Consider the following 108,502-nt stretch of genomic DNA (forward strand, 5'->3'; position numbering starts at 1 on the left):
TACTTACCTACCTACCTACCTACCTACCTACCACTTATCTACCTACCTACGTACCTACCCACCTACCTACCTACCTACCTACGTACCTACCCACCTACCTACCCACCACATTCACATAAGATAATTTAGACAAAATAATCTTTAAACGCCATTTATTCCATATATCTCCGTATATTAAGCCGAAAGTCAGACTAAAACTAAAAAATTTTTCTCCCTAGGTATACTTCTGGACAGGCTCTCCGGCCTTACCAGCAAGCGAGGACGGCTTCCAACCGATGCCAAGTGTCACCATCCGACCTGTCGATGATGCTCATCTTCCAACGGCCAATACCTGCATATCGCGTCTCTATGTTCCCCTGTACAGCTCGCGTCATGTTCTGCGTCACAAGCTCCTGCTCGCCATCAAAACGAAAAACTTCGGCTTCGTTTGAAGAGATGAAGCGATTGTAATCGCTTTCTCGGCCCAGTCACCTACACTTCCCATATTACTCCCTTCATACGAAATAACGGGAAACTTGAAAATTTTCAATTTCAATTTTAATCGATAGGCATTGTTTTTAAAATTGAGTTATTTATTTGGCCTTATTTCTATTTTGTATTTGTAAATTTACGAACTGTTACAAGATAAGGAATAAAATAATGGTGTGAAATTTGTAACACATTTCATGGTGCGATGGTGTTGGTACTGACTATAGCATATTTTTTGGTAATATCAAAACACGAGGCTCGCGTACGATGTGAAAAAATGTGAAATCACAATTAGAAATAATTAAAGTATTTGAAAAATACAGCAATTGTTCAGCATCCTACGTGTTGAATTGCGTATATTGAATTATAAAATAAAATATAGAAATATATTCTTGCTTCTCACATATATTTATAAAATAAGAATAGACACATTTACCTTTCTTCTTTTCTTTTTTTTAACAGTCAGGTTTTTATCATATGTTCAGCTGCTTTTCTTTTTTTTTTTTTTTAACTTCTATTGCAATTGTGGACATTCTACTAGTTAAATGAAAATTCATAACATAAAAAAATGAATGGGGAAACATTTCATTTATACTGCCTTACCTTTAAACTGTTAATAAATAAATTTTTTAAATATTACATAAGAATAATTCAGTTATGTAATACTTCAATAACTATCGATTAAATAATTGAAAGGTTCGAAATGGAAGCTCATACAAGTTCCCGATTTTCCTCCCGCCTTCAGAATGGAAAACGAAAGAAAAATAAACGAACGTAAAGTGATGAACAGACAAAAATTACAAAAAAAAAATATATATATATATATACGTTGTTATCTTTCTTTCATTCTTTAGCTTTCTTCCTAGAAAAGAGTTTATAACATTTATAAATTTATAAAGTGTAATTATTGAACATTATTGCTCTTGAAAAGACGTCATACGATGAACGGTGTATTGCTTCTCGTTTGAATATCAAAGTCTTACGTTTAAAGTGTCATATTTAGCCTTTATATAGTGACCCGAAGTAATAAAACTTTCGTAAAAATCAAAAAAGATTTATTCCACGTGGATCCGAGGGACTCTACTTTTACTATTATTATTTCTTTTTCTACTTGCACAATCTACTTTAAGTAGATATTGAAATTTTTTTTAGTTTTATTTAGATTTCTATTATCTTAAATAAGTAGAATGTTTTATTAAAAAAAAAAATAAAATAAAAAAAAAAAAAATTCGCAGTCATTTAATGTAATTTAAATAAATAATACAACCTTGTTACAAATTTTAATGATGTATAATGAAAATTATATGTCTCTTTTTAAGAAAATAAGTAAATTAACAAAAAATAAAATAAATAAATAAAGTGATAGAACAACAACAAAAAAAAAAAAAAGAAAGAATAAAGATGTGAAAAACAAAGCGAAAATGATTGATTTTATATAAATTTTAATTTATCTTTCGTATAAGCCAATTTAATATTTCAGTTTTTAAACTTTATTTCGTTTCATACATTTAATTTTTATAAATATAAATAATATAGTTTATTATTCTAAAATTAATTGATGACTGCGTTTTTTTTTCGTTTTTTTTTCGTTTTTTTTTTTTTTTTTTAAATATAAATTTTTAAAACAAATTAAGAACTTAGCGTCGGTGAACAAGGTACCGAAAAAGCCTTCGGAAGACTATAAATTAATAAAAATAAAGAAAAACTTGGTGATTTTTTTACAATTAAAATTTTTTTATTAGGCGTGTAATAATGTAACATAAGATGTAGACAGAATACGAATTTTTGTCGAAAATGTGTTTCGCGTACACATCAAGAGCAGATAAGCGTTTGCTCACGCAATTATTTTTGCTGTTACTTATGTTACGCACCACCCTTATGAAGAAAAAAAAAAAAAGAAAAAAAAAACTGCACTACACAAGCGAGGTGTAGTTTAAAATATGAAAACGTCATTGGAATTTCAAATAAATGCATAACTCAATGCAAGAACAAAAAAAAAAAAAAATTGAATTATCAAATCACTCGACGACAGATAATTTTGAGTTTTTCATTTGTCTTTACACATTATATACGCAATTCTATGTCTCTTTGGAGTTTTCAGTTGAAGAAAATTCACGCTCATTACTTCGATTTCGTCGACGGGTTTTGTGTCTACTATAGGCTTTGGTATTTTTTTTTTCTTATTTAGATTTTGTCGATTTTTATTTGTTCCATTTGATGTAGCCAATAAAGATTTGTTGTAGAGTCGCTGATACGAGATTAAACGGGAGTTAGGCTTCTTTCTAGCTGCCGTTTCTTTTAATTGTATTTAAAAATCTTCGCTCGTTCTATATGTCCGTAAGATTTACAGTAAAAAAAGCAATTCACTTTCACTTACTTCTAAATCGCAATTCCTCTTTTTTGCTGACTCGCAGCGAGAACTTGTTTTTTTTTTTTTTTTTTTTTTAACTTTTTTTTTTTTTTTTTTTTGTATTACATTTAAAGACAAAACAAAAAAAATATTAATAAAAAAAAAAAAAAAAAACAGTGTTTAATTGCAATTCTAAACTTTTTACACAATACTCGTATCACGTATTTCCATTATTTTCTTTCTTGCCTATAAACGATAAACTGAAACGGTAAAAATTAATCTACGCACGTTGAATCATTTGTATCGTTCGATCGATTGTGTTTTTGCGTGGTGCTTTTTAATTTTTCATTCGTAATTTTTCTTTTTTACAAAAAAAAAAAAAAAAAAAAAAAAAGAAAAAAAAAGAAAAAAAAAAGACGGAAAGAAAAACGGAGGAAAACTCACTAACGCACTATCATGTATAATATAATAAATCTCATTATTTATAAATTTCTAAAAATCGTAAAGTTATATACAATAATTATATTATCCATTATGTATTTCGACGAGGGTATTTTCGATGAGAAACTTATGTACAAGCGGTTACCTATTGACCACTTCCCGAATTGTTGATGGGTAATTTCGTGGTCGTCTGACTTAGCTGAGCCAGGGTTTCCGGCGTGGCATGAGCCTTTAGGATCGAATTCTCTGCTTCCAGCTGATTAATACGATCCATCAGTTCGGCTATTTTTTCTTTTAGCACCTCGACTTCCTCCCGCACAGCGAACATCAAATGACTTTTCACCAAATCCTAGAAGCACGCGATAAATTTTTCTATTATAGAATTTCTCTCTCACCACATGCACACTTTATATAATGCAAATTATTATTATAAATATGTTAATTAGGAAAAATTAAAATATCTGAAATTACTATTTGAAATGTGTAACATTAAATAAATTTGCAATTTATTGTTATATTTTCATACGGATTGTTAAATGCGTTAACTGTAAGGGCAGACGTAGTTCGGTAGAACAATTGAGTGAATTGAGTTTTTAAATTTTTACAGTGTAAGCGCATCGGATTACAATAGTGATTATTATTGATTGTAGGGAATATTAATATTGTTTAAAACAAAACAAAACGAAAAAATTGTGAAATTATAAAAAATCTTTGAGATGATATTGCAAATGAAATTTTTATAAAATATTTATTCACATAATTTAATACAATGCGTGTATTAATAAAATTTAATTGAAATCAATAATTCTTTTATATGTAATTTCATTTACAATGCGACTTTTAGCTCCATCAGTTTGATCACACTTTATAGAATACATTAAATGTTTTATGTAACTTAGGTTATTAGCATGTATAATATAATTTATCTAAGAATTTGAAAAATTGTTAATATTTTATAAATTTTTACACTTATGTTTGTATTTTAATTATCTTATTATAAAATATAAAAATTTAGATATATTTAAAATACAAATTGTAATTATCTAGCATATATATATATATGTGTGTGTGTGTGTGTGTGTGTGTGTGTGTGTGTGTGTGTGTGTAATTTACGATCAATCCTTGATTGAAAATATATTATTTTCAATTCTGTAAGTCCAACTTTTTTGAGAATTAGAAGTGTGAACAAAATGCATTTTCCATAGATTTTATAATATCCTGTCTTTTGCATCTTAGATAATGGTATAATAATCAAATATTATTTTTATTCGCTTAACGATTGTTCAATTACAATACGATTATAAGAAAATTTATTAAACATTCTAAATGGAAATTTCAGATTCTAATATAATGAAATCATTAGAAATGGTGATAATGTAGTGTTATGGTAAGATTTTTATAAATTTTGAATTTACAAAATTATAAACAAATGAGGTGTGTAAAATCAAACATTTTTCTTTTACAATTGTCGATAATTTGATTCAGGGCAATTTCAATCGTTCAAAAATAAAAGACGCGATAGATTTACTTTTAATCAAAACAACGATTAAATACACACGCGCGCGCACCCACCTCCCACGCATATATATATATATATATATATATATACTTATCATAAAATTTTATAAGCATAAGTTGCTTTTCTATTAAAAATAACATATAATGTAGTTTTGCTTTAAATATTATCAACATATAATCGAATTTCATTGCTTAGCTGCAGATTTTTCACACCAATTTTGCATAATAATTCGAATTTTCTGAGAATTCTCGAGCAATCTATTTCACACAATTAGAGTAAGCTTGAGTTTAACTATCTAAGTAACGATTTAAGAAAATTTTAAGTACTTACCATAGCTTGTTCGATTTTATTGTCGATTGCTACAGCACTTGTCCCCGACATACTGTAAATGATACAATCAATTGTCATTCTTACGATTAAGACATACTTTTCACGGAAACATAAATAAAATGATTTCGGTACAAATTGAGTAGGAATCCCACTCATTACTGAATTTAATAATAAAGTTTTTTTTTTTATAACTGTATAAATTATTATAATAGCATTTAGCTTTTCCATCCTTCACTATTAAATAATAAAATATGTTTGAAAATTAAGTAGCTTATTAGAATGATCTAGCAATATTAGAAATTTCATATTTCTATTTAAAACACTATATACATTTATAAAGTGATCGAATATTTATGAAAATGTATATTAACTTTGGAGCTGTATAATTTTCATGAATTAAAAATAAATGATATAAAATAACGATACATATAGATATACATATATATATACATATATATATATATATATATACATTTTTTTTTTAATATAAAATCGGTTCTAATTTTTAATCTAGCGTCGCCTTAATGTTAAATTACCTTGATTTAAATCTATAACAATTATTAATTTTTTTCTTCTTCTTTTAATGTAATTAAGCCGAGCGTTAAGCTTTCATCATTATTTCGATGAGTTTGCTTTATTTAATGAAAATCGTCTAACGAGAGCAACAGCAATAATAATATTATGAATAAGAGGAGATTGAGAAAAATAAATTACTTTTAATAGTAATTAATGAGTTAATTGACATTGTCTCGTGATATGAACGGCTAATTTCCGTGGTGATTTTTATGGGAAAAACTCAATGAGGATCGACCGATCGTTCCATTACGCACGCTCGATGTTTGTAAATTCGACTAAATCGTGATAATAATGGTTGCAACCTTTCGTTATCTTCGTGAGTTTGGTGGTCATCGATATTCTGTGTAACCTCGGCGAGCGATTCGAGGAGCGCGGCGTCAGTAGTTACGGTCTGGCTCGCCGCCGCCGCCGCCGCCCCGGACACCACCATACCCGACAAGGAGTCCTGCTCCTGGTCAGGCTGCTGCTGTTGCTGCTGATGAAACGTCATGTTACCCTGTTGAATGGCACCGACCATCTGCACCTGACCAGCTGCGGCCGCACCAGTGGCCGACTGTTGTTGCTGAGGCCCAGACTGTATCTGCCCAGTCGCTGCCATCACCTACATTTTCACGTTTCGTTAATATCTTTGTTATTATTATTTTTTAATTCATTTTATTTGTCGATTGTTAATGCTAATTGCTATAGGTGGGAGGGCAATTGCGGATTCGGAGAATATTTGGTGAACCGACGTTGCATGAAGCTTTCTTTCTTTCCTTTTTTTTTTTTTTTTTTTTTTTTTTTTTCATAAGTATTATTCAAATGAGTTTTGATTTTTTAATGATTCTATTAATAAATCGTCTGGGTTCGCAACAAATCTAACTTTTTATTGCAACTTATAAATAAAATACTCGAGGCTAAGCGATTTAAAAAGTTAATTAATTTTTTCATTTTAATTATTTTGTTTTGTCTATGTTAAAAACTGTTCTAATAATATTTCTAAAATGTATTTAACTATCTTATGCCTAATTGTAAGAATTCCGTATGTAAAAGATAAGATATTGAAATTTTTGTGAAAACGAAAAGATATGTAGATGAATGAGACAGTCTAATTTTACATGATATGGGAAGAAGAAGTAAATTCTATTGGATCGTTTTTAATTAGCGTACTCGATATTGATACTCGACCGGTTGATAATTTTCAATAAATTTATAAACAATATAACAAACTATTTATACTTATCATACTGTACTATAAAATGTGGATTGGACATTTTGAAGGAAAGATTTCGAAATAACAAACGCATGTCTATTATAGAAGCATAATCGAGGTAATTCTGTTCGACCAAAATGAGTGGCCGCTATGCTACATTGTAATAAAAATTAATAATAATAATGGGCGTGTAAAATAATGTAATATATAATAATTGAAGCAATTTTGGCGAATTAAGTGTATTGATACTTATTTTTTTTTTACTTCGAAATCATATTTTCTACTGTTTTTAATTTGTTTTTAATTTATGAAATTGATCGATAATCCTAGGAGGAGGAGCAATTGGCAAAATCGGTAAAGCTTGTGGCAATCAAGCAGAATTTTCACTTTCGCTATAAAAAAAAAAAAAAAAAAAAAAAAAATAAAAAAAAAAAAAAAAAAAAAAGGCCATTTTATTATAAAACTCGTTTGTCATTTTACTATTCTTTAAACATTAATTTAATTACATCGTCAGGAAAAACCGAGTATGTCTTCATACAATTATATGCTTTTTCTCATAAAACTGTTTAATAAAAATCTTATAAAAATCTAACTCTTAATTAACTATTTTTATAAATTTTTCATTTTTATTACAGTATTATTAAATGCAGCGGAAAATTGCTTAACTCGCGAGTACATCTAATTTCTAGGCACATAGCCAGTGAAATCTAATAACAAGAACAATCGGGGGTTTTGAGTGACTATTTATCAATGTACTATTATTACTTACAACACAACACTCATACATAATTTCATTAGTTTTTATATATTTCAAATTGTAAATCTTTGAAAATGTTTGTTGCAAGAAGAAATCAATCAATCCTTTAAGTCTCATTACAACCTCAACTTTTGTTTCATAAGATATTTTCATAATACATTTGCATGTAAATATATTATTAATGAAAATAAAAAAATAAGTATTAAGAAAAACATTGCAATTGTATTTAATTTACACGTGTTCTAATTTAATTATCCAATTAAATTTGTCAACATTTCTATTACTATATTTTAAAAATATAGGCTACAGGCTTATAATAAATATTTTATAAAAGTGACTTTAACCTGAACTGACACACTTTGAAACTGCTGCACTTTGGCACATTGCACGTAACTGACGTTTTTTTAGAGTCGTTATTCCTTACATAACTGAAGGACTTTATTTCGATCGCGTATTTTAATTAATTAGCACTTTGCCATCTAGTGGTAAAAAAAAAAAAAAAAAAAAAAAAAAAAAAAAAAAAAATGACAATAAAAAAATCTGCCATAATAATGTATGGAAAAAGTGTTTGTTATGAAAATGTAAAGGAATTATATTATAAAGAAAATAAAATATAGAAAAAATTTATATTCTATCAAAAGTATGTTAAAAGTAGCATGGCTTCACAAATCTGTCGAACGAACGTAACACCGACAAATACAATCTACAAGCTTAAAATAGCATTTAAAAAGAACTGTGAAACCATCTAAATTCTTTTGCAATTTCTTTATGATTTTAATGATACGATATACACGCAAACACGTAACTCGCGGTTGTACACGAAAACATCATAAATAAAAGAAATTAACTAAACATTATTAATCAAGTATAAAGTGTAAGTACGAATAAAATAAGCCCTGCATCTGTTTGCTATTAAAATGTGCGATCGAAGTTATAAAAACTAATTACAAAATCGAGCATTTGTATGGATAGTAGATAGTTAGAAAAGAAAAACGAAAAAAAAAAAAGAAGAAATTTTAAATCTATAAATTTATATAAAAATTTTACTAGGTAATCAACAATAAGGATTAATAAATTAAAATTGACATATAATTTATCTTGGCAATATAAAATATGAGATCGGTAAGGCTCTATCGGTAAAGTAGTTCAATGAGAAAAAATTAAACTAACTCTTGATGAGTAGGTTTTTAAGAACAAAATCAATGACCTGCGACTGCTGCTGTAATTGCGGTGGCTGTTGCTGCTGTGGAGGCGGCGCTGCACTGGGCTGAGGAACTTTGTGTATATTCTGAATGCCTTGTATTCCCTGCATCGCAGCTATCGAGTCGGTAATTTGCGTTTGCTGTGACTGTTGCTGCTGCGACGTCGGCTGCTGCTGCTGCTGCTGCTGGGAGACGAGCATACTTGGGGGTTGAGAATTTTGAGGCGCACCGGTACTCGGCTGACAAACGTTTTGTGCCTGGGGTGGCATCGGCTGGACCTGCGAGCTCACCGATACGTACGTCGTTTCGTCATTAGGATGCGGAATATTTTGTTGCGACTGGGTCGCTACATTATTAGCTTGCGTAACAGGACTGAAAATTAAATGTTTAAAACGTTACAAATATATACCATACCTATTTGAAATTATGTGATTCGTAATAAATTTTACAGAATACTTTTGGAGTTAAGATTTTTTTTGTATACACTTTTCAGTCTCATAGATGTTCTTTCTTTATTTAATTTTCAACTTGTTGTTCTTACAACATCATTTACATTCTTCTAAATAGAAAGTATCAACACCGATTGTTTAACACTGTAGTCACTTTATGCCGTGCTATTTCATAAAACTGATATTTTGCAAATAATATGAAATAGCTAGTATTTCTCAAAGAGAGAGCACAAATGTTGAAGAAGGACTTTCGTCGATAGAAATTAATTTTTAAAATCAAAAAGCAGCGGATAAGGCGATAAATTCAGTAAATGAGCAATGAGTTTGGAGACGCACCATCCTTGGGGCGCGAGGATTGGAATAGTGCCTTGGGGCATGCTCTGCGTTTGGCCAATATTATTTGGATGAGCAGATTGCAGGTTAGTCGGTAAGGTTGTTCCCTGGCCGGTGGTCTGCTGCTGCTGTTGCTGTTGCTGTTGAGACTGTTGCGTCTGTGAAGCCGACGATTGAAAGTATTGCGGAGGCACCTGCTGTTGTTGCCCCGGGACCGCGTAAGCGCCTGCACTTATCGACGGATGTTGCTGCTGCTGCTGCTGCTGCTGCTGCTGCTGTTGTTGTTGCTGTTGCTGCTGTTGTTGTTGTTGTTGTTGCTGCTGCTGCTGCTGCTGCTGCACTTCCTGATGCAAGGATCCATTAACGTCGATGACGAGGCTCATATCGTCGACCTGTTGTTTGTTTACTGAATCGGGTACGACGATGCCGGTGTCGGTTACGCCATACGATATGCAGACTTCATTTGGATCGGAAACCTTGGACGTGCTTATCGCCGTCGGCTGGTTCACCGACGTATGGTCCAGGTAGTCCATGCAGGTCCATCTTCCACGTTTGAATGGTTCTGTGCTTTCGATTTTCACAACTTTGAACCTTTCGTTTCTACCTGTAATTATTAAAATTTACACGTCCCATTACTTTTCTTCATTTTCACAATTGAATAAAAATTTTATCTAAATAATACAGTCGATTGTCCTCTACAATAGCTGAGGCTGTCTTTTTAATTAAATAAATATATAAATATAGGAATAATTAAATGGAGAGATAGATAGTAAATATTTTTGAAAGTCTTGAGTGTCGTATATATAATTGAATTCGTTCTTTTTAAAATATTCTTTACATAAGTTTAAAAGCTTCTAATTAATAACAATCATAATAATCGCCAAGCGAGCGAATATATGCATAAAATTAGCAATGAATATTTAGCTCAATATAATCATTAAAAAATCAGAATGCACAAAATTCTCAACAAGATTATCAAAATAATTGTTTAAATGTATGGATTAAGTAAGCGAGCATTTATTATATAATACTTCCATTATTATAACCTTGAGATATTCTCATAGATTTTCCCTCGATATTTCATACGACAATGTAATAGTTAATTTAGTTGACACATAAACTTGCAGATAAAAAGTAAGTTTTTAAATAGATGATAAATGTTCATTATTCAGCCGATAAAACAGTTTTACAGAAAATTTCATACCACTCTGTAATCGGAAAATTTGCGTTGTTGCCAAATCTTTGCAGCTTAATAATCATTGGATGTTCGTAAGACTGTTTTCATAAACAATTTTCTCTAAACAATATTAATAAAACTAACAACAGGGACAGTCGATTCATTGATAAAATACGTCCTTGGTGATTATTTTTTTTTTTTTTTTTTTTTTTTGGGCAATCGAACGTACGCTCGCTCTTACCGTGTGAATGGACTTCTCTTAGATCGGAATCCTGCTTGGCGTTGCTCGACAACAAATTGATAATATTATTATCCGTTACAGAGGTAATATCCAAAGTATTGATGTTGCTGTCATTGGTGGAATTATTGGTGTTGTTGGTTTCCGAGGACGGCACTATTGCTAATCCGTATTGCGAGCTCGTAGGTATGACGGGAGCCGTGCTGAGAGCAGCGTTGCTGGCATTAAAGAAAACGTCGTCCTTGGAGAAGGTGTCCTCGGAGTAGCTGGGTGTCTCGATGTCCGTCAGCCTTGAGTGCTCGACGCTGTTGTCCTCCGTGTGGGACTCGTCGAGGTCGTCGTTCGAGTCCTCGCCGGCATCGTTGCTCATGCGACATCCAACTGTGACGCTGGTGATTTGGAAGGAGGAAGTTTTCTTTGTTCGACATTGGGCGGTATTATTCGGGGTGTTGTTCGGGGTGTTGGGTGCCGAGTTACCGACGGGTATCGGCATCGAGCCTAACGACTGACCATGGTGGTGGTGGTGATGCTGCTGGATTTTACCTGCAAGTCGCGAGGTTGGCATTTATCAGACAAATTAATTTACTTTTTTAATTAAATTCTACGGTCATTTGTTTTTATTTTCAGACTGGAAGCATAATTGTAATCGTTTGATAGGATAGATTATTCATAATAATATTACGGATGTTGGGCCTAAATAGTGAAAGAATAATTATAAGGATTTTGATTACTTTTAAGTAAACTTTTTGGCGCTATCACATAGCATAAGCTCTATGATTTACGAGTTTTAATCGAAACAATTTACTTATACTATATTCTTCTACTGGCGAATTATTAAGAAATCTAATTTAGATAAATAGAATGGAAGGAAATTGAATGAAATTTTTTTTTAATTGATTTATTTAATGTTTTAGATAAATTTAAGAGTAAATTTAAGAGTAAATTTAAGAGTAAATTTACTCCTCGCTTATTATGTCCTGAATTTCTTAATGATTTCTTACTTTATTTTTCATATTAATCAATAAAATAATTAACATACAGAAATATAGATTATTAACTCACATTGAAATTTACATGTTTCTTTTTGTAAATTATTTTATCAAATGTCACTATGTTGCGTGCATATTATGAATGTTATAAATTAACTGCCCAGAGACGATTTTTTTTTTTTTTAGAACAACAAACTATATTCGTTCGTGAAACTTTAACAAAGTTGACGCAAATATTCTTAGTCATTGATAAAAAGTTAACAATAAACGTTCTTAATAAATTCAAAATAAGGACCAGTTATTAAAGACATTAACAAATTTTATGCTTTTTCTTTATATATATATATATATATATATATATATATATATATATATAATCACGATATATCGAACGTTAGAAGAGATTTATTAATCGCATTGGTATTCAATGAAATTTATAAACTCAAATTTTAATACTAAGCTTTTCTTTACGGCCTCGACACTTCTATGCGATAATATTGCTTATAAATGTCATAATATTGCCTATAAACCAATATAATTATATTAAATATAACTAGTAAATAATCGAGAAAACACTTGTTCAAAAAAAAAAAAAAAAAAAAAAAAAAAAAAAAAAATGACAAAAATAATGGTACCAAGATCTTTTTAGAGTCACCATGTAAATATCATACCAAGGCATTGAAAGTCGTGGGGGGAGGGGGGAGGGGGGGTTTTGAATAATTCAATATACCGTATTCTCTCGGTATAAAAGAAAGTGGCTTCTTACCAGGATTGTCAATCGGTTCGCCCAGTCGTATCGTCTCGGTGGTGGTGCGGTGTACTGGCGCTGAAATTTTTCGGGTAGGTATTTGTCCGGAGCCACCACCACCGCCGACGCCGACGCCACCGCCGCCGCCACCATCCGCCGGTGATGATAACTTATGCGACGGTTTCCTAAGAACATTGTCCGCCATATCGCCGTTGCCGCTGCTGTGCGCTCCTGCCGTTTAGCAGGGAACAACGGATATAACGACACGATGCACCGCAATGTGCTGCTGCTGCTGCTGGTGCTGCAAACCCCCGCGTATGTTTTTCTGCTCCGAGGCGCATAGTAAAAACGACATGTCGTTGCGATGATGCACCGCTGAGCGCCTGCTCGCACGACAACGATGGCGTTAGGATTCTAGGAGGATGGTCCAGTTTACTGAAAACAAGGCAACGAGATTAATTATCTGGTTCATCGTTAGTGGAATGTATAGAGAAATCGGTGACATTTCAAAATAGACGTGCACATCGTTATACCGTCGTACTTCTACATTTTTATTTTTATTTTTTATCATAATTCAAATTCTCTTTCAGCTTTATATGTAACTTCATGCATATAAAACAGTTTTATAACACGATTTACAGAAGTTTTAATTTACCTAAATGACATTAAATTTGTACATGTGGATATAAATATTTATTGTTTTTTAGATTTATTTTTTTTTATATTTTCTTTTTGTAATTAAAATACAATTTCCGTTGCAGCTGTCAAAAAGCATAAAAGTTTTATGAAAAAAAAATTAATTTATTAAAATATTAAAATAGATTACAATAAAAGTCATTAAAATTTTGTATTCCATATTGGCAATTAAAACAAAACAAAAAAAAAAAACAAAAAAAAAAACAAAAACAAAAAAAAATAACAATAGAAAGAATGAAATCCTATTTATATACAATATAACATAATTTACTTATATATCTTATAATCATTAGAGTAAAATTATCTGGATATTTATAATAATTAATTATTAGATTTAACCTTAATGAAATCTTTGCAAGTTATAAATATACATATTACAAATATTATATACTATTAATAATAATACACATTGTAAAGGCCAATAAAAAATGACAATGACTAAAATGATTTGAAAAAGGTTTAAATTAGGTATTAAAAATAGTTTAAGAGCATTCGCTGATTAAATCTATAAAAAATATGGTATATAAAATGTGATTTAAAGTAGTATAACGTTTAGGTATTTATAGATTATGATAAGATTGCAATAATTCTATCATGAATCAAATAGGTAATACTTATTATAAGATAAAAATGAAATTAGAGAAAAATGAATATTAACTGAGAATATGAAATTTTTAAACGATCGATTATTTTTGATGAAAGTAAATTATGATACAAATTATTGCATTAAGTTTAAAAAATTTATTCTTCCATTCTATTTGAATATGCCTGCTAGAACATAACCTCACTTTTCTATATTAAATATAAAAGTTGCAACAAATTGTTTAATTAACTAAATAGCGATTCATAGACTGTGGAATATACAAATTACCGTTATCATGAAGACACTTAATTATGTTTAATTTCAACATCTGAATTAATCTAACTTAAGGCAAAAATATGAAAATTATCTATACTATGGAATATTAGAAATGACACTTGTACATAAACGTTTCCTATTCAAAAAGCTATCAAATTTTTTTCAATTCAAATTAATAAAGAATTTCACACTGCAATTATGAAAAATGATTACAAACTTTTTACAATTTAATTATGTCTAACTTTCAAACATGACAACCATAACCAAAAAATAACCTTTATTGAACTTCATTACACAATGTGGAAACTTGCATAGCAACCAAAATCGAAATATAAAAACATGCATTGCAGAAAACTAAATACTATAAAATCAAATTATACCTTCTTTAACGTTATCTTAACAAAATAATACAACCTCTTGCTTTATTATTATCCCAATTATCCCATTGAAAAATAAAAATCAAACACTATACGAACTCTTATGAACCATTGACTTATTGAAGAAATATTAAATTCCAATCGAGCTTTGTACAGTTATGTATCTTTATAAAGGAAGTAATGAAATCATTTAATAATGTAAGATATTAAAAAACATTAAATATATCTACATATAAAACTCTATCAAATGAAATACTCGATTACATTATCAACAGTCTTTAATGCTTAGCACTTTTATTTACACTGACTGGTCTCGTTGGGAATTTGTCTATAGTTTGCAAGTAGTCACCAGGTGATAAAGAATGACATAGAAAATCATGATGAGTATGTCAAAGACTTAAAGACCTCATTGATCAAGCTTGATACAGCTATAATTGAACTATTTAAAGCTTGGACATACCTTACGGTACATACTTCAAGAGTCGAATGGACAATGGACACCTACACGAATATACTATAGCAACAAGAGAGAATTAAAAAAATTGGAGGAAGGAAGAACAGAGAAGAATAAAATTTGCCAGCCTAAGTTCTTGCATGAGTCAATATATGTGTGCTTCAATCTGTGCGTTCACCTAAAACGAACGTGATTTGAAAATCGATGTTTTCCTGTGACGGTCGAGTGAGTAATATTATTAATTCCGCCGCTACTTTGCTGCGTATACACGCTTACCCTTCCGTTGCTTAACTGCCTTCCGTATTTTTTTTCTCCTCTATCTTTCTCGCTTTCAGACACGATTTTGCTCTCTCTCCTTGAGTCGTTGCGATGATGTTCCCCTTGCTGCCGATCTATCTCTCACTTATTCATTTCCACGCACATTTATTGCTCTCGTTTTCCCGTTCTCTCTCTCTCTCTCTCTCTCTCTCTCGCACGCGCACGCACACGCGCACGCTCGCACTCACACGCACACGCTCTCTCTCTCTCTCTCTCTCTGTCTTCACTCTCTTCTCTCTCTCTCTCTCTCTCTCTCTCTCTCTCTCACTCGGATCTTCCTCTATCTTCCTTTATATTCCTCTATCTTCCTCTATCTTCCTCAATCTCTCCACAATTCGCACTCTTTCTCCTTCTCACTACTGCAGCTTAACCTTCTTGCTCGAACCGACAGGTTGACAGTTCAGCAGCATTTCATCTGACGAAAAAGTTTCTCTTTGCCTGCCTGACTTCTTCTTCCTTCTTTTTTCTCTCCTCCGACTCTATCTCTCTCACTCCCGTTGCTGGGCTCGCCGAAAAATCGTTCCCTCTCCGCCACCTCCTCTTCGCCGTCCTGACGTCCTTCGCATGTGTGTTTACGTGTTCATGTACGTATGACACACATTGATAAGCGATCACGCATGTATATGTAATACGTGTATCTCACGGATGTCGGCGGTGATCGCCGATCGCAATAAAGAACGGCACAATGCTCGTACAGGACAAACACAGGCGGGCAAAATTACCAACGATGTTCTCGATAAATTATATCGTTATGACCTATTCGCTCTATCGCTGCTTTCGTAGGCCGCTCCACATTTCTCCTCGCGTCCGCGCGCGTGTGTGCGCCAGGAGAAACGACGATCGGACGTACTTTTCTTTTTCTGTCCTCCTCTCTTTCGCCCTGTGAGCTTTTACCGCTAACTTAGCGATTACAATGCGCGTAGACAAAAGATATTTGCCGTTCTCCCTCGTTTTTATATCAATTCTTGCCGCCCTCGTCCATCGTGGGTGTCTTGCGCGCGACGACACGACGGCAACGACGACGGCAACGGCAACGGCAACGACGACGGCGACGGCAACGGCAACGGCAACGGCAACGACGACGACAACGGCAACGGCAACGGCAACGGCAACGGCAACGGCAACGGCAACGGCAACGGCAACGGCAACGGCAACGGCAACGGCAACGGCAACGACGACGACAACGACGACAACGACGACAACGACGACAACGACGTCAACGACGACGACGACGACGACGACGACGACGACTCACGGATTTACCGACTTCACCTACACACTGCCGAATCGTACACGCGTATAGGTTATGTTCGTACGTCTGGCTGTACCATAGTCTGTACTTGCGCTCTCGGGTCTCTCCCCTTTGGCAGATGGAGTTTAAAAATGGCTGCGCCGACGTATGCATCAATGTGTATATAAAAGAGAGAGAGAGACGGACTGTGGAGGTGTATTAAGAAGGTAAGTGGCGAGAGAGAGAGAGAGAGAGAGTGAGTGAGTGAGTGAGAGAGTGAGAGAGAGTGAGTGAGTGAGAGAGAGAGTGAGTGAGAGAGTGAGAGAGAGCGAGTGAGTGAGTGAGAGAGAGTGAGTGAGTGCAGCGTCGGTTGACGACGACGAGGGGCCGTAGGAGGGCGGCAAAGGAGAAGCGAGAAAGACAGCGTAACGAGCGCGGGGGAAGAAAGAGTAAGGAGCGCGAAGGAGCGAGCGAGGGAGATAGACAAAGCGACAGAGTGGGAAAAGGAAGGCCGGGAGGTCAAAAAATTCTATCTATCAGATGGAGAGGAACTTTATAGGTGCTTATTGTGGAGAGTCCGTGTACAGACGGGTGGCGAACTCTTGCGACGTTGTCCGGACACACATTGTTACGAAAGCCAATGGTAGACTATTTTTTCAAGACATGTGTAGAATAAGAGAATTTGAAGTTGGCGGTGAGATGTCCAGCAAACACAATTGACAGGCTTTTTCGAATTTAGCGCCCACTTTGCGGGCCTTGGAGCGTTCGTTCGCTTCCCCTGCACACGTACACGGCCAACACAGGCACGCGTGGCCATGCATGCATGTTGCTTCAATCCGCATGTACGCATCCATTTATGACGAGAAACACAGGCGCGCACGCACACGCGCACGCACACGCACTTTTGATATAAAAAGAAAAATATTTTCAATTTTGTTTATTAGACGCTTGAACGATATTAAGTAAAATTAAGGATTTGAAGTAAATTAAACAAAGATCTCTGCTATTGTTTATGTATAATACATTTTATTAGATAATATTCATGCGATAAAATGTATCGCGATTATCGCATTTAAATCTATATGTCACATACAAATCCAATTGTATGTATTAATATACACGTATTTTTATCAGGCGATTAGATATTAGAAATAATATTAGAGTTAAAGTTAAAATTTAACAATTGCTTAATAATCACTTAGATGTATTTTAATGAAAAGTAATTTATAATATAAATTATATTGATACACATTCTCTAATATATTGATAAAATCAATTTTAATTTTTATCGATATATAACCGTTTCAGTTTTCACTGTTTTCAGTTCAGAAACAATTAAAAAATTCAATTTTCGTTGACAAACTCATTATTATTTTCTATTTTTTGTAAATATTACGGGTGTGTTTATTTTATCTATATTTCCTAAACATTACGATTCACATTGTGTTGGGAACAAAATGTGTATTTACTGTTTATTTTGTTTGTGAAGCTACTGTCATCGAAGACGAATAATTTTATCAATGATGTAAAGACTTTGATTAGACATTGATAGATTCTTTAAGAAGATGTTCTAGTATTGTTATGATGATTATCTGACAATATAAAATCAAATCAGTAATATGAAGATATAAATGGAATTTGGCAGCGAATATTGAAAAACGGATTCATTTATATTTTATGCCAAATATCTGTTGCGTCTTAATTTTTGTTTTATTAACGTAAAACTTTTATAATCGATTCCTTCATATAATGTTATATAAGGTACAAATAAAATATCTTTCGATATACACTGAATACTTATTCTTCTCAATTTATATACGTGTGTGTGCGTGTGCGTGCGTGCGTATGTATATCGAAATAATTATCTAATTTTCATACATATTATATTATTCTATTTTCAACTTATTCACCGTTCATGTAATATTATCTTTAATTAATATAATACTATAATTTTATCTTATGTGAGATAGTATATTGCTTGGAATAAGATAATGTAAGTATAATAATTTATAATTATAATCTAATTCTGCTATTTCTAACTATTACAATTAAATAAAGTTGAATATAATAAATACTTTATAGTCAACTGTTAAATAAAAATTCAAAATTTGAATAGATTTTTATTGTAAAATGCTACAAATAAATTTAAATAAAATTGTTTATTTATAAATATGCTACTCTACGTGTTTTTCGTACATATGAATACTTAGATTTGAACGGTAAGTATTTTTCCAATATATACAAATATGACTAATGTATATGAAGAGAAAAAAAAAACTATTAAAATTTTTAATCTGTTAAAAATGTGTTCATTGTCATTCATAACTTTTCATAATTTACCTACTATTTTCTTTTAAAAATGTTTGATTGGATAAGTAAGAAAAATTTTACTCTATTTTATAAGGTATATTATATCTATAATTTTATACTTACTTATTTTACGTACACGACTGACTTTTTTTATTAGTTGCATATACTTTAAGAAAATGTATGAAAAAAAAAAAAAAAACGTTATATTCTCTAATTATCTCATTGTTTTTATATACGCATTTTACAAATTAAAAAATACATATAATAAAGACAAAAATAGTTGATTATTATCGTGAAGGTGAAAAACATTATCTAATTATTATACTCATATAACATAACACATTAACATAATTAGTATTTTATTTTATAATGATATGATTATTCATAGTTTTAATATATAATTTAGAAATTTATATTATTAATATCACACTCAAGCAGACACAATAATTGTATGATTGTAAATATTTTTAAATTAATTAAATTATGTGTAAACCATACCATTAAATTACACCATTAAATAACCTAATACCTGTTACTCTAATAAATTCTTTTAATTGCAACCTTTCTCAAAATTTTACTAAAAAAATTAAAATTAAAATTTAAGTAGAGATCTTATGTTTTAAATATTTTATTTAACTTGAGAAAAATATTAAGATATTTACTATATTTGTGTATTCTATAACTATTATTATAATCTTCGTGTAGTTTATCATAATATTAATGTAGATTTCGCACAATGTAATTGTAATCTTAAAATCTTGATACTTTTTAAATTCACTTTAATTTTAATATTATATTATATATGAAAAAGAAACCCCAAATAAAATCAAATTTGAAATAATCTTTAATCCAGGAGAATATTTATACAAAGTAAGTGATAAAAAGATTAGAAGAATAATTTTATTAAGTTAAATTATTATTAAATTAATGTTATTTGTGTTGCACTATTTAATTTCTATAAGCATTAATATTTTTAATTAAAATTACTTCCAAATTAATTTCATTACGATTAAAAAAAAAAAAAAAAAAAAAAAAAAAAAAAAAAAATAGCTAATACATTAAATTTTTTATTTTAATGAATACGAAAAGCTAATTTTCAATAAGGTTCATTTTATATTATTCGACAGAGAAAAATCCAAAGTCTACGTGAGGTAAATCCTGACAGAAACGAATAGCACTGTTTTACAATTTAGATAAATTTACTTAGCTGGATTCTTCGAGTAATATTGCGAATTCTAATAGATGCAAAAATACTGTTAAGAAGTTTCGAAATCATTATAAGCCATCTAGGTCGGAAGACTTATGTTGGCAATGTAAGTTAAACTAAAATCTGTACAGATACAATTATTCTTTTTTTTTTTTAACGGTTACAGACTACTTAACTATTTTATATTCATTTTTTTTTTTTTTTTTTTTTTTGTCCATAGATCTCATTGAATATTAATTTAACATTTATTCTCTTAATTTCTTATTTTTAGATCAGTAATATTGATATTTCTTGAAAACCTTTAATACTGTATTAACGTACAAGTAATATTTTATTGTAATATTTTTCAAATAATTTTATACATTATTTGTTATTTGTTTCAAAACTCGCTTTTTTACACATATTTAATTTTACTCTTTTACATAAATTTGATTAAAGAAAATATCTTTACTTTACCCATTCTCTTTAAAGAAATGTTAAAAATGTTAAAAGAGAATTTTCTTTTTCATATATTTGCTTTACGATTGTGTATCATCAATATTAATCGGACATACGCTTAATATAATATAATTCATGAATTATTATAAAGTTTTGATCAAAAGATTGTTTAATGAAAAAAAAAAAAAATTGTCCTTATAAAAGAATCATTTAATTAATTAGGTTTCGAATTCAGCATGAATTATATAAATTTATTAATAATTAATTATCTATTATGGATAATAATTAATTTTAACGATAATTTTATGAATATGATCACATATATTTAAGAAATATATTAAATACTTATTTAAAATTATAAAAATATTTTAAAAATTATATGTAGATTTTATAGGTTTGTTATAGCCATACTAAGATATAACATTATAAATAATAATTATAGTGAATTAGTTTTTTTCGTTATCGTTAAAATAAGTATTATACTAACAAATTAATAATTACTTCTATTAAATAAATAAACATGATCGTTATTTTAATCTCAGGATATAAAAATTATTAAATTTATATAAAATAATTACGATATAGCTGTTCAAATTTATTACATATAATATGATGAACTAGAAATAATCTTTTGGTACATACTTTTATATTAGTTGTTGATGCTGTTTATTCATTGTATATATTTAAATCTAAAAACAGATGAAAATATTCATTAATTATTCATAATATTAATCAAATTTCAGCACACAACATACAATACACACACACATACACACACACACACATACACATGTATATACATATTGTTATGTAATAAGTTTGTTAATAATATTTGAAAATAAATATTGCAATGAATTTGTTTGATAATATATACTTTACTTTAACACCAATAGGTTGTATCTGAATTATTATAATATAGATATTTTTAATAATCGATAAATATCTATTTAAAATCTTTTTATTGAAAGTCAGGTAATAATATAAATGTTTAACAAAATCAAATATAAATGTGTTACACTTCCGAGCTATATGATTCTTCCATCTCGCTTCGACTTATCTTTCCATTGAATCCCATACATTTTGAAAGTAGGAATGGGCTTCCAACTTTCGGTATGGACACCTACATATTCTGTATTTTCATCATTATCACTCTAATCTCAAGATTCTAGTACCATATTTTTCTATTTTTCGAATCATTTACTATTATTTTCCAAAGCTTCGAATTCTGTATTTGACCGACTACAGTAGATGCTTTGACAAATATGCGATTTTGAGAAAATTTCACAATAAAAATATAAATATCCCTTTGAAGCTATATTAAGTATATTTTTGAATCTATTAAATTTGATTAAATTTAGAAAATTTTAATTAAAAAATAATATTTCAAGCTATTATTATTTTACAAGGGCGTCACTTATATAATAGTTTTAAATGTATATATATATATATATATATATATATATAATCTTATTAGTCAGATTCTATTATCAATGATACAAAATAATGCTTCTTATATTTTTGTTATATATTTAACAAAATAGCCTTTTTGCGTACTAAAATTTTATGAATATTGAACAATTAAAATTAAAAATGAATATAGATGCAGTGAAATAAAAAAAGAAAAAAAAGACTAGAATAATTTCAATTTCTTCTAAATGTAAATGATTACCTCCGAGCTTCGTTAAAAGTGAAATTGAAAGGTACGACTGTTATCTATTTTATATATGCATATAAAACTTATAAAAGCAACTAAATATACCTTGCCCATGGCTGACTATTTACTAAGCGAATAATCTATATATCCACGTATAAGCATCACTCAACGCTGCCCACTAATAAACTCTGACCCTGATTGTAAGTTTTTAGAAGGATATTTATATTTGCGCGAGTCGGCGTATTAATGAAGTAAGCATTAAAGCAGGATAGACATTGAATTATTAAAATTTTTATTTATCCGACAATATTTTTTTTAATTACTTTTCTCGTAGTATTTTCCGTATGCACACATAATGTCAGTACTATTCCACAAGTAAATTATATCAATTTTAAATGATAATTCATAATTGATCAATAATTGTTGGAATAAAGAATTGCTGTGAATTGTAAGGGTTATTGATATTACTTTGCTTTATTGGTAATATTAGAAAATACTTGTCTAAAAATTACTTCTTCAATTAATAAAGAATGGCTGAAAATTAAAAAAAAAAAAAAAAAAAAAAAACAACAACGTAATACATTATTGGATTATATAAACGATTGTAGTCGATCATGTCGAACAATTTAGTTTTAAGTTATTATTTTTCAAAGCACTTACAATAATATTACTAGGCAATAAAACTTTCTGATTATCCATCTAAAATGTTAGATTAGCTATCAAATTTGATAGTTTGATGTTTGATTCGTAATCAGTCATTATATTTATTAACGACGAATCTCTTTCATTCAACTTCAACTTATGTATAGGCGAGCGCGCACGAGTACACATGGATTTAAATTTTCCTTCTTGGCTTTATTATACCAATTGTAATGATTATAACAGCATAAATGAATGGATTTCAAGCAATTAAAATATCAAGATATGAACATCTTCTTTACTCTTTCATATCAACTATAACAATATTATTATATTATTATTATTTTTTTTTTTTTTTAATTTTTTTTTTTTTTTTTTTTTTTTTCAAGTGATTACAATTCACAAAACAATAAATATCATAAGCGATATTATAATTGATATGTTTGTAATATTTATATTATATTTTATTTTTAAAAAAATATAAATAGTATTTTATCCTTTCGTATGATGTGCGTAAAATGAAATTTAATAATAATTATTAGCTTATCTTATGAGAGTGACTGCAACGAAAATAACAAAATTGCAGGGGATCTGAAACGCAAAACATAAGCTCTTTCGCGCTTTGAAATAAATTACTAAGAATTTAGCATTTTTAGCATTTTAGAGATATTAAATCTGTAAAAAAATAAATCGAATTTTTTCATTAAAAAATTTAAAATAAGCACTTAAATTCGTCAAATATGATCATAAAATTATTATAATTACATTATCTAATTTTTGGATTATTTTATAGTTTTTAAATTTAAAACAACTAAATATTATTTCATAATAATAAATGAACAAAATGTTCTTTTTAATACTCTTTAATAATAATTAATTTGTTCTGTAATTATTTAAACCTTTTTTCATCCAACAATTTATTTCTAGTTCGAAAATAATATATTAGAAAAACCAATTATTAGTAAAGATGAGTTGTTAATTATGCTTAGTTGATAGTTAAAAATTGAATACTAAAGTATATTATTACATTCCAGACTAGACACTTAACGGGTTAATTAAAAATATTTTTCTAAGTTGTTATTCATCAATATTTGTATGAAAATGTAATAGTTTTTGAAAATATTTGTAGATACTTTGCGATACTGATTTTACAAACAAAAAAAATTAGCTATTTGTCAATGTTTTTCAGGCTATTCTAATTTTGACTTGATATCACGTATTTTAGATGACTGTTGTTGGTTTACTATATTTACACTTTGTTCAGTAAGTACTTTTAATGAAGATACTAATCATTTTATCAGCATAAGAACAAATAATCGATAAATCACTGAGTTAATGGATATTTATCCAAGTATTTCGACTTTTGACCATGTGAATAGTTGATGTATTTTTTTTTTATTGTTGATATTTTCAACATTGATGATATTAAAGGTTTCTTTACAAAGTGATAAAAATATAACAATAATATTGCAGTATTCGTTACATTTTTATTATATTTCATATCTTTTCAAATCAGCAACAAATCAATGGAATGAATAATAGCTGCTTTGCCCCAATATTTACCATCGAAGTGATCTATGAACTTTTAAAAAAGTAGTTTTGCTACTTTGTTTTTTGTTTTCAGTTCGATTAACATGAAAATTATAACGAATGTTGTTAATATATTGAATTTTCGTAAATTGCTTAAATATAGTAATTGAAAGATTTGAGCAATTCCAAATTCATGATTCGTTAATTCTTGTGTCACCGTGATCCTGATCATCGTCAGCTGATCCATATCACTCGAGTATAAATATTTCAAATGTACATTACTATTACTACTCGAAAAAAAAAAATCAAATAAGTCTTTACACTTGCAGCGATGTTAGTAAAGTTATGTATATAAAGTTATCATTGCTACATGTAATTCTTAACGTTATGTTATTCACATACCGACACAAATACCTACATTATCTGCTCTAGCACTTGTCTGCTCTTGTACTTTCTTTTTCGTGTAGCACTACCAGATAAAATACGGAATCCTAATGTTACGATAGATATCATTCAATTGCTCTGTTTTAATTCTAGTGCTTTTGCCGATTATGATGTTTAAATATATCTAAAGAAATAGAAAATATGTCATCATGCGTCGTGAATGTTTAAATGAAAAATTCTTATCTTTTGTAATGCCTTCGTACGTCGCAGGGCTAATTATTCTATGCCAGGATGATCGTTACTCATTGCAGTATCAAAATATTACATATTTGTATTCACAACAAATATAACAATAAGTTCATCTCATACCCATTCATTTCATTCATTCTTTATATTTAATTTATACTTTAATTTCTTCATTCATACCCATTGCTATTTTATATATAACTAATTATATCAGTATTTTCCATTAACAATAATAATAATAAATTACGGAAAATATTAATAAAATAATTATAAATGCGATGTTTATAAAAGTAGCAAATATGTTTTTATTAGTATCTATCAATTTATTCGAATACTAACTATTGGCGTAGAAAAATATTAAAAAAAATAATACGTGAAATAAGAATTATAAATAAAACAATTTTCACAATATATATGAGATAAAATATATATCCTAAACTGAATTAACCCAAATAAAATTTGTTAGATTACCAAAAAATATATATTTATTTTAATAATAAAATTTATTTATTTAATTTATGATTTTATATTTCTTTTATTTAATTATTCTATTTTAATGAAAGATCATTAAGTCATTGCTAATTATATCTGTGTATTTGATAAAAATTACGGAATTTACAAAAAAAAAAATAAAAAAAATAAAGACTTTTGTCATAAAATAGATGGACTGAAAAATCTGAGAAAAATGTCTAATTTATATATATAATATAATTTAACTGCAGATTCAATACATTTTTTGTCAAATTCATAGAAGTAATAATCGTTACGATTGTATATAAGGATAAAAATTGCATAATTCAGTCAGTAGATAAATATTATCAGACAATGATATCCCATTTAAATTTATTAAAAAATGTAGTCATTTTAATATGTATTATCTATTTAAAAAAACTAGCTGAGATAATTAGTTTAAATTGTAAAAAATTTGAAAGTAAGATTTTCTCACTTATAGTTTGAATATATATAGATATTTTATTAATCTATATTAATTTATAAATTTAATTCAATACAATAATATAAAATAAAATATTTATTTATCATAAGTATTAATGACTTCTACATCTAAAAAATAAACATTAATGAGTGATAATATTATTAGAATAATTGTAAATAATTTTATAATTAAGTAATAGAATATGAATAGAGTATTATTGATAATTCTTGTCCCGAATTAGCCATTTGGAGACCAAATTTTCATACTAGAATAATGGAAGCTCATTTATTGCAGTTACAGTATATTCTAATTATGAAAGTAAAGATTTATTTTTTGTACATATGATGAACAGGTATTACGCAGAAAATATTATAATACAAGCGTGATTTCAAATATTTGTGGACTAAAGCAAATTATGTTTTAAATTATGAAAATCAAGTTAATTAACACAGTACTGTGCATCACTAATGCTGTAATTATAGTTATATTAATTAAATTTTTATACAAAAATATTAAGTTTTTACTAAAGCTTTCATATTTTGTACAAAGCATTAATATACGATATAGTTTACTTTTCCAACTAAATATGCACTATACGTGTAATTATAAAAAATGCAAAACTATGTTGAATTTAAACAATTTCGTTTTCCTAATTAAAAATATATTATAAAAAAAAAATTGTATCAAGAGTTACAGATTATTAAATATATCATATTAAATATAGCATAAATTAAATATTCAACGAGTGACACATTATATTTATTACATGTAAAACATGATTAATTTCTTCTAAATATGTTCGGCTTCGGTAACAATTATTTCTAATTATATCATCACGACAAATAATAGAAGACAAATGAAATATGAAACACATGATAAAATATATCTTAAATACAAAAAAATAAAGTTGACGGTGTTTTATTATATATATTTTATTTGCAAATAATGGCACATACAAATTAAATTGAATTAATATTAATATACAAAATATTAATTGAATTAATTTTTTTTTACAATTTATTTATAATAAGTTCAATATTTTTATTTGACTCCATTCATGTTATTTGAAGAATAATTAGGGATTTACATTAGCTTGCTTAATATAAAAAATAGTTTTGAAATATCAAACCATTGTTATCTAATAATTATCTATATATTTATATTTGACTGTATATTACATTCATACATATGTTTTAAAATCAATTTTTTTTTTATTATTATTTTAGAACGTTTATATATATATATATATATATATGAAATTATAAAATTCAATGGTACAATAATTGTTAAACATTATTTAAAGAAAAAGAAAAATTCTTGTAATATTGCATGGAAAAGCAGAATGAAATTCATAACTATTCAGAATATATCTCTCATATTACTATTAAAGACCTTTGAATGTCTAATTTTGTAATTAGTAATTATTTGAAAGCAACTCCATAATGACATAAATTACCAATAATTATTGTTTCTACTAAATATTATAATATATATATGGATAAACTACGATTCTAATTTTTTTTTATTCGCTGGGAGGTTAGAAAAAAATTTATAATGTCCGTAGAGATAGAAACTCATTGGATATCCTATTTAAGTATAATTGAGTAAGGCTACATAAATTAAGTGTACATTAATGAGAACCAATTGTAATAAATTAAATATGTGCCCTGACCTTATCTATTTAAACTGATATCTTAAATATTTTACTGAATATAAATCATTAATAATCGATCTAATATGATTATTATTGAAGATTAAAATGTATACGATAAAATAAACATTTTTACACATGTTTCCAATCAATTTCCATGATAAGAGAAAAGTTTTATACCTCTATATTTTATAAATAAAAGAATATGTTAATGAAATTATTTATTTATACAAAAGTATTAGATAAATTTTTTAAAAATTTACAAATGTATAATTCCTTACGTATTTATGGTTGTAATTTGAAAATTACTATTAATCGATAACTTATTATCAATTTAAAAAATATTAAAATAATAAATACAGCTGATACTTTTTACGAAAATCATATGATTTTATAAATTTAGATTGTATAATTTAGTTATTTCTAGTGGTAATTGTAGTTGTAGTCTTTGAAACTTGACTATGCTAGGTATATTTTTTGATTACTTCAAGGTTCAAGACTAAAAAATACTGGTACATTACATTTTTTGTTAGTTTAAATAAAAAAAATTAATATTTCATTTAAGCAAAGAAAAGCTTTGGGCATCAGATTTTTGTGATTATTAATTAATTTTTACGATGAAAATTTTAAAGAAAAAAATATAGCGTCTTATAGTAAGAGAAAAGGTTTTCCGTTTATTAATGTTCTGAATAATCACAATGCATATTTGCTACATCGGTGATAATTAAAATTCTGGATACTTAAAAGTGTAGGTAATATATTTTAATTAGTAAAGCTAAAAAGTCAATGTAAACTAGTTTTTTTTAAAAGAAAATAATTATATTTTATAAGGAAAAAATATAATTCGGATAGATGTGAAATACCATTTGCTAAAGAATATAGAGCATAAAGTTTCGAACAAAAGTTTAGCTTCTTATATTTATTGTTTAAAAATTAATTAATTAATTAATATAAAATGCTAGCTTCATTCTTCTATGGCTTATTAGATTAATTTAAAAGGTTAATGCTGTTGATTCATTTAAAAGGTGTTGTTATTTTTTTTTTTCTTTTTTTTTTTTTAGAGTTTCTTGAAGAGATTGTAAATATTGTTTTTAATCAGTGACGAATATAAATATTGAGCTTATTTGACGTACTTAAATATAAATGGCAACTGTATTAACCATGTAATAAGTATATGATTTAGGTACAAATCAAATCGGACACTTGATCAATTGTAAAAAAAAAAAAAAAAAAAAAAAAAAAAAAAAAAAAATGATAATCGAACCTTTGTTATTCAAAGCAAACGTTACGACAAAGCTTCCACGCTGCGCAAAAACCCAAAAATAAATTTCGAACAGATCGAATATGCACGTGCACAAGCCGCTCGTGAAACACTTGATGAAACATTACTGATGACTGGCGAGTCGATTATCCGAGAAAGAAAGAGAGCGGCGCCGGCGCCGTCATGAATCCCGTGATGTCGACAACGATAAATCATCGCGACGCTCGTTACCTGCACACCGTCAATTAAGAAGGTCGCAGCGACGCCAGCCAAAGATCATCCGGATGCCGAAGAATCAAAGGCAGAACGTTGGGCGTGACGTAAGAAAACGACTAGTCGCGGTATTTTCGATCGGTGACGCCATTATTTTGGCCCGTACGGGTATTAAGGGTAGAGTGAAATCGATTTCTTGCCAAAATATGGACACGGCAATTATTTGGAAGCCGTACAAATTTGTTTGATTCGTTTATAGATCGTCTTTTTTTGGATAATTTCTGTCTCTAGGATATGTTATTATTCACTTTCAAACGAGAGCTTTCATGTTAAATTACATATTAGTTGTTATCTACTTGATATTTTAATGACTCTGTGTGCGCAATCATTTTACAACTGAAATTAGAATTTCTAATATTGAATTTTAAAATCGATACCTGTAGTTGTGATTGCCATTTATATATATTCGATTAACATTTATAGATTTGCTAATAGAAAGATAATTAAACTGGCTTCATATATATATATATATATATATATATATATATATACATTTTTGTTTTGTTTTGTTTTGTTTTTTGTTTTTATAATAAGTTTTTATTATATATTCTAATTGTCTATATTGTCATTCCGATATAATTTCACAACGTTTTTATTACTGTAATAAGTTATCACGTATAATTTATAGAATATTTTATACATTTTTCTGGAACAATTATCTTTTTATCGAATTTTCAATTTGAACGTAAATGAAATTGATTTCATAGGAATATTCTCAATCGGTTCATGATAATGAATACAAATGTGTAATTGAATAAATTTCTATCGAAATATGATATCTTAAGAAATGAGTGTTTTCTTAACATAAATTATATAAAAATTTACATTAAATTCTAATTTATGATTTAGATTTATATTTTTCTTGAATTTATAATCTATATACATATATATATATATATATATATATATATATATATATATATATATATATATATCCACCTTAGAAACTTTTATTAGAAACTTTTAATTGGAAGTTTTTAACATCTTTTTAATATATTTTTCATTTTAGATCTTGGAATATATATATATTTCATATTCATAATTTAAATTATTTAAAAATAATTAAAAATAATTTGTAATATAATAATTCATTTGATTTAAATCTAGTACATAAACAGTTATTCGGAGCTTATATAAATATATATTTATATAATATTTTAATTATTTAAATGTATTGTATACTCTGTGCTAATTATAAATATATATTTTTCTTTATACAATAATCGTTATCACAATTACATTCGCAAACAGTTCGCTAAAATTTCATAATTTAAATTACTTACAATCAGATTTGAATGTTACTACATCTATATACAATTGATGTTCCATATACATCTAATATATAGACTTGTAGATAATTTATGTTATTATTATTATTAGTACAATATTTTTTAAATTCCTTCATAAATACATTGGTTTAAGCAAATGAATAGCTTGCAAGTTATTTTCAAGAGTTTATTACACTTAGATATTATTTCATATGCAGCCATGTACTTTCAATACGATTTATGTATAAACATTAGCAAACAATTATCTATAAATCGATGGGCTTAAGTAAAAACTAATCTGACAATTGAAGCAATAAAAGACAATAGAATATGAGATTTTTACGACACAAACAAAGTTTTGTCCGCAATAATATCACTAGTTCTATTCAAACAAACATGTATGCAATTATCTTTATAAAGTAAAAAATCATATCGTTCAACAATTATCAATCTTGTTGGAATTAATTATATATTAATGAAAAGTTAAAGGGATCTGGGAGAGTAGCTACCAAACGCCTTCGGGGCCCTGAAAATAATTGTGAGTTGATTAGGCGATTTAACGATCCTCGCAAACTCTTCCCAAGGATTCTAAAAAAGCACGCGATTCTAGGGGAACGAGCGGGGGATCGGCCAGGCAACGATTGTCCGGTCACGTGCCAAGGGGCAATCATTATCGAGGACTGGCGCACTATTGCGGGATGTGGCGTTACTGCATCTCGGCTCGAGTGGACGATAACGAAGCTTCCTGCTAACCGCTGCCTCAATAAATCGCCAGGAAAGCGTCCGCGAGTGCGTCGTATGGAGAAGGAGAAAGTCGAATCGCCTGCCACATACATACTTCTTTCGCACTCTTCTAGATAGTAAATGTAAAAAAAAAAAAAAAAAAAACAAAAAAACAAAAAAATACTTTTTTTACGGATATAGTTATCGTTGTTCGTTCTGTTATGTTAATAATTTACTCTACCGTAACGGTATTACTCCCAACAGTCTCAGTTAATATTTCACTCTTCTAATAAATTTATTTAGCGCATATTACCATTTTATGCTATTTGATAACTATTCTGTCAAGAGAATAATTAGTGTCGACTCATTCGATGCCATTCAAAAAGTTCTTGTATCGTGTTCCAACATTTGTTCCGAGTTATTCGAACGAATAACGCTCCTTGATGCCCATAAAAGGGAAATGAGCGATCGAATGACTGAGTCGTAGTTGAAAAAATGCTCACGAGAGAATAAGGGATAGAAAAATATATTGAGCACGAGAGAAACTGAAAGTATGATGTATTCAAATGCGAGATAAGAATTAGCTGGAGAAATAAGGCAAAGCAAATTTTTAACAACAAAAGTAATATGTTATTACGCTTCAAATATTAATTTTATAGCAGAGATCGTAGTTTGAAATTATCATATAATTATAAATTAAAAAAAAAAAAAAAATTGTCATTTCTAAAGATGATACATATAAGTTATAATATAAGTGAATAATGTAATTCTCAACTATGATAATTAGTTACTCGGATACTTCATTAGCACATAAGAATAAAAATGATTATATTTCTTTATCTCTAATTTAATTCGTTACTAAACTAGTGTCTTTAATTCTTCATTACACATTATACATAAAGTACATTACGTATCATTTCGTATTTTTTCACCATACAATAGATGAAAGTATATTGTTCATCGATTTTCCTTTGAATAGCTTCCTTTCAAGACTTATTATCATTTGTGAGATAAAAATTGTATTTATATTATATTATAATACATTTATTTGAATAAAAGTATTACTCGTTTAATTCATTAAAAGTAAGTATTAGAGTAATAAAGATTTGTTATAGTTTTATATATCTTACACGTACAACAATGTTTAGAATATAAAATGATTACGTCTCACAATACAATTTTATGCATATAAATTTAAGAAATGTTAAAAACGAACGAAAGAACAGTTCTCATAAGCTATGTAAACAATAGGATAAGGACATAAGGAAAGAAAATCACATCTGACTTTTATAATACTAAAAAAAATTCATAAACGACGAAGCGGCAAATTACTATTAAGAATTGAAAATGGTGATGAATTACTTTATCGTTGGGTTAAGAAATTCTTGGGGCTCGCAAATGTAGAGCAATGCGTCACTTGTGCTTATGAACTTCACTTCTTTTTGCCCTCGTTTGTCATCTCTCTATTATTATGTATTATTTATTATATTTATTAAATGTCGGTTATTTAATGTGAGAAAATTCCATTCATTCGATTGTCCAATAATAAATTTTATTATCACCCACACACCCATTCCATAGGTAAAATGTTAATATGTTAATATGGGTTAATTTGAAAATACCTGATTCAATTAATACAAATATAACTTACAGTCGATATTATAAATTAAATTTTATGCAATTCAATATTATATATTGGTAGAAAAGCAAGTATTTTAAAAGACTTATCCGCTTATGTTTACCCTTCTTGTTTTCCTTACTTTTTTCAGGAATTAATAAAAAATTATGTTTTTTTTTTTTTTTTTTTTTTTTTTTTTTTTTTTTGGTTAAAAAATTAAAAATTTATATTACGTATTTAAAAAAAAAAAAAAAAAAAAAAAAAAAATTTTCTTTTTTTTTTTTATTATATTTCTTCATTTTTCATTTGTAATAGTAATGGAATCAATATTACAACATTAGTATCTGCTTACACTTTATATGATTTATAAATAATTTAATGCCCATATTGTAACATAATGAGATAATATATGTATTTTCCTCCAATTACCTATAAATTGTTAATTCAGAAATTCGCACATATATTTACGAATGATACAACACTATATAATAAGATACAAATGACGATAATAAAATTATAGTGTCAATGTTAATCGAATAACAGTTTCATACATCAAGCATTAAACATTAACAATATTTGTTGCATACCTCAAGCGAAATATGTAATATTCTTAAATTATGAAATAAAGTACTTTGATGATAAATTAATAGTTTTAATTCAAGTACTTTGAAGCTTCGGATTTATATTGTGCAAAAGTTCCGATACATTCATACAATATTTCATTTATATTAACTGTAAAATATCTAGATTTGAAAGTTAATGATGATATACTTTATGTTGATATAGTTTTTGAAGAAAGAAAAAACACCCTACAATCGCATTATTATTCATAATATCTTACTACCATCGAGACTAACCGAACCTTTGAAACCTTTTACGTTGCCGATTATTCGCAGAGTAATTGAATCAATTGCACATTAATAAACGTTCAATGGCCACGACGATTCAACGTACGAGCGAGCAAGCGATAAATATAATTAAACGCTAACTCTCGACGATGGAAAGCGATAACCCTTGGCCGCGCCAATACGTGTCGAACGAATGCGCGAATTCCCCAAAACGATATGAGAGCAGACAATGCCGGCAGGCCACATCCGTAAGAATTTATCACGTTTCCTCACTTATCATCGGCTCATCTTCGCTCCATACGCAACGCTCCTCGTCACTTGCGCTATCCATCGTCGACGTCAGTCTTCAAAATGTCGCGCCAGCCGCTACTCCTAACGCTCCTCGCGTTCATCGGCTTAGCTTCCGGCTACTTGGCGCTCCACTCCAGAGGATCACATCCCGCGAAAATCGCCAACTCTCTCAATTATACAGAGGGTTGCCGAGCTTGCGACATCAACAGGTATTTCATCCAGCGTTTGACTCCATAATATTACCTCTGCTAGACTCTCATCTACTATCATTAGTTGTTATATCGAGATGAAGAATGGAATCTTCAAGTTTGCATAAGCTTTTGTCATTCGCATCAATCGGTGGTAATTTATTATAGTTTTTGTGTACCACGTAATTATTTAAGGATTTATAGGATAAGAGAATTAAAAAATATAATAAAAATATAATACAACGATTCCCTTGGCATTATAGAAAAAAGAAGCCAGTTAATCAGAAAATTCTGTATATTCTCTTGGCGCGACGCGCGAAAATTCGAGCCATAAGCCCATATTCACAATTACAATTCCAATATGCATTTCGCTACATTGCGCCATCCAAACGATCGAGCCAATGCAAAAGCGATAATAACGAATGTTATATCACAGATGCCCCGCGGACGCTTCGCTCTGCCCTCTGGGCTTCGTGCCCGACGTTTGTGGCTGCTGTACCAAAGGAGTCTGCGCCCGTCTCGGTGGCGAATCCTGCTGGAACGCGAGCATCCCGGAACTGCCGAAAGTACGGAAGAACGAGGGCCTTTGCTCCCGGAATTACTTTTGCAAGTTACGCGATGATCTACAGCCCGAGGTACGCTAAGCGCAAATTATCATCAAACATCTACATCTACGTCGTTCGCAATATCGAGCATCTTCGTCATTATTCGTCAGTAGGATATTAAAAGTCGAATTAATATGTCAACGGAATTTCAATGGCATCGTCAATGCGATCGATGTTTCACGATTTTAATACTGAATAATTTTAATGCCAATGAGAACTCTTTATTTCGTGCTACACGCGTTGTCAAAACGATCTTTTCCATTATTCAAACACTAGTAATTATAATTTTTTATGTAATTTCATAGAGATACATTATTCTCTAATTTTCTTTAACAAAGCGCGATTTATTTATAGACGAGTCGAGCCTTTTTGAAAAATCTTATTGCAATGCTTTAGAGATAATTGAATTACGTAACAGGCACCCATTAACGATATGCAGAACACTTATGCGTGTGCATAGCTTTGTAACGAAAGTACTTTTTATATGATATTTATAATGCTTAACGCGTGCAAAATTTAAGGTTGTGCATGCTTTTCTTAGTTATAATTTTACTAAAACTCGAGCTTAAAATGCCATTAGTCCAAGTGAAATTTATCCAATTATTATTCATTGAGTTAATTCTAAATAAAGGTTGAGCACAAAGTAAACTCAATGAAATAATTTGTCCGCAAATTGTGTATCTCGATAAACGAGTATAATCTTTATTTTCTAGGCCATAAAATATTAAATATCAGTGATTCAGAAATGCTCGTTTTGCGGGTAACGATTACGAAAAAATCAGTGACGATTAGAGCTCTCCTGCACTTCCGCGCTATGTATCTTTTCTATGAATTTGATACGCCAAGAAGAGAAGTGATTTTTCACAAGTGATTCTGGTTTAACACTTGCGCAATCATTCACACGCCTACGATTTTGGCGTCGCTGACCAACATCAGCGTTTTGACGCTTCTTGTTCTTCTTTTCTTTTCGCGTGCAATCATGCAATCAAGCAAAGAGCCGAGAATCATAATTTTGTGCAAGAGACCGATTGTTGAAAGCTGGCGAATCGTAAGTAAAGCATTTTGGGCTCACTTATTTTTCCAGTAAAATTCCCGTAAAGAACGAAAGGACAAATGTCCGACCGACTTTTAAATGCCATTGAAAGTGAATTCATTGAAAATTTCAAAAGAATGTAGATGAGCTTTCTTGTTCTGCTATTCGAGAACACCGCAACATTAAGAAATATACAAAATCATTGTAAATATTAATCATAGTTGATAGTGCATATACATTCATTATAAGTCGTATGTCTTAACGATTCTAATAATTTCGAAATATTTTGATTTTTTAATATGATCAGTAGAAAGTGTAAGGTAAATACATTGTGCTTAATTCTTGATTTGATGAGAATAATACGCAATATAATTATTGTTTATCAGATGTCAATTTTAATGTTAAAAATATATAGTTTTATTGAAAATTCATTATTCTCTTTAAGTCGTAAACATCGCGTTAAACAATCTTTTGATATTCGAACAATTAATTAACTATATGCCAATTACAATTGTAACAATTTTATTTTCATAAACCTATGAAACTTAGAGCTCGCTAGGGAAAAAGATCTTTTAAATTGTCCTGAAACATATAGATAAAATATTAGATAAAAAAAACATGTCAACATTTTTCTCATGATAGTTTATTTCCACATAATAATTAAGTAGGATTCATGAAAGTTTTATTACGTTTAATGAGTCAATAATATTAATCAAATAGCTATCGTAATGTAAATAAATTTTCCATAAATTCTAATATACGCCTATATATAATTATAAGCCAAAACCTTTTTCTTATTTAATTAATTATATTTTTATAAATTCTAAAAAATTCTTTAGCTATTAATTGTTCTGAATTTAATTAACGGAATGTACGTTTTTTTTTTTTTTTTTTTTTCATATGAAAAACGCTCACAAAAGTCTTTCATAAAAGTAAAATATATTATTGGCATGGGATGCTTTATAAGGATTGTAGCTTTGCTTAATGGAATTTGAGACTAATGATAACAGAGAGAGAGAGAGAGAGAGAGAGAGAGAGAGAGAGAGAGAGAGAGAATTATTTTTATTTCTGCAGGATGTACCCGAAGCAACGTGCAGTTGTATGGAACAAAGTTTAGCCTGCGGAACTAACAATCGCACCTACGACACACCTTGTTTCCTTCACGAGGAAGCAATCCGCATTCGGGACTCTTTATTGGAGTTACAACATTTGGGTCCCTGCCCCAGTCGACCGAGGATCTATTCAGGTCCTAAAGACATAGTGGCGACTACCGGCCAAATAATTGCCTTTGACTGCGAGGCTAAAGGCTTTCCACTGCCACACATTTATTGGGAATTTCATTCGGCGGATGGCAGTAAATTTTTTCGATTGCCCTGTTAGTTTGTACTTGATAAGTTTTAAAAGTCATCGGAATGTAGTGTGGCATTTATTATTAAATAATATTCAATTAGCTTGACGGAGTGTCCGATAATATTACATTCTACATTCAGCATTTTACATATTTAATAATGGACTAAGTATTTTATTAAAAAAAAAAAAAAAAAAAAAAAAAAAAAAAAACTCGTATTGGGTAATAATATCATCAATTAGGATTGACTATGAAATTTGTTCAATACGACACACTAATAACGAGAAGACCGTGGTTCTCACGATTCACGGCTAATAAATTATTCTTTTTTTTTTTTTGCAACGGCACACATTAAATTTTGCTTCTTTATGAATCTGAGCTTTAATGCTCCTATTCAGCGACTCGACGTACAAAGCTTCTTTTAACGAAAAATTTAATTATTATGAAACTAATTTAATTAATTGCCGCACTATACGTAATGTTAAAAATAGATAAAATCTATAAATGATTTATTTAATTAGTATGCTTATGCAGCAGATATTTCCTTCATTCATATCAAACTACGCGCCTTGCCAAATGAAGTGCATTTAATGATTGAATATTTGGATTCAACATTTTAAAAGAAGCTTATAAACGTATTATTTACGAATAGCTAAAATTATCTTTAAATTCATTTATAAAATAGCAAACATCTAATTCAAAACTATTTCATTGATATAGAAAAACAATATTTTGCAAATATCGTCTCACAATATAAATATTATATGAAAGTATATGATGACCACTGATTTCTACGATTTTTATTATACTTAAAATTTTTTCTCCATTTACCTTATTTAGCGTGACTTTTAAATGAGAACGGATCAATTTATTCAAAAAATCTAAATATAATGCAGTTAATTAATATAATGGTATTCAATAATATAAATTTACGTAAAATATTTTTACTATAGTTTTTCAAATTACATGCAAAATTTATTGTTTTAAACAAGTATTCCTATTTTGTTATATATTAATTACATAGTTTTTCCATTTATTTAAAATTCTAATGACCGTATATTTTATATGAATAACATGATAATACGATAAGGGTTTTGTAGAGTATAAGAATAATTAAGTCTTTATGAATAATATGATAAAGCATTAATTAGATATAATCTCTTTAATTATCACTTTATATTCTAATATAGAGCGAAGCAGATAGAAAATGATTTATTTTAAAAGGAACTTTAGAAGTAACTTCAAATTTCATATCTTATCCATAATTTAGGAAATTCGCTCGTTGCATATGCAAAATATTCTCATCGAGTGCACAGTGCTTGAATTTTTCTTTATGTTGTTTAATATATTGTTACAGTTAATATCATAATTATATATATATATATATATATATTTTTTTTTTTTGTTTTTTTTTTTATATATAAGACATACAAATACTTTAGTTGTGCAGGACTAAAAGCACTTGGTCGTATAATTTTATTTTACGTAGATAATAAGCTGGAGAACAGCGATGCGAAGCAAGCGGAACCGGAAAATTTGATTCAAACTTCTTGGTTACAACTGGGACGTTTTGAAACTTATCACGTTGGCACTTATCACTGCATAGCGAAAAATCCCTATGGAGAAGCCAGTGCGTCATCCCAAGTATCCATGAGATAAGTAGCTTATCCAAGGTAATGACATTTTTTTTCTCTATGCTTCTTACCATAAGATTTGGATCCTATTGCCTGCGATTATTATTTCTACTTAAAGTACATAAAATAGGTGATATCGATTTCACTCCAATAAATTAACAAACATAATTATATTATATTTGCCGAATTGGACTTAGCTTAATTCTTGGTTGGATGGGTAGGGAACGTAGCCTTAAAGTCGAAAAATTTTGCGGGATTAATCATCAGTACAAAAAAAAATTTTTTTCCATAAATTGATAACTGCGTACAGGATTTTTCAGGCTTATTATATGATTTACCACTTAATTAGTACACCGACTATGACTTTCATTCATTAAACTTCTTACAGACTGTTTTTCAATATCTATTCTGGTATTTAAATCTTCGATAAATACTGTATTTTTGATAACAATAATGAGTTAGAACATAAGAATTAATTACTTCATACATAATTAATTTTATTATTTTTCTTTTACATTACAAGGTACAATTCATATTGAAAATATATAAGATTTCCAATAATGTTCATAGATAGAAAATCTGCTTATAATTATGAAGATTTATGTAATTTAAAAACAGACTTATAAATAATTAAAATTAATTTCTAATTTGACACTTTTATTAATTAATTGGAAATTCTTCAGGTACAATAACATTTTCATGTTGTTCCGAATAAAGTACTTTATTTATCGAAATTCAATTGAAATACGTAAACGAATATTATCGGTTGTTTAAGAATAACTTCTTATACTACTTGTTATTGCATAATAAAAATTATTTGATTTTATATATATATATATATATATATATATACACACACACACACACACACATATATATATATATATATTCCATTTTTAACTACGTATTATTGAATAAATTCTTAATGTAAAAATGTATTTTGAATCTGAAAACATCTAAAAATAGTTATGCATAGTGTTTATATTTTAGATCTTTTTAGTATTTAGTTGTTTTTTTCAGCTTTTAAATCCAATCCACGAAATTGCACTGGATATTACCAGCTATCGACTGATGGCGGAGGACTGAAAACAAACATCATCTTATATTAAAATCTATTTCAAATCATTTACTAACGTTATTGAAACTTTTATATGTTCACGTTCAATAATCGACAAGAAGCTCATTTTATGTTCTTAATTACATTGCGTTTTAACATTGAAAATGATATTAGTATTTCAACATCCGTTGTACATTATAATTTAACGAATCAATTTTTTACTATAACACTTATACTATAGTCAATCTATCTCTCTTAAACTAATTGACAAGAATGATGTACAAAAATTAATTTAACTTCGATTTGTTTGAATTATATCAAGATATATGGATATATAACGACTATTATCTTACTTCCTCGTTTAGCGAAATGTAATTCGATATTTCGATTTAAAAATTTAATTAATAAAAGTCTATCTACTCTCACTAAATAGTCTTTATCATATTTGAATAAAAAAAAAAAAAAACAAAAAAAAAAAACAACTCTTTAAATCTCTCCTCTAAAAAATTATTAGTCCACCTACAGAATAAACAGTCAAAATGATATGTGTCGAATAGTTGAAGGATATCCTTGAATTTTTGTTTTTGTGATAATCATTACTTTCTAGGTAATTACATTTGAATAGATTTGTAATTTATAATTTAATATATATATAATTAAATTAGATGGAGGATCTTACTGTGGCGTTCTCCACGTTTCTCGCTCCATCAAAACGGTATCTGGACTTCCTCTGTTAAAATAAATAATATTACTTGCATCGTAGCGAATGATGTTTAATTTCAAGATTATCAAGATTTAAAACTTCCTTACTGCCTGGGTGTCAAAAGTACCGATCCTTTGCAAGAACGTTGGGACGAATAGCTAGATGCAAGGTTATGAGCCGTTGGAGTACTTATTAGCATCATTAAAACGCAAATCAGAATAGCGAACCACAATCCATTCTACACAAGATGTTTTATTAATATTTCTGTATAGAATGTTTTTAGACGTTATTTATATAATATTGACGTGCAAGAATTATTTAGTTGGATGTGATGGGGCGGGACGGGTTAGATGGGAAACGATAGACCTTTTATTTATAAGGTTTTTCTAGTACGTAATATGTTTGTTTAAACGGTATATAATTTACATTGAAAAGTTTTTTAGAAAATCCACTCCACTTATTGAACAGTCAGCTCAAAATAATCGATCGATTGTCCATTAAAATTTCCACCGATCCTTAACAATGTACAATCGCAACCCTCGTTATTAACAAAATTGTCGATTATAAAATCTTTTCAGTCAAATATTGAATATTTTGGTCTTTTTACGGCTATGCATTTGCTAAAGTTGCGTAATTTGCCGTGGGAGCGGTAAACAATCGTTGGCGTAGTATTACAAACAATTAGCGTTTACTGACATACCAAAGGGCCTAAAATATGACTGCAGAAGAGTAGTTTTATGCCTCGGAGAATATCCCACAGAGGTCGACACTTTGATACTTCAGAGCTCATCTCCGTAAGTACGTGAGTTCGCCACTGTTCCAGAAAGCTGTTTAATCTATCGACGTACGCCTTTGCTTTCTGGAAATATTATCAGGAAGGGAACGAGCGTCAAACTGTTTACTAAACAGAGTGCCTTTCACATGGATAAATATTTGAAATAAATAGATGTAATGGCGCCTTGCGTCGTGTTTATTAAAAACAAAACCAAAACAAAAAAAAAAAACAAAAAGAAAAACAAAAACAAAAACAAAAACAAAAAAAAAGAAGAAGAAGAAGAAGAAGAAGTAATAAAAGGACAGAAAATATTATCATTTCACTATTCTAAATTCAACAACTTAATAGTCAAATTAAATGCTACTAGACGCAATATAAAAAGACGGAAATATAAATAAATGCTTTAACGCAGCGAAACGTAAAAGTAAAAGAAAAACATCGCGAGGATAAATGTCATGCATTGCGTGCAAAAACTAAAAGCAAGAAGCTGCCAGCCAGTTCAAGTAGAGCAGATCGGCAAAGAAAATTCAAGCTCAACAATTATTGTCTCACGAGTTGTCCTATTTTCTCCCCCTGATTGTCAATGTAATACTGGATGCTGTGTAGATGCGCCAGCGACTGATTGACTTGGCGTTGCAACGGCTGCATTTGCAACTCCAGACTTGCAAGTTGGTACACCAGCTCGTCCTGCATCTTCATCAGCGGCTTGACGCGCCGCGACAGAAGGTCGCGCATTCGCACGGCGAGCGTCTGGAAGTTCCGGGCCGTGCGTCGATCGGTCATTTGGCGCGCGACGTTCTCCACCTGGTCCGACAAGGCGTTCAGGTCCTTGTTAAGAATAGGTCCTTGTATCTGCGAAGGAGATGAGAGCACGAACGACGAGCGACTTTAGCACATATACAACACATTTTTAATCGAGGCGTCCGATCGCTAAGATTTTTTTCACCAAGTGGCGAGTTTGATTATTCATCGGATTCGTTGTTCAAGCGACAAGCTTTTGACTGTCCATAGCGTAAGAAAGAGAAATAACTTTCTTATACATTGTCGACGTGTTGTTTTTTTAATGTTATGGCGTTAAGAAGCAAAAAAAAAAAAAAAAAAAAAAAAAAAAAAAAAAAAAAAAAAAAGAAAGAAAGAATAAAGAAAGAAAAAAAAAGACAAGAATAGGGGAAAAGATAAGGAATCAAGGATAGTTAAGATTCGCGTGACGTGGTTCAAAAAAGTGATTTAATTTCTTGCTTCCATAGTTTTATTTCGTTAAAGCGCTTCGCGTAACTTGATGAAATTTATGTCAAGTATATCGTATGCTTTATTACCCGTTCAATTACCGGTTAAATTCACGTCAGACCGTCGAGATCTATCAATCGAATAGCTTCACGAGTAGTAGTATTGAAGCAGGTACACAATGTTAATGATTAATGAAGAAATTCAAGAGACTCGGAATTATCACTCAATAATTATCACTTTCTATCGTTTTAATCCTTCACGACAGATAGCTGCGATGATGTTTATTTCCGGACAAAAATATCATCGTTACTGCCGCGAGCGTACAAATGACGAAATGCCAAGCTCGGATAATCTCTATAGTTATGCGACCTACGGAGCTCACCATTATTCGATGCTCCGTAAGATTAGGTCCACTGGCATATAGTAGATTCTGCAAGGAGTCGCGCAGATTCGGTGACAGAATTCTTAAGCCGCTCAAATCTACCTTAAGCTTGGCAGTTGCCCGCGAAAGTCCCGACCAAGTCCAATGGGCCGTTAACTGCTCGAGCTTTTCTGTATTGTCCAGTTGGATGGCCGGATAAGAAGAGTCACTTTCCTCGCATTTTCTATCATCGAACAGGTTTCACTACTCGAATCACGCACGATAATAATCGTAATCGTGACTCGGATATTATAGAAAGAAAATTTATTACGCCTGTCTGTACTTACTCGGTGCGGTAGAGAAAAAAAAAAATAAAAAAAATATCAACTCATACTCTATACATTTTCGTATTGTTATTGTTATAAGATCTAAGGAATTTTCTCTCAACGTCTAAATTATCGAATAGTTATATTATATCGGCATTAATACTGAGATAAAATCTTTTCGCTTATCCTTTCTTTTCAAGTTTTAAACGACTCTCTTTGTTTACAGACCTCTACTTTTCAACCGCATATAAAAAGAATGAAGCAATCGCGATAGCAATCCAATTATAATCCAATCAATAATTAAAATAAGAATAAAGCTGATTAAGCGTAAAAAATCATATTATTTCTATTGCCAGATAGAAGTTTTTTTTTTTTTTTCTTTACTTTTTTCTTTAAATTGTATAAATACATACGATAGAAACTTCAAATTTCAATTTCAATACAACTTATGTTTTACATTTGAATTTGAATTAAAGCAACGAATGTTTATATCTACTTAAGAAGAAAATGAAAACACAAAAGAAACTACGAATTTTATCCACGAGCCGTCGTTTTCGTGCAATTCAAAATCCAAACTCACTGAAGAAGATCCTTTAAGGGTATATTAAGTCGCCTGCCAAGGAACATTTTCGTTTCGAGAATAGCCTCTATGGTTCTAAACTCCGGATCGTCAAGAGGTCGACACAATATCATTTCTGCATGAGACGCAATCGCCAGACTCGCCATAAGTGTAAGCCAGAGTGCAATGGAGATAAAGCAGCTCAAAACTACGAACCTGAAATGTTTGTATAATGCAAAGTGAAATTATTGTCGCAGAATTAATAACAATGTTTAATAAAGATCTGTTTTACATTATTGCGTGAATCTTTTTTTTTTTTTTTTCTTTTTTTTTGTCATTAAACTATTTAACGATAGCTCCTCTTGGCTATGCAATTAATCACAATATTAGACAAAAAAATAATCATAACTATCAGGTGTGTTATTTCGAAATGTACAAATGTGGTTAACGACTTTGCTTCGTTGTCGATAAAAAGTTAACACACTAGGCGTATGAATAGTAGATTGTTAATTTCAATTTTTAATTTTTCTTTCACGTCCTTATCAATGATGAATTAATGAATCAATTTATCGACATCTTAAAGTTTGATTATTATTTGATTATTATTATTATTATTATTATCATTATTATTATTATCATTATTATTATTATCATTATTATTATTATCATTATTATTATTATCATTATTATTATTATCATTATTATTATTATCATTATTATTATTATCATTATTATTATTATCATTATTATTATTATCATTATTATTATTATCATTATTATTATTATCATTATTATTATTATCATTATTATTATTATCATTATTATTATTATCATTATTATTATTATCATTATTATTATTATCATTATTATTATTATCATTATTATTATTATCATTATTATTATTATCATTATTATTATTATCATTATTATTATTATCATTATTATTATTATCATTATTATTATTATCATTATTATTATTATCATTATTATTATTATCATTATTATTATTATCATTATTATTATTATCATTATTATTATTATCATTATTATTATTATCATTATTATTATTATCATTATTATTATTATCATTATTATTATTATCATTATTATTATTATCATTATTATTATTATCATTATTATTATTATCATTATTATTATTATCATTATTATTATTATCATTATTATTATTATCATTATTATTATTATCATTATTATTATTATCATTATTATTATTATCATTATTATTATTATCATTATTATTATTATCATTATTATTATTATCATTATTATTATTATCATTATTATTATTATCATTATTATTATTATCATTATTATTATTATCATTATTATTATTATCATTATTATTATTATCATTATTATTATCATCATTATTATTATCATCATCATCATTATTATTATTATTATTATTATTATTATTATTATTATCTCTTTACATAAATTCCCTGTATACATTCTGGTATATTTTATAAAGATATGTCATCTTAATTATTTACGAAATTACTTATGCACTTATCCTTTAGCACTGCATCTTGGAGAATATTTGTTTTTATTCATAACCCATAAAAAGTATAATCGATAGAGTAGTCAAGTACAACCATTTTTATCTAATAACACTTAAGTTATACTTAATAATCTATCAATCTGGATTTCCTATAAGCCAATATTATATATACAAGCAATATTGATATTTGCAAATTTACATAAATCAATATTTACTTTAATTTAATTTTAATCCATATTTAATGCTTTCAATTTATTTCTCATTGCCTAAATACCATTTCATCTCGCGTAAGTAAGAGTAAAGTGTTTTAGTTAGATTCGTTCATTTTCATTTTGGCCGATGCCGGTGTCAGCGGCGCATCTCTGGCATATTCTGTCAAAGAACTTAATGACCAGCAATCCTATAAAATACGAAAACTGTTCATATTTTTCGAACTTTTCCTTCGTTTACCATAAAAGTGTCGATCGCATTTTATTCTCCGAAGATCCGCATCGACAGCATAATGCGCCCAACAGCAACAACCAGATGAACAGTACACACATGGTTATACCTGCACGAAAAGTATCGTTATTACGACTGAAAGTGATACACGCATTGATACACACATTTATAAGCGCATGCGCGCGCGCGCGCACACACACACACACACACACACACACATATAATAAAGAATTAAAAAATCCAACATTTATCGAAAACTTTAATTAACACGATGAATTAATGAGGATTGGTGTATTTTATTTAAGAGAAAAAATTTCTGCACTACTGTCAAAAACTTATTTTAAGAAAATTGATACTCAATAAAAAATATTTTATTGTTATCTATATTTTATCCAGACATTTTATTTTAATAGAATATTATTTTGAAGATTGATGAAGTATCGAACTACAGTCAAAGAAAACAGTTCTACAAAGTTTTAAATATCAAGATAGTAAGAGTATGAAAACTTCGAGAAGCTGTTCTATTTTTAAAATAAGAAATTTTAAGTTATATGGACTGGTAAAATTAAAGTCTTCTTCACCTTGCGTAAAATTAAAATTGTTACAAGAAATTAATTAAGAAATGTTCCGCTATATTCTCAATTGGTAATATACATATATATATATATATATATATAATTAAATGTTAACTAGATCAAGTTTATAAATAAATAGTAATCCTTTTTTATTGTATATGCGTGACTTTTATTTGGGAATATTTAATATTCAAATATTTACCAATGATTTGTGATTATATAAAATTTGGAAAATTCAGCACAAATAAATTTTTCATAAAAGTACAAACGAATTCGCAAGAACAATATCAGTATATCGTGAACTTTAAATTTTTTTTCCAGTAATTTTAATAGTTATACACAAATATAATAATTCTAATAATTTTATTGATAATTTATTTGTCCGTATCTTAAGCAACGTCGATACTTCAAATCTACATGCATACTGAAACATGTACAGCCAAGTGTTAATAATTGAACTAATTTTGTATAAAAGGTGTTGAAAAAGTATAAAAGCTATCGCTTCTTTAATTAAAATTTAATAAAATGTCATAATAAAATAATTAATTGGAAATTGCGAGAAAACGGATCAGATAACGCTCTATGTACAATATATACATATATACATATATACAAGTAAATATGCGTTATATAACACTCTAATATCGTATAGCGAGGATTAAAATAAAACAACGATTATCCTTACCAAATCCAACGATCCATCTCCTATTCTCGAAGTCACGTATATATGGAACAATTTGCCTACTGAGCTTTTCTGCTTTCTCCAATTGATTCGATATGTCCGAGTCGCTTACCTCAATGATTCGAGTGTCATCGGATACTTTCGCTCGTGCTGTGTTTATTTCTCGACGAATCACTACGACATATTAAATATAAACTTCACTTATGAATCCTCTTTAAATCTTTTGACAATACAAATTGAATGGGATTTAATGTTTATTAAGCATTTCTGTAATTAATTTAATTGATCAATTTCAGTATAATTGATCAATTTCATAGTCACTTGGTATAACTTGAATTGTAAGCGAATACAATCATTTTGCAAATTAATATTAAATAGTATTCGAGGAGTTAATATTATAAAAGTATATAATGTATTTATTATCCCTTATTTTTATTTTCTTTAAGAATAATTATAATTGTTCTTTAAATGAAGAACAATTGTGTCATTGACAAACGCAGCAATTGCGAAATTAGTATAAAGGTTTTAAAGTTTTTAGTTACTACTTTTGAGTTAAACTAGTTTAAAAATTTCGTATTTTGAAGTGATTTGAATATATGAAACATTCTTAAATGTCTTAACCTTTTTGTATATTTAAATATTCGTTATTGTTACTAATTGGTTGAAGCAAAAGAGAGGAAAAATGAAAGAAAGAAAGATGCCAACAGCTCTGGTGGAAATTTAAATTGCAACTCGTGACAAAGGTTAGATGGAAATATAACACGAATGTTCGTCATATTTTAGTTTATCACACAATATTTTAGATTGAAAAAAAGAGAGGGAGTATTATCCAAGTCAGCTATAAGAAGAATAAGTACTTAGATTGAGGGAGAAATAATGAAATAATATTTTGTCGATGATTTAACGACGACGGCACGTCTCTTGAGCAGCGCCTTTCAATTTTTATAATAAACGAAATCTTCTATACCTAATATTTCTAATATAGGTGCAACTAGTTACAAGAAATAATTTCCTTTGATCTTCATATTTAATGGTTTATATGTTTATTATTTCTTAAACAATTAATTGTAAATTGCAATATATATATATATATATATATATGATTATTACAAAACTACAAAAATCAAAGTAATTTGTATGATTAAAAATTCTATTGGAATGTATCGATGATGAATGGAATCAAACTTGGCATTATTTATTTAGAAAAACATACATTGATAAGTTTTTCGAAACTTATCATAATTTTAATAACTAAAAGTACATTACGTTTTTCCAACAATGATAATATATTTTTATTTAATAAAAATTGCATATCGACAAGTACTATTTATTATACTTTTTGTGAATATAGATTTATCATTTATATTTAATCTAAATTAGTTAATATAATTAGTTATCAGTATGTAATATATTCCACTAAAGTGATTTTATTATAAATAAGTGAAAAATTATACGCCTTTTATGGGATTCATACACTCACATTATGATGGTAAACAAAATTTTTATTACAAAATCCAAATTAGTTTCGCATTTCACATATATTCATCGTCAATGTATTATATGTCAATGTAAATATAGTAAATGCAACAACGATAAGTAATAATATCTCATATAAATATGAATTAAAAGTAAATTACCTACATATGTATATATAAGTATATACAGCGTTTTGCCAGAATATTTCATAAAATCAGAATCTCATCCTGTTTCATACGATTTACTATGCCGTTTCTTTTATGCGTCGTTTTGTTCATTTTAGTTTTGTTCATCTCTTCCACTTTATATTCATGTACGTGAACGTAATTCAATATGGATTTCACATTAGCTTTAGTCTATCTTACCAACTTTTTCTCTCCCACTTGTCGACTCTTCTTATTGGTGCTCTTGTGGCTAAGCGAAAGAGAAATAGATTCGTACCCGGATGAAACGAAGATGTTAAGTATAGACTGAAGCAGAAGAAAAATGTGAGGGTTATGTGCTATAGGAAAATGAAAAAGCGATGTGAAATGGGAAGGGGGATCGTATAGATATACGCGTGTGAGGAAAGTGAAAATTATCGTGTTAACGTGATAAATGTGTATATAAGAGTTGTTTCTCATTCGTCAGGCAAAACTTCTCGCGTCGTTTACACGAGCCCAAATCATAAGATTTTCCAAATATTTTAACGATGAAATACAAAGAGGCTTTTTTCTTCTATATCTGTATAATAGTGTATTTATATAGCTATTATAGTGTATAAAATATGTTTTTTTTTTTTTTTTTTTTTTTTTTTTTTTTTTTTAATTAGCGCTGAAACGAAAGAGGTGGGATATTTAAAATAATTTATTATTCATAGTAATAATATTACCGCTTCTTTTCCTCCATAATTTTCACATTTATTTGTATTTTTCATAATTCTTTATCCAAAAACTTTAATAATAACAATAATAATAATAATAATAATAATAATAATAATAATAATAGTTTTACTTTAACTTTACGTAAATATAATTTAGAAGTACTTGAAAGTCGCGATTGATTTTTTATTTTACCATTTGGTATTTATAAAAATACCAATAAAATGTATACTTAATTTTATGAATCAAGCTCAGTAGAAATTACATCTTTTATATTTCTTTTATAAGCCTTGAAATAAATATGGATGCACTATTTAATCTTAATAAGATGATTAAGTGCGTATCAATTTTTAAGTTTTGCCGATCTAATGCTAATTGCAAAAAGAGAGAAGAAAAAAGACAGAAGCATTATTTGAAATAATGAGTACAATTATTTCTTTATTATGCAAGTATCCCATGGAGTGCCGTATCTATATATTAAATAAAAAGTAATCAAATCAATTGTCTACGTATACTTTACTAATTCATTTTCATATTCTACCGCTAATGATTCCGAAATAAGTAAATAGTATTTCTATGTCATTGGGACCTGATTAGGCGTTATTGCACGTTGTGCCGTATAATGTTATTATTTATTATTCATATCGCGTGCGCATGGATAAGCCAACGAACCCAATGTTTTATTGCCATAGTCGGACTTGGGAGTTGGGGACAGCGAAATTGGCAAATTGTTATGCTGTATGATCGGTATTTGAGAAGGATCAGCTATGTGTACAGTTATATTTATGAGCCACTATTAAGATTTAAACAAGAGATTGATAAATAAATGTTGAATTTTTTTTATTATTCATTGGGGTACCTTTGTGACAGTTAATGAACAACGTCGTAGAATTGCAAATTTTTCAATAGAACAAAGGAGTACGGACAAAGGTACAATCAAGTCAGCAGATACTTTTCTTTAAATTTTCGAGTTTATAAATAATCTTTGTATAAAATATTATCTATTTAAAATATCTCGATAATACATTGCAATACAGTTTCATTGTAATACAGTTGCATTACAATAAAAATATTCTTTTTTAATTTTTTGTAGAAACCCTGATTGATTCATATATGATTTGATAATATCGTAGCGATAGAAAATTGTTAATTTATAATAATGGGAATATAAATTGCCGAGAAAATAAATATGATATTTACAAATTGATACTATTGTTATTATATAAATATGACTTTATTTTCACTGTACGTTATATAATGAAATTCTTCGATAAAATTTACAAAATTTACAGATTTAATCATTTTCAAAACCCATCTAAATGAGATGATGTTGTAGTATTATTCAACATGGAATAATCTATCTTGTTGAAACTACTTCGTATAAAATAGAAGAGCTTTTGAATTATACTTTTCAATTACAAATTATAGTGCAAAAAGGCAGTTGAATGAATAATCAAATAGCACCATAAGATTACTGAATCGAAAAGATCGTAGTCAAACAAACATTAGAGTGTGTTGTCTCTGTCATGTATATCGAGCATAAATAATGTTTGGTACAGAGTGATTGTTTCATTAATTGTCGTTGGGAGAAAATAATGATGAGACAAATTTTTGTTCTCCCTCTGATTTAATTTCTCTAATAATGTCGAAATAACAAGTTCGTTTAGAAAATTGTTGAAAATTTAAAAAAAAAAAATGAATCACTAATTTTCATCAAAGATTCATATTTAATAATTAAAAATATTTTTCTTGCATTTATTGTAAAAGTGTGATCATGCTATTAACAAATTTATAAAACTTGGAAAGAACTATATAAAGCTGGTAGGAAAATTTCAAACCATTGTAATAGAAAAGAAATATTTACGATTTCGCGCTTCCAATGTTGTTCTGGAGACATGTTGTGGAATATAAAGGTATTCGCCACGAGCTTGTCGTACTGATTCCGTCAAATTGTCTCGCCCAGCTGATCTCAGTCTAAGTAGTCGATCATCACGAGCTATCTGTAATTAACGAAACGAGAAAACGGAATTTAATGATTTAACCACGTTCTTAAATGCCTGTGTTTAAAATATTATTATTATTAATTTTAAGAAATAATGAAAAAAAATTTTTTAACGATTTGAAGTACATTGTTATTAATATTTCTGTTAAAATATTTATTTATACTTTAAACTACTAATGTCGTATGAAGATACGGAGCTACAAGTTTTTTTTCTCTAATAATTATTTTTTACAATAATAGGAAAGGCTTTCAAAACTGTTGGAACTCAAAGGATTTGATTGTTTAGATTGACATTTATATGAAAACTAATAAATACTTTCTTATTCGAAAAACGACGCAAGAAAACAGCGCAAGAAATAGTCAATTTTCTTGTTGAACATTAGATAAATTGATAATTAGTATAATATAACATGATAGATGTAAGATGTTAAATAAAAATTGTAGGACATTTTGAATGCATTAGACATATCATCAAATTATTTTATGTATTTTTTATTATTAAAAATTCTTACGTATATTTTAAGAAAAAAGAAATATATACACTTATGAATATATAAATGTGTGTGCGTGTGTGCGCGCGTGTATGTATATATATATATACATTTATACAGCTTATTTAAACGATACTTGGAACTTGTTAATTTTCCTTCTCAATAACAAAAAAAGCATCCGAAGAAATGCCATTAAATTTTTTAAATATGGAGAAGTTTTTCGTGTTATTATTTACTTCTTACGGTGCTCTGTATCGTATGAATACTCAATTAATATATAATCATACCTTTTTTTCATTTCCAATTTAGCGAATAGAATGAGTTTCAAGAATCTTAAGATCTTTAACACGATTATATATAAATTAATTAGCGAAGATGTTAGGTTTTTCACGAATGATATATATATATATATATATATATATATATATATATATTCGGAAGAAGTAAAAGATAAGGATTTTTTTATAACGAAAAATTTATAAACAATCTGAATCTCAGCTAGCTATGAAGATTACTACTCCAAGTACGACGATTTTTTTTTAAGATGAGCGTGTACTTTTCTATAAGATAAAACGTCCCCTACATTTATACTTTCCAGAATGACGGACGCGAATACTTCGCGAGCTTCTTATAATTCATCCTCCGTTCGACTTTACAGCGTTCGAAAAATCCCAATATTTCTTCCAAGAATCTCATTCGATTTTTATACAGTGCATATCGTAATGATGGCCCTTAATGACGGTATCATTGAGAGAGATTGTACAGAGCTTCAAAGTACCTACTTATCGAATATACCCCGAGAAAGTTGTATACGTATCTCGTGATGAGAATATGAAAATCGACTTTCATTGGGCATCGGAAATTCTATATCATCTTTTCATTATTTTAAGGATTTATCATTTTTATCATTTTTACAATATTGCGATATTTCATAACGGAGAGTTAATTACGAATAATGAGGCATATTATTATGGTTGTTTTTTTTTCGACTTATCCGAGTTTAAATAGTGTTTGAATCTATTAATATTTATAATTAGCATTTCATGACAATATTTTATAACTGTTTATATATCTTCTATTCTTGCTATATGTTTAGAATTTAAATAACTTTCCTTTTATTAAGAAATTTATTGACGTTTTATTAATATATATCCATTTATCTCAAATTCCGAACTCGTTACGATTGAGGTTTAAACGATTGCATTAAGTATGAATAAAAATGGATATGCATTATTAAAAATATTATTTTAAATTTCACTTTAGTAAAATCACGATCGAATATACTGACGTATTAGATAATATTGAGGAGCAGAGTGTTTTAATAGTTTAAAAAAGTTATTATATGTTTTAAGAAGATAGCTACAACAATAATTGACAATTTGCATCATTTATTTATTAATGTACAGATAAAGCTAACAAATAATTATTTAAGTTTTTAAATAGAAATTTAATACCGATTTAAGTCAATTTATGATATTAATTATAGAATTAATTGTACTATTAATAGAACGTTATTAAAGTAAATTTATATTCATAAATATCTTATGTTAATTAGTTTACATTTATCAAAAAAATTTATTTTTATCTGGCTCCTTATTTTAAAATTATTACTAATAAAGGAGGCCTATTTACTGATCAAAATGATGTTTGGATCTATCATATGAAGCCAATCTACTATTAGTAATATTTTTTCAAAGCTTTCCAGAAACTTTCGATACAGTACTTAAAGTATATCAGAATTTTTATATTTTGTTCTAAACTTTATGTAACATTTATGTGAAGAGCTTCGTTACATATTACAATTAAGTTTGATTTTTTCAATAAATCATTTCAAGAATATATTAATTGTCGAACAAATGGAGAAAGCAAGCGTTTTCAATATATTTTCTAATACATGATATAGAGAATTGAAGATTAGAGATATAAACATATAAACGTAAATAAAGGAACGATATATTTATTAATGAAATTGTAATTATTTTTCAAATTCTTAAAAGATAATGAAACAAGCTTATTTTTTTATATTGATTTCCACAACGATCGCTTAAACTTATTATTAATATGATTATTTAACGTAAGAACTCTCTAGAAACTACTAAACTCGCTAAAAACATATTTTTTTTTTTTTTTTTTTTTTTTTTTTTTTTTTTGTACATTAATTTCTTCATTGGATTAAAAGTACAGAATTTAAATGAAAAGTCACAAGTCCTTTAAGTTTTAAAAAAGGTCGGAGTTATCGTAAATTTGGCATCGATTTACCGAGACGCGCGAAGGGACTGCTCGTGCGAAGTATTGGCCAATAATGAATTTTTGAATCGCATTTCAAAGAAACGTAAAGATACGACCCAATCTCGAAACCCCAAGTGGGCAACTTCTCTTAATACAACTAAATTATTTAATCGTTAATAACCAGCAGCCGTTGAGCTTTAACAATTTGGTCATCCATGCGCTTAGCCATACAATCGATATTTCTATGAAAGCAAACGCAAACAAAATAAAAGAACAAAAAAAAAAAGAAGGAAAAAAAAATGAAAGACAAGTAAAAGGCTACCGAGACAATAATTAAAGGAATCTCACCCTATCGAGCCTGAGCGCCAGGTGCAATCCCGAAGGGTCAAGGACTGCGCAGAGCGAGCGATCCTCCGGGGCGCAGTCCCTGCTCGTCCTCTCGAGTTCGCGCCTCATCTCGTTGGCTTCTTGACTCAGTTCGCTGCCAAATTCACGGGCCCGTTCCGCCCGCAGTAGTACGCTGTCCGTCTTGTAGGCAAGTTCCTGAGAGGCTATATAGAGAGCGTCAAACAGTTGACATTTTCAATATTTTCAGCTTTCGTACGTTTAATATGAGACTTAATGACGGCCTTTACTTAAGCTCTTAAGTCCTTGTTATAACTACGTATTCGATGAAACCTTGTGTAATTAACGCGAAATAGCTTCATTATTCCATGTAAAATTTCTTGCAAACCTCTCACTTTCCTTCGTCACCTTATACATTAGTTTTGTGTGTTTTTTTATTTTTTTTATTTAACTAAGAATATCTTTCAATTTAAAATATCATATATGTAGGATGATAAGACTATAGTGACTAAAAACGGTTACAAATCTCAAGTTCTACTTTTATTCTCTCGAGAATAAAACGTAATGTTAAGTAGCTGCATAAGAAAGGTATATTATTAGATTTATTCGACGGATGTCGGAATTTATCAAAGCTCGTAATCTCAAAAATCCCAATTACATTTTCAGCATGTTTAAGTGAGATTTATTTTTTATTTACATAATATAAATTTTGTGTTATAAATTCAAAGAATTATTTTTTTAATGATACGTACGTGTTTAAAGGATTATGAGAGGTGTCGTCGTATTAGAAATTTCTTATAAACGAATGCACGTCATACCTATAACTCTTACGATATATCAGAAAAAATTAAACCATAATTTTATAATGCTCGACGCGACTAGATATTTATGTTGTGAATTAATCATTTACATTTTTATACAAATGTCAATGAAAAGGAATGAAATTGAAGTATTATTTAATATAAAATTAAGGAATTTATTCCAAATAATAGATTATCAAAATTGTATACGTATCAAAAAACATGCTAAGTATTAATTTATAATCAATATCTGAGCGTTAAGTGTAATTCAGATTTAGTTATTTTCAAATATTAATAATTGTAAAAATTTCACGAGTAAAAAGAACAAAATAAATTATATTATTTCATTTATTAAAATAATTTTTACCGTATAAGCTTTTGATAGACTAATTCATTCCTCATGTTTATGGACATGGATTTGGAGTGTTCGATATTAAAAAAGATTATTAAAGTGTGGGTAACAAAGCTGAGGTCATAAATAAAATAATTTGGCCAATATTAGTCTATTCCAATTTTGAGTAAATTTTTTGCAAACTTTTTCTAAATAATAGTCTTCTCACGAATATTCGTTATATCCATTATAATTTCTTTTATTACAAGCTTTATTATTATTATTACTATTTATTATTCTTACAATTCATTTAATAATTATTTTAATAATTTATATATATATATATATATATATATATATATATATATATATATATATATATTTATAACAAACTATTAATAATATTTAAATTTACATTGTAATATTTTGTTAGGTATGTAAATAAAAAATTATATCTATATAAAGACAATCTATTGATAAAATTGAATTTTATAATTATTAAACGTCAAAACGAGCTATTTATGTTATACAATCAAATTTGATTTATGTAATGAAGAGAATTAAGGAAATTTTAGAAATTTACCCGATAGAGCAAATTCAATTTAATATTCACTCTGACTTTTACGGTACACAGTCATAATCGAGTCTCTTATACTACTATATATGCACTGTTGATTTAGTGGAAAAATTTAAAGTTACTGTTATTAACGCGCCTACATCCTTAAAGTTTTATGGCTAAATATTAACATTATTTACTCGTAAATCACATTGACACTGTGGTTAATAAGTTCTTTTATGAGATTTACATTAATTAACACTAGACTCGTCGTTATAAGATGTAAGTATTGGATGGTGATTGAGATAAAACAGGAATAAAATCGCATTACTATTACGCACAGCCACCATTACACAGCTTTTCTTTTAATATTTTAAATCCCTTATTTTACATTGTTATTTAAAATTAAAAAATTTTTTTTTTTTTTTAATACCTATTTTTATAATTGAACATTCGAAAATGCTTATAACGGTAAATAATTTTTTTCTGATGTTATCTATATATACTAAAGGAAAATGTTAACCATGAGATTAATAGATTGTATGTATGGGTTAATTAATATTCGATGACAAAATAATAAAAAACAATGTTCTATATGATATTTCTTTTTTCTTCAAAATTAATTCTATATATCTTAAATATATATTTTCAATAGTATTATATTATTACATTTTATTATATTAACATAATTTTAATATCATTAAATTTTTAGACCTGCTACTTACTATTTGCATAAGATTTAGAAATTCTTGATTCTATAAATGAATGTAGTACACAGAGTATATTATTTCCAATAGTAAAAGTTAATGACTGAAATGCATCGGTGAATGGTTAAAATTGTTTATTCAACGTGTCTTTAATTGTAATATTTCATTTTTAGCTAAACTCTATAAATGTACAGTCGTATTATTCAATACAAATGGAAAGATTCGTATCAATGAAGTTAACATTAAACATTAAACCCCCTTCACTGAATAATTTTATTAAAAGTCTATCAAAGTTAACTACTTTATAATACACTTCAATAGTTAGTATTATGTTGTTAGGTAAGCATTTATCTGAATAAATTAGCTTACAATATTATTATAGATACTACTAATTACGTATATATTGACAAGTCATTCGATTAATCCGTCATGCCACACAATTTTTAATAAGAATAATATTCATTATACAGTTTTACGCAATTAATTACTTTCAGTTAATTCATTCGTTTTTAATAATAAATTAAAATAAACGTATTTATCATTATATGATATTTAAATACATTTAAATCAATTAAACTCCATAGTCCTAATTATTAACTGCAACACGAGAAACCGTTATGGCACGCAAAACTAAAAAAAATGTTCATTGACAAAATACCTTTATGAGGGGAATGAAATTAAGTTTACCGCGGTAGAAAATGAAAGAAGACTGTCCACGAATGACTCGTTACTAGAAAAACAATGTACTAACGGCAAAGATTATGACAGTTAAAAAGTGCCCACAACGCTCTTGACGATAAAAGCACAATAAAGAGTAGAGAAGTATCGAGGATAAAGGAGGTTAAAGTACAGGTATAAACGTGAATAAACGCCTGGGGTAACGAGATGAGTGAAAAAAATTCAAAAGGTAGTATCTCTCGAAGCGTTAACTCGCCTGCACCACTAATTCACTTAATATTCAGTTAGTAACTTGCTACCGCGACTAAGTGATGTTCTAGAATTGACAACGAAGGGGAGGAGAGAAAGATAGGAAAAGACAGGGAGTTCGGCCTCGAGGTAGATCATTCGACTATGCTGGACGTTCGACAAGCTAAACCGGATATACTTACATCAGCCCCGACGCAACTATATGTTTATTAAGTAACTAAATATCGAATGAAATTTAATTTTGTAGGTCTCACGGATTCTCACCACAATAGCTGACGAATTAGAGGAATAGGAGAGACGTAAGTGTTGATATTGTCGATCAAATTATCGATTTAATAATGAAGCTAACAATAATGAAGTAATACATCGTATTAGAATTCTTCTATAGAGTATTTTTATTTCACTTCTATTACAAATATTAAATTCCGAAAAATTTAAGAATCGAGAGATTTTTGACGAAGTTATTTGAAATAATCAATTATACGATCTGTTTACACTTTTAATTCTGCGATTAATGAATGCTGATTTATCAATGATGTCGTGATGAACATTATTTATAAATATTATAAATATTAATAAAAGCATCGTGACAAGACTAATGAGCAAATAAATTATTAAAGCTATTTATCATTCATAACTGAATATTCTATGATATAGAGAGTAATACGACTTTTATTCATTACATTTCTCGCAATGTGAATAATTTTTTAATTTGTTATTTTAAATTGCATTTAGATATTAAAAATGAGCAAATATCATAGGTATAAACTACTACAAACTATTTTTACGAAAAATTTTTTTTTTTTGTTGAATTTAATCTTAATTTTAAGCATTTTATTTTCATTGAAATTCTATGAATTCTTATTCAGTGGAAAAACAATGGAATTCAAATAAAATTGTATCATACATTTTAAATCGTTTTCTCAAATAACTTTAAACAATGTGTGCCGCATGAAGTAAATTCGAAATACATTTGAAATTGTAAGCAACAAGATATTTTTTTAATGAGTTTAAAATTCTATTTATAATATGTTCAAATTGAAATATTTTTTAAACGAACATTGGTTTAATTTTTCTATTTAACCACAATTATTCTTCAGTTAGATTTTTTAACTAATTATACGATCAGAAAATTGATATATTTTTATTTAATATAATACAGATATATAAATTCTTTTATTTAATTTAATATCAACGATAACATTCTAGATTTTTATTAAAATTATTACCATGATATATTAGACCATGATTCGAATAATATTTTTTATAATTAGTGGATCAAATATATAATTAATTTAAAATATTGAAATAATATTTTTCACATTTACTGTGACTATTTTAAACCGAATATTCGTTTAGTGATACAAACAAATGTAGATTCCTAATAATTATTGTGCCGTGGCTTTGCTAATCATTTTTCAAACGATTTAAACTAAATCTATGTAATCTAACAATAATCTTTATCTATTTGTTACAATTTTAGATAAAATTTACCAGTAATTAACTCACATGATCATACATTTTAATTATCTTTTAATAGTCTAAGAAATTGTAGATAGTTTTATTTATTAAAATTTATTACTCTTAAAAATTATGAATCCAACATGTTGCTTTATTTAAAGTTAATCTTATATATCCGGGATAACTTTTAAATATTTCTCGTATTATTAGAACAAAATACTATAAACATTTTATATTGGTCACTATAATGGTAAATTACACAATTATACCATAGGTTATAATAACGAAAGTATTTTCTAACATTCAATAGAATTTTATATCGGTAAACTTGATATTAATCTTATTATTAAGGATGAATCATTAAGAAAAGTAGTAATTTTTTGTTGTTATTTTGAATGTTATATTAGTTCAAAGCAATATTCCTATATAATAATAAATATTCTGAAAACAACCGTGTAAATGTTCATAAAAATATGATGTATTTTTATTGTTATGATAATCAACGGAAGTATCTTTAGAATGAATGACATTAATTAACAGTTTTTTAATTAAATGTGAAAGGATTATATAAATATATTTTTATTTTCACAGACACGGCATGAAACAATAAATCAATAGTAATTTGTCGTAATAATAAAGCTCATTTTTAGTCTAGAATCTTATAAAATTTAGTTATATCTCTTTTACTTACAATCATCATTTCATTTTTATTCAGAATGATTATATGTATTAACGTTGAGATTTAGAAATTTGAATAATATTATTTTTATATTACGATCATTTTACATAGAAAAATGTCTATTTCATTTCTGAATTCTTATTCTTATGTATTCCCGTATGCCTTCATTATACTTATCAATACGTTAAGCACAAAAATTTACAACTATAGAAATATTCCTGGAAATGCTAAAAGGTATGCATGTAGATTCATTGGAATGTTTAATTTTTACTAAATTTTTAACAAACTACAATCAATAAGCATTTGCCTTTCTAAGTTACATCAATTTACATCAATGAAAATGTTATGTTTATGTTTGTTCTTTAATTAATGTTGACAAATTTTTATCTGTAATTTTAAACAAAAATTACGTAATACTTTTTAAGTTCCTTATTACGATTATTCAACAGTTTTATTTCTTATGTAAAAGATAGAATTAAGAATTTTGTTCAGAAAGAGAGTATTTAAGAATGCGAGAAAATACATGGAAGGAAGTGGAGGAGAGAAATGAGAGAGAGAGAGAGAGAGAGAGAGAAAGACACACCAGAGATACAATGTTGGTAAAGCAGTAGGTCCGAGGACTGTATCTGCTTCTCTCACGTGAAACTGCTTTTCCCAGCTCCTGGGGCTTCCTTTAATTAAACTAATTTGCAAGCCCCGTTTTACCTGAACTATGTCTCGTTACGAATATGTGAATAAATGCGCTTTGGATCTTGTTTTAATCCATGTCGTAATGACCTCATGACCATCAGCTGACAATATCAGAGCGGATTTGAGTGTTCTTTGTTAAATTGAACTTTACTTAAAGATAAATATCCAATATAATTATACATATGATACTGACACATACGAGCTCGCGTGCGTGAACATGAACAATCCAGTACGAAAAATAATAATTTATAAAATGAAAAGTGTAAAGTCTATAAATATTGTGCGTAATTTATTCTTATGCATATGCTGTTATATAAATATATTAATATTATTGCTTTTCATTATATATCTTTTATATTTATAATAAATTATTTTAAATAATATTTTCCGATAACATTAAACTTTTATAAAGAACTTTAAATTACAAAAGTATATTAAAAGGTTATTTTTTTATAAATAAAATACAAATTTTATTCCATTCTCTTACTTTTATTTCATTATTTCATATTTTATTTAATATATAATTTTTATTTGAAAAAAAATACCAACATAAAATTGTCATTATTTTTTTTATTTTTTTTTTTTCACAAAAATTGTTAAGAATAAATTAATAAGAAATTCATTTATATAGTATGAAATTTATTATAATCAGTTTATTTCTAATCAATAAATCAGAGATATTTCATCAGATTATTAATACATCTGCAAATTTGTCTCAACTTTAACGAACACTAAATTATGTAATAATTGCACTTACAAGAATTTATCATATTTGATATGTCATTTATAGAGCAATAAATGCAAGTTTAGCATTCCTAAAATTTCAAGTAATATGGATATTGAACATGTCGTCCAGGGAAAATATTAACATTGAACTTCTAGACGACATTTCCATACTACGTTATTAATTTCTCATAGGTGGAATCATCATTGCTTTTGCTTCGTAATCAATTATGAAGTAAACTTTATCGATAACTTTGATTTCGAAATTGGAGAGGCATAATGAAATATAAATCGGACGTATAATATTAATTTGAACGCATGATTGATATTAATATAGAAAGTCATAAAATAAAATTGAAATATGAAACTTGTAATTATTATGTATACCATTTTCTATGAAAAGCAAAACATCAAAAACTTTGGATTAAAAAGGTAAATAAATAGTAAGTATACGTAAAGTGTAAAAAAATAGTAAATCAAAGCTAAATTAAGAGCTATTACAATTAAATTTAATAATACCTCACTTAAAAATGAATTAAGTTTTCTTATAAAATGAAATAGTTTTTAATATGAATTAATATAGTAATTGGTATAAAATAAAATGTAAAATAAATATTATGTAAATATTCATAAATTATTTAGAGCTTCTATAGTCTATAAGAATATTTTAAACTAAAATACGATCAATCGTATTTGAATGTTATACACAATTTTTTAATAATAAAATTGTATGTATCGATGGAAATTTTGATTTAGTTTATAAATGATATGGATAATATAATCGAATGTCTATTTGATTCAGAATAAAATATTTTTACGTGTAATTTTAACATTTTTCTTATTATTTTAATACAAATTATGGATTATTTTTTAATTCTATATTCCAACAAATTTCACCTTATTCAACAACACACTATTATTATTTGTCCCAATCAAACACTTATTAATACACGAAAGTTTCATTAATATGAAAAACTCAGTTAAAATACTGAAAAATTCTTATTAGCTCACCGTTTTCAACGCCCATCAACATATCTAAAGCAACATCCGCTCCGATCTCCGAGGATAGTAGGTCCTGCACTGGTTTACCCAATAGCTCCTCTACATCTGAATGACACGGAAAGGAATTTTATCAATTATTATTAAATCTAACAGGCACTTTAATTTGATATATGTAATATTCTATTTTTTAAAAGTTTATCCTTTCAATCAATGATGCATCTATTATTGTTGTTATAAGTTTTTCTATTTAGTTGTGAGATATACGACTGAATGGCCTATGTTGATTATCAATATGAATATAAAAATAATTATTTGTTCAAGCTCATTTGTAATAGAAATTTGTAATAGAACGAAATTAAGCGTTTTTTATAATCTAAATTTTACGCATTTTTTTCGTATATTAAGGTAATTAATATGTTAATATAAAGATATATTAAGGCAATTGAAAGGATTAAAACTTATTTCACAATATAAACTAAATAGCTCTTGAAGAATACAATTTTTTAATTTTTTTTCTTCAATATTACTGTTTAATTTGACTATCACTCCAATTATTCGTTATTTTAATGATATATTTTATTATTAAATTTAATTTAATAAAACGACTATGTGAAATCTATAATATGATCATTACATATCAATTTAAAATACGGTATTTCGTAATAAAATTATTTGATCGATCAATGAATAATTGAAATTGAATGATCAAATTATGTTTATTCGTTAATTCTAAGTAATAAATTTAACTATAACTCCTCTTACAAAACAAAACAAAAAAACAAAAAAAAAAAAAACAAAAACAAAAAAAATAAAAAAATTAAAGTACAAAATATTGTTTTTAAGTTTAACTGTAAATATGGTACAGAGAGTAATGGTGTGATAAGTATGAGGTTGATTATTCGAAAAGACACGAGTATGTATCATTATAAGGTCGGGATGTCAAGCGAAAATCAATAAATTCTCTCGTTAGCGGATCAATCAAACTTTAATTTGCTGCAATGGCACTCGCTCAGCTTCACCCTTTTCTCCTACTAAAAAGTCGAAATGAGTCGACTTATGAATTATCCATCGGTGCGACTTGCAGACACTCGCCTCAGTAGTAAGAGGCTGCGTTCCGTTCAACTTATTAACTTCTCGCGCCAATGGATTGGCCTATTAACCTACAAAGACCTCACGATGACCTTCCTATCTGCCACTTATCGTGTATATAGAAACGTTTTACCCCGTGAATATTCGGCTGTATTCGACTGAATTTCACTGTATTTTCGTTATTAGAACTCGTCTTGCATTTCGGAGTATCACGCTTGCGTGGTGTACTTACGTAGGTGAGACAAAGTGGCAATGTGTAAGTACAGGCTGCAACCCTTTCAAATCTGTCATCATCGAATTTAAAAGTATAAGAATAGCTTGTATTCTTTTGTACTTGTAGATAATCTTTTTACGACTTGTATGCGATTGTATATAATATAATTGATATATTTAAATGATGTCCACGTATATGAATAAATTTCAATAATTGTTAAAAATATTTATTTTTGTGGTTTCATTTTTCGCTTTTTTCCCACGGATTATAAAAAATATATATTGTCTGTAAAAGAATATTTACTTAAAGATATTGATATATATATATATATATATATATATATATATATATATGATATTGATATAAATTATATTTATATTGTTAAATAAATATTGCGTAATAAAGCTAAGGCTAAATAATCGTTAAACTAATTCTGTTGTGTGTGGTGCATTATTGCGCAAAAGGAATATTCTTCTTCACGTTAAAAGCATTTAATGAAACTTCAAACATTCTTAATGATTGTATTTAATATATATTATATTTAATTTAATTTTAATTATACTAATCTATTTTTTACTTTATTGTAGTTTATATATATATATATATATATATATATATATGTTTTCATAATTCTATTAGTTTGGCTTTGCATGTATAATATACATGAGAATCTATTTGCAAATATTTATTATAAAAAAGATCCGTAATTAAATAAATTTACAAAATAATAAGACATTTTCAAATCACATTAATATGAAATAAATCATTATTATTAATTATATTCTATAATGCTATTTATATTAATATGGTTTGTGCATACATTAATAGCACAATTTTCACAGATATAAGTAAGCAATTGTATTGATTAACATTTACTTTTATTTACACCTTAGTTTTCGAATAAATAATTTAGAAATTGCCCCTTTAAAATTAATTGCCCTTTCAAGATTGATTACATACTACGTTAATTATGTAACTTTCAAATGATATTTTTTAATATTGAATCGATCGCTTTCCGAGCTTTTCTTATGATCAAATTCAGATAATTATTATCCTTTATATCTATCCTCTTAAAGATATTGATCCGATGTTTTAAGAAAATTCTTCACGCAGAGGATAGCGTTTAATCTTCATTATATAATAATAGTTTATATGTGTACACATTAATAATGGAAGACACCTGTATAGAATTGTATTATATATGAGAGCACGTAGCTTTGTATATGTATTGTTCAAGGCAAATTAGAAAAAATCTACTTTACTTTATGATTCTCCATGTACTTATAGAAAGTCACGTATTTTGAATTTTCACAAAACGATGAAAAGTTACATTACGACAAATTTTATTTTAGCCTATTTTATAGTTATTTTAGCCTGTTTTTTTTCAAGTTTTGCGAGAAAAATTTTAAAATATATCAAGCAAAAATAATATTGTAAATGTAAGTTTCCATTTATTTATTATTTAATTAATAAATATTTAATAATTATTGGATTAATATATATATATATATATATATATATATATATATATGTATGCTAATTATAATTCTATTAACAAAATTGCCGACCTGTAGACATAAGATTTAAGTATATAATCGAGTAGCATCATTATCTGTTGAAAAAAGCCTCGCATCAATTATATTCGAATGAATTGAAATTATGATAATTAAAACAAATCAATGGACGAATAATACTCCATTGTATAAGTATATCATATTATCTGTAAGGCAAATTAATAATTTTGGAACTGCGTGTATTGAAACCAAACAAAATACACTGGACTGAAAAATTTTCCGAGTTCCATCTTTCTGATCTCAAATCATGTTGGAATAATTAATCCAATAAACCCGGCTGAAATAACTGCAGTAGCAGTAGTGAAGGGCGTGATTTTCCCCATGATTGCATAAATCGTTGGAGATTCGTAACGAATGCGAAGGGAAACTGAATATGCGAGAGGAGTCTTGAACCGGAAACATTGGAAAGCTTCGGCAGTAAAAGGCAACCAATTATATATCTTGATATTTAAGTATCAAGGCAAAAAAAAAAAAAAAAAATCATTTGTACTGTTAATTCTAATTTTATTGATTGGTTTATTTAACACCTCCGATGTATATTCTACTAAACTAAATATGCCGTTTACATTGTACTGGAGTAGTTGCGTCATTATTATTATCAATAATGCAATAGTATAATATTAGTAGTATAATTTCCACTGTTGAGCATAGCTTGTCATATTCAATTAGAAGAATCTACGTGTAATACAATATTTTGAATGAAAATAGAATATGTGATAGCATCCAAAATTTGTATAAATTAGGGTATTTATCTAATTATTATAACGTACGGGTATGGACTAAAAGTTTATTTGTTTATTATGTTTTGCTATCACGCTATTACTAATCATGAAAATGTAATAATCTCAATACCATTTAAATTTGAGCAATTTTGCAAAAATACATAACTATTATTTTTTTTATAATATCTCCACTTTTTATAATATTTCCGACATAGAAGTATATTAATATTTATATTTTTAACCTTTCACGATTTAGATCAATTGAAAATTGAATATTTGAAAACGAATGCAGAATTATGTATAAATATATTTATAGAAATATTTATAGAGAAACCAAAACGCTTTATGGTATTTTGTACAAGTTTCAAATAATAAAATAATAATTCGTTATTATTTTTTTAATATGTTTAATTGGAGTTTAATATTAAATAGATTGCATGTATTAAAGACATTGAATTATAGATGTTTGGTATGTAAAACAATATAATTAATTTAATTAGAAAGTAATATTGATTTATTATTAAATAATAGTATCTTATGTTTTTGTGTAAACATATATATATATATATGTATATATATACATATTTATTTCTAAATTCGTGTTTAACAATAACCGATAATGATAAAAATGTTAAATAATATGAGATTATTTAGATAATAAACAGAATAAATTATTTCATTCAATTTTAACAACATATTTTCAACAAAATAAATAATGTTCTTTATATTCTATTTTGCACACAGCTGCTTACCATTTAATAATAAATTTCCTTAATATTTTTAATTGTAAATAAATTACAATTGAGAAAAAGTGACGTGAAAAAGTATTTGTATTTTTATCATACGTTTCTCGGTCGTACAGAGTTAACAAAAAGAAAACAGAAGAGTGTGCAAATTCGCAAACAAGATGCTCCATATACAATTATATTTCATTCCGCTTCGTTTAATCCGGCCTGTGTGCGCTTTTTTCTGTAAAAATTGTTTTTTGAGCACAAGTGTTGGAGTTAAGGAATGGGAAAAACGACAAGAAAACAGAAAGTATATAAATTTCAAAATTTTAAAAAAAAAATTCAATTTCTTTGTAGTGAATAATTTATAATTATTTAACTTAAAATAGAAGAATTATATCTAAAAGGTGGAAAATTGATTACAGTACAAATTATAAATTTTGATTCGTGATTAAAAAATATTTTTAACGTTACATATTTAAAGTTAATAAATTTTTATAGTACGTTAATTGTAATTGGATATTTAATTCTTATCATACATAAATGTACATGGAAATTGTCAGTTATACGTTTTATAAAAGAATTTATATTTTTGAGAAATATTATGCTGTTGGAAAGAATTTACACTCGATAATTACAATGCAGATACTCTGACAAATTGAACAAAACGTAAAATAAACTATTATATCTTATCTAAATTTACATTTACCAAATGATTTCTATGCTAATTATGTATTTTTATTGGCTAAATAACAATCTTAAGCATTTCAGTTTTATACCATATGTGCGTCACTATGTGTAAGAATGAAATGTTTATCCGTGATAATATCTATAATTATTATTGATATTTCATAGTAATGTTATCATAGTACGTCTTAAAATATCTAGACAAGTACAGCACAGCACTTATATAGATAATAAAAATAATATTTAATAGCAGTTTTATGATTATGATTTAATGCCAGTTTAGATGAATACGAACTTTCCCGTTTATTCATTTTAAATATTCAAATACTATTGAAATTTATTAGGCATATATATTGTGCCCGTCATCAATTCGGGATTAAAACGTCCCTATTAACATTTTCCTGAATACTCGATAATTAATAGTTATTTGAAAACAATTTCGACATAAAAATTATTTTTAACGGAAAGCTACTGAAATACGTAGGTACCTAAATGTCTAATTAAATGCGATATGCAACAATTAGCGATATTTGCATTTTTAAATTTAAGTGTATTAACAGGACCTCCCATCACCTACCAATTGTAATCGATTAATTTCATCACTGCTGAAGAAAATACATTTCGCTGACACGAAATTAATGACACAAATGTGCAAAACTCACTATCCAAATCGGCAAGGATAGCCTCGCTTGCCACATCGAGACTCCGCGTCACAAATTTACGCAATTGTACAGCTGTGCTGGAATGATAATTTTTTAGGTCCTCTAGAGCAGCTTCGACGGTATCAGGAATCCTGGCAACGCCTCCGGTCACCTCCTCGTTACATACCAGCATCGTCATTACGCACATACTGTAAGGGAAGCACAAATCTGTCACTACAATCGTATAATATAAATTAGATGTAATTAACATTAGCATTATCAATTGACATTGTTAACATTATTAATCTAGTAAAATGAAAATCGTTTGTATAAAAATTATATCCATAAATATCGGCTCAACAAAACTTTCATAAATTGGCATAAAATTTTCACAATAGCATTTATCTTATGTCGTAATCTCTCATGGTGAATTTTTTCATTTATCGTACTTGGATTACTTTCGAGAACAATGTTGAATAGAATTTCTTGCAGTTTTGTTTGTAATTTCACATTATCGGTAATACAATATTACGCAAACATATCAATACTCTAAATTAATATTACTATTTTTAATAATATATTAATGATTCATTATGTGCCAGTAAATGTATTATAGCCATTAATTATAATATTTTAATACAGCATAATTAGCATTATATTTTCTGTGTAAAATTCAATCAATAAATAAATTTATATTAAATTTATATTATATTATATTAAATAAATATTTCTAAAATTATTTTGATATTTGTACAAGATATACCCATTGTATATCTATTCGTATATTTATTCTAATAATAATTCTATTAATCGAATGACATATCAAACATACTTATTCATTTATTCATTGCAGCAATGTTCTCAAAAATAAATATTGCCAATACTTTAATGGTATTAAATATCTTTTTATTAATAAATTAATTATAAATTTTATTTCTTACTTTATCAATTGTCACGAAGATCGAGATAATTACGCAATGTACCTTTTCATTCAACGTGTTATTTTATTAAGTTGAACATTTTTAATTCTCCGATAAAAATAATCAAAGGTATTATGTTTATTTTAAAAAATTTTATTAGAAACGGTTAAGAATTTTATATAAATCATTTTATTATAATTTTACATAGATTTATAGTTTTGATTATTTTCAATTAGTGGTAACTATTAACTCGCCATTCCTATGTCAATTATAAAGAGGCGAGATTTTAAGCATCGACCCGACATTTACAGAGGAATTGTAATGTACTTTTGTTTGCTTGTAATGGTCGTTTATGTTTATTTTGTGGTGCAGAATATATGTTTAGGCTAGCGTCCATGATGGTCGCGATGAATTATCCCCGGACATTTTCCTGTAAATTATTCGATGTACTTCCTTAACAGCTTTTTTTTTTATTTTTTTTTTTATTCTTTTTTTTATTTTTTTATTTTTATTTTATTTTTTTTTTGTTAGTATAATTGATAGTAAAAATACTATTTGTTTTTATTATCGAAATGTGCGTATGTTTTAGTTTTTTTCTGTTCTATGAAAATTTTTTCGGGCCATGATCAGCAATTATACAAAACACAATATTACTTAGTATAATAGTTAATTCAACTGTATCGAATTGTATATTTACCCCAGAATAATTGCGAAAATGGATAAGAATAATAGCTTGCTTCCACGTTGTGGCTGCCGTTGGTAATTGTACTTGTTCGTTCGGCAACAAAGCCACAGTTCAATACCGGGAACGATGAACATCAATACAATAAAAATTGACATCACAGCAACGAATGCCATTTCTACATGCATCGACTGCAGAAATGAACATGCGTTTAATGTTGAGTTTTTTTTTTTTTTTTTTTTTAACATTTCTACTCGATTCACTATAAGCATTTACTACAGTTATCATAATGTTCGAAAATTTTGCAATATATTTCAAAAATTAAAAATCAAGAGAAAATAAAACTTTTTTATTCGAAAGAATTGCATTCCCTCTTATTATTGTCATTGTCGTATTGAATTAAATTAATGAAATTGCCATGCATGACAATATAAAATAATAAATAATTAAGTATATTATATATATATATATATATATATATATATAAATAATCACCTGCGCAAGCAACGTCGATATATTCACTTGGCCTTCCAAAGTCTCTTTTAAAAGATCTTTCGTTCCAATTAATAGTCAGTGCCAGCGGATTAAAAATTTTTTTTTATCGAGAATACGATTAATTTGAGATTTTTATTTATAAATTAAATCGCACGCTCGATAAAGCTTATTTCGGATTGTTTTTCATAGAAAATTAAGTATTCGCAAACATTTTTCAAAAATATTTAAATAAATAATTACCAAAAATTTTATCAAATACTTTATTGTACTGTGATATTATTAGGAAACGGCAATTTTTATGAAAAAAAAAAAAAAAAAATAAAAAAAATATTGTTCAAATATGCTTATTGGCAGTTAAAATTAATTGTTTAATGATGATGACGTAAGAAAACATGATTATCGAATACATTGTCTCAAGGATGAATATAATTTATGATATATTAAATTAGTTTATTAGAAAAAATATAATTCAATAATTAATAATACAAAACAAAAACAAAAAATGCTTTAAAAACAAATGGTATATCACCCAAAGGAATGTTACGAGGTTGAATGAATCTTAAAAAGCTCCTTAAGAAATCGAAAATAAACAGTCCTTGATCAAGGTGCAACGTCGTCATTCTATATTTCTCATGGCCAAGTTTTTTCGGAAAATTAAGTTTCGGTGTATTTTCTTCCCAGTCTTTCGCGAATGTAAGTGTCATCAGGTGCGAGGCATTTGATTCCTTTCGTCGTTCCGTCGTTGTCTCATCATAAAGAATCTTATTTCAGATCAGATATTTCAATTACTTATTGCTATTAATAATATGCCAATGGTTTAACTATTTGAACTGTAGGTATTTTTGAAAATTAGAAACCCAAAACACGGTTTCAACAACGATTTGATAATTGTTTTACGGCACCTTTCTGTACTCGATATGCATACAATTGCTATACATTATGCAAGATACATTTCATGAAATTTTATGATTCACTTCAATTTACAAATTCTCTTTGCTGATTTGATAAAATTAACATTGCCTTGTTATTGTTTAAATGATTCAGTTATAAAAGTTAATATTTGCTGATTAAATTGAAAACAAATTTAGTATCAAGTGAATCGTACATTTATGCATCTACTTGAAGCAAAAGAACCTTAATATCTTCATAAAAGATTTTAATTAAACGTGGGTGGGGGGGGGGGGGGGAAAAAAATTTTTTGAAATTTAATCGTTGAATTTTTTAAATACTTTTACAATAGAAATGACATGTTCAAACCAACCTTTCTCGCGTCAAGATGTTCGTCAGAATGCAATTTGTTCAACTTGTCATCGGAATACGGTTCCTTGTATTCATCAACATTTTTATTGACAACACGCCTATCATAATTTTCATCGCTTAGCCTTCTATCGGAGTGCACATTAGCATCAAGAATCCCCTCGATATATTGTCCAACCGAATGTCTTTCGAAATTTCTTTCATTCAAATATCTATTAGTGTGCTGATCACTAAAAGGCTTCTCCAGATTTTGCTCAATAAAACGTTCATCGTAGTATTGATTGTCCGGAGTTTTATCGAATTGTTTATACGTTTGCTTATTATTATACTTTTCGTTAAAGTGTGTATTTGGATTTTGGTTAACGAGGTGCCTTGCAAAATTTTGATTATCCAAAGGTGTATCGGACATATGTAAGCTCTCGCGATGCTTATTATTTTGCTCGTTAACTGCCTGATTTTGGATATTTCCATCGGCGAAACCAATATTTTCATCAGAATATTTATGCGTTTTTAAATTATATTCGTTAAAATTTCTAGTCGTATCTACATCATCGACATATTTTATTTTATTTGTTTGATCTTTAATAAACGTATCTAGATACGTTGCTTTGACAGTTTGTAAAGTCTCTTCATCAGGATTTCTATGTAAATATTGATCATGCGGTTGAGTATTTACGGATTGTTGTTTTATATTTTGATATCGATTTCCAGGATATCTATTAATATACTTATTATAAAAAGTATGATCCAAAGGTTGTTTATTAATTTCTTTATTTAGCTCTTTATTGGGCGAACGTTGCTTTTCATACGATTTTTTATTTAATACTTCATCTTCTTCAATATCTTTACTCGAGTTTTCATCGTTACGATAATTTTTTAATGGTTGAACTTTGAGATGTTCTTCCAAATCGTTGTTCTGGGACTGCTCGTCAATATGCACATCTAATCCATGAAGTCCAAAAACTTGTTCACGTAAATCTCTAAAGTCTTGGTCATCATTGTGCCTGTTAATTTCTGAATCATCAAAATATTTATTCTTATATTTGTTGTCCGTGGATGTTTTTGCTGGTCGATTATTAGGATATATATTAACAGATTCATCATCAAAATATTTGTTAAAATGTTGATTACTATTAAAGTCCCTGTGATGCAAAATATTGCGTTCTTCTAATCGACTGGAATTCGTTGGATGAAAAATGATGAAATTAGCACTCGTCGTACAGTTAAGTAACGAAGGCGAATCCAAGTTATAAGCTTCTTGCATTAATACGGGGGTCAATGTTATAAATATCAGAAATGCTGTTGGGAATTATTGAAAAATGATTATTATATTATTGACCGTAGTTGTCACGATGTCATTATTTATAAATATATTTATTATAAAAAAAATTTGAATATTTGAATATAAAACATCAAACGTTCATAAGTTTATATAAAGTTGATCGATTTTTTGTTCTCAAACATCTATAAAAATTGATTTAAATTAATTACAATCATATTTTAATATTTCATTTATTTATTATTGCTATGTTTTCATAATACTCTATATATTTATCTACAATAGACTTGCCCGTAGTTTTCAAGGATTAAATGATTTAATTTTACAACTACCAAATACTCAAAAATTCATTTATCGATAATCGATTTTAATTTTCTTTTACATATAACTTAACCATTTACAACTAATATTGATTAAAGTATTAAATTTTTATTTATTTATTTGTATATCATTATCAAAGGGTATTTTTATACGTACGCATTTAAATGCTTTGAATTTTTTTGATATAAAAAGAAAAATGAAAGCTGAACGTTAATATATAATTATGCTAGGCGTATCGAAATTCAAGGACTAATTGCTCTCCTCAATCTTTATTTTACACTATTTATAAAAGTCACTTAATCACGTCTACAATATGAACACATGCACCTCAATTTTAACAGCAGAAACATAAATAAAATTGTTGGAGTACAACTATCGTTGAAAATAATTACCGACCATTTCCAACGATGCAAACATTCCGAAGAGCGCCATATCTCACCATTCGATAAATAAGCCAGTAAGCGACCAAAAAAGAAGGAAAAAAATAAAGATAAAGAAACTGAGTAGTAAACGTAAAATTTTGAAAGCAACTACGAATTAAGTAGACAAACAAATATATCCAAGAAGGCAGAATGCGCCTTCCGGAGACGTCGGCCGAACCTCGGCCTACTGATGTTCTTCGTCAGTTTGCAATTCTTGATACGCTACCCCTAGCGAAAAAAATCAGAAAGAACAAATACGAAAGGTCGGTGCTTGAGGAGGGCTTCCGCGAAGCCTTGCAAACCCAAGTGTTATCGAACCCCCGCAGAAAGAAGCGAGAAAAATTTGCGGGAGGTTGGCTTTTGTCTCTTGCAGATATAGTCTAGATAGAAAATAAGAATATGAAGGTTGAAAGAGAGCGAGAGAGAGAGAGAGAGAGAGACTAGCAGTACAATCTAGGTTAAACTCGGTTCGCTTGTAAATGCGCATGGGGGCGCGCACGTGTGTCTCAAGAGGGGCGAGGGAGTATACCTTCTGGACTGCAAACTCAATCTTTTCGATTTGTAGCTCCCAGGTACGATCTTTGACATACCGAATGCTCGTAAATGCCTGGATACTTTCGGCGATTTTCACCAATATTGTGATTTTTCACTTTGCCTTCAAAGAGTTTTTTTATTTAAAATTATCACTGTATTAATGTTTTATCCAGCCAGTCTATACGAAGCTTCTTAATTATGTAAGTGGATAAATATAAGTTAATTTGGATTAAAAGGCACATGTGTGTAATGAAAATTTTATATAATTTACGATCATTTTCTTAATTCGGTAGTTCAAGTTCATATCAAATTTCATTAAATTTATACAATTTATTCACATTATAGGCTAAACAATATCTATGGATATTATAGTATATATATATATATATATATATATATTAATAATAATATACAACTTTATCACGTAGAAAGTAATGTTGTATTATGTATTTTTACAATAAGCAAGTTTAAAAGCAACTTATTGAACCTTTTCATATTATCTACTTTAAAAGAATATAAATTACTTTCAATTGATATTAATTTTTTCTACAAATTCAAAAATTCAGGTTTAACTTTATTGTAAATATTAGGACGAATTGGGTATGAAAATAGAAATACTATTTTCCTTGAATATTATATGTAATAATTACAAATTAGACTAAATACGTTTAATCATAATTATATATTAAATTACAAATCAAATATACGATTTTTAATTACTTCTATAAAATTTTAATAATTATTTAAGTTTCGTAATAATTTTAATTCACTCGTTGTGAATTTTTAATACAGAATATGGTACAGGTAAATTGGGACAATTAATATTAAAAAAGAAAAAAGAAAAAAGAAAAAAGAAGAAAAAAAAAGAAAAAAGAAAAAAGAAAAAAGATTATCCATAATCATTATAATTATGTGTAAACATAATTCATTGTTCTTATTTCGTTACTGAAATAAAAAATATCAATTCTATTTCTTTACTTATAGTGATTGCCACCAACAAATCACATGTCTTTTTGAGCAATGCTTTATCAGATAGATAAGTTCAGAATTCTCTGAGGTTATACCTAGTTTTTTTGTAATGCAACATCTTTCATTGTGAAAATTCTAAAATTTTAAATTATATAATAATAAACAAATATATTTATAAAACGATAAAAACAAACGTTCGATTGTACTCGCGTATAATAAATAGCCTTTAAATACAAAAAAAAAAAATGTTTCTCTACATTTTCAATATAGTCATTCATTTGATTTAGACGCTTAATTATTAACATAATAATTTATTTCAGATGAAAGAATGTCAGGAAAATATCTATATATTTCTGAAACAAAATATATATTTTTTTATACACTGCCCCTTGAAATGTTAATTTTACATTATTAACAATATACAATTCTAAAAAATATATAAATATAATATAATGAGTATTTATTCTACATTCAATTGGTGTTTAATATACCGATGATTTATAAATGTTTTATAAATGATTATGAAAACAAACATTTATAAATTTAAACTTAATATTTTACGATAAAATGGTTACAATGTTAAAATAGTTATGATACTAAAACTAATATGATTTGTATTTGAAAGTACATAATTGACTTTTATATTTATTACACAATATTTAATTATTTAATTAATACTCGTTAAGTGTTATTGCAAAGTGAAGTTAAGGTTTTATGCAAAATATAACAAAAAAAAATGTACAAATAAACCGATTATATATAATTTGTAAATATGTGTAGTTACATACTTATATATATATATATATATATGTACATTATAAATAATACAAGTGAGAGCCGTTAATTTTCTCGTATATAAATTATTTGTTTTATATTATTATAAGAACGGTCCATTGCTATTAATAAATATTATTTTTATCAAACTAGTAATGCATCCTTCTTGGTAAAATTCACTGAAACTGTAATTATATTGTAAATAGTAATATTTTATTAATGTTCGTTATCAATTTATCAGACTAGACTATAATTGAGCAACAATTGTGCTATTAATGAGATTCATATCTTTAATAAATCTATTGTGCTAATTAATTTATTATTTCTATCTATTAATTACAATTTTCTTGGTTGGGCCGTTACATATTACAGAAGTTACATACATATAGTAAATAAGCTTTAAATGAATTTCATTTTTCATTTATTTATGCAAAAATTAATGTTTCGTTACCTGACTTTTCTCATATATAATTATTGATATTATGTTTATTACTTGATAAAGGATAATACAATTCGAACAAATAATTTAAATATTTTAGTTATTACAATTCTTTAAAAAGTTTACAATAAAATAGTATAAATTCGGTTTATAAATGTATACAAACACACATATAATTGTACTTTATATCAGATGAAGAATTTTTTGAAAATGCTTTGTATATTGATTAATAATTAGTATAAAAACTAGAAAAGTTTTTGAAATTGTAAAAAGTAATTTCTTGTCATCAATTTATCCTCCTATACAAAAACAATTGAACGTACCAATGTAATATTAAAACGTCACAGTTTATTTAATTACGTTCGAAAAAGAATTGTTTCATATAGATGGCCTTTTAAGAAGAGCACTGTAAAAGAAAGGAAAAATTCCAAAGAGATGTCACTGAATTTACGTACTGCCGAAGCATCTGAAAAATATGTCCATTCACGTCGAACGACTAATAGACGTAGAGAAGCTGTGACAAAGCGTAGACTTCGCTTATTTGCGCACTCGGGCTTGCACGAGAACTCGAACGCCTACGTATCGATCGATGTCGCGCGGCAAACGCGCGGCACTTGTAAATCGCAATGGTGGATCATCGCCTTGTAGTCTCAGCTCGCGCCTCATAAGCCGTGTAATTATTTTTCTAGCGTTGAGGAGGTCGAGAGAGAAAAGCAGTGATTTTAATCACGGGACACTCCACTGCTCGTGATTAATCATCGTAATTGACGAGCACGTAGTTTCAGACTACATGTCCCGTATTACATGCAGAATAATATATTGCGAGATGTTTCTACGAGGACGATTTTTGACGATATTTGCGGGGGACTGCGAAAATTGAAATTTTTAAGCGCTCAAGAGATTTCAGAGTTATTGGAGCTACGGTTGCTGAATGTAAGTTTCATCCATTGATTATATGTATAATGAAATGTAAAAAATCAATCAGCAATTCATTATGTCTAAATGTGTGATTTTTTTATTTTTTTAATTACATAGTACGTAGTTTGTTTTCGGAAGCTCTGAATTTAAATATATAATCATTTACGTTATAATTATAGGAAACTTATGAAAGAATTCACGCTTATTAGAATATATATTATTGTACTATTATTGTTACTATTACACCGGGCGCGCAAGCACACACATGCACATTGAACATGATAAAGTATGAAAATCATAATTTCACACATATTAGTTTCGTTACCGTGATGATAAATTTTTAACTTATTTATGTATTTTTTATATTATAGCTCATATATACCATATAAATACATTTGAAATATATATATATATATATATATATAGAAATATATAGATCTAGAAATATATATATATATATATATATATATTTAGTTAAGTATATGAAATATATCGACCGATTTTAGTTACACACAAATTTTCTTTACTTTTGTATTAATATAATATATTATTTACATTATACATAAATTTCTTGGTCATTCGATGCCGAGCGAATGAATTAGTAGATAATCCATGGCGACTCGAGTTATGTTTCGTCAAAGTCAAGTATAATAGAGAACCAGTATTTTTCTAATACGGGAATATTTGACATTGATTGACGACTAATAATAAGCGATTGTCTGTACAATTAAACACTGAGCGTTTAGAGGGATGACTGAGACAATCGATATACATGAGCCGATCACCGATCACATGCTGACGAAGTTCCGTTTTCGGGTGAAAGTAGGCATTTTACAGCAATGAGTAATCCATTGTCTCAATGACGATGAAACTGAGACTATTGGAGAGACAGATCAGTGGTTCTCTAGACAGTCATCAACAGAATCGGTCGTCGAGACGCCGGTGTCAGGTGTTATATAAGTAGATAAAGGGCGTCGCGAGTAACACGACTACACAGGACTCATAGGGTAAGAAATGAATTTTTTTTTTTTTTTTTATTTATTTCATCACATACATTAGTGACGTATAAATAAATAAGTATTTATGTCATTATTTACTCGTTAATTGATTTGTTTAGTTGCATTTTCGTATATGATAGAATCTGTTGTTTGCATAATAATTTTTTATGCATCTGCTCTGGCTTGTAGTTACCGAAGATAAGGAAACTTACTTAAATTATTACGTACTAAACAACGTTCTATGCACATTACCAATATTATTCTCTATATCGTATGGCAAGTATGACAACCGATACAAGGACAGTAAATGCAGATATTCCTAATCGCGGTGTTCTTACTTTCTCACCCCAAACTTCGACCGATATTCCAGATATTTGATATCGTTGGTCACTCGATAATACGAGCATATCCAAGTTTTATGCGCAATTTAACAAAAATTTTATAATATTTTATTTAGTACGTAGCGCTATCTGATAATTTATTTCACGATTGCGGAATTGGTATAGTCGTAACATGGAAATTTATATAAAACTCAGTACTCTATAGGCACTCTTCCTACCCACTAAAACATATTAAGTAATGAGTCATGACGTATCGCCATTTCTTAAAGTATATGTTTTAATTGCGCGAGTGTGCGAGTGTGTGTGAGTTCCACGGCTTTTTTTTTTAGTATAATGTGATTAATCAAATATGTAGAGAATATTATGCGCATCGTTTAAAATATACATCAAATATACAGCGTATGTACTGAGGTTAAATTTTCCGTAATATCTTCGTAAAATTATAAGGGAAACTATTACGGAGCAGTGTATTTATATTTCATTTTATTATTATTATTATTATTATTATTTATTTATTTTTTTTTTTTTTTTTTTTTTAATCACATTAAGTCTCCCGTGAATTAATGTATTTCAGTGATATATAGTCACGTAATTTATATAAAATGCATTTGCTATTAATTTTTTTTATATTTGTTGCATGTTTATAAATAATTGGTGAATATTGCTTAATTAAACGAATAGTAATAATTAGGTAACTTTTTTTTTTTTAATAGATATTGGAATTAAATTTACATGATATACCTACATCTTTTAAACTAATATTCTATATTCATGCTAGAAAATAAAATAAATTAAAAATTTTGGCTTACATTCTTAAAAATCATTAATTTTCATTTATTTCTCTAACAATATCTAGTTAAAATTCATACAACGCACATTAAATGCCTAAAAATTTAAGCCATAAATTTTAAATATTTTGTAACAATATTTTGAAGGATTAAAATAATTAAGGATCATTATCGACATTGGAAATTACTGTAATATAAGAACAATTCTTGTCAATTAACGAACCAAGTACTTTACAAAAAGTGCTTTAAAGAAATCGCTTGATATTATGTAAAGCTCTTTTTATTCTTTTCACATTAATACTGAAAGACTTTTATTTTAATGACAAGTTATATCAATTTCTAATAAATTATGCACTATGCATTAAAATAATTAATTATATTTCAGTTCACTCTATATACTCTCATGATATAAATTTTAACGAGACTTCTTATTTCACATTGTACCTGAATGTTTTATGTATCATGCTTTATAAATAAATCTTCACACCGCTGCTTTCGATGATAATAACTAATATAATTAAGAATAATTAGGATTTCGAATAAAATTAGCCAAATCCTTAAATATTCTACATTTCAAGATTATTTTTTACTTAATTAATTAATGGCCGGCTAGTCGGTTAAATCATAAATTTTAATTATATATCGCATAATTATTGGCCCTTTAAAGATAAATATATTAATATGATCGATTACGTTGGTCCAATATTTATGGGAACGTTACCAAATACAGGTTGAACTCTTCATTACAAGCATTCGATATCATGTAAGGTATAAGCATTTTAGATACTCAAACATCGCTAAGTTTATTGGTGATAAATATGGCTGCCATGGTTTATCGATTATCCAGTTTTCGCACGATAAATAATTGGCTATAGTTGCCAAAATAATTTACGGCGCTTTATCCTCTAAGTTTTATTTTGTTGTGGCTTAAATTTGTAATTTATGGTTTTTTTTTTTTTTTTTTTTTTTTTTCGTCAACAATCAAATTACAAGGATAAATTAAAAGAATACTCATTAAAAATGAATGATAGAGCTTTAAGGATTCGATTAAATGAAAATAGTGTCACCGACGATGCAAGAAGGCCTTCAATGCTTCGAAAAAAAATTAAAACTTTAATGTATGAAGAAGTTTATAAAAATTTTCACATAAGTTAATTGAAAAATAAGAAAATGATATATGAACTTGAAATAATGGGCCAGTGCTCTCAATACTCGCTGATTGTAAATAAATAATTTTAACGAAGATACAACCAAGATTTAGATAATATCAAATATATTTAATATACATTGATCTAAACAAATTTTCTTTTCCAAATTAGTATTAAAATTTATTATTAAAATCAAGATTTTCAGATTCTCTTTGATAATTGGCAACGAAATAATATAGAAGCTATTACGATTGCATATTATTAAAATCACTAATTTTATTCACTAATTAATTACACTAATTGTGCTATACTCCTGGATTAAGCTTACTTAAAAAATTCACAAATACAGCACTCAAAACTCTATTGTCTCTTAAATTTCATGGTAAAAACGCTGACAGTTCTATGGTAAGATAAATTGAAGAAAAATTTGGCCTACGCTACGTGCATTAAAAATATCGTTGCTTAAAAAATTCCATTTTCAATCAAAATATTTTATTGAAATAATTAATTTGTTGAATTCGGAATATTTTTAAAATATTTCAGATTATTATAAATCTGCCTTGAATTACTATAAATCCTTTTATAATTCTTTCTACACATAGATATCACCGAAATAATTTGCAATATTGAACCTTTCTTGTTCATATGTACATATATTAAAGCCTATCCATATAAAATTAGCAATATTATTTATACATTGAGAAAAGCAATATTTGAGTAAATAGTTGATGTATATGTAATTGCAAAAATATGTATTAATATATTATTAGTAATTTTCTGGGTTTGAAAAATGGTTTTGTTTAAAAGATTTAACAAATCTAAATGTACACGGCAAAGGAGTTTATTATTCAATGATTACGCATTGACAATCATTATTCGCGCATAAATTGCTGAGCAAATATTGGCAAATATTAACAAATATATATATATATATATATATATATATTATTATAATTTATTATCGTTTTTCAGTATCGTTTTAAAAACACATCATGTACGCGCGCATTCACGCCATTTCCATGTAAATGATAAAAATAATAAAATATATAAATAAAAATTATTCCATTATCATGATAGATTAACTTTAATGTATCATAGCATATTAAAGTTTGGCTAATACAAATGGCATTATAACATGACAAAATTTAATTGTCTCATCGTTTCGTATATATATCGAGTAACAATTATATTGCAAAGGCTCTCTTTCTCCCAATAATAGTGCATCGTTAGTACTTAGTAATTAGACAAACTCCTTGCCCTTAGAAGTACTATATTACCGGCAGAGTTGTTCCCAAAGGAATAGTGACTAATAGCCGTGACTTTAGCGAATCGACACTTCCCTCGGTACCGCCATTTATTTACATAAGAAGCAATAGGCAGAGCGGCGGTGGCGGCAGGCACGCGAGAGGGATGTCGACGAGGGTATGCCGGACAGAAAGTTTAAGGGCGAGTAATGAGATCGGCGGAGATTGGGGAATGGAAGGGTTGGCCTGGGCTGGACTGGGCTGGACTGGGCTGGTCTGAGTGGGTGGTGAAGGGCGAGGGGGAGGATTGTGGGGATGACGGCGGCGGCGGCGGCAGCGGCCGCGTGGCTTGCGTAAATGGCAAGAGCAAGCTCGCGAGGATTCGCAACCGAGAGTAGGGGCGCGCAGCATCGCGCGCCGTCGTCGTTGTCATCGTCGACGATGTCGCGGTCACTCCCCGGGCGCGCTGACGTCGAGGAGCCAGTGCGCCGCCAGACTCCGCCGGTGCCGCGACGCGCATCCCACCGATACGTTGGCTTAGCTACTGATCGCGTCTCCCGTGCCGCTCGAGTTACCGAGGGACGGACACTTATTTTGGGATGTCACAATTGAGATTAAGCGCCGAATGACACTCATTGAGTACGTCCCTTTCATTAATCTTTAATTTTCTGTTCGTTTCTCCATTGGGATTATTAGACTATTAGTTAGCGGCAATCGAGCGGCACTTATCATGTCGTTCGAAAGCTCTTTGCCGAATTCGTTTATCGTTCATTATCTCCTCGTCCTTCTCGTCCTCATCATCCTCCTCATCCCTCTACCTCATTTATTTCAAGACTTTTCATTAATATTCAGTGTATCGCTAGAGTTATTATCTGCGGAAATACTTTTCTAACGATTCGCGGGTGGATACGTTCCCACTCATCTATCCAATTCGTCTTTACTAGATCATACATTAAAATTATTCTTCTCATTATCTTACGTTATAAAACATAAAATTTAAGCCACAACCTTTTATGGCAAATGACGATACTTTCATGGATTCATTTCCGAATTTTACAAGCCCATTGTACTTTAGGGTTAATTCTTATTGAACAGAATAATAATGATAATCAAGTAATTTTTCATCGATTACAGTGTGAAACAATCTATTTGGAATTATTAATGAAATATTTGTTTCTTCTTAGAGTCAAACATTCATTTTGTATTTCATAATGACACATTTTAATATTTATTAACCCAATAGTTTATTATTTAGACTGATCTATATTATAAATTACATATGCCATTCATATGAAATACATAATTAATTATAATATAGCACATTCGAGGCGATTTATGTTTCCAAACCCTTTGACACTTATACAATTTTTATTTGCCTTTGGTGGATGCATTTTTTACACAATTATAAGCTTCCCAAATTTAATAATTTCCAAAGGTTTAATATATTTTTAATAAGAATTCGCCTGTAATTAGACTGATGTTAACGGTGAGCTATTTGATCAATATTACTACTTTATTCAAGTTGTAAGTAAAGAGACAACATTATTTTTTTTACATTTGATTTAAATATGTGAATATTAATAATTCGGGTGATACAATTTTTATGCTTATTTCTTAAAATTTCTTAAAATTCTTAAAATTATTTATACTTTATATAATAAGTACATGATTTACAAATATATTTATTGAAAATATCAAATTCATTGAGATATATTTAATTTTAAAATAATAATAATAAAATAATCATCGAAGTATAAATTAAATTAAACAATTAAACGTGCAATATCTTAGTCACGATAGTTTAAATCGTTTTTAACAAATACGATATCGTTAAATAATCTAAAATTACTCACCTGATGTACTAATAAAAAAATTGTCTAAGATAATAATGTAGAAATTGAAAGTTTTATTTCTGTAATAATAAAATATTTATTTTTTAAGTCTCACTAAATATTATATAGCAATAAATTCATCATTTTAAGCGTAAGGATAGACCTGCGCATATACCGCCTGTGCATAAAATGTATACATTTTCTAAATTTAAAATGGTCAATTAATTACTTTATAGCCTTACTCCGTCTCCGACAAAATTTATTCCATTACGAAAATAATTTTGTATAATATATACAACATAATTTTATATAAGAAGACAATACTTTTAACGATTATTCGATACTTTTAAACATTATGTTTCATAAAATATTCATGCTATCTGCATTCTCATTACTTGTAATATATCTTACTTTATATTTGTTTAAAAAAAATTACCGACAATTTAATAATGTTTTAATTAAATTATTTCAAAGTTCATAAAACCCAACCTACTTTCATAACATACGACTTTTTATATTATCATTAATTTAAACAATAAACTAATAAACTTTGCGTTAGAAGTATTTTGTGTTCTTGTGAAGTGAATTTTTGTGTTATTTTCTGCAGCTTTTTATTGTTAATCGAACTGGTTCATCAAAAATATGAAATTCAAATAGTGAGATAATTTGAAAATCAATTATAAATATGAGCTTTCCGAAAGTATTGAAGGACTCGCAAGACATTGGTTCAAGTGTTTTTCTTTTATCAGAGTATTCATCAACAATAGGTAGTTATATGATTTTAAATATTATACAAACGTGTGAGTAAGAATCTATACGCACAACTACATATATATATATATACATATATATATATATATATATATATATATATATATATATATATATATTGTTTTTTTATATAAGTTGTTGAAAAAACTGTGGATTTATTTATTCATGTTGCTTTAATAAAATTTTTTAAGAAATTGTATTTGACTCCAAGATTTTAGTATAACAATAATATTATATTATATTCTAATTTTTATAATCAATAGGAAAAATAAAAAAAAAATAAATTTAATTAAATAAAAATTAAATTAATTATATTAATTTTTTAATTGATTTATTTATCATATAATATTAATTCATGAAAATTTTTTAATAAAATGTATTATTGAAACATATCGAATTAAATTTATTAATCATTTGATAATCTATTTAAAACATATAAACATATAGAAATGAAGTATTTGTACAAAAATATTATACGAAATATTGTATGAAAAAATGGATTATTACTTACAATTGATGTTCATTTAATATTTAATAATAATTAATTAAATATTAGATGGATGGAGCTAGTTTATAAAATTATTAACATAAAAATTCATTAAAAGTTATTACGGCTAGATAAACATTACAGTTCATAATAAAGTAGATGTAATATAGCAATTTGAATATGTTATATTTTACTTTTATATTACAAATTTATATTATTTTATCCTCAATGAAAGAAATTGTTTTACAAATTTTATAGATTAACAGGATTTGATACAAATATTACAATGTGTATTATAAGATAACCTAGTTTATGTAGAACTTGTATAAAAAAATATATTATTATTGGAATGAAAGACGCTTTTGTATGTCATTGAAACGAATGATGTATATATAAAATTCATATAATTAGAAAATAATTTTTCATTACTTTGTTGTAATATAAGAATATATGCTCATAATATCCTAATATTTTCTTTATATTCCCATTACCATTATAATCAATTAATTTGAACTATAAAAATATTGACTGCTTATATTGAATTTTTATATTTATGAATAAAAGCTTATAATTATTATTTATAATTTAGCAATATGTTATAAGTGTTTGTAACTTGGTTTACTTACATTTAATCAAACTAAATATATCATTCAATTCATAGACGATTAAATTCTATTTTTATTTTTTAATTTAATTATGAAATATTAAAATTTCGATTAAATTAATGACAAATTTTATCAACTTAAATTAATCTTCATAAAATTTCAAAGTAGTAGATATTATAGAATATTGGTAGAAATTTTTTTGAAAGAAAAATTATGTGCATATTTGGATGTATTGAAAATTGTTTTATTATACGGTAAAGAAAAATATTTATTTCTTATCTACTGTTACGTAAAAGATTGAATCATAAGGATTTATGTGTTTTGATTATATTTTAAAATTTTTTAAAGAAAAAAGTATTTCTGACATAAAAACAATATATATATATATATATATATATATATATATATAAACTTCAGTTAAGTATTAAATAACTTCATTTTGAAATATACTGATATTAATAATATCGATTTTACAGAATGATTCTGTCTTAGAGAAAATGTAGTTGTTTAACTATAGAAAAATGAAGAAAATATTTGTAATATTGGTAATTTATAATACTTTTTCATATACATAAAAGTATAAATTGTATGAAATTCGAAATGATGTTCATGTTTTTTTTTTTTATTAATAAACATAATATACGGTGATTACAGAATTCATAAAATTATCATAAGTGTAGCATAATGTACATATTATGGTGTTATTAGCAATAATAATATCAATGATATCTAATAATTGCGTAAGTAAATATTTTTATTTGAAATGTAGAAAATTACGAATGAATTTCTTATGTGTAGTTTGAATAATATTTTAAGCTTTGCCATACAATTTCTTTCAATAATAAGTATAATAAATTTGATAATGAAATGAAACTTTAACGAACTCGGTTCGACGTATCCAATTCAAGAAATTGTTTCTATGTTTTAAATTTCACTTTAAAATCAAATAGGAAATTACGTATTTTAAGATGATATAAAAATACACAGTCGGCAAAAGTTGTTGCTTTCTATTCTTAACAAGTTCAATAATATTAAATCATCTTCATCTCAGTGGATGTCCAAATTCATGTTTTTATCGTTATTTAATTTTAATTGGCGGACAAGATTTTACATTCTACAGCGTCCTCCTCTCTATATTTCAATTACTTTGTCTGCTCCGCATGACCACCAACATTTTTCTATAACCTCTTTCTATTTATCAATGTAGTCACTTAAACTTTTAATTGGCACAGCTAAAATACTACATATCTTTCCTATAAATTTTGTCCTTTAAGTAACCTCTGTTATTATTTATTTGAATATGAATCGATTGTTTTCTATCTATTTTCCTTTGTAAGATTTGTATGATATATTAAAGAAATATTCGAATACATAAACCGTCTATTTATGCGGAATGTATTGTCTAGATAAGCGTTGAAAATTTGAAAACTATTTTTATTAAATAATTCAAAAAACGATTCTGAGGTGAAAAAGTAATTATATAGATGTTGTAATATGTGTGACAAATTTGAAAAGAAGAATAATTATATTAATTATTATAAATATCAAATTTCTAGATTTATAAATCCCCCTTGTGTGATTAAGTATAATTAGTATGATTTTGAAAAATTTACGATCCACGATAATAAAATTTAATAAAATGAATGTGAAACTATGATCAATGACGGTTTAATAGAAAATTTCCAAAGATTCTTATCAATTAACAATTTTTTCATTTAATTTTTGCATATATAAATGAAAGAGTTTAGACGAATTAAAAAAGGATGAATGTAATGTTTGTCCATGTGTGCATATTTAATATATCATTTTGATTTATTCCTAATAAATGAAATTGTTTTTATTATTCGTAATTCAATTAGCATTTTTCGAATTAGTTTTACAAACCCTATAAATTTAACATTGCATTTTATATTTAAAAATTTCAATTAATAAAAGTACCATTATTAAACTTAATTAATTGATTAATTAAAGTACCAAAAATTAATTATTTCAAACAGTTGATAGTTTCTGATTAGGATTTTATATATTTTTAAATTCTGTTATGAAGATAGACTGTAATTTTTTAAAATATCGAATAATTACAAATATTATATTAATTTTTAATTGATTAATATTTTCTCAATACCAAATATAAAAAACCATACAACAACGACAATGAATAAAATTTAAATATTTTAAAGGCTATAAATCATCTATTTATATCATAACTTTGTATAATTTATAAAGGTACTTCTTTTAATACTTCATTATCGAAATTATTTGATTTTTCAAATATATATATATATATATATATATTTATATAAATGTTTTTTCAAATTTGGTTTTATATTAATTAGTGATTTTTTCCTCATTTATCGTTTAAAATTTTTTGGATTTTGCAATAAAACTATTTTCAATTGGCTGTACACATTTTATAAAAAAAATTTTTTTTTTTTTCTTCAAAATTGAGAATGTTTAAGCAATAGCAAATTTTGAAAAATACAAAAAGTGGACTCATTTATTTTACACTCCCTATGACAAACTGAATGTACTTTTAAATTTTAAAGCTTTTTAGAAAAATTCAAGTGTATCAGCTGAAGTATGAAATGTACATTAAGTTTTTACTTAATGACTGAAAAATATAAAAATATTTTTGTGTTTATTTGTATGAAATATATAATGTCTGAAATAAAATTAACAATCTATTAAGAATGTTTTTTTATATTTGATGATAAAAAATACAACTTCTAAAAATTACATGTTATTCAGGGTGAATAATATAATTCTGCATTTGTATATTTTATATGGGTTTTATTATTATTTTATATGTTTATACAAACATGTACGTAAAATTCAACAAAAAAATTATATTTAAAATTTACGTTTTTCTAATATTAAATATTCCAGTATTTATTAAAGTAATAAAACTTAGTTGACTTTATATTAATAATAATTTCATATTTTGTTCGCATAAAGTTTTATATAATATTACTTATGAAATCATATTTATATACAAAAATAATATTTCAAAATTCCATGATTTGTTGTTCTTTATATTTAAAAATCATGTTAAACATTAGTGTATCAGGGCCACTAATAATGTATTTAATTATTTCTTGTTGATTCATAAGGAGTTAATTTTCATTAAGACGTAATTATTAATAATATTATTAATAATTATAATTTATACGTTAGAATGTATTATTCTCTGCCACTTAATAGCATTTCAAAATTTCTACAAATTTGTTACAATCGATTAATTTTGAAAGTAATGAATAATAAATATAATTCTTACTCTTTTTATATATATATACATAATTTTTATGAGCAAGTAGTGATATCCTTGTCGCTCAATATGAAAACCTTTTTTTTTTAACGTATTATCATTTAATACCCACATTTATTAAAATTACATTAGTAACTTTAAATAATCAAAATTTTGAATATTATTATATTATTGAAATTATTTAATTATCTTTATATCATTTTTATTAAAATATATAAGCATTTTAATATTAAGATCAAAGTTAGGTATTTTTATATTTTAAAATATTCTATAACATTAAAAATACATCTAGAAAGTGATATAGTTGAATGTTGAATATCTCTTTCATTATATTTCACTCTTTATTTAACATTAAATATTTAATTATCCATGAAAATTTATAATTTTGTATTGAATTTGATGCGAATCTATGTAAGATATTTATAAATATAATAATTAATAAATAATGCATAAGAATTCCGGTTAGCTATTTATATATAATATGTCCTAGAAATATGTATTTCATTCTTATACATAATATATAAAATTAAAACTATAATAATTATAATAATTATATAATGATATTAGTTATACAACTTAATTTAAAATTAGTAGACAATATGTGTTTATATAATAAAACTAGAATTTACTAACTTTTTTTTTTAATTTAGCGATGCTAATTGAGAAGCTTTATTCATTAAGTGGGTGATACCAAAATGTAACCAAAGTTGATTTATATCTATCGATTTGTTTTCTTGCGCACTTTGATTAAACAAATTTGCATGCATCCGGCGCATCAAAAACTTCGCGACAAAAGATAAAAAGAGAAGCAATTCGAGTTTCGTAGTAAATGAGAGACAGCGAGAGAGAGAGAGAGAGAGAGAGAGAAAGAGAGAGAGAAAGAACGAAAGAGTGAGAAAGAATATACACAGGTACACAGATATGTAAGAAAAATAAAAGAATAGAAGGCATTGGTGAATAAAGATTGATAAAAGTCATTATGAAAAGAAAAAGAAAAATTTGAATCATGAGAGAATAAAATTGAATATAGCATATATAAAATATCTACAGAGCATATACATGTAGATAATAAATTTATGCTTAGTAAATTAATTATATCGCGATATCAATAGTATAATCGATAATTTGTTTGATTGGTCTACTAGAAATTCCTTCGCTATTGGAAAAATAGACATACTTGACAAAAGTTTTTTAATTACTCAAAAGAAGTTTTAACTGCTCCAAAAAATAGGTACTCATTAAATTTATATGTAATATTTAAATTTGCAATTGTAGCTGTCGTTAAACAAATTTAATAAATAATTACAGCAGATAAATGTATTATATCGCTTGATAAACAATTGTAGTTTTCTTAAATTTTTAATATTCCATTTTATTATTTAATTTATTCTTCTTAAATTAAATTTTAAATTTATATGTTTGGACCAGAAAAACTCAATTATTTGCATTTTGTGGAATAAGTTATCATAACTAGAATATATATTTATTTACCAAGTATTGATTAGTATTTTTAAAAGTCCATTAATACAAATATGTTTTGCCTTACAATTTTAATTGTAGATTTTCTATTTTTCTAGAATACTATATAATTTATTTTTTTATATGGAAAATTTTTTAAATTGAAAAAACATGTATTTTTTAAAAATCAAATAACTGTTCAACGTGTAAATTTGTTTAAAAACTAAAAAATAACTTAAATATGATAATGTTTAATGAAACGTTAAACCTGACGAAATATAAAAATATTAATTCCTCACGGAAGTTGTAATATTTTTTAATATAAAATAACTATAAAAATGGTTTAAAGGAAGGCATTTGATTTTGAATAAATTTATAATAAAAATGAAAAAAATTAATTTTATAAACAAATATATAAAAAAAAATAAATATATATATATATATATATATATATATATCGAAAAATATATACATAATATATATAGATAACAATGTTATTATTAATTTTAAACGTAATCATCAACTGTAACAAAAACTTGCTACATCTGTAACTTAGTTTGGCTTACAATCATCAAACAGTTGTTACATCCGACTTGAATTATATTATCAAGGAACTTAATCCAAATAATGTAATAAACTCAATGGTGGTCATGTGCTTCATTTTTCATATTAATAATGTTTAAAGTGATTAAAATTTTTTATCGAAAAGATTGTTTATCGAAGCTTTCAATCTCTATCGTAAAACGAACTATGAATTGTACTTTAAATTTTAAAATGAGCGCAGACTTTAAAAATGTAAAGTCATAAAATTATGGATCACGGATGACAATGATTTTCCGCAAAAAAGTTTTTTAATATCGATACTAAAGTTTCTTTTAAAAATTATCTATTTGAAATTTACATTATTATTTATTTTTAGAAATTTATTTTCCAAAAGAAAATAATTTTATTCTCTTAACGTTACTTTAGTATCCCTTCCATTTATGTTCTTATAACTCAATATTCATACCAAATATTGAAATAATTAAATAATTAATATACGTTAATAGTGAATTTTGATCTGAAATTAGAAATATTACATTAATTAAAAAAATTAATTATTATATAATAATATGATATATTTATAGATTAACTATTAATAATTATACTATTAATCATTTTTTAAGTTTTTAAGAATGAAATTATTGTTTAAGTAAACGAGACTCTAACGTTACTTATATAATACACTTAACAGTATGGGTAAATAACATGATAATCGTAATATTATTTTAAGAATTGGTTTCACTATTTTCATAGTAAACGTTATAATTACATATATGGGTACAGAAAATAATAGAAATTGTGCATATTTTCAAAATATTTAATTAAATTGGGAATTATTGAGTAATTAATTGTTTTAATTATATAGCTATTATTGACTATTATTATAATCAAATTCATAAGCTTGAAGGCACAATCCCTAGAAGCACAGATTACTATAATATATAATTTCAATATTACATTGTTTTTTAAATAAAAGAAGCTATTTTATATATACATTAAGAATAATTAATTCATTCTATGATTCTACTATCAATTTTCAAAATGCGCCATTTATATTCTTCAATCTTAACATTTCACTAGATTTCGATAATAATAATCGTTGTAGTCACCGCGTTTTGTTGCTTCAACATATATCTTATTTTATGACATATTTGAACTATTCACATAATATACAGGCATTTAATTTTATTCGTCTATTTAGAATTTATATGCCAATTTACCAATGAAATAATTTCCACTCTATTTGATAGCGTACATATACCGAAGAGTAATGGACTGTCGAGTAGTTTTTGTCCTACAATTATCACTTATAATGTTATACACTTGTATAAATATATTAATTCATCTAATATATAATGCAATTACCATTGGAAAAGAAAAAAAAAAGAATAGATTGGAAAATAAGATATGTAGATACTTTGGAAGTAACTTCTCTTAGAAATATCTCTGTAAATTCAAATAATTGAAAAGTCATATAGGAGATTGAGACCATCGTATTATAAACTACAGGCATCAGTTCTTAAATGATTAACAAAGACAAAATATGGAAATCATTTGAAATATCTAGTTATAAGCGTTGTTACGTTAAAACACGCTTCAATTATGCTGAAATATTTTCTTTTACAACATATAAAATGTATTGTTTTCTCAGATATTTTATTATAAATATAATTTATTATTTTATTTTTCTTCATTTAACTTATATAGATATATAATTTTGCGGCATTTGGCAGTAAGTGTTTGAAAAATTCTAGATTATTGATAAAAAAAATTCAAAATATATCAATATAAGTATGTATAAAAACTAATTTATCTGTGAGAACATATAAACATGATGTTTAGCAGGATATTCATAGAAACCGATATAAATCGCTCATCGTCAATATGTTGCAAAGGGCCTTTAGTTGCCTTTTGCGAAGAGAGGAAAATTGACAATTATGAGCATGAATTTAAGCTCATAGTGACTTGTGCGGCAAAAATTCGCACTTGATGATGGGCTCGGGCGCGAACAAATGGAAAGGTACGGAATTGATGACCGACGTCCGCGATTCAAGGATTAAATTGCCGACCTTGACGATCGGATGCGGCATGGAGCATTTGAGCACTGATGAGCCCAACAACAGCGGACTCGCGTAGGTAGCATGTATAGTAAATAAAGTAACGAGGATAACAAACTTACCATCACTGCCAGCTGCACAGATATCATTGTATTAAACATAAACATTATTAGATAAAAAGGGATTTCAATACCGAATTGCAAACAAGCCCTCGCTTATACGCCCATTGGTTCGTACATGCATTATCGCTAACCAATGCTACACCGCTAACCAATATGTTGATAATACAAGCATTTGCACTTAAGAATCGAAAGTAATAAGTAGATGACATTGTATTATTAATGTAAGGATACTATGACGAAAAGATGCGTAAAAAAGGCTTTATAAAAAAAAATATACATTACTAATATATTTGTAATTTAAGTAAATAATTTGTATTTACTAATAAGCCTTAGATAATAAAATTATCTATAATTTGGCTATAATTGGGACAGAAATTTTCTGAATTTAATAAGACAACTTTTTCCGCGACAAACTATATTATTTTATAATTAATACTTTACATTTGTAACGTACTTATTTACAAATTCTAGATCTTCCTTGGATATATTGAAAAAAATTTTCAGTGTTTAAGTATTATATAATTATATAAATATTATATTATAATATACAAAAATATGTCCTTAGTATTCAGTTTTTATGTATAATAACAGTAAATTGTCACGAGAAACGTTGATAATAATGATAAAATATATATTACCGATATGTCAAGGTTCAGCTTGACCAGGAGTTCAATGTTTAATTTAAGAAAATTGACTGTAAATTTTTGTAAAAAATTCAATTACAAATTGTGAATATCATGAATAATAAATTTGAAATAACAGTACTCGCGAAAAACTAATCCTGTACTATGTTATTTATATGAGACTGATATGTACGCTTATACTGACACATACATTTACTGGAATACGTATATAATACAGGAGAATATTTGTGTGCGCAAACTTTGATATTCACTTTTTCTTTATATAAGGGAATCTCGTATAATACAGATGCTAACTGCATGTTTAAAGTATCAGAATAAACTGATTAATTAATGTAAATATATAATTATAATTTTTTAAATAAAATATATAAATATAATTATAAGTTATAAATATATAAATATAACATTCTGTTCTATATATACACAACATTCGAAATTACTTATTATTAGAATTATATAATTTTTGCATTTCATAAAAATATCTCTACAATTTATATTCATTTTAGCAAAAAAAAAAAAGAAAAAAATTTATTCTCATATTAATTCTTAATGTTTACTATTTACGTAAAATTCAAAAATAAAAAAATTTATAATAAAATGTGGAACAGTGAAGATTTTTGCCTTTTAGAGCAAAAACCTTATTTATTTACTGATATGATGATTCTCAATTATATTAATTATTTATCGAATTATCTGTAGAATATTGTAAAATTTTGCATAGAATAAGAATAATCACACACAGTATGGTCGAAAAATAAATGAATTTTATTCATTTGATTGAATATTAATCATGAATTTCATTGAATATTATTCATACGAATGAGCAAATAGAGTGAAAATATATTAGTCCAAATACTTTGAATTATGATTTTAAATGAGTGAAATAAAGGAAATATCTGATAGTAAAATTATCATTACATATAGTATCGAACGATATGTAGAATTTCTAATGAAACCAACTGATTAAATGATCTTTTAGATTGGCCGAGTGCTATGCCCGAATTAGAAACATTAGCTAATATGCTACAAGAGCAATACTCTCCTGGACAAATGCTTCGCTTTCTCTTCCTCCTTGCGCATTATTATGCACTTGGCGGCAACCTTGAGTCAACAAACTCACCCGACAACTCGCCTCTCATCAGATATAACAATAAAAATACTTCATAATTCATACGCTTACTGATCCCAGCCATGTTTCCGGAGCGTCGATGGAGAATCCAGCCTCCAGCCTTGTACCGCACTCGTTTACCCGAGTATATAAGCCACTTTTTATCCAACCAAGTGCTCTCACATACTATCCCATACTCCATGATTTTTGTCTCAATATCATTTACGAACATCTGCTTCTCACTCGGAACTCCCATACTCTTGGGTAGACGATATTGCGACTCTGCTCGCGTTATTTTCATCGGCGTTTCTATCTCTAATCTGCTCACAATTCTAATTCCTCGTTTCATTAAAATTATATCGATTAATATGCGATCAAGTCTAATCGACAAAATTGTACCTATGCAAGCTTAAAAGGGAATGTTTATGTTTAATTAACTATTTTAAATTGCCTAATATCACTCTTTCATTATGGATGTAACACCTGATCACATGGTAACTCAAATATTCGCACGAATACTTATTATTACACACAGAAATCTTTATGAAATCTTCTAATACAAATATTATCATTAGATCACTATACTTAAGAATTGAAAACTACGTATTTAGTTAATTATTTAGTAATTTCGAGAATCAATAAATAAAATTGAAAAGATTTTATGTTTTTTGATAACAATACATCTTCTAAATAATCTTTTACGATTAATTTTTTATTTAAAGAATAATTTTTATTTAAACCCATAGTAAGCCTTTTCTTATACGAAAAACAGTCATATTTTTAAAATTCATATTTTAAGACTGTGGTTTAAGTAAATATCAAACACTTTGTTATTTAAATTTTTATATTAAAATGTTTAGCTTTTTTAATATTTTATTTTTTAATCACAACACATTCATAAAACATTATGATTATGATTCTTTATAAAAAAAAAAAAAAAAAAAAAAATACCTATATATTTCTATAGATAATTTCTCTAAATACTTTATAATGGCAAAATGATAATTTAAATACTATTATAGCAATAAATATAAGTTTTTGTAAAATCGTTATTCGTGGAATAAAAATTAATTATCGAAAATTAGCGAGAAACTAAATTTTTGTTTTATTTTTTGTCTTTTATAAATTTAATATTAATGACAAGTTCCAATGAACCTCCTGAAATTGATTTTACTTATAAACATTTATATGTAAATAAAGAAGAATTTTGAATATTCAATTAAGTCTTGTGTAGAGTTTATTAAAAGTTTAATATATCTTTAGATCAAGTAACTACGCATTTATAGAAATATTCGTAATAACTAAATAAATACATCCATTTTAAAAGAGTTGAAAATTTGAAAAAAATATTATTGACTATTTATTTTAATACATATTTCATGATAAATTAGTATTTGTTCGAAAAATGATTAAACATACAAAGCTGATAATCAAAAAACTAAATCAATAGTCATGTAGAATTATGTATGGATTAATGTTGAAACGATACTTATATTTTTTAATAGATATTTACTTAGTCAAGAATATTATTTTGTATTATTTAAAAGAAATCAGAGATACGCTTGAACGAAAACCAATTTTTTTTTAAATTTTTGTCAAAATCAGAAAAAAATATTTAGTACAATAAAGTTTTTGAATGTAACACATTTATAAAATCAATGTTGTTTGATCTTCATATACGATCTTAGTATTTGTATAAAATTAATCGCTGATTTTATTTAATATTTAAATTTTTTTTTTAAAATATTTTAAACTATTTATGAATGGAATTCTAATAAGTTTTCATTTAAACAGAGTAATGATAAATTTCTTTCAATATATATATTTTTATAATGTTCATTACTAATATCCCTTGTTTTTCTCTATGATTTATTAACAATATTACAATTTTTATAAATATTATAAGTCAATCTCAAGCTATTTAAAATACTTTATATATTCTAAAAATTTCAAGATCGAGCTACGTTTAATATATTTATTTTATAAAGAAGCCTTCAAAATTCAAGGTTGCGCCCTTTATTTCATATACAGATTGAGTATTCAATACTAATTTTATTCAATGCTAATTTCGATAAAAAATTTTTATTTACAATAAAAACAAACTTGCTGTCTATCAATATTATAATGATTATTATTATAATTTAGTTTAAAAAAAATTAATTTAACTGTATAAATGGTAATATTTTTATTACATTTATTTGACACTATTATATATTTGATTTAAATGTCGTTAAATTTATTACATTACAATAATTACAAAATTTATTCGTATTTCTATTATATTTCAATAAGGACTTTCCGTAAGTAATTAAGAATCGTATAAATGAATTTATGGAAAATATAAAGTATTAAACAGATATGTTCGATGTGAATGAATTAATTCGACTTTATTAATCTAATATATAAAATTAGAGAATAAAATTAATTCCTTTGTTCCTTTGTAATAAGTAAAATTATAAGTTCTTTCATAACCCTTTTTAAGCTTTGGAATAATAACGTTTGTTTGGACAATATTATTCTTTATAATATTTTTAATTAATTAAATTGTTTATCCATTTCTTCAAAATAATATTAATTATTTAATATTATATATTTATATATTTTTTAAATATATATAAAAATTATCTTATAAATATATTGTAATAGCAAATAAAATGTACATAAATCATTATTGAATCCGTGATTTAGAAGATTAAATTTATAAAGTCAGCTAATGTTTTCTCTCCGTTATATTATTTTTAATGTTATTAAAGTAACGTAATTCAGTTAGGGATTAATTGAAAATTACAATTATTTAAATTATAGCTATTAAACGTGGATATTTTAGAAGGAAAATTAATTTTATAGTTTCAAAGTACAGATAATATAATAATATTCATTTATTAGTTTTTTTTTTGTTGTTGTAAAAAGTATTAATTACTACATACATTATCTTATTCCCTTTAGTAATAGAATATCGTTTGTTGTATTCTTAATCCTACGTGTGTTTTTAGGTTAAGCAGTCATAAAAAATTTACTCTACATTTTTAAAGCGTTTTCTAGGTCTATTTATAAGTATATTATTACTGTTCACATTATTTCAAATAGTTGCACTAATTGATAAAAAATGAATTTCTCAATTCACATAATTTACTTAATATTAGAATATAAATTATTAAATGATTTAATCATTTTTATTTTATGATTAAGACATTAATTCATTACATACCTCATTCATTCGATTTTATATAATATATAGGTACATAATTATATGTTATTAACCTTTATTATTAACGTTGTTAATAATGAACGTTGTTACTAAGAACATCTGTTATTAATCAATGGTAAAAAAGTTTAAAACTATTAATTTCAAAAATATTGAAATTTAAAATTGCAATTTTCATATTATTTTTTTATCCGTAATAATTAATGCAGTTGTATCATAGGCAAAAAAATATATTATAAAGTAAATATTTTTTTACATTTGAGGATATACGTGATTTTTTATTTTGAATAGTTTAATGATGATTTAACTCTAAAGCAAGTAATTGTAATTTATTTATTTGTTTTTTGATTTGTCTAAATATCTATATATCTATATATCTATATATCTATCTATATATATATATATATATATATATATATATATTTGGAGTTGTTAAAGTAAGTTAATTATGTACGTCAGAAGTATATAAAAACTATAAATATAATTTAATTCGAATTTTTAAATGGAAATTTATTAATACCTATAGAGTATTCTGCTATATTTTACGGAAGATACTAAGTAAAACTTTATTGGCTATCATCTAAATTATATAAATAGGTGTTTAAATTGTGTTTATGAAACTTAACTTCAGGCCGATGAAACTTGACAATGTAACGGCACAATCGCATCTTAATAATGACGTGGTAGTTCGGAAATTTGGCCAATGCAACTTAATAGAAAGTGAGATTGAGATTATATAGTACGAAATAACATAGAAACATGAAAACAAGATTGAATAATTTCAATGTAGAAAAAACTACTTTCTATTAACATTCTAATACAATTATTTTAGTACATCTTTATATGAATATGAAGTAAATATGTATTAATTTTATTAATTCTTAGCGTATGAATTTTCAAACGTGTTTCAATTATCTAAAAAGCAGGTATAATCAATAGTAATTAAATTGTAATTAAATTTGTCACATGTTATATTTAATTAATTTGGAATAATTACGTGACACATCTCTATCAAATATCAGGTAATATTAATTTATTTTTGGATTAGACTAATTTTATACAATTCTATTGGTAAATACAGTAATTTAAAAGAAAGTTTTTAAATATTACAAATTACATTTATTGCATAAAATTGTATTTTTAAGCACTCCTACTACTTCATTTAAATACTAAGTACTTATTAGCAGAAGTCAAACAAAATTCGCTTTTACTAAATAATTGCACTCGGGGATCAATATAGATGGTATTTCAATTATGCAGCCATATTTACGGAACGAATATATTAAATTACGAGTGCTTTGTACTTTAATTTGCTGCTTAAAATTTTAATGAACCGTTTTAGTTTAATATTATTCTAAAAATGGGAGTACTTATTCGAATTTTTTTTTTTTTTTTTTTTTTTTTTTTTTTTTTTTTTTTTTTTTTTTTTTTTTTAATATATATATATATATATTATATCTCAAAAATATTGTTCCTTTGGTCGTAATACTAATCACATCTTTCTCGAAATATACATAATATATAATTTTCAAACTTTTTTAAAATTAAAATTACTTTCATAATCAACATTTGTAGTACTGTTTTTGTAAGATTTTCTCTTATATCACATTTGAATCTCATTTATTTCGACATAATACTGAATGTTATAAAAAAAATTTCTCCCAGCAAAGTTTCTTCATCTGTTGCATTAGCTAACCACAATGACCATATAAATCCATTTATTTAATATCATTTCTGCATCGAAAGATAAATCAAATAGTCGCTGATAGTATCGACAAATCCCGAGTCATTAGCACAAAGAGCAACGAGTGGTCGGCAATGAGCCTCGCTCATTCCATTTCAGCCCATCGGAGAATCTCGTGTCCTTGACCTTGAAGAAGCCGATCCAGCCAGATGAGCCGATGAGTCAGATCTCATCAGACAAAATAATAACAGACTCCTATCGGTAGGCGGCCGGCCACACTTGCAGCTTGTTATCCTCTTCCGGCAACCAGTTGTCCTTGTACCGGATTCCAAGTGTATCGAGTATAAAAGCAGCGAGCCCGAATCCCGACGCCATCAGATTCCTTCTGCCCTGCACCAAGATACTTATAATCGCCGCTCTAACCATGTACAAGCTCGTGATCCTCGCGACGTGTTTGGCCGTGGCCAAGGCTGGACTCATCGCTGCCCCTCTGGCCGCTGCACCACTGGCCTACGCCGCCCCGGTCGCTTCAATCGCTTACGCGGCGCCCGCGCCCATCATCAAGGCCGCGCCACTAGCTTACGCGGCACCGGCCCCCATCATCAAGGCAGCCCCCCTGGCCTATGCAGCACCGGCTCCCATCATCAAGGCTGCCCCTCTGGCCTACGCAGCACCAGCTCCCATCATCAAGACCGCCCCCCTCGCCTATACCGCCGGGCACATCATCGTCTAGTAAACTTCCTATCTTCACGACGAGAACGAGTTGCCGACTCCACTTACACGAGATATCTCGTCTCTGAACATTACCGAGTAATTAAGCACGTACCTGTACTGGAATTCATCGCGCCCTGATCACAGCCGACCAGGCAATAGGCGTCTCCTGCTATGGCGCTGATCAAAAATACGCGCGAATACAATTTTCTAAATTGATATTCATCTGTGATTAATTGTCGACCATTTGAATAAATTATTGATTTTTATTACAATTCACTTGTTTTCTTCCTATTTACCGCACTTTGTATCACATCTATCATCCCCCATCCTTGCACAACTTTTCGCAAAATCATATCTAATAGGAAAGATAAACGCTTAATCGATGAGTGAGTATAAGCTACTAATCCAAGCTGCCTATAATCGCGTACATTGTTCGCTTTTAAAAATAAATTTTAATTTTCATTGTCAAGATATGAAATTAATAATAATAATAATAATAATAATAATAATAATAATAATAATAATAGCTTTTTGTAATACAATGTCACAGGCGTGAATTCGGTAATATATCATCGAGGCGCATTTTCCATTATTAACGTGGAATAAAATTTAATTATATTTAAATTTTAATTATAATTCAGCGACGGACTTTAAACATATTTATATTAATTTCAGCGTGTTTGTATGACTAATCAGTTACGCCACTCTGATTAACGACATGAAAATACTTATTTCTATTTGTGGCATGAAATAGACACACGCAAAACTCACATTTAAGATACGCGTATTCCACGAGTTTGACTATGAATTTCAATTTAATGGTATTTCATTAGGAACTGGGCGAGCTCCACGAGGATGATGAAATATACGATAATTATTCCAATATATAGTGCACAAAGCGTAGATTATTATTCTCTAACAACCTCATCTTTCTCATTGAAATCTTAAGATTCTGTAATATATCATTATATCAGGACTCTATGTAATATGATATATAATATAATAATCTCTGGGATGAAACGGAATTTCAATTCTTATTTCAGAGACAAATGATACGGTATTATACACATACGACTCGGATGCATAATTTATAAATCTAAAACAGATAATATAGATATGAAGAATAGTTCATGAACAGCGTTTGGTCGGCAAAAAAAAATTAATTAAAAAGAATTAGACGTTTATAATGAAGTTACCAAAAATAATATCGTTTATTCAAATCGAGTTTTATAACAAAATTTACAGACCGGAATAAGGGGCTAAATCACTAAATAACATGATGATAATTCAATAAAAAAAAAAAAACTATCAAATATAAATAAGTTAAATGGAACTTTATAGAAAAAGTATTTTAATAAAGTAGTATTGAATTTCCACAACTTCACGTACGTATTTGAATAACAACATGACAAAGTCTCATGTGCATTTATTCGGCGAAATCATATATCAGTTGCGGAAGTGACGATTGGATCTATAAGAATTTGATTATAGAATTATAGAAGGGAATAGCTATGAACACATTACAAAAATACTTTACACGTAATAATTTATAAATCGACTTTGAAAATTGAGTCTTCGATAATTGGACATTAAAGAAAAATGTCACATTTATATAGAGATCGTATGTTCATTAATTTTGCAAATAAACAATTATTCATTAATTTTCAATATAATATAAAGTTTTAAATGTATCGATAATAAAACTTACGTCTAGTAAATAAAATACCTCCACATATATAAAAAATGAAATTATTTAAAAAAAGAAATTATTTAAATTTATAATGTCTAGGAATAAAAATCTAATTGAAAGATAATGACTTTAAGACACACTTTCGACATCATTCTAATTTTAATCATTAAATAAATTTTATTCTTATCCAATTAACTTGCCAATAAATACGAATTACATAGAACATATATGCTAATTTAAACATATTTTGTAAATGTAAATATGATCATCTTCAAGTTGTAAGTACGTAAGTAGATACTTAAAAAAATTTCGTATGCTTGATTACACTTGGATTGCATACTCAAGGTGGACCAATATTTTTTCCATAATAAGGTTTGCCAAGGTCTAAAGTAACTTGAATATTAAAGTGGTGTTCATTGATATTCTTTCGAATAAAATGGTTCATTAAAATGTTCACTTCTTAAAGGTTATGGGAGGGTATTTGATTACAATGAAATAAGAGAAAGTGGAGGATTTTCTACAGTTTTGCAAGAAATTCTATATAGAAGCAAAATGATTTTACGAGTGTCTATAAGAGATATTACATTCTTGCTTTTCAAAGCAAACATGACTTTTTACAGATTGTTATAGTTTATAAAATTTTTTTGAAAAAATATAAAGAATAATAGTTTATATACTAGAGCCTTTGCTCTAGTAACCTAATGCTCAATTAAAATTATCAGCATTAATTTACACTGCACATCATTAGTTTTGTATTTTATAAAGCGATTGTTCTTATATATTAATAGGGATAGACAAGTTGCTGAACGATATATTGAAGTATAATAATAACTTATATAATATAAATGAGAATAATTTATAAAGATCGATGGAACATTCAATTGTAAAAGAAATTAAATGAATATAAATAATGTAAATAACAGAAGAATTATTACTTGAAAATTCTACACGAGATTTGTAATTATAATTTGGAATTATAAAAAAATATAAGAATAGATAATTTTATATTATATGATGAGAAATTTAAATAAATTTTGGAATTACATATTACTGCATTTCATTATAAACGAATATTAAAAATTAGATGAAAATTTCAAGATATTGTGCGAGTTCAAATAGAATTATACATATTCTATTTTTCTATAATTATATATATATATAATCATAATAATAATAATATATTTTACTTATTATTGCATACATTTATAAATAAAATATAAAAATATAATAATATTTTCTTATTGATGGTCTAAAATATTAAATAGAATAAACAAACAATAAAATTTTAATAATCATTTAAATTTGAATAAATGTTGTAATCATTGTACTCTGTATTCTAATTCGAATTAGAAAGATTTCTATGGATTTAATTTTTAAATAATTACTATATTAAAAGTCCAAACATATAGAATGTCTTAATCGGAAATGATATTAATTTTTGTACATAAATAATAATAAAAAAAAACCCAATATTTTCAAATATTTTAATAAAAAATACGGGAGTATAATAATGATACGATAAATAATCATATAATCATTATTTTTTATATATTTTATATATAATTATAAATTAAAAAAAATTTTTAATTATTGTTAAAATATATAAGAAAATAATATATTTCCTGAATTATACCATATCTATTAATATCTGGATTATGATTATAAATTATTTCAACTTTAAGCATATATTAGGTATATTAAATATTAGTTTTCTCAACTTTTAACAAGTATACCAGTTAGTTTGTAAGTAATCTGAAATTTTATATTATGATTATGATTCCAAGCAATGAAAATATTAATTATTAAATAGGATTAAATAGTAATTTATTAAATATCAAACCATTCTATCGATTCCCAGTCGTATGCATTATATTATAAACATTTAATTGTTTAAAAATTACATTAAAATATTTTTCATCTTAAGGTTAATAAAGAAATGTTTTAAATAAAATTGTATTCTATATATATATATATATATATAAGCAATTATACGACTTTATATTATATAAAAATGTAATTTAACGTCGCTAATGAATGCTGAATTAATAAACGGCTGGACAAACATCACACACTAGCGGGCCATCAATAACCGGTAAACAATGATATGACGCAAAATAACATTTGGTCAAGCACATTTATGGAGGATGAACGTAAAATTTAGTAAAAGAAGAGTCGCAAAAGGCTATACATTAAAAGTCCAATGCGTTGACTAGCGGGACATCACGTTTCTGTGTGTGAACTAAATTTAAAGCGCTCGACCATGCGTACATGCGGTGGAGCGACATTACTCGGATAATTTATATGGTTTGCTCGGCTACGAGAACGTGCGAACAAAAACCGACCCATTTTTCCAACACATGTACACACTAACACACATTTAATTTCTGTCTTTTGACTTTTCGGCATCGCGCCACCCGCTACATCAGCGTCCTCGATAAAAGAGGCGAATCCTACGTGACAATGCGCATCTCGACCCCAATATCCCATTCATTGCTCTCCTCTCGTAGTCTTTTCCTTTTACTCATTCTCATGAAATCCTTATATATATATATGGAATACTCGTAATTTTACACCGTGTGCGCGCTAATCGAATGTGTATCTTCAATTAGACGTCGATTCGTTCCACGATCCATTCACTGCTTATTTCTAATTGGCCGTCAAACTATCTTCCGCGTTTAATAAACTAAAGCATATTTTACAAATTAAAATTTATTACTAAAAGTATACAAGTTGATTTATAATATTGTATTTTGTAATGGTCTAACTACAAAATTATAATTATAAATATTCAAGTCTATTAGAAGCAAAATATTAAGTTTGTAATCGATTATATTTGTGGATGAATGACGATAATTATAAATTTATTAATTAAAAGTAAAAGTTTGATTTAGATTACATAAATAAAATTTAATCTTATCATATTTGTTAAAATAATTTAATTAAATATTTGATTTAGTAAACTGCACTTATGTCATCACACTAATAGTTTTAATAATTTTTGAGAAATATCACATATATATTAATTAACAACAAATCCCAATTCTGTCATAGTTAATAAATAAACATATTACACACGTACGCGCGCGCATACATCCGCCGCCCGCACAAGCCCCCCCCCCCCCCCCCACACACACACATATATATATTATAAATCGTTTATATATACTATAAAGTATATAAAATATTATTTAAGTAAAAATGAAAATTGTGATTTTCATTGAATATATTCGATTGACAAGCGTTTTGTATTATATTTATATTTGCTCAGTATTTCAATGAACTTAAAATAATTTTACTACATGCCAAAAATAAACGAAAGTTAATTAGTTCTAAACATAATTTAAAGCAGCTAATAATATCTAAACATTAATTTTAGCTACAAACATCAACATTTCAATAATATACTTACATAATATGCTATTTACATAATATATTCATCGGACTTATATTTGACAATTTTTAAATATTTTCGATAAGTCATTCTTTTCATAAATTTTTCATAAGATCCTTATTTGACTTATGTTAATAGTACCGACATTTAGCACTTCCGTATTGGCATTTTAATAATTCATGCAGTTGAAGAAGAATTTACATGAAATTCCATTTACACTTTTTTATATTAGAAATATTATGCTGTTTAATAAATGACTAAATTTGCAATAAAACTCGGATGAAATTACTTTGGATTATAAATTACATAGTCGTTATTTCTTAATTGTTTTATTTGCTATTCTGAATTATTTATATTAATATTTGCAATAATTTTTATGTAAATTTACTGCCCAACACGTATTAGTATATTAACCATATTTTTGTATTTTAAATGTTATCGATGCCAAAATTTCTAATACTAAATATAATATATTACGTTAATGTGGGTATATCTTTTATTTTTTATTATATATAAACAATTGTAAAATTAATTTTGCATTCTTATAGGAATTGTACAGTGTGACGATAGATTGAATAAACGAGTTTGGAGGTTAAGTTACAATCCTCGTATCAAACAAGTGAACAGACAAAGTCGCTCATAGGAACTAAGTATTTGTAGAACTCCTTTTGTTCAGCCGAATAAAAGAAAAGGACAACTGCCAAGTTGCAATCCCAAAAGCTCTTTCCCCCTCGATTTCACATTATAAGGTTAATCCGCGTGTGATCGCTTAAACTTGGCATCTACCGCCGTTGCAAAGTTGTTTGCCCGTTGTTGTCGATATATAGTTTAACGATCATTAACGGTTTCTATCTTTGATATTGTTCAGGATATGGAGGAAAATTCTCAATTTTCAATTACTGAAAATTCACCAAATCTATAATAAAGTTTATAATTTAAAAAATTTAACAATTTAATTGTTATATATGAAATATATATATATATAACGCATATAAAATATATGAGTGTAGTTAAAAATTAAATAATGACAAAAGTACATACGTTAATTTTATTATAATTTATTCACCTATTTTTCAAAATGGGAATATTCAAAAATCCTATATTTATAATCATTTCAAATTATATGAAATAAAATGTGTAGATAAAAGTATGTATTTTCGTACTATGGTAATTAGAATTTCAATGAAAGTTCTATTTAAACGACGATGTACTACTACTAATGAGCATATAGATATCATTATACCCATACGCAATGCTAAATAATATTTATCACGTCTTTTTATGCTTTCTGGAATTGAATTATATTCAATCGGTAACCTTTATAAAGTATTTATATATTTCCAATTGCTGAATATTAATGATAAACAAAACTTTGCTATTATTAAAGTCTTTACAAAACAATATTTGTTTGTCAACAAATAATTGTAGCCAAAAAACAAAAACAAAAAAAAACAAAAAAAAACAACAACAACAACAACAAATAACAGTGAAACAACAGTTAGTTTATACATAGTACATGTTAACAATTGTAATTTTTCTAGGATGAGAATACTTTGCATATTTGAAAGTAAAAAAATATTGGAGTTGAGTAGTATTCATATAATCCTTTGGCAGACGTCAAATATTTTACAGTTGAGATGATAACATAAAATGAAGCACGACTACTTGGCTGGATCTTTGTGTGACACATTAAATTAAAATTTGTACTGGATATCGTAGAATTTTTCTTTACCACTATTTTACATTTTCACTAAAACATTTATAATAAACATACTTTTGTATGTTTAAAGTATTAAGTATTTAGTTACATATAGCGTTAGTCTATTTTGCATTTCCTCTGGATAAAATTTACTGTATAGTAAGTATATCGCATACAAGTGTAATTGTAATTTTTAAATTAATTGTCCTACATTATTATCACCATCTTTTATAATTGCTGTTAATGAATAAACTGGTGATTTAATCCGTAAAAATTTCCACTTACATTGATATTTATAATAAATTTAATCTTATCATTAAGAGCGCTCATTCATTAATATTACATTATTTATAATTTGAATTAATAAAAATATTTTAATATTTATTATTTACACATTATTTTACTGTATATGGCTATTAATGTACTAAAAATTATTAAAATTTACGAATATGAATGAAAGCACGTATCTTCAATTTTATTTTAAATTTCTAAAAAAATCTTTACAATCTTCGAAATCATATAGTCGATATAATATTATTATTATCATCTTATAGCTTTATAAGTTTATAAATTAAAAATGCCAATATTATTTATAGATTTAAAAATATAATGATAAGAAAAAGTAAGTAAAAAGAGACTAGTGAGAACAATTGCCATGACCTGATTTCCCAATTGTCCCGTAAATCGAGAGAGCTAGAAAGATAAAAGATTAAAATCCTCTAGTTTCGTTTCTATTCGTGAAATTTTGAATTACAAAAAGTAAATTTATACATATTGTCAAAATGACAAAATGACAAAATTTTTACACAATGAAATGAATTTTCTAACATAAATCAAATACATACGCGCGCGCACACACACACACACACACACACACACACACACACACACACAACCCATATATTAATATTACCACGTACTATTTATATTATTATCTTATTTTTTTATTTTTATTTTATTAACAAGTAAGTTACAAACATGATTATAAATAAAATAATAAATACCCTTTTTATTTAAATTATTTGTATTAAATTTGATAACACGTGGAATGAAAATATCGCTTTAAAGAAAAATAATTTCTGGAATAAAAATGCATAATGAACATTATTCATTTTCAAATGCTATTGTAATTTAACAATCATTACAAATATTTCATACGGAAAGAATAGTATTAACCAGAAAATTAAGAAGGCTTTTAATTCGATTTATTGTAATGTTATATTATATGATATGGATTTATGCTTAAATAATCAACAGAATTTTAAACTTTAAGCATATTTCATAACATAAATTAAAGCGAAATAAGCATATTAATTAATAATTTTATTTTAGTTTTAAGATGGAATGGTATTTATTATATTCTTATGTATCAAAATAACTTTAAACTTTGATAAGAATTTTTTAATGACGAAAATAGTTGAAATTGAACTCATCTATATTTATAGCGAAATTTTCCATGAAATTCTGCTTTCCACTAAATTTACCTGGAGTTCGCCGATCCGTTTGCGCATCTTATGTGCGCCGTAATTGGCTAATTAACATTGGCGGCGGTATTTAATCAAGAATACTTAAAGTCAACTTATAAAAAGCAGAAAGTGAGTAGAAAGCTATTAATGTTAAAATAAGCGTTTATTTTAACAATGTGAGTGTTTAAAACTATGGAAGTCTCGTAAATACAGATAATGTTGCATATCCCGTAGTGATAAAGAAGTTTCGGAAATCATATAATAATCCAAAGTGCATGTTTTG

General features: G+C 27.0%; 5 protein-coding genes across 5 annotated transcripts in view; 3 read left to right on the top strand and 2 right to left on the bottom strand.

Moving 5' to 3' along the window:
* hyd (E3 ubiquitin-protein ligase hyd) overlaps nt 1-576 on the top strand; it is a 20,704-nt gene extending 20,128 nt beyond the window's left edge. The window contains exon 31 of the mRNA XM_011506783.1: nt 219-576. Coding sequence (XP_011505085.1) covers nt 219-431 — 213 coding nt within the window. The 3' untranslated portion in view covers nt 432-576. The remainder of the gene's footprint in view (nt 1-218) is intronic.
* Nucleotides 577-3,243: 2,667 nt separating this feature from the next.
* On the bottom strand, nt 3,244-15,625 carry LOC105367923 (protein bunched, class 2/F/G isoform). Its single transcript, XM_011506782.1, has 8 exons — nt 15,432-15,625; nt 12,788-13,204; nt 11,036-11,575; nt 9,621-10,221; nt 8,841-9,207; nt 5,987-6,285; nt 5,109-5,160; nt 3,244-3,608 (listed from the first exon to the last, which is right to left on the bottom strand). The coding sequence occupies exons 2-8, from the start codon at nt 12,972-12,974 to the stop codon at nt 3,405-3,407; spliced, it is 2,250 nt and encodes a 749-aa protein (XP_011505084.1). The 5' UTR covers nt 12,975-13,204; nt 15,432-15,625; the 3' UTR covers nt 3,244-3,404.
* An 18,302-nt stretch (nt 15,626-33,927) lies between these two features.
* On the top strand, nt 33,928-40,219 carry LOC105367925 (insulin-like growth factor-binding protein-related protein 1). The gene is made up of 5 exons (XM_011506784.1): nt 33,928-34,188; nt 34,604-34,802; nt 36,880-37,180; nt 38,643-38,826; nt 39,808-40,219. Exons 1-4 carry the CDS (start codon nt 34,040-34,042, stop codon nt 38,810-38,812), a joined length of 819 nt encoding a protein of 272 aa, XP_011505086.1. The 5' UTR covers nt 33,928-34,039; the 3' UTR covers nt 38,813-38,826; nt 39,808-40,219.
* A 300-nt stretch (nt 40,220-40,519) lies between these two features.
* Nucleotides 40,520-73,547, bottom strand: prom (prominin). Its single transcript, XM_011507398.1, has 17 exons — nt 73,296-73,547; nt 71,308-72,602; nt 70,576-70,807; nt 70,047-70,102; nt 69,567-69,742; nt 67,971-68,158; nt 62,304-62,399; nt 54,422-54,624; nt 51,216-51,351; nt 47,019-47,189; nt 45,768-45,867; nt 43,817-44,011; nt 42,932-43,154; nt 41,875-42,174; nt 41,248-41,406; nt 40,655-40,785; nt 40,520-40,574 (listed from the first exon to the last, which is right to left on the bottom strand). The coding sequence occupies exons 1-17, from the start codon at nt 73,333-73,335 to the stop codon at nt 40,520-40,522; spliced, it is 3,756 nt and encodes a 1,251-aa protein (XP_011505700.1). The 5' UTR covers nt 73,336-73,547.
* A 1,107-nt stretch (nt 73,548-74,654) lies between these two features.
* LOC105368390 (cuticle protein 12.5) lies at nt 74,655-100,245 on the top strand. The gene is given in 3 exon segments (XM_011507399.1): nt 74,655-74,663; nt 97,364-97,437; nt 99,638-100,245. Coding segments are annotated over 3 exon segments (438 nt in total). The 3' UTR covers nt 99,993-100,245.
* Nucleotides 100,246-108,502: the final 8,257 nt, after the last annotated feature.

This window comes from Ceratosolen solmsi, unplaced genomic scaffold (assembly GCF_000503995.2).
Source record: "Ceratosolen solmsi marchali unplaced genomic scaffold, CerSol_1.0 scaffold6, whole genome shotgun sequence".
NCBI classification, from domain to species: Eukaryota; Metazoa; Arthropoda; class Insecta; order Hymenoptera; family Agaonidae; genus Ceratosolen; species Ceratosolen solmsi.

Excerpts from the sequence above, each read along its gene's own strand:
- LOC105367925 (XM_011506784.1), top strand. The coding sequence starts at position 34,040 with ATGTCGCGCCAGCCGCTACTCCTAACGCTCCTCGCGTTCATCGGCTTA. Across the intron at positions 34,189-34,603 it reads CGAGCTTGCGACATCAACAG|ATGCCCCGCGGACGCTTCGC; the intron begins GTATTTCATCCA and ends GTTATATCACAG. Across the intron at positions 34,803-36,879 it reads GCGATGATCTACAGCCCGAG|GATGTACCCGAAGCAACGTG; the intron begins GTACGCTAAGCG and ends TTATTTCTGCAG.
- LOC105367923 (XM_011506782.1), bottom strand. The coding sequence starts at position 12,974 with ATGGCGGACAATGTTCTTAGGAAACCGTCGCATAAGTTATCATCACCG. Across the intron at positions 11,576-12,787 it reads CGAACCGATTGACAATCCTG|GTAAAATCCAGCAGCATCAC; the intron begins GTAAGAAGCCAC and ends CGCGACTTGCAG. Across the intron at positions 6,286-8,840 it reads AATTACAGCAGCAGTCGCAG|GTGATGGCAGCGACTGGGCA; the intron begins GTCATTGATTTT and ends GTGAAAATGTAG.
- prom (XM_011507398.1), bottom strand. The coding sequence starts at position 73,335 with ATGGCGCTCTTCGGAATGTTTGCATCGTTGGAAATGGTCG. Across the intron at positions 72,603-73,295 it reads TGCATCGTTGGAAATGGTCG|CATTTCTGATATTTATAACA; the intron begins GTAATTATTTTC and ends AATTCCCAACAG. Across the intron at positions 69,743-70,046 it reads TATCGACGTTGCTTGCGCAG|TCGATGCATGTAGAAATGGC; the intron begins GTGATTATTTAT and ends TCATTTCTGCAG.